The following is a 144,179-nucleotide window of genomic DNA, read 5'->3' on the forward strand; positions in this document are numbered from 1 at the left end:
GTTTTCCATTCGCCCCAGTGTTATGCCTCATATCAGCAAATCTCGTATGATATCTTGCACTCTTTTTGATATGGCTTCTTTGGTATAGGCAGAATGACTCCTAAGTCACATTCCTGGAGATCAAATTTCGATGGCGAGTAATGTTAGTGTTTGTGGTGTACAATGTTCTAAAACATTCAGCATATCAGTCCCCAGTGCCATTATTTTCCTAAAATCTTCTGCGGCATTCTTAACTTCTAACTTTGTAATTTTTCTAATTTATTACACCCGTCCATGTAAGTTTGGGTCTCATATATTTCTTCTATATAATGACTCCAAACCATTTTCATTGTCAATGAGTCTTAGCCTACCATACTTTCCCACCGGTAACTTTCGTGCTTACTTCATTGATTTTCTTTAGTTTCTTTCTATGGCAAATTTCTAGCTTGTTTTTACATTTATTCTGTCGTTCCAATTCTTCTGCAAACCCTAACAGGGTAAAAGTAGCTTCTATCCAGAATACGTGTTAAAAAAAAAATTCGAAGCACACTACCTTAGTGTTTAAAGAATTCTGTTGCACAGAGGGAACTTATACTTAGTGGAAAGTCACGGTCGACTTCAGCTACAGAGAAATGAGCAGTGGGACCACTAATTCGTACGAAATAAAATGTTTGTTGCAGCACAATATGAAGGCCATGTTTCTAATTGCACATTCAACCCACCTCCTGAGCAGACCGATGACCTTCGATGTTTCTTTCTTTAAATGGGAACATGTACTATACTTTGTACGGGGAAAGAAGACGTTGTTACCAGATAATGATTATGAAACGTAAATCTTCTATAGGGCTGTAGCAAGACTGAGGTGTTTTCATAGAGGCTTACACAAAATAATATTATGTTGTTAACTGTAATTCGTGAAACACCTACCCCAAAACCTCTTTGACTGCGAGGACTCTTATTTCGCCATACGGATATAAGCAAAATAGTGATGCAACAATGTCGAGTATTGGTGTCTACTGTATTATATTACAGCAGAGACGTCTTCAGATCTCGTCAAGATCGTTAGGAGATGGAAAGGTAGTAGTAGAGGTGAACGAAACACAAATTTTTAGTGGGAACCTAGTTTATTTTTCGTTGGTTACAGTCAGTGGAGAAGGGTCTCTAGTGGAGCTGTTTCTTGCTGCGGGAAGCGGCCAGCACATCCTCGAGGACGGACAGGACGCTGTCGAAGGTCTCCTCACTGGTGGGGATGATCTGGTCGGCGGGCAGAATGAAGCCGTAAAGGCCAGTGTCCCTCAGCTCCCACACGAACGAGTAGCGCAGGCCCAGCGCACCCATCGACCAGTCGATGCTGGTGCCAGCCGCCGGGTCTGCCAACCAGAGAGAGACATATTCAGACATCTGCTCTTCTGCCCTTCTACTCAGTGGTCGGCAGTCCATCGTTTCTGCACTGAGCGTCTTGTAGATAATCGTAGGTAGCTATATTCACAAGGCATTCATATGGTATCCCATAGAGACTATGAACAGAAACTCAATTCAAGTAAAAACAATACCACAAATAATAAATTTTATTCCAAAGTCATTAATGAAGTTCTTAGTAAAAAAATGAAGAAGCAAGTCAGAACCCTACTGTACCCATTGAACAACATGGATAGACCGAAAAGGAAAAGGTGCAGTTTACCTTTTGTGGGAAAAATTTCAAAGCAGAGATGTACAAACACACAAATCAGGAACAAGGAAAACTTAGAACGTAATCCGAAAGAATTAGCAAATTATGTGAATATCTACTTTAGCAGCATTGCAACGAACTTACAGAAAATTTTCCAAAAGATGCTAATCAACCAATACAGAAGCATATAGCAAACTCAATGGTATTGCTTCCAACTACTGAGGAGGAAGTATGCAATGTTGTAAGACAATTAAAGAATAAAAACTCGGCAGGTTTAGATGAAATCCCAATGTGTGTGCTGAAAAAATGCATAAACTGTATCGAAGCTCCACTAACAGAAATCACAAATGAATCCTTCAAAACTGGTTGCTTCCCTGACTATCTGAAGCATGACAAAATTTTACCAGTTCAGAAGAAATGTGATGTAGAAAACGTTGAGAACTACAGACCAATATCCCTAATGTCATGCTTTTCCAAAGTGATAGAAACAATAATGAAAAATAGGCTTCTGAGCTATCTAAGTAAATTCAACCTCCTCTGCAATGACCAGCATGGTTTCAGGCCTGGTAGAGATACAGAATCTGCAATAGTACAATTTACAAAAACAGTTTTATAAGCACTAGACGAGAATAGCTATGTAACTGGCCTTTTACTAGACCTGTCTAAGGCATTTGATACAGTTGACCACCAGAAGCTGTCGCATAAATTAGAGGCACTAGGAGTAAGGGGAGTGGTTCTCAAATGGTTTCGTTCATATCTAGAAAACAGAGTACAGTCGGTAGAGATAACACATGCCTCCAGTGAATCAAAGTACATTGAGAAACATACATCTGATCCACAATATATCAATATTGGGGTCCCTCAAGGAAGTGTACTAGGCCCTGTATTATTTCTGGTATTTATAAATGACTTCCCGCAACATATCAGCCATGGAGAGAAGATATTGTTTGTGGGTGACAGCAACATAGTAATCACCAGTAAGACACCAGCACAAATGTTGGGAAATTCTACTGAAGTGCTGAGGGATGTTCACAAATGGTCTCAGGAAAACAAAGTAATTCTCAACGTAAAGAAAACAAATACAATAAGCTTTAGAATGAACAGAAAACAGAGTCCCTTAAATTTAAAACTAGATAACATCTCCATAGATGATGTACCCACAACAAAATTCTTAGTGTTGCACATTGACAGCCAAATGAAGTGGACTGAACATGCTATGAAACTGTCGAAAAAGATATCCACAACATGTTATGCAATTAGAGTCCTTGTATCTGCATGAAGTAGTGAATGTTTGAGAACTGTATCCTTTAGTTATGTTCATTCAGTAATCAGTTATGGTATTATTTTCTGGGGAAACACTCCTCAGAATTTACAAACAGTATTTAAAATACAGAAGAGAGCAGTAAGAATTATAACAAAAAGCAGTAACAGGGCCCACTGCAGGGAACTTTTCAAAATATTAGAAATTCAAACTGTTCTTTGTTAATTTATATTCCAAACCATAGTGTACATCAAGAAAAATATAGAAAATTATAGCACGAATTGCTGTTTTCATAACTACAGTGCTAAAACAAGTCACTGTCTTCACTTAGACAGGAAGAATAAACATAAGACTCAAAATAGCTTCTTGTATGAAGGTGTAAAACTGTATAATAAACTACCGCAGACAGTAAAAGAAACATATAACATGTACGGCTTTAAGAAGAATCTTAAATTGTTTTTCCAGGAACACTGCTTTTACACTGTAGTGACTTCCTTTGTACAAAATGATTGTAAATAGCTTTTGTTGCACAATATTTTGATAAGGAGCAAAAATGATTGTAAATAACATATATGTCACAATGTTTAGCTACATGTAACAACAAACTGTATAAATATATGAATGTACGTAACTGACAACATCCATACATTTTAAAATGTCCACGGATGGCTAAATAAATAAATAAATAAACAACCTAAGCAATATTTTAAAATTATAGGGTTTCTCAGTACTTTCCTACGTCCCACAGAGAGTAAGAAAGATGCCTATTCAATTGAAATCATAAAGAACCAGACATCGTGGAAGGCAGTGCTTGTAAGATCATCAGCAGAGAGTATCAGTGTCGCTGTATTGGATGGAGTGGAAGGTCAGTCTGCTCTAGGCTCAGAAAACGCCACAGAATTTGGAGATTAAGGAATGTAGATTCAGCCTTTGCCAAACATTGTGTGAATGAAATCCACACACACACACACACACACACACACACACACACACAATAGATTTAGAAGTCCTACATATAGAAAGAAAGAGTGTGAAGCTCACGAAGTTACATATTCTAGTGTTACGAAATACGTAGACTGAATTAATAGACGCAATTGTTTTTCACCACTCGTAGACAACATTGCAACTCCTACATAGAAGAAGAAGCTTGGTGCCTTCATTCACAAATCAAAAATTTGCTTTTATGTACATAGCTCTATTCAAATATACTCGTACGTTTAGTCGTTTATTGTAAATGCTGTGCGAATGAATTTCGTAAATGCTGCTTTAAAGAATTTTTGTAAATCCACGTGTAATTTGTCAAAATTGTCAACATACATAACTTTTAAACTTTAAGTCATGAATCGAGAGATTTAAAAAGCTGACGTGTATATCATAGCTTCTTTCTCATTTTCGGGATCAGTTATGTGTTAGAAAATAGCCTTATAACCCGAAAACTAGGTCGTATAGTAATAATAAAATTTGTGAAACAAGGCTAAAAATGTATTACGTTTAGCTAATGCAATGTACGCTGATGAGGAAAAACGTTATGACCACCTGCTTAATAGCTTGTTTGTCCGTCTTTGGTACGAAATACATCATTGATTCTGCGTATCATGGATCCGACAGTTTGTTGGTAGCTGTGTGGAGGTATGTGGTATTAGATGTCTACGCACAAGTTACGTAATTTGCGCAAATAACGGGCCGCTGATTTGCGTACGAGGTGATAGCGTCCGGTAGCGATCCAGGTGATATCCATAGGATTTACATCAGGCGAATTTGTTCGCTGAGACATTAGCGTGAGTTCACTACGATGCTCCTCAAACCACTGTTGCACGGTTCTGGCTGCGAGACGCGGACAATTATACCGCTGAAAGTAGACATCGCCGTCGGGGGAGAATCAAGCATGAATGCAGATGGTTCGCAACTGTCAGCTTGTCTTCAATTACTACCATACGTCCCAAGCAGGCACAGAAGAACGTCTCCCGTAGCATAATACTGCTCCCACTAGCCTGCGTTAATGCCGTGGTGTACGTTTCGAGACACCGTTCACCACGATGGCGGGGTTTGTGGAGACGACCAGTGACCTAGTGTAGCAAAATGTGATTCACCCGAAGAGCCGACACGTTTCCATTGATCGCCGGTCGAAACGCGATGATCTCTGGCCCACTGCAATTGTAATTGACGATGTCATTGAGTCAACATGTGAACACGTAGAGATGGTCTACTGGGGAGCTCCATCTTCAGTAGTGTACCATTAACAGTGTGCTACTGGGCACAGATACGGCAAATCACTATCTACCCCACTTTACAGATCAGGCAAGCCACCTAACCCACGTTCTCTGAAGAGTCGTTGACGTTTAACCATTTATAGCCTAGTGGTAGTTTCATTGTCCTTCTGCCTCTTTCCCCAGATGCTCACGACAGTACCTCGTGAGTATTTGACTAGCTTCGCCGTTTTAGCGATTCTCGATAACAGGCTCCGCGTGATAATAATGTGCCATATGCTAAAGTCGCTTATCTCAATGGATTTTCTCACTTACAAAACATATCGTCGCTAGGGCAATGCCCCGTCCGTGTCTGCTCCTCTTACATACTTTTTTACCACGTCGTGTGCCCGTGACGCCACAAAGCGGCATCCAGCGTCGAGGTGTACAATGGTCATAATGCTTTGGCTTATCACCGTATAATGTTTCACCAAAAACCCACAGCTGAATCAATGAAAATGGATAAGAAAATTTAATATGTGCACAGTTGCTAACGTTACGGTTTAGGCAATCCTGAACAAATATCGGCTTGTACCATCAGTGGTGAGGGCAGCAAACTCACACAGAAGACGGCCCGATACGTACACGTTGTTCGTTGTACTGATTCAGGTGGCGGCCGGCCTGTGTGATGGAGTCGTGTCAGGGACCTCTGAGCGTTGACGACAGTCCTGAGCTGCGCGCACCGATTGCCGGCTTTTCGTTTGTCTGCCACTTCTCGGTGTTACGCACAGCGAACGGGGACCGCACGGAAGTTATGGGGCAACGGTCATCGGGGACAGGTTCTCGATCTGTCGTTACCACCATGCCGTGTACCGAATACAGCGCCCAAACAGAATCTGTAGATTCACCAGCAAAGGTAGGAACGTGTCAGCTTGACATTTTCTCGCTGGTGTGTGTCTGAAATTCGACTATCCGGGGACATTAAAATGGTGCTCAACTAAGGCTGCTATAGGAGGCTGTCTTCCACGTCATGTTTATGTTGTCCGTGGAATTTTTTGATGTTGCCTACAGTACGTAAGCTGGTCTCTCCCACAAGTCTGGGACCCTGTTATACATGTCAATCTCCTCCTCGTTCACTCTTGTTTGCTGAAATTAGTATTAAATGTCAGTTGCCATGTACTTGCGTCTGTAATCACGTGTTTAAGTGTTGCAAGGAACTAACAAACTCTATTGAGAAGTAGAGATTTCCAAGTGCCTCAGGTTACGGTTGAACATACCAGACGTTCTTTTGTAGAGTTGTATGTGAACATAGTAAGTATAGTGCACCAGTGGCGTTAAAATATGAAGGTTCTCTAGTTTGTCCCAAGTGAATTGATGTACACGCCATTTATGCTCTTGTGTGAATATTCACTTCAAAGTGTTTGCTAAAACATTTGTCTCAATATTTTGAGTTTTAATATTGGCCATTAGCACTCAGTTATCTTCTTTCCTGTATGATTGTGCTTTGATAACATGTCTGCGTCTGTTTTTATTATTTGTTGTTTTAATATAAAGTTCATGAGAGATTAAAGACATACGTTTTGATGTCAGTTATAAGACTAAAGATTCGTTGTGTTGCAGCTACACGTAATAAATATAGTTCGAGACCTATATGCTTTTATCAGCCAGCGTGAATTCGTTCTTGCAATAATGTGTGAAGTTCAGTTACGGCTTCTATTAATAAATGATGAAAAATTGGTTCAGTAACGGCACCGGCATCTTGCACTCTACACTCCCACATTTCTTGTCGTTTCATCCCTACTATTCACACAAAGTGCCATATTTAAATCATGATGACTTCAGACCATGCACTGGTTTGGGATACCGTATGATGCAGCGCTTCATGTTAGAGTATACTTATTCCTGCCTAGGTATTATTCTCAGCTGAAACCTGTTTCACCAGGGACAAAATGATCAAAAGTCGCAATAATCAGTCAGTCATTGACAACGGCCTCACTACGGTTGTGAAGAGGCGTCGAATAAATTTACAGTGAACGTAGTAACGCAGTCAGTCAGTAGATCGGTTTCTGTTTCAATCCCATTTCACCATACCAGTGTACACTGTATGTATGAGAGAGAAAACTCCTTCCGTATGTGTATCTGATTCCATCAAGACGGAGGCCCTCCGAATTTGCGTATCTTAAAAAAATGGCTCTGAGCACTATGGGACTTAACTACTGTGGTCATCAGTCCCCTAGAACTTAGAACTACTTAAACTCAACTAACCTAAGGACATCACACACATCCATGCCCGAGGCAGGATTCGAACCTGCGACGTAGCAGTCGCGCGGTTCCGGACTGCGCGCCTAGAACCGCTAGACCACCGCGGTCGGCGCATATCTTACTCATAAGTACAAGAGCCTGAGGTTTACACTAAATTCTTTGAAGTGCACATCTTTCCAACGCCATCTCCTCTATTTTTACCAGGTGAACAATTCTTTGCCGGAAAACTTAACCAGCTTTCAGTAAGAAGGACTAAGTTTTTACTAGATTTCTATCCTGACAAGTCCTTCCACTGACGATGATACCACTGGAAAACGTTTTTTTTTTTCATTTATTCCGATTTTCCGGCACAACTCATTTGCTGCAGGTTATTGCTATGTATCAACGTCCCACTGATAAAGGGAAGCCTACTACAGGTATACGGAATTCCTATAACTACATATTATACCTGTATGTTGTAAGTTGTATGTTGTGCTTTCTTCACGTTGTATAGTTAATCCCCGGCTCCTTACTGTAGGATCGAAGTAGTTCGCGTCTGCAGACAGGCAACCCAGTGAAAAGATTCGTAATGTGGCCTGCTATGGCGTCTTCCAGGACAATTCGTGTCAATGAACTGCACGCACGTATTGACGTTCGCCGCATCACAAACGGTACACATACTGACCAACTGTAACGTTAATTACAAACTCGGAGAGATTCTCTACCCACTGATGTATGTCTGTTTTCTGTATGTCTCGTAGTTTTTGTGCAGAGCTTTCTATGAATGACTCTGTACTGTCCATCCAAAATGTTCCGAGACTGAATTTGCTCCTTATGTCGGCACAGCAACTACGGTGATAGCTTGAACTAAGAACCGTGGAAAACAGAAGTGCATTCGACCAGTCAGATGAAGATGTGGTGGGCGTGCGACTGTAGTGTCTGAGAGTTGTTGTGTCACAAACCGAAATGGAGCAACATCTTTAACTCAACTGCTCACACATTCTCCAGAATGTTTTGAAAAACGGACATGGGTGTCCAAAGTTTCTCCAGCACACCACACGGAAACAGCGACATGGACGCCTGTCGCATCATGAGCGAAATGCAAATCGCGGACCATTCTTTTCGGGAGAAAATCATCGGGGGTGAGAAGACTTGGTGTGATCAATATAACCTACTACAAAACGTCAAAGCGTAGAAATTCAGATGAAGATTTAACGCTTTGATACAATTTTTGACATTCAAGTCAGTGTGACGCATGAGCTGAACAACATCCCAAAGAAGCACTTTTCTGGAACGTGATTGTTTGAACGTTCTGTGCGTTGTATTCAAGTGGAAGCAGACTATGTAGTACATCCAAAGCTTTAAAACCACCCTTTTAACGTTTTCCAATTTATTAGTAATACAGACTCTAAATTTTTTGCACTGGCCCATCATTCCCTGTGTTTGAAAAGGAACCGACGGGAAACTTTTTTTTTCTTTTTTTCGTGTTGTTATTTCTGAGTACGATGTTAACAAAAGTAGTCATACATTAATATCTTTAATCCCAAACAAATTCATCTTGAAAGTGTTGAATGCATGTTTGCATGTTCCTGCGACATCTATAGTGGTGATCAACAGTGCTTCATCTTAGACAAGCAATCATGAACTGTGAACACTGATACACATCGCTGTGAGCACATCACAGATTATTTATTAGTGCTTTTCAAGATGGAGCCACAACATCAACGCAGGAGGCGTTGTAGCTTTTGAGACTTAAGCTGTTGATGCATTTCTTATTCAAGACCGCGCAGCTCTTGAAATGTTTATGTTCGACAATTGGCTCATCATCTCAGAATAGTCAGTTTAGGACCATTTCCGTAATTTTCACTCTAAATATCTTAAACAATTTGTAAAACGTTTGAATTCCAACAGTTGGCTGATGCTCCCTAAATCCGTGATACTCCAGCGTTTACCTTTTTCCTTACCCAACATCCAAGAACTGTAGATATTTAAGTTTCACAATTAAATTGCTTTCTGTCACTGCCATAAGATTAAAGGAAATATTAATATTAAGCAGGTACCGGAGATTACATGTATGGGCTACTTCAAGCCATATGTAAATACGGAAACAGCGACATGGACGCCTGTCGCATCATGAGCGAAATGCAAATCGCGGACCATTCTTTTCGGGAGAAAATCATCGGGGGTGAGAAGACTTGGTGTGATCAATATAACCTACTACAAAACGTCAAAGCGTAGAAATTCAGGCCGTACTGAAAAATCCTTACCCAAGGATTTCATTTTTTGGTACTGCTTAGTAAAGGAAGCCTAGAGAACACAGGGCACCCATTTATCTGATGACCGCACGCCCAGTAGTTGTCTTTGCCAGCCACCGGAGCCGTGAAAGCCGGTCGACTGGGCCCTACGTCTCAGTTGTAATGTCGCACTACGCGCATTGTCCGCCAGCGTCATTCGAACAGTGAAACAAACATCACGATTGTAACAATGAAGTCTGTGAACGCAACAATGGCAAGGCCAAATTATTTCATTCCACAGCAAGGACGATTTGTATGCGTGTGCAGAGCCCGCTAGTATTGTTCGGAGATTGTTTGAACAGAAGTTTCCAGGTCCTCGAATTCCGAGTCGTGATGCAGTTCACAAATTGGTGAATAAATTTCGTGGAACAGGAAGCTTTCATGACAAGAAACACAGACAACTACATACAGTGTTCACTGCCCATCTGGATGACATAGCATATCATCTGTAAGATAAAAAACCTCTTAGACATTTTTCACAGCAAACGCAAATTTCTTGCATCTTTGAACAAAGAGCTGAAAAGTTACTTGGGTTAACGACCAATAAAGTACAGTAATGCAAGAACTTAAACCTGGTTGTCCTGTGCACGGAGTTAGGTTTTGTGAATGGTTTCTGAAACAAGTGCTTGACGGTGAAACGCGTTCTTACCTCATTCTGTTTTCAGAAAAGCCTGGTTTTATTTGCACGGGTTTGTTAATTACCAAAACTGTCGACATTGGAGCGCCAATAGATCTGTTCTGCGTCCTGAGAAACTCTTTCACGACCAGAAAATTGTAGGGTTGTGTGCAATTAGTGATGACTGAATAATAGGCTAAGTTTTGTATAATGGCAAAGTTAACGGTGAAAGTGATGTGCAAAACATTCTGCAACCGTTTTTTAATGAATTGAGTGAAAGTGAACGAAACTTCTCGTGTTTTCAACAGGATTCGGCAAAGCTCATACGACCAATGTTTCTTTGCACTCATTTCATGATGTGTTCCATGATAGACTGATTTGCAACGATATTTGGCCTGCTCGAAATCCCGATTTAATCTCGTGTGATTTCTATTGTTTACGGAGCACTAAACGATAAAGTGTACACCATAAATCCACATAATCTACAGGAATTCAAGGATAATATCCGCGAGTCAAGTAATTCAGTTTCTAAGAGAGAATTACATCGTGTGGTGAATAATTTCTTCTTAAGTAGATGTTAGAAATTCGTGGAAAATAATGACAGACCGACCCAGCATTTCCATGAATTACATAGGCAAGTACAAAATTTATTTAAGTATATTTTACATTTAGTACTGCGTTTGTAGACGCTTGACACGGCATCTAATTCGCCGGGCAACGGAGCGCTTGTTATCCGCCATCTACATCGCTGTACGTGTGGCCTCAGATAAATGGATCACTCCGTACGTAAAAAGATCTTTGACTGCACTATGAACGCTACAAATCCAACTTTGGTACCGGCATCTGGTTTTGCACTAATCTGGTGAAATTGCTGTAGATGCCACCACGTTAATAAGTACTGCCTTATTAAAATAATATCACCTACATTGGCGAAACATACAAACGAAACACTTGTACTGGCCGCTGACTGAACGTGTCAGTTACTCCTCATTAGTTGAAGTAAGCCTGGTGTGGTTTGCTCTTTCTCGAACGAAGCGTCCGTTAAGAGAAAACCGTTTCTAATCGTATGATGCCGGACGCCACTGCATCTAAAAAAAAAATGGCTCTGAGCACTATGGGACTCAACTGCTGAGGTCATTAGTCCCCTAGAAGCTAGAACTAGTTAAACCTAACTAACCTAAGGACATCACAAACATCCATGCCCGAGGCAGGATTCGAACCTGCGACCGTAGCGGTCTTGCGGTTCCAGACTGCAGCGCCTTTAACCGCACGGCCACTTCGGCCGGCACTGCATCTCATTCGAGAAATAAAGTTCTTATGTCCAGATTCAAGAAATAGAAACATTTGTTCTGACTAAAGTCGTCTGTCGACGAAAAGTATAAAATAAAGACAGACAGATAGAGAGTCTTAGAGAGAGAACACATTCTGTTGGTATGAATCATTTTTTTGTCTTCCATCAACGCGGCGGAGAAAATCACCTCCGTCTAGAGACAGTGTTGTTAAATTAAGTACTTTATACATGGTTGGTTTCGTTAGACATAGTAGTTACCTCACTGTGCGATACTTACAGATAGCGTCGACGATGCTGCCGACGGTGTACTGGGTACCGTATCTGGTTGCCAGAACCTGGGCTGCTTTCTCAACAATTTGTTGCTGTAACAGAGAATAATGTCTGCTTAGTGTTGACATACTAGATTATTTTCGAGATATTCCAACAGAAAACTCCAGCCGTATTATTCGTCTTTCGCCCGTAGGTTACCACAGTTAAAGAGTATTACTGAACAGATGCATTTCGCTTTTCATTATAAAGCATCTTCTGCTGCGGTGGATGACCATGCAAACAAACGTATCAACTTATTACCCCTTCATTCAATTAAGTGTTTCTGCACTTCGGCCGAACATACTAAAATGTCCATCGCCTTGAGTGTCATACTGTAACTGGTGTGAGTGTGGGTCTAGTGCCGATTGAGACAGCTTTAAGTTAACAAAAAATGTAGCGCCACTCACCAGTTCGGCGGCGTTGTCGGCGACGACGTTGGACAGGCCGTAGGGGTACATGAGCAGCTGCGAGTAGCTGTGGAAGCTCAGGTAGACCTGCAGGTCGCTGCCCAGGCCGGTGAGGAACTCAGACAGGGTCTTGGTCTCCACCTCGGAGAAAGCCTCCGACCCGGCGAACGCCTCGGAGCACGAGATGGAGCTAGCGCCCTCCTCTGTGAAGATCCAACGACTCCTCAGTTTTCAGCACTACAGAGCGTTCCTAATTAAGAAAGTTCTGTTCATTGAGCAAAGCATTTGTTATGGAAATAGACTCGCCATAGCTATTCTTAGCTTTCATTCTTCGTGACTGGTTTCGGTGCCGCAGCCACATTCTCACGCAATCATTCCTGCCATCGGCCAAACCGTAAGCCTGGGATCCGGCATCACCAATGGTCACACCGAAACTACTCTGGCATTCCTATGAAATCTTAGTTTAACTGTAGCCGGTTGTGATGCCGGATCCAAACTTGATAGTTTAGCGATCGGATGATAAAATCTTCGATATTTATCCAGTATCACGGACTTCGAACGTGGTCAGGTGATTGGGTGTCGCTTGTTTGTACGTCTGTACGCGAGATTTCAACACTCCTAATCATCTCTTTATCCACTAGACCTTTTGCTTAGTTACACTATGTGATCAAAAGTATCCGGACACCTGGCTGAAAATGACTTACAAATTCGTGGTGCCCTCCATCAGTAATGCTGGAATTCAGTATGGTGTTGGCCCAATCACAACCTTGATGATAGCTTCCACTCTCGCAGGCATACGTTCAATCAGGTTTTTTAGGCAATGGAAGCTCATTCTACACAGAGTGCTGCACTGAGGAGAGATATCGATGTCGGTCGGTGAGACCTGGCACGAAGTCGGCGTTCCAAGACATCCTAAAGATGTTCTATAGGATTCCTGTCAGGACTCTGAGCAAGCCAGTCCATCCCAGGGATGTCTTTGTAGAGTAACCACTCCGCCACAGGCCGTGCACTATGAAAAGGTGCCTGATCGTGTTGAAAGATGCAATCGTCATCCCCGAATTGCTCTTTAACAGTGGGAAGCAAGAAGGTACTTAAAACATTAATGTCGGCCTGCGCTGTGGTAATACCGCGCAAAACAATAAGGGGTGCAAGTCCACTTCATGAAAAACACGACCACACTATAACACCAACGCCTCCGAATTTTACTGTTGGCGTTACAAACGCTGGCAGATGACGTTCACCGGACATTCTCCATGCCCACACCGTGCTGTCGGGGCACCACATTGTGTCCCGTGATTCATCACTCCACACAACGTTTTTCCACTGTTCAGTCGTCCAATGTTTAAACTCCTTACACCAACCGAGGCATCGTTTGGCACTTACCAGCGTGATGTGTAGCTTATTAGCAGCAGCTCGAGCATGAAATCCAAGTTTTATCACCTCTCGCCTAACTGTCATAGTGTTTTCAATGGATCCTCGTGCAGTTTGGAATTCCTGTGTGATGGTCTGGATATATGTCTGCCTGTTACACATTACAACCCTCTTCAACTGTCGGCGGTCTCTGTCAGTCAACAGGCGAGGTTGGCCTGTACGCTTTTTCTAGGGATGTTCAGGAGTGTGGAAATCTCGCGTACAGACGTATGAGACAAGTGACACCCTATCACCTGACCTCGTTCGGAGTCCGTAAGTTCCGCGTAGCGCCCCATTCTGCTTTTTCATGATGTCTAATGACTACTGACGTCGCTGATACGGAGTACCTGGTAATAGGTGGCAGCACACTGCAGCTAATGCGAGAAACGTATGTTTTTGTGGTGTCCGGATACTTTTGATCAGATAGTGTATATTATGGTAACAGGTCGGCACAGCCTGTGCAATATAGGAACAGGAATCTGTGGAAGAAACGTAACTTTGTTCTCGGGAAACCGTGACTGTGCAATAATGAGCTACCCCTATCGTGTATCGGATGTAGGAATCATGAGCATACGATAAGAAACGCTTGGGCAAATATTGAGACATTTAGAAAGTCATTTTCCCCTTGATTCTTATACAACCGGGACAGTGAAAAGTAGCTGTACATGCTAACTTTCATTGATGATTGCCTTAGATGATTTTGTTACTGTTCATGCAGTTAGGTATTGATTAAGCATGAGGAAATAATTTCATTCCATTCTTAGAACAATTCGAAGTGTTATGTTTCATTCTATTGAATTGCTTTAGTTAATTTTTGGTGCGAAATATCTGGAGAGGGACTTTGGCTTTGTTCATGCTGAACAAGACCATGTGCCTTCAACGATGGACTTCCTCTTGGTTTATTATGTTCCGTGTTTAACTTGATAATAGTGTACGACATTAAATTTCTCTAAGCTGTTTTTCGATCTGAATAATTTCTTGCGTTTTGTCCACTCCTCAAGTTCGTTATTTAATGAGCCAGATGTGAAATGTTATAGTGAGTTTGCAACTGTTCATACGAGTTTATTCAAAAATGGCTCTGAGCACTATGGGACTCAACTGCTGAGGTCATTAGTCCCCTAGAACTTAGAACTAGTTAAACCTAACTAACCTAAGGACATCACAAACATCCACGCCCGAGGCAGGATTCGAACCTGCGACCGTAGCGGTCTTGCGGTTCCAGACTGCAGCGCCTTTAACCGCATGGCCACTTCGGCCGGCATACGAGTTTATTGTCTTCAATAGGCATTCGTATTCGTGTTACACTTTTCCGCAAATTAGCTCTCGCAACGCAGGACTTTATTCTCGTATTTTGATATATGGGGCTGTGAATGAGATCACGAGATTAAAGGCATAGGCCATTCCATTATTCCCTCCCCCCCTCCCCCCTCCACCAAGTATGAAGTGGTATCCGCGTACAGATTGGAGTACACATGTTTTACATAGCGTCTTTAGTTTTTTGTGTTCAAGAAGTGAGCAGTTCGGATGTTTATTGTTGTTAGTTCCTAAGTGTAGACGTGTCAAGAAAGAACATGAGACACTTTACCAAAATTGCAGCTGTGATGACTCGGACGAAGGTGTTGTGCCTTCCGATTAGCCAGTCCAGCTGTCATTTTTAAAATACCAGCTGGCCCGTTTGCAGCAACATTTTCGAATAAGGAAATCCTTCTTATGGCTGTTAGAGAGAGCAGAGGCAATGTCAAGTGTAATGGCGTGGTTGAGGGATTATTTTTGTTCAGTTGTGCTTATTATGATGTATTGTGCAGAATTATACATTCAAACAGTGTACATGACTGTATACTGTACAAACTGATTAGCCAAAACGATACGACCACCCACTTAAAAGCGTGGAAATCAATTCAGCGGTGATTCTACGTGCCACGGTTTCGACAAGTACTTAAAAGCTTTACAGAGGTTTGTGGCACCAGATGCCTACGCTCAGGTCGCACATTTCCCGTAATTTACGGGCGGTTGGTTTGTGGGCGCGGAGCTGGCACCCGATAGCGTGACGGTTGGGTTTCATAAAATTCAGATAAGCCGAATCTGCTGCCAAGACATTAACGTGAGTTCACTACCATGCTCCTCAAACCATTGCAGCACGATTCTGGCCTCGTGACATTGACAGTTATCGTCCTGGAAGATTCCATCGCTGTTGAGGAACACATCAAGCATAAGCGGTTACAAGTGGTCCCTAAAAATGTTCACATAGTCTGCAACTGTCACGATGCCTTCTAATACCGCCATAGGTCCCATGGAGGCCCAGGTGAATGTCCCCCATAACATAATACTGCTCCCACCGGCCTGTATCCCTGGCCTGGTGTAAAAATAAACTAGATTCATCTAAACAGGCGATGCGATTCCGTTCATCCGCGGTCCCATCTCATTGATCCCTTGCCCACTATAATCATAACTGACGATGTTGTTGGGCCAACATGGGAGCACGTATGGATCCTCCACTGTGGAACATCGTTTTCAACACCGTACCCTGAAAAGTGTGCTCCAAAACACTTGTTCCTGCATTAGCACTGTGTCCCGTGGTCAGGTCTTTTATGGACCGGGCAAGCCTCTGGTCCCTATGTTCTGTGATGAGGGACGGATATCCAACTTCTTGTGTTCTTGTGTTTCTGTGTTCTCCAACCACTTTCTATATATACTCCCAACAGTAGCACGCGAACAGCCGATCTTCTTCGTGGTTCCCGACATGTTCGCTCCTAGACGCTGGGCCACAGTAACTTGGCTTTCGACAAAGTTGCTTAAGCCGGCGGATTTCCGCAACTGCACCACTTATCGTCGCAAGAATAACGCCCCATTCGTGTCCGCTCCGCTTATATACACTATGTGATCCAAAGTATCCAGAAGCCCTCAAAAACATTCGTTTTTCGTATTAGGTGCAGTGTGCTACCGCTTACTGCCAGGTGCCGGCCGGAGTGGCCGTGCGGTTCTAGGCGCTACAGCCTGGAGCCGAGCGACCGCTACGGTCGCAGGTTCGAATCCTGCCTCGGATGTGTGTGATGTCCTTAGGTTAGTTAGGTTTAAGTAGTTCTAAGTTCTAGGGGACTGATGACCTCAGAAGATAAGTCCCATACTGTTCAGAGCCATTTGAACCATTACTGCCAGGTACTCCATATCAGCAACCTCAGTAGTCAATATATATCGAGAGAGAGCAGAATGGAGCGCTCCTCGGAATTCACGGATTTTAAAAGTGGTTATGTGATTAGGTGTCACTTGTCTCATAAGTCTGTACACGAGATTTTCACACTCCTAAACATCCCTAGGTCCATAGTGTCCGATGTGATAGTTAAGTGGAGACGTGAACAGACACGTACATCACAAACGCGTACAGGCCGACGTTGTCTGTTGACTGACTGAGACCGCCGACACTTGAAGAGTGTCGTAAAGTGTAATAGGCAGACATCTATCCAGACCATCACACAGGAATACCAAACTGCATCAGGATCCACTGCAAGTACTACTACAGTTAGGGGGAGAGTTGAGAAAACTTGGATTTCCTGGTCGAGCGGCTGCTCATAAGCCACGGATCACGCCTGTAAATGCCAAACGACGCCTTGCTTCGTGTAAGGAGCGTAAACAGTGGAAAAACGTTGTGTGGCCTGACGAATCACGTTACACAATGTGGCGATCCGATTGCAGGGTGTGGGTATGGAGAATGTCCGGTGAACGTCATATGACAGCTTGTGTAGTGCCAACAGTAAAATTCGGAGGCGGTGCTTGCACCCCTTGTTGTTTTGCGTGGCACTTTCACAGCAGAGGCCGACATTAACGTTTTAAGCAGATTACCGCTTCGCACTGTTTAAGAGCAATTCGGGGATGGCGATTGCATCTGCCAATACGATCGAACCTGTGGACGGCCTGTGACAGAATGGTTACACGACGATAACGTCCCTGTAGTGGACTAGGCCTCCACAGAGTCCTGACCTGAAGACTATAGAATATGTCTGGGATGTTTTGGAAAGCCGATTCCTGCCAGGCCTCACCGACCGACATAGATGCCTCTCGTGAGTGTAGCACTCCGTGAAGAATGGGCTGCCGTTCCCCAACAAACCTTTCAGAACCTGATTAAACGTATGCCTGCGAGAGTGGAAGCTGTCATCAAGGCTAAGGGTGGACCAACACCATATTGAATTCCAGCATTACTGATGGAGGGCGCCACGAACTTGTCAGTCATTTTCAGCCAAGTGTCCGGATACTTTAGATCACGTGGTGTACTTCTCTTACCGCGTCACGTGCCCTCAGTGGCACCAGGCAGCATATAACCTCGCGGTAGGCAGTGGTCATAATGTTTTGGCTCATCCGTCTATTAACGTCTTGCAACACATATCTGCAGCCCGTGTGAACTGTTGAAAAGATGCATATTCAGCTTATAGCTGTAGAAGTTTTTATTATACTGTTGCAGTTTCGGCGTTACCCTATTGTCAGACATAAGTAATAAGACGCCATGTCACGCCACAGACGTAAATTATCAAGTTATTTGTAGCGATACAGTGTAGGGTCGTGCTCCACTTTGCAGCAATGGAGGCACCAGCTGTGACCACTCATATTACTTATAACTTACACGGCATTAATTGCGTTTGACAAAAGCATACTGTAGAAACTGCAGTAACACAATAAAAATTTCTACAACCCTAAGTGGAAAATGACGTACAATGAATACTGTAAATACTTCGAGTTCTGCAATATCGTAAGCTGCGTACTACATCCTACACACCCCACTTTTAATTTTTTGTTTTCCTTCATCAAAAACGACATTGCTGTATAGGATTTATCGTTCAGCGATTATAACACTGATGTAACGGGTTCAGGAAACTGTCGGACTAGGGTTCGAACTGGCTGCGCTCAGGGTTTTTTCTATGGAGACTGATAAGACTGCAGAAAACATAGTAAATTATTGATAATTATCAAAGGAAGTTATACCCTGCCGATAACGCTGTAAAAATTTTGCACCGACGCATCAGCTGCTCCTCCGTCCGCTTACCTGCCCAGTGGAAGTCCCAGTTGCGGTTTGGGTCGGCACCCACGCACAGATTGTACGGCTTACGCGTCTTGCGCCACATTCGGTTCTGAAAAAGAAATAAACAACGAGAAGAAATTAATACCATTGTATTACATACGTACACCGGGCATAAATTACATACATACATTAGCCATTCAAGAACCCAGCAAGTTGTGACCAACATCACTGTCAGACTCCATCATGTTCTACCCTATAACGTCGTGTTCCCATTGCCCACTGTTCACTGCAGAGTTTACCATGGGAATGCATGCATTAGGCCGCGCCGTACGGGTGTGCGTTAGGCCGTGCCGTACAATCCGACTAGCGGCCGGTGTTGTTTATGGGACAAAGCATTCGTGCGTACGGATAGTGTTGGACCCACGGGAAATATGGGCCCTGCGACGGACCTGTGACATCAAACTAGTCGCCTTGCCCGACATACTTCGCGAACACTCTTCTACATCGAAGGCCAGGCAAGAAATCAGGATGTCAGTGATAAGATACCCAATAAAGTCTTAACGTTGTCATTAGTGATCGAGAGTGGGAGCGTATTTAACCGCGCATCTACCAAGTGGTAAAGTGGTCTCAGATAACAACTTGCTCGCCGCTGGAGAAGGTCGCCCAGACATCCGTATATCTCGTTGGCCCCAGGTGAGTGTAGATTACGTAACAGGCAAATTCTGTGCATTGAGCTATACGATATGAATCGAACGTAGGCTTTTACGCAAGACATAGGCACTGAAAAACATGTATGGTGAATGGTGAAACACTTACCACTCGTCTGCAATATTATATACAACTGTTTAACAATAAACGGCCAGCATACTTAAATCATCAGCGAAGATATAATTCGCTGTTGCTGTTCATTGAGAATATCTATACAGAACAATGAATGTGAGAGATTAAAATATGACACAAACAGTGAAAACGTTTTCATTGTGGGACCAAATTCAAATAACAAAAGTAAAAAAACACTTACTTGACATGTTACATGCATAAAAAATTATTACTATTATGAAATCATCAGAATCCGTTTTATCAGAAATTACAGCTAGAGATAACAGAAACAAGACTTAAGAACAGAATGGAGTTTCTGAGAAGGACTTGTATAGGAAGCCACTGATCAAGCATTTAAGTAGGAGGGATTGCAGTAAATCATTTACATTGAAAGTAAGGTGAATTTAACTTTTAATATGCTGTTCCATGTTAAAGTAAAACGTAGCTGTTCAGTTCAAATAAATGTATGTGCCTTACGTAAACAAAAGCCTTTGCTGTGGTCAAACAGCTCCTCTGCAGTGCTTGTTTTGTCTAGTATGATCATACAAAAGTAACTCAAGGACTCTCTGCAGTTGTACAATAAAAAGCTAGGAGAAAATGTTGTATCTTCGAAGGCTGTTTAGACTTTCGTTCTGCAATACAAGTTCAACAAATTTTCTTGTCCCATTTTCCAACAATAGCATTCACGCATTGTTATTTGGGCAACAGAATAACTGACGATGTATCACGTTTCGGAACCTACTTCGATGTATCTGCACTCGGTAGCTGCCTAAACAAGCTGGTTTACTATCTGAAAACTTATGTAACATAATTCTATGGCCAAGTAAATGAGAGATCAAACAATTTCTTCATAGTTTCAAAGGAAAATTCTTCCTACTTTCATTTTTTTCAGTCATTTCCGACGGATGATGAGAAGATTTCAAACAGTTTAGACGTCTCTGACAGGTAAGGGAAGCAGATATTTTCGACAAGAGAAGATAAATGTTACGTTTTCTGGTAGTCTTTACACAAACGTCTATTACAAATTCTTACTGATAGTGTCAATAACAGTAAATTAAGTGTTCTTGAAGTTTATTGCTGGTACACGAAGTATTAACAATCTTTCCACAACATACAGTGGCAATAATTGTGCATATACTCAAATTGTTTTACTCTCATTCTAACATACTGCTCAAAAGCTGCAGGTGAGTCTACATGGTACTGCCTTTTCAACATTATATTGCAGTATAGGGGTTCCTCAAGCTGATAGACACAAATGAACTCAAATACGAGACGCAATGCATACTTTTCTATAAATGAAACGTGGTATCGCAGGAATGACAAATGTGATCGAATGAAGCGATCTATGAAATGCCAACATTTGTGAAAGCAAATCTGGGACTCACCCACCGAAATGAACTCAAAGCTAATACTTAACGTAGACTGACTGAAATGGCGCAAGAGTGCGCCTTATAAAGCATCGCTCTGGAATATTAAGCACTTTCGATTATTAAGTTATAGTGTGAAAATCACGTAGGTTAAAATGATCGTTTCTAACTGGTAGTTTAAACCGTGGCGGATTACCGCTATTCTCTTACTTGAGTAAATGGCGTGACCTGTGCATCTTTCCAGTCTTTCTGCTGGATATGACTGCTCAGTATGGAGCTGTTATATCAACACACTCAGAAGGGAAGATAACTGGTATACAATCTGGTCTGAAATACTTGCCTTTATTTTATGATTCAAGATGCTTCGCTGAACTAAGAGGGTCACTTGTAACTTATGCTGGGAGCTGTTCCTAATTCGAATTCTGGAATATTTACTTCGTTTTCTTTGATGAATGAACTTCGGAGAACTGTGTTTAGTAACTCTCCTTTACTGGTACTGTTATCAGTAACATCACCATTTAAATCACCCAGTGAAGGTATTGATTGTATCTTGGAGATGGTGTCCTTTACATACGATAGAAACCTTTTCGACATTCAGCAATTTCGAAACAAAGTTTACCTGAGGAGTAACATCACCATTGAAATCACCCAGTGAAGTTATTGTGTCTTGACGATGGTGTCCTTTAGATACTATAGAAACCTTTTCGATTTTCAGTAGATTTCGAAACAAAATTTCCCTAAGGATACTATTAAAAGCATTTGGCATTCAAGTCCGAGCTAAATTTCGAGCTTCTGTAAAACGTCGCCCAACTTCGAGATTTTGGGTTCTTTTGGATACTTTTTCGGCTTCTGCAACAGTATTCCGAACTTATAACGATCCTACGCCCTCTTATTTATTCGTAAATATAGTGTTCTCGTATCGTCTTTTATTGCAAGTGTCCGGTCACGCCTCTTAAACAGCATGGCCTTGCTACAACCTTTGCTTGTTTTTCGTAACATCTAACTTTGGACTCGCGAATAAAAGTAATATTAACATTCTGAACACTATTTTAGATTATACTGAACTCTCTTACTCACGTTTGTACCATTCTGTATATTAAATACGCTATCGTAAATCTTCCACAAAGTCCAGCAGAGAACCTAGGTGGGCGTAGTATCCAGAAGCAAAGTATACACTTAACTTCTTACCTAAAATTATCTTTCTTATAATTAATGTTTTCCACTAAAGCACAGTGTCAGCATTTACCACTGGGTCAGGAACCAATACTAAATCTCCTCGAGAATTTCTCTTTTGAAAATCAGTAATTCTGCTTGGTAATACCAGTTTCTGTATCCCGAAGGGACGAATTTGGAATGTAAGTCTGTTCATTAAACTTAGAGTTTTTAAAGAATTTATATTTTAATAAATGGAATTATTGTTTTCCGTAACAGAACTAAAGTTAAAAGATCTTAAAGAATTCCTTTTTTAATTACTTTTATGCAGACTTTGCAAACCAAAAATTGAATTGGTAATTGTTTCCAGACTGGAGCTACTTTAATCTTTATATTTTTGCTAAATGGAGTTAAAGAAACAGGAATTTAATCAGATGCCAGTGATCAATCCAAGTTGTGCGTCCCCATGTTCTTACTGTAATAAATCGTATAAAAATTTCATTCACTGTTGTTACTTTTCCACAGAGTAAATAGTACTTTTACGATAGGATTTAAGTAAAGTGATGACACGTACCGTACTTCAAATAAGATTGTGAGACTTGTTAAATTAACTGTCAATATATTGAACCAAAGGCATCTTTTATAATAGATTACGTTAACAGAAGCCTGGCTTCCAGCGTATGAACAATGAAATAAACTGTCCGTAGTTTGCCTTGTCAGATGTAGGAGACTTGAAAATGTCGAACATAAATGCTTACAGCGATTCTTCACGTTCCTTATTAATTAGACCAAAGTCTCCGTAATGTCTACATTTGAAAAAATTCTTGAAGTAAGATTGTGCGATTCTTGCAACACCATATTCTGGCCTGAAAAAGTCTTGCATACACTGCAACGATTTACGGGAGACGACTTATTACTGCAGAAGTGCTAATTAGCAACTCCTTCCAGAAATTGTAACAAAGTTATGCAAAATATTTAATATGTTGAACAGCGCACCAATACGTGACCTCACTCAACCACTGATAGCTAGCTACTTCTTACATTTCAGTTTATTTGTGATATACTTTGTTCCACACATAAAGCTTTCACACACCTGGCAACCCTGTGTAGACGCTATCCTCTGAATTAGTTTACTGTAAATTTCTCCCTCGGAGAAAGAAAAAAACTTGGCCGTCCCCATGCCTAAGGGGCATCCTTATTTCTTCCGAAGAAAACTGCTCTTTTCGTATCAGTAAAATATAGCATCCTGTGGAAGAACTGACAGTTTAGAAAACTGACTGTTTTGAACCATTATATAGATAATAACAAAATATATGTGCAGTTACTAATTACAATTTACTTTTACAATGGTTCGAAAACATCTCACCCTCATAATCGTCTTTAAATATGCAGTCCATGTCAGACATGGACAATACACTGCCTGAATGTAAAAGTAACACTGTTCTGTTAAAACGTGTTTTGTGTACCATAACCCTCAACTCACGTCGATTGTTTTTCTGTGACTGTAAGCCACATCTGTTCTACGCTTCCATTGTTACTTTGAAAGAATTGGAAAGTGTCACTTAGAAAGGTGTCAAGCGAATTTTAATCTGCTTTTCTAAAAAGATATATTTTGCCTTTTTCTTTGGCGGATTTTGACGTTACAGTATCGAGTCTCGCTATAGCGACCTAGTGGTCACCAATCCATGCGTCGTTCAATAAGCTCCCTGTCTGCTCATGATTGTTTGTTGTTAAGTGTTCAAGTACGTTTTCGTAATCATTTTTACTTCGGGTGGGCTCCCGAAATTATTGCTCAAATAATTTTAGTAGTAAGCACTTGTAGAATTTAGGAAGATATTTTATGCCACCACCAACTTTAAACACGAATTTTCGCCGGTATTTCGAGGGTGGATTAAAGTCACAACTAATACCTGTATAGTTGTATGTATGTGGTATCTATCTAAAATGAAATTAAAATTTTCACCGAACTTTTCATCAACTGAATTAGGAAGATGATAAAGGAAACCAGTTATTAATTTGTTGCAGTTTTCACCCATACGTATTTTTGAGTTTTGTGACAACTTGTAAATTTCATTTTATTTTGATGTACACTATGTTTAGAGAGTGGTATTTAGCAAATTTGAACTGAATACTTTCCATGTAATTTAATGAAAATCGTAACAAAATGTTCTCAGTATTTTGAGGCTGAAAGTTAGTAACATTAAAGATATTTTTATACACGCACACATATTTAAAGGTCGTATATCAAAAACTGCAAATGTAAAAGTTCTTTTTATGCGCGTAGAACATTTCAGAGAACTTCATTACATATCCTACTTCAAAAATGAGTTTTCCTTGGTAATATTAGTTGGATTTCAGCTGTAGAGAGATACCATCGAAATCTATCTAAATAAAAAAAACAGTGGTTACTATATTCACTAACGCAGAAGTAGTTCATAATCCGGTTTAGAAAATCAAGGACATTAAGATATGCAGAAAGATACTCGACGAAGGTTGAAAAATAGACGGACCTGTGACTGACCAACTTAACCAACCGTTGCCTATCGCTAAAAAGACGTGAGAAACACTTCTCTTATCATACCTCAGTAAACAGTCTGTGTTTAGAGCTTGGTGATGGAACACGGAAAGAAGATTTTCTTTCCAAGAGATGTGGGTGAGACAATGTGTGGGGAAAACGTGCATCACTTTATACAAGTTTTCGTTCGTTAATGACTTATCTTTGCGAATGTGCAAACAGTCGGTTTAAGGGCAAGAAGTCGAGAAACGTAGCAAAACTGAGCTATGTGAGTTTTGTTCATCAACAGTGCTGTTAAGAAATATTTCATGGACGTGCTTCACTATCTACGACTCCAGTGATTCAAAACTAGGGAGTGATCTGGAACTGATTCAGAATTCTGGCAGGATCGGAAAAGTATTTTTCCATCTACTGATAGAATTGCACCTGTACTTGAGAACAACAACGAGTGTACATGGCTTCATCTCTCGACAGTGCTTATGAGGAATCTTGTATAATAATAATATATCAATGCATTTTCGTATTTCATTCGAGAAAAAGACTGATGCCAAAGTTTTGAGTGGTGTCGGTGCACAACGTCAGACGCTTAAGTTAAGAATACTACAGAGGCGAAACAGACAGGAGAACAATGTAAGTCTATCTATTTCAGCATCTCCTTCAGCTGGTGGACACAACAGTATCTCTAGTTAGGTATCGTACACCGAGATGAAAAAAGTCGTGCAATACCTCCTAATATCGTGTCGGACTTCCTTCTGCCCGGCGTAGTTCTGTAACTTGACGTGGCATGGACTGAACAAGCGTTGGAAGTCCTCTGCAGAAATAATGAGCCACGCTGCCTCTATAGCTGTCCACAACTGCGACAGTGTTACCGATGGATGATTTTGTCCACGATCTAACCTCTCGATTATGTCCCATAATCTGGCGATCTGGGTGACCAAATCTATCGCGAGAATTGTCCAGAATGTTCTTCAAACCAATCGCCAACAGTTGTGCCCCAGTGACATGGAGCTTTGTCATCCACAAGAATTCCATCGTTTTTTGAGAACATGAAGTCCATGAATGGCTACAAATAGTCTGTAAGAGGCTGAACATAACCATTTCCAATAAATGATCGGTTCAGTTGGACTATAGGACCCAGTCCATTCTGTGTAAACACAGCCAACATCGTTATGGAGCCACCATCAGCTTGCACAGTGCCTTTTCAACAATGTAGTTGTGTGGCTTCGTGGCCTCAGTACTACACTCTGATCGTACTATCAGAACTTACCATCTGAAATCGGGACTCATCTGAGCAGGCCACGGTTTTCCAATTGTCTAGGGCCAAATCGATTCGGTCACGAGCCCAAGGGGGGCATTGCAGGCGATGTCGTGCTGTTAGCAAAGGCACTTGGGTCAGTAGCCTGCTGCCATAGCCCACTAACGCCAGATTACGCCACACTGTCCTAACGCGTACGTTCGTCGTACGATCAACACTGGCTTCAGCGGTTATTTCACGAAGTGTTGGTTGTTTGATAACACTGATAGCTCTACGCAAATGTCACCGCTCTCGGTCGTTAAGTGAAGATCGTCTGCCACTGCATTGTCCGTAGTGAGAGGAAATGCCTAAAATTTGGTATTGTTGGCACACTTTTGACACTGTGGATCTCTGAATCCTGAAGTCTCTAACGATTATCGAATATATTCTATGCAACTAGCTCCAACTACCATTTCGGGTTCAGATTCCATTAATTCCCTTCGTGCGGCCATAATCACATTGGAAAACTTTTGACATGAATCATCTGAGTACAAATGACATCATCGCCAACGCTTTGCCCATTAATCCCTTTTATACATTATACTACCGCCACCTGCATGCGTGCCTATCGCTATCCCATGACTTTTGTCACCACAGAGTATGATAAAAGTTGCCTTGCGTTGTCGTGTTCTAATGTTGGGGAGCTCGATTAGCTGAAGCGTACGCACCTGTGAAATGGTAAGGTTGACGGAACACATTCTGAGACATCGAGAAATAACGTATTTGCAAGGAGACCTGTGAAACCCTAGGGCTGAGAGAGCATATCCTGAGGAATCAAGAAATAACTAATCCGCATGTAGAGTATAGTGTAAGGGCTAAAAACAGCAGTGTGACACCACAGCTCGACTACAGTAGGAAGTTCAACTGGATGTAGGTTACAATAGTTATGAAGATGAAGCCTGGACAGACTGGACTACACTAGCGTGCAAGAATGCATGTAGAGTATAGTATAAGGGTTAAAAACAGCAGTGTGACACCACAGCTCAACTACAGTAGGAAGATCAATTGGATGTAGGTTACAATAGTTATGAAGAGAAGATGAAGCCTTGACAGACTGGATTACACTAGCGTGCAAGGCACAACAGCAATATGATGCGTATGCTGTCATGTATTCGATAGCACCTGCGAACAACGAAGTTGACAACAGAATCGCAGGTTTCTGTCATACCCCCACATCAGTCGTGCCCACCCATTGCGTCTCACCTAGTGCGGCTGCGTTTGACTAGAGACCTCTGCCGCCGCAGTATTAGACAGCCGGTGGCAGCCAGACAACCCACTCACACTTGGAGCCCCTTCGCTACGTGACGCTACGCAGACGCCGCCTAGTCGTGACAACGACAGTATCATTCTTGCCTTAGTTCAGAGAGCCTCATTCTTGTTAACACTGAGAGCAGGACAGTATTTCTTGTTGCATTATTTGTAGCGAGAAATAAAAGTTAAGTAAATCTTCTGTTTACTGTGTTAACTTGTTCGCCAATCATTTGTACTTCTTTCCAGCTTTCCTACGACGACTCTGCGCAGCACCCTGTAACCCACGTCTCCTAACCATTGTATACGAAGTCGTACACAACGGTGCGGTCTACGAATCTCAAGAATTTTTTGGGAAAACAGTTTTGGCCACATTTATCAGACAGCGACTTACGTCCGTCCAGGTGTACACGTATCCGTCGGGGTTGGTGCTGGGGAAGATGTAGAAGTCGAAGCTCTCAACGATGCTCCTCACGCTGGCGTCGGTCGAGGTGAGGATCTCGTTGATGAACCACGTCACGCTGGCAGCGCTGATCCACTCCCTCGCGTGGATGCCTGCAAACAGCGCGCTTTTCAGACTCTCAAAGACATTCTAATGAAATTATTATAGAAAGGGCAGCTCTTTAGCTCTTTTACGCATGATGTATAAAAAATAACATCGACAACACTTAGTATACTGCACGACGCGCAATGCAGGGTTGTGATGCCGTGGGGCGTCGAAGTTCGAGAACGATGGCGTCAAAGATTCTTCAATTGTTTTCGGTAAACTTTTGGCTAACAAATAATTTGGCTTGTGTGTAAAATTGAGGAATAACACTGCCTGCAGAAAATTTAGTGTGTTGAGCAGGAGGATGAACTGATCATTTTAATTATGGAACTTTGCTCCGGAAGTGAGGAGGAATGTTATTTGTTAGGGGCAATTCTCTTTACGCTGACAGTTAAGGCGTTGCGAAGTAAATCATGATACCAAACACAACCCGAAGTTGTTTGGTCATGTCCCTTCTCCAGCGTACGACAGTATCTTAACTATGCATTTCCGGACAGTAGTTCTTTCTTGAAAAATAAACAACATGTGGTCCCTCGCTACATACTAAGCTTTGTCGGTGATTTAGTGACACTTTGTAGAGAGAATGAATCGCTCAACTTCTGCACCTCAACTTTTGAGTCCTAAAAGACGTCTTTGATGTCTTTTTATTTATACAGAGACTAGAGACTCATAAGTAATGACTAATACGTCCTCAAATCATCCTTAATAATCAGACTTTTCGTTTAATATAACTGTGGTATTTTTTTTGACGAAATCTGTATGAGACGATTTCAGTCATATAACGCTTCTGTAGAACCGAAAACAAATTATGAAATAAAATCATATTGTGCTTTCGTGGTATTGTTCGGCGGTGCGAATGAAAATGTACGCCACTCTCGGCGGAAACATGTGCCGCCGGGTTGTGGCCTCAAGTCATACGTAAAAGTTAATATTTATAACGGTTCTAGTACACTTCAGTCAACTCATCCAAAGGTAACATTCAACTGATAAATTGCACTATATCCGCAGCGCTTCTACTGGACACTAATATGCGGTGTGTCCATATTCTGCCCTTATGACGGTTTAAAAGCCAGGGACACTTTTAATCAGGTGTCTGAATGTCTGCGGAGGAATGGCAACCCGTTCTTCCTCATGAGGAGAAACCAGGGAAGGTCAGGTTGTTGGGCATTGAAGTCTGAAGTGAAGTCGACTTCCCAATTCATCTCAGAGTTCCAGCAGGGACTCTGGGCAGGCCAGTTCATTTCAGGAAAGTTACCGTCCACAAATCACTTCCTCACAGATGCTGCTTTATGACAGGGTGTACTGCCATCTTAACACAAACAGTCATCGTTTCCGAACTGCTCCTTAACTGTACGCAGTGCACAGTGCCGTAAAACGTTTTCATATCCTTCCGTACTGCCGGCCGCTGTGGCCGAGCGGTTCTAAGTGCTTCAGTCTGGAACCACGCGACCGCTACGGTCGCAGGTTCGAATCCTGCCTCGGGCATGGATGTGTGTGGTGTCCTTAGGTTATTTAGGTTTAAGTAGTTGTAAGTTGTAGGGGACTGATGACCTCAGAAGTTAAGTCCCATACTGCTCAGAGCCATTTAAACCATTTTTTTTAACCTTCCGTACTGAGTGTTTTTCTTAAGTGCATCAAAGCACCACACCCTAACCATGAAAAACACAACGTGCCCTAACACTACCTCCACCACACTGCACTGCTGGCAATACACACGACGGCAGATAACGTTCTTCACGCGTTCGTCAAACCAAAGCGATTCACCCGATTGCCACAGAGTACAGTGTAATGCATCACTCCAGATCACTCGTCTCCAATCGTCCACTGCCCAGTGGCGTCGCTCCGTCGCTCTTTGCAGCACCTCAAGCGTCGCCTGCCACTGGCTACAGAAATGTGCCACTTATAAGGATTTTCTTCACCATTCAGTCAATGTGTTCACTAGACTGTTGGTAGCACTTTGCAACTCATGAGTGGTTCCTTGTGCTGACATGATGCGATTTTTTTAAACCGTCCTCTCTCGTGCTCGATGGCTCCCGTCCGCCTGTACATCAGGTCTGTCAATTCTTGGTCTAGCTCTGCTCGTGCCTACGCATTTCGTCTTCACAATCACATCACGAACAGTCGATACCGGCAGCTTTAGAGGGGTAGAAATGTCCTGATGGATTTCTTAGTCAGATGACATGCAAAGACTAGTCCACCATCGAAGTCAGGTAGCAGTCCTGACTGTGACTGCTTCTCTGCTGACATCAGAATACTTCCCGCCTCATTTTATACGAAAGGCTCCGCATGTAGTGACATCTAGTTAACAATTCCGAATTGTATAGGAGGTCCATCTGCTTCTGATCAATTAGTCCATCTCTTGGGTCGACGGCGCAGGATTCCATCCAGAGTTCATGGAGACTAGAGACTCAGCAAAGCATATTAACAGAAAAACGGTAACGGGATCTTGTTTAACGCAAATGATAGGAAAATTGATTAAGCACTGATGATCGACTGACAAATACTGAATGCAAGAACGGTGATGGCTCAATTGTTTACTCACCTCCCTCGATGACGACTGCGGGGTTGCCGGTGCCGTAGGAAATTTTGACTCCGCGGATTTCGCGGCCCTCATAGGTGCTGCCGCCCACAACTGTAGTCACTACGCCGGAGTAGGAGTCGGCCAGCGAGTCAAGCCACTCGTTTATCTGCACAGAGGAGGATGCACGTTTATAGCAACACATGTGCTTGTGCTGATGAGAGGCATGCGATGTGGGGAAGCTGAAGAACGAAAAACTGAAAGCCAGTGAGGATGTGTGACATTAAACAGAGAGTTAAAAGGACACAATTAGAATGTTTTAGACAGGAAAGGCAAAGTAAGAAGTATATGTATTATCATTTACAGAAGAAAACATCTAACGATAAAATACGTGCAAAGGCAGGAGTGCGCAGAGTCAGAGGTGGGAGTGTGCGGGACCTGTTGTAAGGTGGACATGTCTTCTTTTTATACGTTATCGATGTGCACGTCAGAGAGAGAGCAAGTTACTGTTAATCAATCTTTGGTCTTGTTGTGGCACAGTCTTCGCCTTTGCGCAGTCTGCTACTTTCTTAGTTGAAGTGTGGTAGTTTATCGACGTATTTAGCAGTGCTGTGTTGACTTGTGAATGAATCTGTTAGATGAACAGAGAATTATTGTCAAAGCCAGAAAGGATGAATATGACGTACATATTGGAAGGCGAAAACACTATAAATTTTGAATAATGTTATTTTTTTTTAAAGAGAAGAAATCTGAGGTAAGACTGCAACACTCCGCAGCAAGTTTGTCGGAATGATTACAGTCAGCCAGTTAACTTTCTTAGAGCTGAGAGAAAGACCACCTCACGTCCCTGGGTCATGCACTAACATATCAACTGATTAAGCTGTTTGATTTTTAAATATTGTCTGTTAACATTGTACCCTTTTTAAATCGTTGTTTACTTTGTCAAGCATAATATTATCCAGACCAGTGTTAGGTTTACTCTGTCTTTTTGAATACAAACTTCGTTCTAAAACCATTGTCTTTGGAACATCATTTCATAGGAATAGTTACTCTCCCCACCCTACTGTTCAAAGAAGTTTTTTCATTACCACTTTGCGCTATACACTGTAGTATGCAACACTCTGAATGTTTATATAAATGATATGACACAGTTTCAGTGTCTTTACTGGTCTCATACAGATATTAATTTATGAATATAGACTGAAGCGTTGAATGAAGATTTGTACCAAAGCCGAGAATTGAGGCAGGAGAGCCGGCTTCAGTTCTCGGCCTTGGTACAAATTTTCACTGTCCGCTTCAGGCTATACAAATAGAAGATTTTGAATATTGTTTGGAAATTTTATTTTAAATTGAAATATAGATTAGCCGCTGCCTGGTTGCTGTTTGCTTTCGAGAAATCTACAACAATTTTGTCAAGACGTGGGGATAGTAAAAATTTTGGTTAGGGCCAGATAATTGTTTTACTTCAGTTGTGCATTTCATATAAAGAAGAGCTGTATTCAGACCAGTTCCAGTTCAATCCAAATTAGGTTCCTTTAGTCAAAGGTTAGCATATGAGTTTAAGTTCGATAACAGTTTGTGGGTACATAGTTTTGGTAATACATAGACTTTTTATAGAGTGGAAGGTTAATTTGGGCTAAATTTCATACAGAACCACATAATGGGGAATTTACACTGTGGTCATGGATGCTAGGGTGCCAGGTAGCCAATAACAAGGTAAAGACAGCAGCGAATGAATTGGAGAACGGCGTAGTACTGAACTCCATACAGTGATTACAATCGTTTAAACTGACAGGATTACGTAACTGTTATGCGAACACATAACTTGGTAAGCCTCGTTTCTCTCCTACTGTTCACCTGGTCCAGATTTCCTGAAGCTTCATAAGTAGCGAAATAAATTTCTCATGTGTTTAGTACTAATATATCGAGTTTTGTTATGTCCCTTCTTCTTTATGGATGTATGGGAACAGAATCAGTTGATCGATGTTACGGAGAAGGTTTTGGAAGTAATTTCCTAATTATCTATAATACAAATGCACTGAGAGTCATCATTATCAGTTATTTCTATCACTAAAGGAAGTGATCTCACCAAGTATTGAGCTCCGATATGTCGGTAACTTCTTCGTTCGTGAGCAACGATCTTTGGCGATATGCAGCCAGTCGATCTCAATTATCTTCCGCAGGTCTTCGAACATCGGTCCGGTGGTTTTCTTCGTGGTCGGTCTCTGTCTCTTAGACTCTATTCCTGCACTCCCTTTGCCCGTTGGTCATCATATCTTCTGGTAACATGCCCTGCCCATTTCAATTTCACAGTGTCTGCCCTGTCCAGGATGTCTTTGTGTTCTGGGTGTATTATCCATAATTAGTACTTCTTATTGTATTTGCTTTACGTATTCAGCTTCATAAGAAACAGCAATTAACTTCTAATGTATCATATTTTTATTGTTCATCCCTTAACACAAATGAAGCAATAGTAAAATATATTAGTCATGTTTGTACGCCGATTCCACGTCATTGGCGTCTTCCCAAGCGTGAACCAGGTCACTGAAGCAGTTATGTGCAGGCCAACAAAATTTGGAAACAAAATGAAGAAGTGATTTAAAGTAATTGCATAGTTACAAGTATATTTATGGAGATTACTAAAGTACAAGTCTGCTTAAAAGTCTACAAAGAATTAAACTAAGCATTTCTCGATAAATTTTTAAATCCTAAATTTCCTCTCTGTCGTTTACTTTGCGACTAGTATACCGAAAGTATCGACTCACCTCGTCCAATGTGTGGTAGTCGTCCCAACCAAAAGATGCCCTCGATTTCTTTGCCGGACGTTCATTGTCGATAAGCCTGCAATTATGGAGAAAACGTTACTCGAGATCAACTTATAATGACTAAAGAGGTGTATGAACGGTAAACCTAGCTATAATTGAAATTTGATCCATTTTCCCAAATTAATTATTTCTAGAAAAATTGTGTCAACAATAGTCCAACTTCTTGATCGACCATTTCTGCGAGACTCTTTAAGTTCATGTGCGTGAAGTACACGTTTATCGCCATCGAATTCTGGAAGCAGATCAGCGCTGGATGAACATTGCGAACATTAATGAAACATTTATTTTCCATCATCCCCGCTACAATCAGACGCTGCTGCCTTTTCCGGTTGACTGATCCATATTTTCGTTGGTCCGCTGTGGTTTACACGTGAAAGCTAACTTCGGCAAATGATGGACTCCCACTCATAAGGTATGATGAAACGGTACGATCTTACAGAATTTTATTTGTGTATCTTTTTATAAAAATGCAGTAAATGAAGCAGGCAAAAAGGAATACAAACGTCACAAAAATGAGATCGACAGGAAGTGCAAAATGGCTAAGCAGGGATGGCTAGAGGACAAATGTAAGGATGTAGAGGCTTATCTCACCAGGGGTAAGATGGATACTGCCTACAGGAAAATTAAAGAGACCTTTGGGGATAAGAGAACCACTTGTATGAACATCAAGAGCTCAGATGGAAACCCAGTTCTAAGCAAAGAAGGGAAAGCAGAAAGGTGGAAGGAGTATATAGAGGGTCTATACAAGGGCGATGTACTTGAGGACAATATTATGGAAATGGAAGAGGATGTAGATGAAGATGAAATGGGAGATACGATATTGCGTGAAGAGTTTGACAGAGCACTGAAAGACCTGAGTCGAAACAAGGCCCCAGGAATAGACAACATTCCATTGGAACTACTGACGGCCTTGGGAGAGCCAGTCCTGACAAAACTCTACCATCTGGTGAGCAAGATGTATGAAACAGGCGAAATGCCCTCAGACTTCAAGAAGAATATAATAATTCCAATCCCAAAGAAAGCAGGTGTTGACAGATGTGAGAATTACCGAACAATCAGTTTAATAAGCCACAGCTGCAAAATACTAACACGAATTCTTTACAGACGAATGGAAAAATTAGTAGAAGCCAACCTCGGGGAAGATCAGTTTGGATTCCGTAGAAACACTGGAACACGTGAGGCAATACTGACCTTACGACTTATCTTAGAAGAAAGATTAAGGAAAGGCAAACCTACGTTTCTAGCATTTGTAGACTTAGAGAAAGCTTTTGACAATGTTGACTGGAATACTCTCTTTCAAATTCTAAAGGTGGCAGGGGTAAAATACAGGGAGCGAAAGGCTGTTTACAATTTGTACAGAAACCAGATGGCAGTTACAAGAGTCGAGGGACGTGAAAGGGAAGCAGTGGTTGGGAAGGCAGTAAGACAGGGTTGTAGCCTCTCCCCGATGTTATTCAATGTGTATATTGAGCAAGCAGTAAAGGCAACAGAAGAAAAATTTGGAGTAGGTATTAAAATCCATGGAGAAGAAATAAAAACTTTGAGGTTCGCCGATGACATTGTAATTCTGTCAGAGACAGCAAAGGACTTGGAAGAGCAGTTGAACGGAATGGATGGTGTCTTGAAGGGAGGATATAAGATGAACATCAACAAAAGCAAAACGAGGCTAATGGAATGTAGTCGAATTAAGTCGGGTGATGTTGAGGGTATTAGATTAGGAAATGAGACACTTAAAATAGTAATGGAGTTTTGCTATTTGGGGAGCAAAATAACTGATGATGGTCGAAGTAGAGAGGATATAAAATGTAGACTGGCAATGGCAAGGAAAGCGTTTCTGAAGAAGAGAAATTTGTTAACATCGAGTATAGATTTAAGTGTCAGGAAGTCATTTCTGAAAGTATTTGTATGGAGTGTAGCCATGTATGGAAGTGAAACATGGACGGTAAATACTTTGGACAAGAAGAGAATAAAAGCTTTCGAAATGTGGTGCTACAGAAGAATGCTGAAGATTAGATGGGTAGATCACATAACTAATGAGGAGGTACTGAATAGGATTGGGGAGAAGAGGAGTTTGTGGCACAACTTGACCAGAAGAAGGGATCGGTTGGTAGGACATGTTCTGAGGCATCAAGGGATCACCAATTTAGTATTGGAGGGCAGCGTGGAGGGTAAAAATCGTAGGGGGAGACCAAGAGATGAATACACTAAGCAGATTCAGAAGGATGTAGGTTGCAGTAGGTACTGGGAGATGAAGAAGCTTGCACAGGATAGAGTAGCATGGAGAGCTGCATCAAACCAGTCTCAGGACTGAAGACCACAACAACAACAACATATTTTCTACAGTGGAGACCCAGAGCTCATCTTTTTGCTACGCACATTCTTGAATATCTATCGAGCTTTTTTTAAGCTTTTCTGTTGCAGTCGCGTATACCGTAGCATCAGAGGTATATAAAACGCATTATTTGTTCTAATGGAACTTTTTCTAATCATATTTTAGATCTTGTAGTAACTTTGCCTAATGGTACCATAACTCCATCTTTCTTTTTTGATATTCACAACTACAGATTACGGTGAGATTAACGACGACGTGACTAAAGGTTTTTGGGAAATTTTTAGACGAGGTTAATATGATTTTACTCTCAACAAAACGAATAGTATTAACCGCTACATGTCAGTGTAGCTCAACATCTTCATGCCCTTAGATCATCTATTTATTGGTTAATTCATCTGAATACAAACTGAACAGAACGGTCACAGAAGGCATCTCCACAGAATATTCTGTGTAGTATTTAAGACTCATACGATCTTCGCAAACCCAAGTCGCGTCCTGCTCCGCCGCAAAGACAGACGTATGAATCAGTGTCAGTTTGAAGAAAACCATAATATGAATACCGGCTAATATCTACATCTACAGCTACATTTACATCAACACTCCGAAGGCCACCCGACGACGTGTGGTGGAAGGCATTCCTGCTACCACTAACTGATTCGCCGTATCCAGTTCCATTCGTGAATGGCACGTGGGGGCAATGACCGTCGGTAAATCTCTCTATTAGCTCTGATTGCTCGAATTTTGTCGTTATGGTCATTTTGCGAGACGTATATGGAAGGAAGTAACATGTTGTCTGTCTCTACCTGGAAAGCAATCTCTCAGAATTTTCGTAACAATCATATCCGTGGTGCACAACAACTATCGTGCAGCTTCTGCCACTGGAGTTTGTTGAGCATCTCTGTAAAGCTACCGTGCCATCTATACGATCCCGTGACGAAACGAGACGATTTTCTTTGGATCTTGTCCATCTCTAGTTTCAAGCCAATCTGGTTAGGGTCGCAGACTGATGCGCAATACCCTATACTCGGCGGAACAAGTGTTTTATAACCCACTCCTTTCACGGTTGAGTTCATCTTCTTTTCCTAAGGTATATTTTATGTGTTCATTCCAATTTAGGCTTCTGCTGCATATTTTACGGTAGAGTAAGCGTACTCATAGCTATTTGTCATTCAATCACAAAATTACTCTGCCGCTCTCCCCTATTTTCATATAGCTGAAAATATAAGATGCTTCTCTATCTCAAAATTTTCCAGTAGCTCTCTACCTTCAAAAAAAAATGGCTCTGAGTACTATGGGACTTAACAGCTGAGGTCATCAGTCCCCTAGAACTTAGAACTACTTAAACCTAACTAACCTAAGGACATCACACACATCCATGCCCGAGGCAGGATTCGAACCTGCGACCGTAGCGGTCGCGTGGTTCCAGACTGAAGCGCCTAGAACCGCTCGGGCACTCCGGCCGGCTCTATACCTTCAGTTTGCGACGGTTTTGCTTGTGCTACCAGCCATTGTAAAACTACCAAAAAGGTGAGTTTAGAAATTATTCGCATATACGAGGGTCATCCGGGATGTTAAGAACGTTTTGTTTTGACACGTCGCCGTGTCCCTACCCCACCACCGCCGCCCGACCACTGATCTTGGTACTCGTCCGCTTCACTTTGACGGCAGCTGCGATTCTATGCGGTCGCTTACTGCTTAGCTGTGCCACTTTAAAACGCGTGAAAAAATTGACGATCCGGTAAAGTGTGAAGGGCGTAGTATTATCCTCTTTTTAAACCCACAAGTCCGACCTATCGAAATTTATAGACAGATAAATGAGTTCTAGGCAATGTGATGAACGAAGCGCAAGCTTAGAAGTGGCGTATCATCTTTAATGGCGGACCGAAATATGGTTCAAGACGAAGATCGCTCGAGCTGGCCCTCATTGGTGACTGATAGAGCAAGGACTGAAACAAAACTCAAAGATAGGCGTTTCGTAAATGCAGTGTCTTACTGTCAGACTCTTCAATGACTTCGCCGCGCTATTAGAAACAACAGCCACCGAATGGTAACCAGCGGAGTCGCCTCCTTCACGATAATGCACGTCTGCATGCAGCGGGAGAGATTTCAGTGGAAAATATTTCAACATCCGCCATACAGTCCGGACTTAACCCCATGTGATTATTCCTCAAATTAAGAGCCTTTGGTGTAGACAATGCTACGGAAATGATGACGAACGTAAAGAAGCCGTTATCAGTGGTTCAACAACTTGGCGACAACCGGGTATGGAGAAGGTGTAGCAAACCTGATAAAACTGTACGACAAGTGCTTAAATTTGAGCTGTGACTGCGTAGAAAAGTAGCTTGGGTATAAAATTGTTTGTAAAATAAAGTTTCTTTTAATTATATAAAATAAAAATATCTGCAGAACAAACGTTATTTTAAACATTTAAAACATTCTCCTACCGTTTCCCCTCCGACTGCAGGACACACATTCAGAGGTAAAGTGGCAGTTTTAAGTGATGTCAGTACCAGCTGTGAAAGCTTAAACTGTGTGGTCAAACCGTTATCTACTTTGCGAATGACACTCGTATCTCAATCCTACCGGCCTGACATCAGATTAGTACGTGCAAAACCAGTGTCTCTCGGTTAAGAACATTGTCAGTACTAACGATGTATTACAAAAGGAAGTGTTAGTGTATTTTATGATTAATGAAAATAGACTTCATTGTATATTATCAGAAACTGTTCTTCGTTCCTCCACCCCTCTACCATATGCGAAACTACGAGAGGACGTGGAAATGTAAATTACACATGTCGATCCATTCTAGGACCTCTGCACAACAAGAGTTGTGCATTACCATGTTGCCGTTTTCCTTCACATACACACCAAAAGTTCTGCTGCGGTACAGATAACCGCCGCCCTGTGAACCATGGACCTTGCCGTTGGTGAAGAGGCTTGCGTGCGTCAGCGTTGCAGGTAGCCATACCGTAGGTACAGCCACAACGGAGGCTTATCTGTTCAGGCGGCCAGACTAACGTGTGGTTCCTGAAGAGGGCCAGCAGCCTTTTCAGTAGTTGCAGGGGCAATAGTCGGGATGATTGACTGAAGCAGCCTTGTAACATCAACCAAAACAACATTGCTGAGCTGGTACTACGAGCAGCTGAAAGTAAGGGGAAACTACAACCGTATTTTTTCCCTAGAGCATGCAGGTTTATTGTATGATTGAATGATGATGTCTTCCTATTGGGTACAATATTCCGTTCGGCGAATACTCAGGAGGAAGTAATTATCAGGAGAAACAAAACTGGCGTTCTACGGATCGGAGTGTGGAAAGTCAGATCCCTTAATCGATCAGGTAGGTTAGAAAATTTAGAAAGGAAAACGAATGGGTTAAAATTAGATATAGTGGGAATTAGTGAAGTTCGATGCCAGGAGGAAGAGGACTTCCGGTCAGGTGATAAATACAAAATCAAATAGGGGTATTGCAGGAGTAGGTTTAATAATGAATAAAAAATAGGAACGCAGATAAGCTACTACGAATAGTACAGTGAACGCACTATTGTAGCCAAGATTGACACGAACATCACGACCTCCACAGTTGAACAAGTTTATATTCCAACAAGCTCCGCAGATAACGAAGTGAGTGAAGAAATGTATGATGAGATAAAAGAAATAATTCAAATAGTTAAGGGAGATGACAATTTAGTAGTCATTGGGGACTGGAACTCGATAGTAGGAAATTGAAGACAAGGAAAAATAGGACGTCAATACGGGCGGGGGATAAGGAATGAAAGAGTATGCCGTGTGGTAGAATTTTGCACACAGCATAACTTAATCATCGCTAACACTTGGTTTAACAATCAGGAAAGAAGATTGTACACCTGGAAGAGAACTGGGGACACCGGAAGGTTTCATATTGACTCTATAATAGTAAGACACAGATTTAGGAACCAAGTTTTAAATTGTAAGATATTTCCAGGGGCAGATGTGATCTCTGACCACCATCTATTGGTTATGAACTATAGATCAAAACTGAAGAAACTGCAGAAAGGTGGAAATTTTAGGAGATGGGGCCTGGATAAATTGAAATAACTAGTGGCTGTAGAGAGGTGCAGAGGGAGCATTAGAGAATGATTGAAAAGAACAGGCAAAAGGAATACAGTAGAAGAAGAATGGGTAGCTTTGAGAAATGAAATAGTGAAAGCAGCAGAGGATCAAGTAGTAAAAGGTCGAGGGCTTGTAGAAATCCGTGGGTATCAGAAGAGATACTGAATTTATTTGACGAAAGGGGAAAATATAAAATGCAGTAAATGAAGCACTCGAAAAGGAATACAAACGTCTCAAAAATTAGATAGATAGGAAGTGCAAAATGGCCAAGCGGGAATGGCTAGAAGACAAATGTAAGAATGTAGAAGCACATATCACTAGGGCTAAGGTAGATGCTGCCTACAGAAAAGATAAAGAGACCTTTGGAGAAAAGAGAACCACCTGTATGAACATCAAGAGCTCAGATGGAAAACCAGTCCCCAGCAAAGAAGGGAAAGCCGGTAGGAGTATATAGAGGGTCTAGACAAGAGCGATATACTTGAGGGCAATATTATGGAAATGGAAGAGGTCGTAGATAAAGATGAAACGGGGGACATGATACTGCGTGAAGAAATTGACAGAGTACAGAAAGACCTAAGTCGAAAAAAGGCCCCAAGAGTAGATAACATTCCGTTAGAGCTACTGATAGTCTTGGGAGAGTCGGCCATGACAAAACTCTACCATCTGATGAGCAAGATGTTCGAGACAGGCGAAATACCCTCAGACTTCAAGAGGAATACAATAATTCCAATTCCAAAGAAAGCAGGTGTTGACAGGTGCGAAAATTACCGAACTATCACTTTAATAAGTCATGGCTGCAAAATACTAACACGAATTCATTACAGACGAACGGACAAACTGGTGAAAGCCGACGTCGGGTACGATCACTTTGGATTCGCTAGAAATGTAGGAACATGCGAGGCAGTATTGACCCTATGACTTATCTTAGAAGATAGATTAAGGAAAGGCAAATCTACGTTTCTGGCTTTTGAGGGCATAGAGAAAGCTTTTGAAAATGATGACTGGAACACTCTCTTTCAAATTCTGAAGGTGGAAGGGGTAAAATACAGGGAGCGAAAGGCTGTTTACATTTTGTACAGAAACCAGGCTGTTATAAGAGTCGAGGGGCACGAAAGGCAACCAATGGTTGAGAAGGGAGTGAGGCAGGGTTGTAACCTATACTCGATGTTATTCAATCTGTACATTCAACAAGCAGTAAAGTAAACCAAAGAAAAATTTAGAGTACGATTTAAAATCCAGGAAGAAAAAATAAAAACCCTGATGTTTGCCGATAACATTGCAATACTGTCAGATGCAGCGAAGGACATGGAACAATAGTTGAATGGAATGACATTGTCTTGAATGGAAGATATGAGATGAACATCAACAAAAGCTAAACGAGGACAATGGAATGTAGTCGAATTAAATCAGGTGATTCTGAGGGAATTTGATTAGGAAATGAGACCCTTAAAGCAGTAGATAAGTTTTGCTATTTCGGCAGTAAAATAACTGAGAATGGTTGAAGTAGAGAGGTTATAAAATGTAGATGGGCGATGGAGAGCAAAGCGTTGCTGAAGAAGAGAGATATGTTAACACTGAGTATAGATTTTAGTGTCAGGAAGTCTTTTCTGAAAGTATTTGTATGGAGTGCAGCTATTTATGGATCTGAAACATGGACAATAAATAGATTAGACAAGAAGAGAATAGAAACCTTTTAAATGTGGGGCTACAGAAGAATGGATTAGATGGGTAGATCAAGTAACCAATGATCAGGTAATGAGAAGCCCTCGCCCCATGAACCATGGATCTTGCCGCTGGTGGGGAGGCTTGCGTGCCTCAACGATACAGATAGCCGTACCGTAGGTGCAACCACAACGGAGGGGTATCTGTGGAGAGGCCAGACAAACGTGTGGCTCCTGAAGAGGGGCAGTAGCCTTCACAGTAGTTGCAGGAGCAACAGTCTGGATGATTGATTGATCTGGCCTTGTAACACTAACCAAAACGGCCTTGCTGTGCTGGTACTGAGAACGGCTGAAAGCAAGGGGAAACTACAGGCGTAATTTTTCCCGAGGGCATGCAGCTTTATTGTATGATTAAATAATGATGGCGTCCTCTTGGGTAAAATATTCCGGAGGTAAAATAGTCCCCCATTCCGATCTCCGGGAGGGGACTACTCAAGAGGACGTTGTTATCAGGAGAAAGAAAACTGGCATTCTACGGATCGGAGCGTGAAATGTCAGATCCCTTAATCGGGTAGGTAAGTTAGAAAATTTAAAAAGGGAAATGGATAGGTTAAAGTTAGATATAGTGGGAATTAGTGAAGTTCGGTAGCAGGAGGAACAAGACTTTTGGTCAGGTGAATACAGGGTTATAAATGCAAAATCAAATAGAGGTAATGCAGAAGTAGGTTTAATAATGAATAAAAAAAAAAAACAGGAGTACGGGGAGGCTACTACAAACAGCATCGTGAACGCACTATTGTGGCCAAGATAGACACGAAGTCCACGCCTACTACAGTAGTACAAGTTAATATGCCAACTAGCTCTGCAGATGACGAAGAAATTGATGAAATGTATGATGAGATAAAAGAAATTATTCAAGTAGTGAAGGGAGACGAGAATTTAATAGTCATGGGTGACTGGAATTCAAGAGTAGGAAAAAGGAGAAAAGTAAACATTGTAGGTGAATATGGATTGGGGCTAAGAAATGAAAGAGGGAGCCGCCTGGTAGAATTTTGCGCAGAGCATAACTTAATCATACCTAACACTTGGTTTAAGAATCATGAAAGAAGGTTGTATGCATGAAAGAACTCGGGAGATACTAAAAGGTACCAGATAGCTTATATAATGGTAAGACAGAGATTTAGGAACCAGGTTTTAAATTGTAAGACATTTCCAGGGGCAGATGTGACTCTGACCACAATCTATTGGTTATGAACTGTAGATTAAAACTGAAGAAACTGCAAAAAGGTGGGAATTTAAGGAGATGGGACCTGGATAAACTGACTAAACCAGAGGTCGTACAGAGTTTCAGGGAGAGCATAAGGGAACAATTTTCACGAATGGGGGAAAGAAATACAGTAGAAGAAGAATGGATAGCTCTGAGGGATGAAATAGTGAAGGCAGCAGAGGATCAAATACGTAAAAAGACTAGGGCTAGTAGAAATCCTTGAGTAACAGAAGAAATATTGAATTTAATTGATGAAAGGAGAAAATATGAAAATGCAGTAATGAAGCAGGCTAAAAGGAATACAAACGTCTCAAAAATGATATCGACAGGCAGTGCAAAATGGGTAAGCAGGGATGGCTAGAGGACAAATGAAAGGATGTAGAGGCTTATCTCACTAGCGGTAAGATAGATACTGCCAACAGGAAAATTAAAGAGACCTTTGGAGAAAAGAGGGCCACTTGTATGAATATCAAGAGCTCAGATGGAAACCCCGTTCTAAGCAAAGAAGGGAAAGCAGAAAGGTGGAAGGAGTATATAGAGAGTCCATAAAATGGCAATGTCCTTGAGGACAATATTACGAAAATGGAAGGGGATGTAGATGAAGATGAAATGGGAGATACGATACTGTGTGAAGAGTTTGACAGAGCACTGAAAGACCTGAGTCGAAACAAGGTCACAGGAGTAGACAACATTCCATTGGAACTACTGACGGCCTTGGGAGAGCCAGTCCTGGCAAAACTCTACATCTGGTGAGCAAGATGTATGAAACAGGCGAAATACCCTCAGACTTCAAGAAGAATATAATAATTCCAATCCCAAAGAAAGCAGGTGTTGACAGATGTGAGAATTACCGAACAATCAGTTTAATAAGCCACAGCTGCAAAATACTAACACGAATTCTTTACAGACGAATGGAAAAACTAGTAGAAGCCGACCACGGGGAAGATCAGTTTGGATTCCGCAGAAATACTGGAACACGTGAGGCAATACTGACCTTACGACCTATCTTAGAAGAAAGATTAAGGAAAGGCAAACCTACGTTTCTAGCATTTGTAGACTTAGAGAAAGCTTTTGACAATGTTGATTGGAATACTCTCTTTCAAATTCTGAAGGTGGCAGGGGTAAAATACAGGGAGCGAAAGGCTATTTACAATTTGTATAGAAACCAGATGGCAGTTATAAGAGTCGAGGGGTATGAAAGGGAACCAATGGTTGGGAATGGAGTGAGACAGGGTTGTAGCCTATCCCTGATGTTATTTAATCTGTATATTGAGCAAGCAATAAAGGAAACAAAAGAAAAGTTGGGAGTAGGTATTAAAATCCATGGTGAAGAAATAAAAACTTTGCGGTTCGCCGATGACATTGTAATTCTGTCAGAGACAGCAAAGGACTTGGAAGAGCAGTTGAACGGAATGGACAGTGTCTTGAAAGGAGGGTATAAGATAAACATCAACAAAAGCAAAACGAGGACAATGGAATGTAGTCGAATTAAGTCGGGTGAAGCTGAGGGTATTAGATTAGAAAATGAGACACTTTAAGTACTAAAGGAGTTTTGCTATTTGGGGAGCAAAATAACTGATGATGGTCGAAGTAGAGAGGATATAAAATGTAGATTGGCAATTGCAAGGAAAGCGTTTCTGAAGAAGAGAAATTTGTTAACAGCGAGTATAGATTTAAATGTCAGGAAGTCGTTTCCGAAAGTGTTTGTATGGAGTGTAGCCATGTATGGAAGTGAAACGTGGACGATAAATAGTTTAGACAAGAAGAGAATAGAAGCTTTCGAAATGTGGTGCTACAGAAGGATGCTGAAGATTAGATCGGTAGAGGAGGTGGTATTGAATAGAATTGGGGAGAAGAGGAGCTTGTGGCACAACTTGAGTAGAAGAAGGGTTCGGTTGGTAGGACATGTTCTGAGACATCGAGGGATCACCAATTTAGTATTGGAGGGCAGCGTGGACGATAAAAATCGTAGAGGACCAAGAGATAAATACACTAAAAAGATTCAGAAGGACGTAGCTAGCAATAGGTACTGGAAAATGAAGAGGTTTCCACAGGATGCTCCAGCGTGGAGAGTTACATCAAACCAGTCTTTGGACTGAGGACCACAACAACAATAACAATGGATAACAGGTGCATCACACCTGTGACAGTGAAATGAGGGAGTAACTGGGAAGGTTCTCCAAACTATAAAAACTCGACGCTGTGCGATTCCTGTGAGCAAATCATCTAAATTACACACAGATACATTTTGCAGTTCAGCAGTATATGGATCAAATGGCCTGTTTCGTCCAGCCGTAGTAAAATGGTGCCCGTAATTTCAGCAAGGCAGCGCAGACGTAAGTGTTGCCGATGGAGAAGAAAGATCACCGACATCGATCGCAGACAACAATGTTCAGGTATATCTGCGGAACAGATTCGCAGAAATTTCAGATTTTCCACTGATGAGGACGTTCGCACAGTGGTTCTCGAACGGCTCTGTGACCAAGAAGTTGTATTTTATCGTCGAGAAATTGAACGATTGACAGAACGTTCCGCCCATTGTTTACAAAAGTTTGGTCAGTATGGTGAAAAATATTGTCAATCACCTATGTCAATTTCAAGAGTAGTGCAGCGTTTAATAAACCTTACTTGCTCTGCCATAACAATCTGTAACTTACTTTTCGAAGACCCCTCGTAATACAGATACTCTTTCCCTTATCGTGTGTATGCTCTTGAAAGAGTTCAGACCACACCGGTCTTCTGTCTCTCCTGTATGTTCATTCTAACAGCACTATTACTATGATAATTCTCTTTTTTTTTCTTCACACTAACCCAATAATGAGACGATTCTCGTGGGTCTACAAGAAGTCAGAAAGCGTAAAATAAAAAACATAAACCATTCAAATATAATACTCACTACCCACATCATTTGTCAGGAGATAGTCACAATAGGTGAATACAAAACAGTAAACTGGAACTGTTAATATTTACAGAATTAATACGCTGTCAAAATGAAACATAGTCATGCGCATTAAATAAATGTATCATACACAAAACATTTTATCTTCACTGTTGTGACTAAGTGCTGTCAAAACAGAAATCTAACAGACTTTTTTATTTAAGCTTGTCTAACATTCCCTCTTAAGATATTCATCTACAGAGTAGAAGGAATTGCCTGTCAAAAAGTCTTTAAAACTTCGTTTGAACTGCACTTTATCTGAAACCAAGTTTTTAATAGCTGCTGGGAATTTATTGAAAATACGTGTTCCTGAATATTGGACCCTTTTCGAACGAAGTTAAGTGGTTTTAGGTCTTTATGTAAATTGTTCGTATCCCCAATATTGACATTATTTATTGAGTTATTGGTTGCAAACAGAGGTTCATTATGGAATAAATATACAGAGAAGCAGTGGTTAGAATACCCAGTTCCTTGAACAGGTTTCTACAAGACAGTCTTGAATTTGCACCACAGATGAGTCTTTTTACACGCTTTTGCACTCTAAAACCTTCTGCTCGGTTTGACGAGTTACCCCAGAATATGATCCCATATGACATAATAAAACGAAAGTAAGCAAATTATACAAGTTTTTATATATATATATATATTTATATCTCCTACAGCTGCATCCTGCAGATATGGACCTGTTTAGGCGCTTCAGCAATTTTTTGGTATTCCCTCCCCAACTGAATATATTATCGAGTTGTGGCCCAGAAATTTAACACTGTCAACCTCTTCGATTTGCATGTCTTCATATGTTATACAAATTCTGGAAGGAAATCTCTTACATGTTCTGAACTGCATATAGTGGGTCTTTTAAAAGTTTAATGACAGTGAATTCTCCGCAAACCATTTATTAACGCCAGTGAAAATTTGATTAGCATCAATTTCTAAATGCCTAGTTACGCTAGGAATGCTACAAATCCGGAATTAAATATTTAAAGCGACTGATATCGATCACAACTCACAAATTAATAATTTCTCTGGAAACAAAATGTCTGTTTTCCACCGTTCGTCCGAGGCTAATCTTTACGAATGAAACTCGAACTGGAACACTTGCTGTAGCACAAAGAGCTTCTTGAGTTAAGTCATCTGATCACTTCTCTCCATCCGTCGCAAAGCTTCCATTTGCACAGCCGTTGCAATAACATTCACGTCGTTTTGGGAATGACAGTGATCGGATATATTAAGAGGAGCACCACTGGTGTGCTCACGGTTCGCGTTGAAGTTTTGTACTGTATATGTGTTGCGACCCCTAACACACACAAAGTGAGAAAACTAATACTGTTGAATAAAGAGACTTACTTTTGCACGTCTTCTACGTAGACAGAAGACTTCATACCCTTCTTTTCGAGTGCCTCCAGAAAGCTGTTTTGCAAGTCCGGCGATACCATCACGTCTGCCGTTCTGTTGGCGACACTGGCGTCCTTCCAGAACAGGATCTGTTTTGGAAACAAAAATCGCCGCTCTTGTAACTCATTTTAGAAACTATAGGCATCACAGTAGCTTTCACCATGAAATTTAGTGTCGTTTATATTGTGGGAGACACACTGGTGGCAGCTGCCTCGCTTCTAGACTAGACAAGGGGCGAACGGTTTTGGAAGTGGAAAAAGAAGCGGCGGATCAGCAGGATCAGCAACAGGCTCACACTGTTACAGGTAGGCTACTAAGACACCTTTAAAAATCATTACTTTATCATTATGCTTTTGGACACACATACAATGTCATTAAGAATTCTTTAGAAACTAAAGGCAGACGAATCATATTGAAAAATTTAAGAGAATGCTTGTACAAGTTGACGCTGTCATCACAAAAAAATTTTGTTTTACCTCTAGCAGCATTGTGTTCTATAAGTTGTGAATTTATTTTCAGTACCCAGTTACAGATGTTTTGTTTTGTAAATGTTATGTTTTGTGCACGTTTTCTCTCTAACAAATACTTAATTCAGCACTAAGCAGTTTCCTTTATGTTGTCGAATTTTGATAAGTTTCTTAGTAAGTTTATGTGTTTGTTCTTCCTTATTTAAATTTCACGCAATAGTACTAATGAGAAAAGTAATACGTAAAAACGAAAATATTTAACGAGGAAGCATAAAAACTGGTTACATCGACAGAACACAGAAATAGCCGGAACAATTAGCTTTCGGAAGAAGAAAGGGAAGAGAACGTGTTTTGTTCCGCGCTTTCGTGCCAACTGGGTGTGCCGCTGGCGGCGTGTTTGTTGTACACATCCTGGAGTACGTATGTGGTAGAGGCTATCCAGAGACAGGTTCGTTATCACTGTAGCAAAGCAGTTTTATTATGAAATTTCAGTGAGCGCTGAATTCGATGTGCACACTGTAAGTCCATAGTTCGTTAACGACAATTGGACGTGCTTTCATTGAAGAAAAACCAGCACCAGTGGCTGATCAATGTATGCGCTGGTGCGCCTCAGATCAAGAGTCAAGGACTACTGAGCACGTTGCAAACTAATTATGTTTGCTCATATCTGGTACAGTTACGTGACTCTTCCTTCGGAGCCGGCCGGAGTGGCCGAGCGGTTAAAGGCGCTACAGTCTGGAACCGCACGACCGCTACGGTCGCAGGTTCGAATTCTGTCTCGGGCATGGATGTGTGTGATGTCCTTAGGTTAGTTAGGTTTAAGTAGTTCTAAGTTCTAGGGGACTTATGACCACAGCAGTTGAGTCCCATAGTGCTCAGAGCCATTAGCCATCTTCCTTCGGAATTTTCAGTTAAATACAGTCGTTAGCAAATATATAGGGTGATTCAAAAGTCCTCTTACAGGCTTCTAGGGGCTGTAGAGGGGCTTAGCAGATGAATTATTGAAAGGGAGCCGTGTCCGGAAGTGCACCGTTCGTATACTGGATCACTTTCAAATTTCCCACTTCACAATCTGAGAAGCGGACGTCGTCGTCAGTCTCTGCTGTAATTATGACGACACACAGCGCCTTCGTCCGACTACAACAACGGCTGCGAGATAGCTGGGACGTCCGAAACTACACGTCCTTCGTCACGTAGAACAGAAGCCGAGGACAAGTATTCGAATAATTGCCCGTGCCATGTGCTCCTGTAACACACAGCTCATAGCTCATAGTCCCCGCTATGTGCGTATCGTGAGACGGTTTTCCTTACCAAACCTTCGTCTACTATGTGTCTTCTACAACCTTTAGAAGCCGGTTAAAGGAATTTTGAATCTTCTCATATTTTGGGAGGATGCAGTATTTCTAAGAACAACAAAAAATATCTTGTAAACATGGGCTCTAAAGTGCATACCTTAAGAGCTATGAGAATTGTTCGGTAGAAGAGATGTGTTTCACACTAGCCAAGATGAGCAAGTGGTCATAGCTCTCAAAGTGTGCGTTTAATGATATTACAGTGTCGTTTGAGTTCTCGTTGTTTTCAGCAGTTTCACATTTTTCGTAATTTATGTAAATTATTTCAGTCGTTCTATTTCTTCCGTAATAAATGTTTGTGCTTACCTCACAATCGGGTCACAGGGACTCTATAAGGAATCCTATGGTAGTCAGTCGCCTTTTTCCATCTCTGTAAGATTTATTCCCCTATTCTTAAATTCTGTAGTTAATGTTTCAATAATTTTGTGTACAGCTATTTATAGCGACGGATATATACCAAAATGCTGCGATTTCGTTATAGTTCTAACTTGAGTAAATACCTGGTTTTCTTTGTTCACAACAGTCGCAAAATATGATTCCTATCCGAAACATTGTCAAACATCATAAATATTTGAGCAATCCAACTCACGCATCAGCTTCACTGACAATTTCTTCAATGTAACGAACTGGTCAATGGTATTTCATGTGATATTCACATTGTAGTAGACTTTTCCTCTGTTTCCATTAAAACAATGCTGGCAATTACATAAATAGTTTCATGAACAAAGCCATGTTTGCTCTATTCCCCCTACAACTGAATTATTGCTGTACAATGGAGTTCAGATTAATGGATGCAAAAAAACTGGCAGTTTGTGGGGCAGCGGTGGATATTTTTGCTATATATAAATGTAGAATGTAATGTAGAAAAGATGCATTTCGCGGCCGATTAGCATATGTGGGGCGGCGGGTGGAATTTATTGTTGTTATAAAATGTTTCCCATTATTTATTTAATGCTGTTGTTTGCCATTCTCAACACTGGCTCTCTAACTACAATATTGGCAACCAGGAAGTGATTAGCAAAACGTGAAGCCTGTAATTAGAATTCCTAGTGCCCACTTCATCTGAGAAATACACTTATAGCTACAGCTTATAGCTCTGAGGAATTAAGAGATTGTCTGGGATTCATAATCAAAAACGATTCTCTCTAAAATGTTCACTATGTTCTGAAAGTCACAGACCAAAAAAGAATTCACACAATCCAACTACCAGAGCAGTTTTGAGTCTAATGCGCTGATGCAACTATAAGTGTTCGAATTAAAGGTTTAAGTGAATCCTTGCCATAATTTGATGATAATGTTCATCAAATGCCACGCTAAATAATGGTAGAATGTCTGTCCCGCGGCGGCACGTGAAAATAGGACCTACGCAAACTGAAGATAGATAATTAAAGTCATCCCAGAATTAACACTTCACTCGAAAACGATTTCATGGTTACGCGTATCCCGAGCAACTTATTACGGCATCCGAGGCTGTTTATAGCAATGATACCGACGCGACGCGACCCCCGGCACAGGTGGTGTGCAAATCAGCGTCTGGAGAGAACTGGGGCCTTCTTCTCTCGCGCAGCGTTCTTATATATAAAGCCGCGGTGCGGACGGCTAACGGAACGCCTGATCAAATCGGCTGTCCCGACTAGCCGCTGGGCTAGTTATGCACCACTTTAAGTTATCGAATAAATCATTGCTTCCTTTGCTGATGGCCGATGAAGCTCTCAATTTAAATGTGCAATCAGCACACAGGTAAGTAATCATAATAAAAGTCTGACGTGGTTAAGTCAAATATTTTGGGCGAGAGAATTAATTTAATTACACTACACGCAGTAGATGAGCTCTGAACTTGCCCTTTGGAGATACGCTATCGCTATAGTTTTATAGCTATTCAGTTGAAGCTTCTCATACCTTTATGATTATAGCGGATCTCCCTTCTACTTAAATATAAACATCCTAGCCTTATTCATTCGCCTACTTAATCTATCTTGCTTCCTTAATTTTTAGACAAAAACCAGAAAATCATGAATTTCAACTAAAATTTTAATTTGTGAGATCCAACACACTGTTTCTACTAAATTATTATGAAAAAGGAATCTACATAGAAATTTTTAAGTTTCTAGCTCTTTTCTGTTGCGCCAGTGATTTTTACAGAAAAACATCCAAATTTCGAAAATGGTTAAAGTTATTGAACTCATATTCAACACATATTGATTTAGTATTACTCCTGACATGCTAGAGACGTTTCAGGTCATTTACTTGATTTTTTAAGTATTGCGCAACATTTATGACGTCAGAGCTAGTTACAGAGGACTGGCTGGCACACAATGGAAAGACTGATGTGAATTTTATACGGCGTGAGTAGGCTGCTTCCCTACAAGTTGCGTATTTTAATACCATTGCTATATTATTGACATTACTTGTAAGATATTAGTACCTTACTATTGCTTTCATAGAGCCAAAAATAACAACCAAAAGGCAACCTTCCGCGTAATGCAGCACAACAAAACAGTCGAATACCGTTCTTTCTAAGAAATAGCTCTGGGCATTGGATATATGCTAAACCTGGTATTAGATCCTTTATAGCGAACATATTTCACAAGTGATTCGTAGAAGAAAGTCAATCAATCGAAAATGCTACCTCACGATCTTGTAAATGAGACCAAAAAGAAGCAGCAACATGGATAGATTAAAAAATATGCGAGAACAGTCAGTGTATTTGAAACTACCGTCAGCAGAGGGTACTTACGTCATTGTAGTACTTGCTGGCGAGCTCGTTGAGAAACTGGACGTGGTGCTTGTTGGTTGGCACCACGCGGTACACACGGTGGCCGTCGAATCGCCGGGGTTCCCCAGCTGCCAGCGACAGCGCCGCCAACACCAACAACGCAACTCTCCACAGCATCCTGAAACTGGAACCAGTGTCCTTCGCTACGCTGCAGTAATCTTTGTGATGTTGGACAAGCGACTAACAGTAATGAAACTGTAGGAAGCAAAGTAACACTCAGGAGTCTTATTTTAAGCTTTTAGAACAAACACTAGACAGCGCTATTGAGATTTGACATTACTATTATCTTAAAGTTTGTCAGCTACTATTGTTTTAAAATTTGTCATTTGTTACTTTTTTAAATGATGGCTGTCAGGAAATTAGCCATATAATATGATCATATGCAGTATTTCAAGAAACGTTGTTCTTGAAAAGTTGAAATTTCACTCGAATGCTTTTGATGAATGATTTTTAATGATTTTTTTTAGCGGTGTAACTCAGCAGCAAAGATTCGAATATCTTCATTCAGATTATGGTAATCAATCACCTTCAGAAATGGTTGTTTACAATTCTTTACAGAAATTCGGCGTAGAGGTACTTTCATAAAGATAAATCCTTAGTCAGGTTCAAGACTGAGGTTTATTCGATTTTTCTTAATCATATTGTGACTTTTCGATACTCAGGGTTGACAAAAAATAAAGTCACAGCCCCTATTCAATGCTGCCCAAATCTAACTTGCGGATTTTATCAATAATGTATGATGAATTAAACTAGCTGTAGTCTATTCCAGGAGTATATTTCTAGAGTTCACTTATACTATGTGCTACAATCTATGGAAAGTTAATTATTCAGAACCATGTAACTATACCATAGTATTTACTTCATAAACACAGTTCACAATACAAGTTCACAGTAACAACAACCATTGGCCATATTTTGCCACTGTTGTCAACCTACTCTTGGAAGCTACTCAGAAATAAAACTATTGTTGGTCTTTACAACCTACCACACATCTACAAATATTCAATCTGAACTACCTTCTGGAGTCTCTTTAAAATTTATTTGCCAACATGCAACTCCCCTCCGGTTTAAATGAATTGAGGTCACCAATACGAAATATAAATACATAATTTATAGTAGAATTAAGCTGCATGACGTCTAGTGATGTTTTAAAATATATTAGTATTAGCTTAAAAGAGTTTTCCCTTCGTGTATTAGATTGGTCGGAATGTATTTTACTATGGTAGCAACCATATCTGAGTGACTATTTTTTTTTGGCAGTTCGTTCTGCCATTTTAGAAAAACAAGGATTTTTTCGAGATTTAAAACAACTGCGAATTGATGTCTAAAATGTCCCGTCTTGAAGGAATTCTTGTGCTGACTCCAAATCTGGTCTTAGATGTTTAATATTTCCGCAATTATGGATAATTCAATTTTATGATTGAAGTTTTAGTAATATTAATTTCACTGATGCATTTCAGTTACAGTTGTGTATTTAAAACGTGATCTTTGTCCTCCAGCGTTTGTTTAACCAATGTTATTTTAGAAAACAGTCGATTCAATGAATTATAATATTGCATCGCCATAACCTTTACAAATATGTGATACATTTTGAATTTAGGCAAATGAGCAGGTCACCTACGAAACCAATAGATCTGTAGATCTGTAGTTGTTATTGTATCTGTAGTGTTATCAATTCCTCGTAGCGAAAAATGAGGTGACGAATTTAATTGATTTCAGCATTCGAAATATTCTGTTGCTTGGGGTCTCGCCCAACTTTGCTTCAATAACCGACAAAGAAATTATAACTCAATTCACTCCAGTTCCCAGTTGGGTCTGTACAACTTCAGTGTAGCTCAGAATCCAGTTCGTGCCAATCAGTGTAAAGAAACACACAGAAAATTCTGCCAAGGGAACGCAAAATTCATATACCTCATTATAGTAGGAGAGTAAACTCGTTATATTCGTTCGAGTGGGAGACTAAGTAGCGATCAGTTGTATGGGTGTTTCAAGAAGAACCGAAACCAACAAATGTGGAACAAATCACAAGCACTGCTTTAGGCTTTCAACGACCAGATCACGCAAAATGGTATACAACAATTTGTTTGCCACACGCCACGGACGGAAACTGGGAAACAACCGAAAACGTCCCATCAGTCTTCATCACAAGAATGATAGCTGCTACGCACCAGGTCGAACAGTTTATTATTTAATAGAGGAAAACAAGGAATTGATGTGCAACTGCCCCATTTTGCTTTATTAATCGCCTAAAGATTATTGTAAGTATGGTTTTCACCTATTAATATCAGGGTGGAATGAATATTTCCAGAATAGATTTGAACGAATGCAAGAAGTATAACTTTTAATAGAGGATATTTTGGCGAACTAATAAGGCTATTTGTATGAAGAACATGTTTCTCTCTCCTTTTTTTAATAAAAACTGCGAAGGTAGCCCTAATAACAAGAAAGACAATACTATGAAGTCCTTATGAATTTCTATCCGTGTCACGATGCACACTGCCAACGATTGTTTTTACTACCTCTGCAGGCAGCTTTTATGAAGGTGTCTACTTGTGATGTTAAAATATTTTTTATATTGTTGATCAAAATTCATGGACTCCATCAGTAATACTGAAACGTAGGTTCGCAGTTTAGTAAAATATCTGAAATGACGAGCATATATTGGGCACATCTCGTAACTATTATGAGGCAGCAACATGTATCACGTTGTATAAAGCGGTTACTGAAAGCTATGAAATACAGTTTTCTGGATCCTCGAGTAATATTTCCAGCAGCCCAGTAAAGTAGTCTTCGAATCCAAACCTCGACTACAGATTCCGTCAGATCACAAACATTACTGTATAACATTTGAGCCAAAGAAATGAATAATGCGTATCACCTGTGGTACCATGGAAATCCAGGCGAATGCCCCCCCCCCATAGCATGATACCGACGTTGACAGGGACTGCCTCGTCGGCGCAGTGCACGTTTCCTGTAGCCTTTCGTATGAATGGCGGCCTAGTGTAAAGATAAATTCCATTCCTCTGACGAGGCGACCCGTTTCCTTTGACCTGCCTTCAATCTCAGTGATGCCATGCCAACTCGAACCGCAACTGAGTTGTCTTTGAGTCAACATGCGAAAACACAGGAGTCCTCTGAAGCGGAGCCCCAGGCTCAACAGTGAGCGCTGAACAGTTCCTGCACCACGATTGTACTCTGGCGTCAAATCTGCCACAGATAGCCGCCGACCCTGCTTTGCACAGCGCAGATGTTGCGAATATGTTCTGTGATGAGGCGTGGCCGTACAACACTTTGTCTGCTACTTGTGATTTCAACATTCTTCAGCCACTTTCCATGGATTCTCACATCAGTAGCACGTTAGCAGCCCAAAACCTTCGCCGTTTCCCTGATACTTGTTCCCATTCGTAGGGCCACGGCAATCTGTCCTTTGTCAGTTACTCACGCCAATGGATTTCGTCAACTGCCAGCTTTATCGTTGCTATCACAAATACCCACTTGTCTCTTTTCCTCTTACGTAATATGTCCCAAGAGGAATGATCAATATTCAGGGATGTGACAGCAAACGCTCATTCGAAGCAAAATAAACTCCATTTGGTCATATGCCCTATTCGAAATAGTTCCATTTAATATCCATTTATTTGTGGACCAATGGGGCACACTTATGTACCTCACCTTGTTGTTGTTGTGGTCTTCAGTCCTGAGATTGGTTTGATGCAGCTCTCCATGCTCCTGTGCAAGCTTCTTCATCTCCCAGTACTTACTGCAACTTACATCCTTTTGAATCTGCTTAGTGTATTCATCTCTTGGCCTCCCTCTACGATTTTTACCATCCACGCTGCCTTCCAATGCTAAATTTGTGATCCCTTCATGCCTCAGAACATATCCTACCAACCGGTCCTTCTTCTAGTCAAGTTGTGCCACAAACTCATCTTCTCCCCAATTCTACTCAATACCTCCTCATTAGTTATGTGATCTACCCATCTAATCTTCAGCATTCTTCTATAGCACCACGTTTCGAAAGCATCAATTCTCTTCTTGTCCAAACTATTTATTGTCCTTGTTTCAATTCCATACATGGCTACACTCCATACAAGTACTTTCAGGAACGAGTTCCTGACACTTAAATCTATACTCAATGTTAACCAATTTCTCTTCTTCAGAAACGCTTTCCTTGCCATTGCCAGTCTACATTTTCCTTTGACCATCATCAGTTATTTTGCTCCCTAAATAGCAAAACTCCTTTACTACTTTAAGTGTCTCATTTCCTAATCTAATTCCCTCAGCATCACCCGACTTAATTCGACTACATTCCATTATCCGCGTTTTGCTTCTGTTGATGTTCATCTTATATCCTCCTTTCAAGACACTGTCCATTCCGTTCAACTGCTCTTCCAAGTCCTTTGCTGTCTCTGACAGAATTACAATGTCATCGGCGAGCCTCAAAGTTTTTATTTCTTCTCCATTGATTTTAATACCTACTACGAATTTTTCTTTTGTTTCCTTTACCGCTTGCTCAATATACAGATTGAATAACATCGGGGAGAGGCTACAACCCTGTCTCACCCCCCTCCCAACCACTGCTACCCTTTCATGCCCCTCGACTCTTATAACTGCCATCTGGTTTCTGTACAAATTGTAAATAGCCTTTCGCTCCCTGTATTTTACCCCTGCCACCTTCAGAATTTGAAAGAGAGTATTCCAGTCAAAATTGTCAAAAGCTTTCTCTAAGTTTACAAATTCTAGAAACGTAGGTTTGCCTTTCCTTAATCTTTCTTCTAAGATAGGTCGTAAGGTCAGTATTGCCTCACGTGTTCCAACATTTCTACGGAAATCCAAACTGAACTTCCCCGAGGTCGGCTTCTACCAGCTTTTCCATTCTCTGTAAAGAATTCGCGTTAGTACAGTGCTGCCTGCCCTGGTATTTGCCTTTTAACATGAGCATTATATGACTTCATTCTAATTTAACATAGAAATAAATTACGAGAGATGGGTTGACCTGGTGTATTAAATGAGGAAGGAATAAAAAAAAAATAACAGCTGAAAATATGACTCTCTTAACGGACAATCGGTGAATACTGTGCCTTGCGTCTGTATGAGCATCTAACACGTTGCAAAGAAATTGAGGAAAGCGAAAGAAGAATGCGCAGCTAAGAAGGCGGGCGTTTTCATTATTACCATGTTCATAGCGTGGTCGGCGGGGCGGTGGAGTCGGCTGATTGCGTGCGGCTGCATCAGAACTCTGTCGGCGTCGTAGTTGATAGCATGTAACATGCCCCTCGCTGAAAATAGTGACCGAAACCTGCTACTGCAAGTTATCATTACTGGACGATGGTATGCGTCCATCTTCAAGTGCAAACCTACGTGAAACTGCATTAAACAAAGCTCAAAACTGTTCTAACAGTACTACCATCATCGGACATGTAGTAAATCAAAATGTGATCCTGAGTTAAGAAGCTCTTGATAAAGTGCACAGTGAGTGAAGCTCGCCTACTAGGATCTAACAAACTTAGCTCCTTACGCTGTTTGCGACGAATGCAAAGTGCATTGTCTCATGACAAGCGATAAGAGAATCCTTGCGACTTATCGGAAGCAGTCAAGAGTGAACTCCTGCCTCCTCAGAGGCAATATTCAGAATCCCCATACTAGTACGCTCCTCGCACCTGGAGAGAGAGAGAGCCGCTCCCCTCCAGCGTCTTGTCTCCGCCCCTCCACAAATTACGTAGCTCGTACCATTTTTCAAAGCGAACATTAGATTCTTGCCAGTGAAGTAGTCTCTTTCAAAATTTCCTCTCTCCTTGCCATCGCATTCCACGAGGAAAAGAGAGCGCTACTCTGTGTGAGACAGAGTATACAAATAAACCAAGACGTCTCCCTTTGAGTATTGCCGATACGTTCCCAGGTGCTCTGCTCGCGGGAAACGGCCAAAATTCGCCGGGCCACTTGAGATTCTTGGACACCCAAGTCGTGCTGTTGCTATTCAACTTGCTGCTCTGTCCGCGTTACCTAGAATAGTGACAAAACTGTTTTTCGCTCTAAGTTTGTAGTTTCCGCTGCCTCGGGCACACGTGCGAATGTCCACGGCTTCCCTTGGCAGCGTGTTGATGTATGCAGCGTCTTCGCCTGTCGCTAATCCTGTGGGGGCCTGCCCTCTGTGAAGTGTGCCGACATGGGCGCGAGACCGCCGCTCGCCCGTGGGCGCAGTACCTGTGTCCACCTGGTCGCCGGGCTTCCCAGCTAGGAACGCATCAAAAGAATTCTTTTCATGCACAAAATGTTCCAAGTTTGCAAAGAGAAGACTCATAGCCCTGTACCAGGGCCGCACAAACACGGAAAACCGCACGCGTGCAAAGCGAGGTGCAGCGAGTGCCTGCACAGTGCATCGGTTCAACTCGGCACACTTCGCCTCAACTCGGCTTGCTAGGTGAGGCGGACGCTGTGCGCTGCCGAATGCGCTGCCAGACGGCTTAGTCAACACTGGAATACGTAAGCGCAAGACAATTACCGGAATAATGGAACCATCTGCTCCAAAAAAAGGGAAAATTGCCGAAAGTCAATTTAAACCGGAATGAGAACTCTCCTACATTTTTGTGCGTTCTGACGATAAAGCCAAATGTCTAACCTGCGGTACACTAATTACATGTGTCAGAAAATCGTCTATTGAAAGGCACTACAGCAAATTGCATTCAGAAAAGTATAGTGATACAACAGGGGATGCCAGAGAGGAAGAATTACGGAAGTTGCAAACTCTTGCAGAAGAGAATTCTGTATCTACAAACGAGGTTTGTTGCAAGTAATTTAGCATGTATATTTTGGTTAACGGTCATGCGAAAAGAAATAACATTTGTTTAGATTCCTTAGTTTTCGTTTTCGCATAAATTATTTCTAACGTATCTTTTTTTCTCTACTTTAGGGTGAAGAAGATGAGGGGTGTAGCGAAAGGACTCTCAGAGCTAGTTAAAAAGTTGCTCTACGTTTTGCAAGAGCTGGTAGGCCATTTATGGACGGGTCATTAACAAAAAACATTATGTTGGACGTAGTAGAGACAATGAATCCCACATTAGCTCTCGCGTACAGCAGAATACCACTTTCCAGAATGACAATACATCGGAGAATCAACAACATTGCTGAGAATTTGCATGAACAACTGGCAGCCAAAATTGAAAACTTCCTAGCGTACTCCATCGCACTTGATGAGTCCACGGATATTAACGACACGGCTCAGTTAGCAATATTTTTGCGTGGCGTAGATGACGACCTACATGTAACGGAAGAGCTCCTGGATATGATTTCGTTGAAGGACACTGTTACAGGGGCGGATATTTTAGCAGCTGTTGAAATGGCAGCTGAAGGAATAGGACTTCCTTGGGAAAAGCTGTTTTCCGTAACCACAGACGGGGCACCAGCAATGTGCGGTAAAGCAAAAGGGTTTATTGGCCTACTGCGGAGAAACTTAACATGCCGAATTTTCCTTCCGTTCATTGTTTTGCACACCAGGAGGCTCTTTGTGCGAAAGTTATCGGTCTTCAAGATGCGATGAAGGTAGTGGTGCGTATCGTGAACTACATTCGTTCTCATGGACTCACTCATCGTCAATTCAAAGAATTTTTGATTTGCTTTGAAGAGGAGTATCCAGATATTCCCTACCACGCTGAGGTGCGCTGGCTGAGCAAAGGGAAAGTGATTTCCCGAATTTTTCGACTACGCCACACTGGGCTCAGTTTTTGGAGAGCAAAGGACGTCTGGAGCCACTTTTTCATGACCCTGAATGGGTAGCTGATTTAGGATTTTTAGCAGACATTATGGCTCTCCTAAATGATTTAAGTCTGAAACTCCAAAAAGAAAACAGTCTCATCAACGATATTATCAGCAAAATAAACGCTTTCCAGTATAAACTGAAGCTCCTCAAAAACAACCTTTCAGAGAAAAATACGCAACACTTTCCTGAACTAGGTAAGCGAGATATAAATTGTACCTTTATTAAAACAGCCTGATTTTTATAACCGCTCTAATCAAAACGGTACTATGTTTTTGTTTGACAGCATCTGTGCAGTAACGAGCGCGCTTTGAAAAATACGTCGAGGAGCTACAATCCCTTGAAAATGCGTTTAACGACCGATTCCAGGTAATGTGCCGGTATATGACATACAGCTAAATAAAGGATATTGCGTTACGAGTGTAACATTACATTAAAACCAATAGTAAACATTACGTGTTTATTAAAATCTATCGCATTTTAGTACTTCGAAACAACGGCTTACATTACTTTCATTTATTAACATTGGCTTTGTTATTGTTTCAGGAAATTAGCTACTTGCAGCCAATTCTCGACGTTTTTGTGATACCTTTTTCGATGGATATTGAAAGTGCGCCTTCAGATTTACATTTCGAACTATTTGATTTGCAAAGCGATGTTCACCGAAAGGATGTGTTTTACAATACAAAAGGTTTGCTGCATTTCTACCAGAATTTGCAGAAGGAAGAATTTCCCAAGTTACACAGAGAAGCAGCGAAGATTATTTCTATGTTTGGTTCCACTTGTGTAAGTGAAAGGTTTTCTTCTGTTTTGTCTTGTAAAAAAACTAGATTGCGTGCGAGTATTTCTAATTGTAATTTAAAAAATTCTCTCAGAATTGCTGTCAGCCAATCTCTTGTTCCAGATCTTAGTAGCATAATTGCAAATAAAATAAAGAGCACATAGGAAGATACATTCGTGTTGAAACCAAATTTAAAATTGTTACCATTACAGTTATTATATAAATCTCTTTTGTACCGGTACCCCAAACTAAGCTCTCCACCTAGTGTACATTAGTATTTGGCAATGACGAAGACAACAGGGTAAAAGCTTTGAAACAGGTCGAGACAGGCGGCGCGAGCGACACAAGCTGAGGAAGTGAGAGGCAGCGCTGTTGCGCAAAGCCGAGGAGTGGGGGGCGGGGGTCTGCACCGTCGTCAACACAGCGCAGCCGTCTTCTGCACTCTGCACTGTGCGATGCACCGGTGCATGAACTTTGTGCGGCCCTGCCCTATACCGATGCTTATTGACACAATAATTCACCTCCATCACACTTCATACATTGCAATAAACTAATGACTGATTTTAAAAGCAATTATCTCCTTTAATTATAAACATGAAAAGCTTTGACGCTTTTCAAAATTAATAAGTGATGGTACTGGTCCCCCATGGTACACAAAACGGGTCAGATCGCTGCTGCAGAAACAACGAAAAAAAGCATGCGAAATATAAAAGAACGCAAAATCTACACGATTGGCAAAGTTTTACAGAATATGGCGATTACTTCAATGCGAAAGGCTTTTGATAATTTCCCTAATGTGATTCTGTCTCGAAATCTGGCAGAAAACCCAAAGAAATTCTGCTCATACATAAAGCACACCAGTGGCAAGACGCAATCAATACCTGCACTGCGCGAAAACAACGGTGAAGTCACTGACGACAGTGCCACTAAAGCAGAATTAATAAACGCGTTTTTTCCGAAACTCATTCACCAAACAAGACGAAGTAAATATCCCGAATTCCAATCAAGAACAACTGCAAAGATGAGAAACATAGAAGTAGACATCCTCGGTGCAACGAAGCAGCTTACATCACTTAATAAAGGCAAGGCCTCCGGTCCAGATAGTATATCAGTCAGGTTCCTTTCAGAGTATGCTGATAAAATAGCTCCATATTTAGCAGTTATATACAACCACTCGCTCACACAAAGATCCGTACCTAAAGACTGGAAAATTGCTCAAGTCACACCAATACCCAAAAAGGGAAGTAGAAGTAATCTGCTGAATTACAGGTCTATATCACTAACTCGATTTGCTGCAGGGTTTTGGAACATATACTGTATTCGAACATTATGAAGTAACTCGAAGAAAACGGTTTATTGACACATAGTCAGCACGGTTTCAGAAAATAACGTTCTAGTGAAACACAAGTGGGTCTTTATACTCATGAAGTAGTAAATGCTATCGACAGGGGACGTCAAATTGATTCCATATTTTTAGATTTCCAGAAGGCTTTCGACACCGTTCCTCACAAGCGTCTTCTAAGCAAACTGCGTGCCTACGGAGTAACAGCTCAGTTGCATGATTGGATTCGTGATTTCCTGTCAGAAGGGTCACAGTTCGTAGTAATAGACGGAAAGTCACCGAGTAAAACTGAAGTAATATCCAACGTTCCCCAAGGAAGTGTTTTAGGCCCTCTATTGTTCCTGATCTATATTAACGACTTAGGAGACAATTTGAGTAGCTGTCTTAGATTGTTTGCAGATGATGCTGTCATTTACCGTCTTGTAAGGTCATCAGATGATCAAAACGACTTGCAAAATGATTTAGATAAAATATCTGTATGGTGCGAGAAGTGGCAGTTGACCCTGAATAAGGAATAGTGTGAAGTTATTCACATGAATACTAGAGGAAATCAGCTAAAATTCGATTTCGCGATAAGTCACACAAATCTGAAGGCTAAATTCAACTAAATACTTAGGGATTACAATTACAAATAACCTAAATTGGAACGATCACATAGATAATATTGTGGGTAGAGCAAACCGAAGACTGCGATCCATTGGCAGAACACTTAGAAGGTGCAACAGGTCTACTGAAGAGATTGCTTACACCACGCTTGTCCGCCCTGTTCTGGAGTATTGCTGTGCGATGTGGGATCCGCATCAGTTGAGACTGACGGATGACATCGAACAAGTACAAAGAAGGGCAGCTTGTTTTGTATCATTGCGAAATAGGGGAGGTAGTGTCACAGACACGATACGTCAATTGGAGTGGCAATCATTAAAACAAAGGCGTTTTTCGTTGCAACGGGGTCTTCTCAGGAAATTTCAATCACCAGTTTTTAACTGCGATTGCGAAAACATTCTGTTGGCACCCACCTACATAGGAAGAAATGATCATCACGATAAAATAAGACAAATCAGGGCTCGCACAGAAAAATTTAAGTGCTCGTTTTTCCCGCGTGCCGTTCGTGAGAGGAACGGTAGAGAGACAGCTTGAAGGTGGTTCATTGAACCTTCTGCCAGGCACTTTATTGTGAATAGCAGAGAAATCACGAAGATGTAGATGTAGATGTTAAGTCCCACAGTGCTTATAGCCATTTGAACCATTTTGAGTGTCAGTAGAGCGTTCTCTTCGAGATAATTGTCAGTGTTCAAACACAACATATGTTCAAACCTTTGCTGCATATTGACGTTAATAATATGAGCATATAATTTAGTAAATTACTGCTACTGCCTTTCTTGAATATTGGTGCGAGCTGTACAAGTTTCCAGTCGTTGTGTACGGATCTTTCGTGGAGCGAGCGGTTGTATATGATCGTTAGTTATGGAGCTGTTGCACCAGCACACTCTGAAAGGAACCTAATTGGTGCACATTCTGAACCAAAAGACTTGCTTTTGTTAAATGATTTAAGTTGCTTCACTACTCTGAGAACATCTACTTCTGAGTTACTCGTGCTGGCATCTGTTCTTGATTCGATTCCTGGAATGTGTACTTCCTTCTCATTGGTGAAGGAATTTCGGAAAGCTATGTTTAGTAACTCTGCATTGACAGCACTGACACGATTGCATTTCTTTTGCTATCGTGCAGAGACGACACTGATTTTAGCTGGCCGCTAGCATACTTTATATACGACCGGAATCTCTTCCGGTTTTGTGCCAGGTTTCGAAATAAAGTTTCGTTGCGAAAACTATTATAAGGGTCTCGCGTTGAAGTCCGTGCTACATTCCGAGCTTCTGTAAAAGATCGCCAATCTTGGGGATTTCACGTTCGTATAAATTTGGCATACTTTTTTCGTTGTTTCTGCAACAGTGTTCTGACCTGTTTTATGTACCATGGGGGATTAGCTTCACCGATTGTTAATTTATTTGGTATAAGTCAGTTGCTGTAGATACTATTTCTTTGAATTCAAGCTACATCTGGTCTGCACATAAATTATTAATTTGGAGGAGTAGAGACTGTCTCTCAGGAAGGCTTCAAGCGAATTTTTATCTGCTTTCTTGAATAGATATATTTTTCTTTTGTTTATGAGGATTGTATTCAGTCTGCTACGACAACCCTGTGTTCACTAATCCCTATATCCATTTGTACGTTCGTTATTATCTCCGGACTACTTGTTGCTAGGAGGTCAAGAGCCATTCCGGTTCAGAGCGTAGTGTGGACTGTTGGGGTTGGGCTGGGTTGTTTGGGGGTAGAGACCAAACAGCGAGGTCATCGGTCTCATCGGATTAGGGAATGACGGGGAAGGAAGTCGGCCATGCCCTTTCAAAGGAATCATCCCGGCATTTGCCTGGAGCGAATTAGGGAAATCGCGGAAAACCTAAATCAGGATGGCCGGACGCGGGATTGAACCATCGTCCTGCCGAATGCGAGTCCAGTGTGCTAACCAGTACGCCACCACGCTCTCTAGTGTTGACTGTGTCATTGTGAGTGGATCAGTACAAAAGTGACGATGGTACTCAAAGTGAAGCAGCAGGTGTTCGCTGTGGGAAGTTACATGACAAAAAAGTCGTGGAAACGGTGTGGTCAGTTGTTTGCTGATATGTTTAATGGTGTCAAAGTGCCAGCGATGAGTGCCATGCAACGCTTGATTCGAAAATGGCGTCAGACGGGATCTGTTTTCAGCAAATCAAAAAACATTCCAAAACGTGCCCGCACACCAGAAAATCTGCTTGTAGTTCACCAGAGGATGCTTCAGAGTCCTATCAAATCATCCCGAAGCCTGCCGGAAGAGACCGGCATATCACGGCGATCATACGGACAAAAACACCACCTGGACCTGCGTATGCATCCCTAGCGAGTGTCTGTTGTTCATGCATTAGAACCAGCAGATGCTGCTCAGCGCCTCCAGTTTCGCGAGCGGCTGTTCAGTGAGATATCAATGAATGGCTAGGATATGAACCTGTTCTTTCTATCTGGTTTCACCTGATTGGTTATGTCAAGTCACAGAATCACAAGTTTTCGGCAGCGGAGAATCCACATAACTTCCACGAAACACCACTGCATGATCGAAAGGTTGGTGTTTGGTGTGCAGTGTCCATGTCGCATTATTGGTTCCAATTTCTTTCATCGTACGCTAACTTCGGCGCCTTACATTGCCTACATTTTGAAATCATTTGTGGTAGCATTAGCGGAGGAGGAAAAAACAGTTACTTCCAACAGACTGGAGCAACTACCCATACAGCTAGTCGACCGAACCTTGGAGTACATTTGCACACTCTTCATCGTGGCAGGATTGTTAACAGAGGTCACTCTGGCCACCCAGGTCACCTGATTTGTCCGTATGCGATTAATTAGAGTGGAGGGCCCACCAGTCTAAGGTGTACCGCAACAACCCTCGGAGTCTTCAAGAACTACGGCTGATCATTTCGGATGAGACTGCAGCAATTACAGCAGTCCAACTTCGATGCGCCTCCAACAGCTTGCTGACTAGGGCCCAGAAGTGCAAAGAGATGAATCGTGGTCATTTTCAACGTCTCCTGTAGTCAGGTTAGTACTGTACTTCCTTTCCTCTGCTGTGTTTCTTTGCATCCTGAAACCCTGTTCTCTAGGCCACTTTTATTTGCCCGAACCTGTAGTAGACTTGCTACGGGAAACGTTATAAAGAGGCGTGATTTTCACTGATAAGTTTATTTTCCATGACAACGGCTCTGAAAATCTGAAATGTGTCTTAAAGTTGATTTCAGAGAGAAATGCGAGGTGACTGAGTTCGTCTGTGTTGTCCCCAGGATGGAAGTGTGGCGCTGCTAAAGTAACACAAGAGTTATGGGTCTCTGTTTATAGAAAAAAATTGCTTAGAGTGGTAGATAAATACTCATGCTCTAATTGCTCTTTACCACAAAAGTGGATACAATGAATCAAGTTTCTTTCTAAGCTGTTGCTACAATTGTATCCTACACGACTCAATATCACCAATAGAAACAAAGCATTGTTCGCAGAGAATTTCGCTACAAATAGTGCCCGCACTGGAGATTATCAGACCTACGAAAACTTACCTCTTCTGACATTTCTATTAGAAATTTAAAAAAAATTTGTTTTTTGAGAAGAGATACTATTATTCTGCCGAATACGGTCACTAACATCAGTAAATTAGGTATTTCAATGCAAAAGTAGAAACTCAGTTCTCGTAAATCTAATCATTTTGCAGACATATAAAGATACGGTGAAGGAAGTTCATACTTACTGTAGCAGCAGGTCCGTGTGCTTGCGAAATCTCGGCTCCGTGGTATTTTTATAGTGGATCGGACGTTTTATCGTCACTTGAGCAGCCAATAGGCCACAGGGTCATTCGAGCACGTTCTCCTGATATCTTCAAGTGCTAGCTAATCGATACCTGGGAATCACTTGTCCATTCATTGTGAAATCAGTTCACAAAATATACGTGCTAGATACAAAATGACTTGTTTTATTGTAAGGATGACACGATTATTAATTTTTAAAACACCAAACCTGTTTCAAGAATTGTGTGGCAATGGATTGCTTTTTGAGTGAGACAACGCCTAGAATCGAGAAAAGCCTAATTAAAAAGAAATAGCTAGTGTGAGGAAGGGCTAAACGGTGATGGACAGAACTGAAAGATGGTCGTTAAGTCGGTGTTCCATATCTGTGGTTTTCATTTGTTTCCTGCAATTGTAAATAATTATTCAGCTTTACTGCACTGGGACAAAGATACAAGACCGCGCTGCACGAGTAGGGGATAAGATCCTTGACTCTGTTTTTAATGTAAACTGAGGTGCGCTTGCTTGTCCGTCAATTGCACAGGGCTGAGACATTCTTATTTGAGGCATAGTAGCCTGCAGTTGAGTATTAGAGAAGGAACTCTAATGTTTGTAGATCTGGGAGAAAATATTTGAAATACTTTATTACGGAGATGAAAACTTCATGTAAGCGCAAGAATGAAGTGTTTGTCAGAACTATCAACACAAGGAAGTCTTTGTCCCTTAGATAAGTAATAATATTCAAGATTTCTTTTAATTTGATCTCTTTGTTTCCGTTACGTCACCAATTACGTAATTGGTTTATATGTTTGTAATTTTTGTAATGAGAGAATTTCGTAATTTTTAGAGTCTTCTTATGTTGTACCGTCTTTTTTGACAATAACCAGTGTTTAATATTTCGAGAATACTTTTCTTTGAAGCAAAGCTCTTCTCCATGATCCCTTGTGAAGTTTTAAATATAGTAATTTGTCGTGTGTGTATCCTACCTTACTACACTCGCTTATTATTTCTGACAAGCAAGAAAAAAATTGCAGTAGTTTTTTTTTTTTTTTTTTTTTTTTTGTTTAGGTGCTGCGTTTGCTGATTTCAATTCGCTTTCTAGAACATCAGTCCATCAGACCGGAAATTGTATACTGAGCAAGAAGTAGGTTACTTTTCTTTCAAGGGTCTGTCTTGTGGGCAAACAGTACGTCGTCAGAATTTTCAAGTGTTGTACTAACTAAGCGAATTAATTTACAGTGAACAGTGAAGGGAATATTAAATAGTTATTTTTTTGTGTTGAATAGTATTTTATTTTGTGGATATTTCAAGTCAGATATTGCACTTCATTTCACGTAACTTTCATAATGTACTTCAATATTCAGCTTCAGTTAAATATTTTTCACTGAGTACACAATTAGTTTCTTTTGGGATTTAATTACATTCATTTTCATTATTTCACATTCAGAACTTCATTAAGATTTAAGTTTTGTTTCATGACTCCGCTCACACGCGCCGCACAGGACCAAACAAGAGTCAGTTTTGTTCAGCAGTTGAATTCGATAGCTAAAGCTTATGTTACGCGAGGAGCAAGTTTTTGAAAATAACGATATTCAGTATTTCACATATAGATAAATTATGTATGAAGCTTACGCATATATTTGAATGGATACCACCTCCAATACGAAATCGCAGCACATCACATTGTCCTTGGAAGGATAACGTGAAGTAAAGAATAGTGAATTTCAGATTACGAGAGCAGGGTATCCAGAAGTCAACATACTACCAGTAACTCATTAACGTACCGGTTGGTCCTGTTTACAATGGTAATACTTCCTTTTTCAGTAGAGTAGCAATGGACAGACACTAGTCTGTGCAACAATCGCCAGATACGATTCTCCCTGACTAGTGCTCGATTACGTCACATTTGTACACCCCGTACAACGTTCGGTAGAACAAATGTTGAAACGACAATAACTCCGTAGAGGAGTCTTAGGTTCGGCTATGGGATGCCTTCGAAAAAGCAAATGCCAATTAGCAATTAGGCAAACAAGAGAGGCAGCGGTACCATCAAAGACGCAGGAAGCAGATGCAGGGTTCGGAACAATCGTAGACAGTATAGTCATAGATGGTTTTCTAGTTGAAGAGCGCAGTATGAGAAGTTAGTAACCGCCTGTAATAACACGATACACATGTAGTAATACTGAGAGGATTTGAAGCAGTCATATCCCAAAGCAGTGAAAAAAAGACAAAGAGATACGAATCCACTTGAAATAAATATTTGAAGCCAATCTGAAAGAGTAAACTTGCCAAGAAGTCTACAATACAGACAGCTTGAACATATTTGTTATACCTTTTGTCGCCTTCTTTCATATCCCATTACTAGCAATAAGCAACCGATTTGGGTTACTAATGGCATTAGGGTCTACAATATTATCTACGAGAGTGTGGGAGTTGCCTCATAACATGAAGGGCAGTCACACTCCGGCATCAGAATTTCACTTCAGACAATACTGCAAAGTTCTGATGAATGTCAGGTTAAAGTAGTGGTTCCCAAGCTGTGGATAGTTACCACCTGAGGGGTAAAATGAATTTTTCTGGGGGGTAAAAACGGGTTCAGTAGTGTTTCGGTCACGAAACTTAATAATTTTTAAAAGATTATTACCATCATCACCTTTCATAAGACCATAACAATGATTACATAAGTTCCCAGTAACTAATTTTTTTTTTTCAAATACTACCATTAACAAGTGACACAATGCAGTGGCTGTTACATCTTGCGAAATGAATGTACAAATAATATCTTCTTCACATAGTGCCTCCACTACACACATTCCCTGTACGCTTACCTCTACGTATGAAACGTCCGCTTAAAAAAATTATGAAACACTGTGCTGGTAAACTTCTACGTTATTTGATTTTCAGATTTTCAAACAGCTGAGCAAAACTGAACGTACTCAGACCTCAGACATTTCTCTCTTTACTTATTCTGATCAACACTAAACTGACACACAATATATATATATATATATATATATATATATATATATATATGGCCCTGACTAACAATAACCTACACCTTTCATGAATCACTTACCTCACAAAAATCTTCGTTGCTCAAACTACGGCAATATAGCGTGTGCCAATACTGCCAGCTAAAAATAAAAGATTCTAACTACTGAAGGCACTAACTACTCATGGGCATAGTTAGCAAATCAAAGATTTTGATGGAGAACAAACAATATATTTACCTTAATAGTGTTCAGAAGTCATAATACATATATCAGGTCATGACATCCAGTCTTACAAATTTCCTTTTTCTGACGGACACACATCCAGATCGTTCGCTCTCAAAAAACTGCCATCTCTCTCCCCAGATTCACCACTGCTGGCGGCTCACCTCCAACTGCACAACGCTACACGCTGTTCACATCCATCTGCCCAACACTACAATAGCGAATATTAAAAAAAAAATGGCTCTCAGCACTATGGGACTTAACTTCTGAGGTCATAAGTCCCCTAGAACTTAGAACTACTTAAACCTAACTAACCTAAGGACATCACACACATTCATGCCCGAAGCAGGTTTCGAACCTGCGACCGTAGCGGTCACGCGGTTCCAGACTGTAACCCCTAGAACCGCTCGACCACCCCGGCCGGCGAATATTCCAACAATGCCAACTAGCCACAGACTGAACACAGCATAGTCAGTGATTTTCATACAGAGCGCTACATGGTGTTACCAAAATAAAAACCTAAACAGCCTACTTACACGCTATATTATGATTCCATGACAGTAAAATGGAGACACACACGTCGTGAATGCTTAAATATCTCATGAAAATGGTTTCTCCGAGCTTTACATAGGTCCAGAAATGGATCAGAAATTGTGTCATTATTTACTTCGCAATAGATAAACGAAGTAATTGTAGAACGTAGCTACTACATTGCTCTGGGGGCCTACATAGTATTATCACAATTATTACATTTATTATTACTGGTGGCAATGGTGGAGACAGAAACATTGGTGCCAGCCAGAAGTCTTCCAATTTCCGCCGTTTCAGCAGTATATAGTCCATGAATCAAGTGATTTACAAATAAAAAGTGTAGACGCACATTTTAACGTGTAATTTTAGATGTGGTTTCAGGGTCGGGATGAAGCAGGCCTCATTATGGAGAGGAGTGCTGCAGAGCAAGCATGTTTTTTAACAGTTGCCTACCCTGAATGCAAAGCTTTCTTTCCTCAGAAGGTGTTGTAGGCAGCACTCGCTATCCACTCAGAATTGCATCTTTCTGTACAAAACAAAATAAAAAAAAGTTGCTAGAAGTAAGCAGTACCAATCGACCAATCGAGTCATTACTTCGTTGTCTAATAAAACACCTGCAAAAACTAAGTACCACTAATCTTTTGTTATTTTACGAATTAAATTGTTCAAAGAAAATTCTTTTCCATTCTACTGTTTAGTTACGCGCTAATGTCAATGATGATGGGGGCAATGGGCGGAGTGGGGGGCACGGGGTTGGGTTCCAGTTAACATCTGATTACACTCGGGGCTAATGGTTTCAGAAAGATTAGAAACCGCGAGGTTAAATCAATGCGTTACACGAAGAAAATAAATAGCTCTCAGAACGCAATTACAACTTTATGGTGAATTATGGAACAGGTATCACAGCGGAAAGTGGGTGTTCACCATAGTACACTTATCTTGAATGAGGATGAAACTGATACACCAGAGGTGTGCAAAACACACTGTCTGACAAAAAAGTGAAGTACGCGTATACGTGGTTGTGTGTGAATGTAACATCTTACACGTACATACGAACGGCAGGTAAGTAAATAATTAGAGGTGCAATTCTTTGTGATAGGTGAAATGACCACCAGACTGTGTTAGTCTCGTTCGTGTACAGTACTGTTAACAGGCCTGGTGGACTATATAAGGGGCGTGTACAGTGTCAGATGTTGAATGACTGCGTTATCAGTATGTGACATAGTCCGTTAAATTTCGGGCATGCATCAGCGCAAATAAAATTTCCTACACTGGTATTTCGGCTACGTATCGTCCGGTCATCCTCAGAGTGAGTCACAAGACTGACGACAACAAGCCGAGCGGCCGCAAGAAGTTGAAAATGCACATCAAGTATATGACATAGTTTGAAAGGTTCCTCACTGTGCGTCTCCCTTTGGCCGGCCAGTCGAACTGTGTAATATCCACATTTGTGGGCATTAGGATGTGACAGTGGGCCCATCTTGGACTGCGTGGGAACATGGGCGCCGGCATACTCGTCGTCGAATTTCCGATCGTTTTCACCATAGCTTCATAGAAATTTTGTTCTAAAGATGGAGGATAGTCTTTCCCTTGGTATCCTGCCATCCTGTAGTTTTGATGTTTCCAACTGTGCATTAATGAACCGCTCCGATCTATGTCTGGAAGCGGGCACAGTTAGCCTGTGAATATGCGTCGTTTCCTACCTGGAATTTTCTCTGTGGCCGGTCATGTCAGGCAACCTGCTCAGTTACATAGATACGTCCTGAAGAAAGCAGATTAATAGTATCCAGTGTTAAACATAGCACGTAATTTCTACAATTTATCGCTACTTTGGATACTCATAATTCTCGCTTTACTTTATTCTCCGAAAGATAACAGACAAACTAAGAAATTTAGGTATGTAAAAATATAAACATTTACATTGGTATGCATTTGGGCGGCCGTATGGGAGGTCGTGCATTATGACTTTCGTAAACCCCTCATCCCCACCTTGATTTGACGCCAGGCTCGAGATATTCACCCACTGGAATATCCCTAAACCTTTTGGCATTTGTGAAGACAATTGCAACCCGCTTGAATCAGTAATTGCGTCTCAGTGAGTAACCGATTTAGCCCTTATTCAGTGGCTAGGTTTCAAGGTCATCCTCGAGTACTTTCTAATATCAGGCACTGTAACATCCGCCTTTCACTGTCTAAAAGTAAAAAAATGGCAGTAGTTTCTCAACTACAGAAGCGTCACATTTTTTTTCTGGTGCGCAATTGAGAAATTTTCGAACGACGAAAGGAATATTTAGTTATGGCACGTAATCTACAGTTGATTCTGTTCTGCGAACTATTCTTTCCACATATAAAATTTTTATTGCCACAAAACATGGAACGAAAGTTTTGCAATAACACAAATTCCACATCCTAAAATTCATTTCACAGTAGGAACATAAACAGACAACGAAGCAAATACTGAGGATCTCAAGCTACGAAAGATAACTGATAGACTTGATTTCGCAATATGCGCAAAACCCACAACCATAAGCACTGTTTACAAGGAATCAAACCATACATTGGCACGCTAACAGAAAAGTTTCAGCTTCGTGCACCCATAAACAAGCAGAACTACACCCAGGTCTTAAAAATAACATAACAAATATCAGAGGAGAATAGTTACAACACTCACATGACAGAGAAACTAAGCTGTGAAATTTACAAACAAAAAGGGAATGAATATTCCACACAGTGAACAGAACAGACGAATCCAACCGACAGTCAGGGTAACACGAGGACGGAACGTAAAAATGATCCATACACAAACCAAAATGGCTCGTACTCACCAATAATAATAAAATAGTATACAGAATAAGCAACAATTTTAATAAACAGGGACTTCAAATAGGATATCGAAAAGACAACACAGAAAAAATTCAGTACACACGATAGAGACAAATGTAACAGATGAGGCATATACCAACTTACCTGATCCTCTTAGCAGTCACTATAAGTAGGACACACTCGCAGAAATTTTAAAACAAGATATTCGGAACCCCCAGAGCACTAAACCGTAACAGTTCACGCAGTACATATGCTCACCACTTAACATCCCACATCACCACAAATAACACAACTTTAAAAACACTAAAATCGAGCTACCAACTATACAAAAAAATTACCACAGCAGAAAGCCTCCGCACATAGAAGAATCGAAAAGAAAGTTTCTTTATGCAACTGGTTGCTGATTATTTCCATTTGTTTTTCCGTAACTTAGTCTACAAAAATAGGTGGTGGCAGAGCTTCAAAACTAAACAATGCAAGTAAGAATGCTGAGTGCACAGTATATAACGTGTACAAATTATTTTTAGCATGGCAGAAGCGCAAAGGGAATCAGATCTGGTAAAGAAGTCAACAGGCCTAGGGAAGAGCGAAAACTAATAGCGTGAAATTATCAGGTGATATGGAAGAAAACACGGAAGTAAACATAGATTTGGAAAAATAGGAAGTAAAATGCAACAAAGATTCTGTTTCGCCATTCGATAAGGTGGAGGCAGCTGGAATAACGGCCATGATAATGGAAAATCTTTAATCTCTTCTTAAAGGTAGAGTGTTTGGATTAGACGGGGGTTATAAGCTATGTTGCCTCAGAGATGCATGCTTGCAAACAGGAAGGAAATATAGTAAGACAGAACACAAAAAATAATTGGTATACATGGAGTAGCATTTAAAGTTAAGCATAAATATAGTCAAGATGCCTGACATATCAGGTCTTGCACTGCAATTATGGGATGATGATAGTTATTTGACAAACGAAGAGAGAAACTGAGGACACCAGTGGCTAATAAATCAAGTAAGGAGATGTACTGTGAGTCCCAGTGACTAAAAAATAAATTTAAGAAGACAGCTTGTGAATATCACCTCAATCATTTGGTAGCACTGGCATCATCTCAGAATAAGAACGCTATTGTTATCAAACAATCGAGTGAAAAGTCCTTGTCAGACGTTCAAGTATTTTTGTGGGTTCAGGAAATTCTGGGTGCAAGGCGTCACCAGCAATCCGTAAAACTTTTGCGTGCCGATTGCTTCCTGCTGACCGGACCAGATCTTCACCACCTGCCAGGAGGCGTTCGACAGCCACGTCTCTATCCTGTGGGACGTGCCCGCCAACTCCAGAAAATGAGCATCTCATGCTTACTGTAATTGCAGATAATAAACAAATAAGCTTTTGGTGACAATTTGTGTCTGATATATTTGTAGCATAATTTATTTTCGTTTTACAACAGAATAAAAATAAAGTTTTTCTATGTATGTCCGTCCTTACGACTGATAGTCTGTCGGACTACGGCCGTTCACTTACATAATAAAATGAAACATGTGCAGTTGTCGTTTTGATTTTATTTTATGTTATTGCAACCAGTTTCGGTGACTCGGTATACCATCTTCAGTCCTGCAACCGTTCAGAGCAGTTAATAGCATCATGACCTTACCAACCTTGCAAATACAAAGACAGTTTAAAAACAGAATACGAATCAAGGATAAAACTGTATAACTGAATTTACAGTAATAATTTGATAGAAATCAACAGACATGTCTGTTTCACATAAATACAATAAAATTATATATAGTATACCATAGCGAATTTCCACTCTATGCACTGTACAAATGTACTATTTAAGAATAAAATCATTAATTAAATATTCCATGTTTAAAAACTGGTCACTTAGATGATACACTAAACTGCAAAATCCTGATGTAACATGCCAATCTAAAAAATCAACTATGCAAAATGATAGGTTATGAAAGAAACTAAAACAACATCAGAAATAAGTGAACCACAGAATGAGCACCTATGTATAAATAGTCCCTGCAAAAAGATAGCATCAACAATACCTAAGTGTCAATATAAGTATACGTATCAAAGTGACAGTGTAAATATATATCACATCGAAGTTATAAAAAGCTCGTGTGGAAACCGTGTGTGGGCATATTTGTCTAATATGCGTAAAATAAATGTCCAAGAACGTGTGAAAACACCAAATGTCTTTGTATTTGTATTGTTGGCAAGATGGCGATGCTGTTACTACTGTTTATGTTTACAGGCACCATGATGGTTTACTGAGTCATTACAATTCAACATTCATACTCTGTGATGCAGCCGTAGTCCAGGAGTCAGAAAAATGGTGTTTTGAGATGCCACAGGTGGGTGTTGCTAATTCAGTCTTCCAGTATCCTTCCCTCTTCCAAATGCAATCACGGGAATTTCACTTTCGGTGGGAGCAGCAAATTCGAACAAATCAGTTGTGAAGCACTGACGGACAGTTCATTTGTAATATTACGAGCGGTGTGTCCTCTATCTAAACTGTCCAGATACACTATTGTCACCAACTGTCAAAAGCCTGAATAACCACGTGGCTACGAAGGAGGGAGGAGATGGTGGAACGTGTGAAGAAGTTTGGTAAACTTCGTAAGAAGAAAGGCAAGTTTCTGAGTGCCCTCGCCTTTTTGCTGAGATGCCGCGATGGAAGAGTAATACCTCAGTTTGCTAGATTTGTGCATTTTATTGATACGAAAACGGCCCACAACATCAAGAAGCGTGCCAGCTTCACCTTAGTCAAGGAGCGCATTCGCTTCACTCGAAGACAACTGGATCTCATATCCAAGGATTTACTTTCCTTGCGCTTGGAGTGATTGTCGCTGCTGTCGGACGCATCCTGGGAATGGGTGGATAGTTCTTCTTGGGCACTATCAGATTGGACGCATAGGAGCGCCGTCATGAAACAGTCTTCGAAGTTTCAACGGCTTTCTTCTCAACCCACGACATCTGATGACGACACCCGTCGACGGACAGTGATTAACCTCACGAGTAAAGAACTGGACGACGCCACGCTGTCAGTGTTGGAGAAAGGCCTGAATTTTGCCCCTACACCGAGGAATGTGCCAATCACCGAAATCATCTGCGCAGTCGAACAAGCAGTATCCAGCTTTTGGAGGACCAAGCTGAAGAGATTAGGCAAGAGGTCTCACATACATCGCGGCGGGCGCCGCCTCCACGGAGTAACATCTCCTCTCTCGAAAGGGCAGCCGTCCGGTCCATTAGAGAAGACGAAGATCTGATAGTTCTACCAGCAGACAAAGGCAACGCAACGGTTCTTCTGTCACTTGATGACTATCTGGGAAAGATGGATCTCTTACTTGAAGACTCAGCATACAGAACATTGCAGGACGACCCAACTGAACGGATAAAACGGAAGACGCTTTCACTGCTGAAGAAGAGTTCTTTACTTGACGACGTTCTTAAAAAACTTCGTCCTGGTGCTGCCGTGCCACCGAGATTATACGGTCTACCCAAGATTCATAAGAAAGGGGTCCCGCTTCGTCCGATCGTGAGTAATTTGGGTGCTCCTACCTACAATCTAGCCAAGTATTTAGCATCTGTTCTTGGCCCTCACGTCGGTAAATGCGAACATCACATTTCCAATTCTATGGTGTTTATTCAGAGATTGAAGTCCTTGTCTCTTAGTCCCTCGGATTTACTTGTGAGCTTTGATGTCGTGTCGCTTTTTACCCGGGTTCCTCTGGAAGAATCCTTGCAACTAATTGGTGAGAAACTGGATGAGGAAACAACCAGGCTTTGTCGCCACGTGCTGACGTCGACGTACTTTTTATTTAATGACAAATATGTTGAACAGACTGACGGAGTGGCTATGGGGAGCCCATTGTCCCCAATAGTCGCCAATCTTTTTATGGAAGATTTTGAGGACATGGCGCTGAAGACGGCGTCCTTAAAACCAACTTGTTTTTGGAGGTACGTTGACGATACGTTTATGGTGTGGCCCCATGGGAGAGAAGCTCTTGACCGCCTCCTAGATCATTTTAATTCTCTGCATCCTAGCATCAAGTTTACCATGGAGGTGGAAAGTGATGGGAAGCTTCCGTTTCTGGATGTTCTGGTGTACAGAAAGGATGATGGGACACTGGAACACAGTGTTTATCGAAAGCCCACGCACACGGACCGTTACCTGCATGCTTCTAGCTGTCATCCATCGTTCCAGCGTACGGGGGTCCTGCGGACGTTGGCGAGAAGAGCTTATGCCATTTCAGATGGAGAAAGCTTGACACAAGAATTGGACCATCTTAAGGTTGTGTTCAAGCAGAATGGCTATACAGATAAACAGATCCGTCGTGCTTTCCAGTATGGACCTTCGCTTGAACCACCAGAAGATACCTGCAAATCGGTGGCCTTTCTGCCTTTTGCTGGGAGCATTTCCTCGAAGATAGGAAGAATTCTGAAAAGATACCATATCAAAAGTATTTTTCGTCCGCCAGCCAAGATTAGAGCGCTCCTTGGCTCTGTAAAGGATGACTTGGGTTTGAGGAATCCCGGTGTGTACAAGATCCCTTGCCACTGTGGGAAGGCTTATATTGGGCAGATAATCAGGACCATTCAGGACCGATGTGTTGAGCATCAGCGACACACACGGCTGCTTCAACCTGAGAAGTCTGCAGTGGCGGAGCACTGTCTCACCGAAGGACACAGAATGCTCTATGACAAGACACAAATGGTTGCCCCTGCATCTCGCTATTGGGACTGTGTTTTAAAAGAATCCATAGAGATTCGTTTATCTGACAATCTTCTTAATAGAGACAAGGGCTATCTTTTAAGTAAGACTTGGGACCCGGTGTTATCTGACATTAAAAAACAACGGTCTCTGTTTCGATCGTCGGAATAAAAAATTTTTTAATTTTTGACATCGATACTCGATTTCGCCTGGCGGCGCGGTATGTTTACTGCGCTAGAGGGCAGTCACGGCACCTTCTCGCGCACGCGTTGTGCGTCTTCTGCTGGCCTATATAGGGGCCGCAGCTTGCGCTAGGAAGTCAGTTCCGGCGAGTTCGTGCACCAGCACTCTCACCTGAAGATGGCGGCCAGATGGACCGCGGAAATGTTGTGTCATGAAGACGTTGTGATCCGGCTGCATACCTGAGAAGAATATTATTTACTGAATAACCACCTTTTGCAGTGCGGGTCGCTGCGAGAGCCGCAAGAAGGGAGTCGGTGAGGCCCTGGAGTGTTCCGACACGGACGTGGAGCCATGCCGATTCCTGTATCGCAGTCAACTACGATAGGTTTTTCGGTTCAGGATCACTTGGCCGAACAGACAACCGACCGGGTTTATAACCTGGGAGTCTGGTGGCCAGGGGAGTACGGTAAACGCATCCTGTTGCTCCTCGAACCACGCACGCACAGTGTGAGCTCTGTGACACGTCGCACTGCCTGCTAGTAGATTCGGAACACAGACTGAATGTAGGGGTTGGACATGATGCCTGAGGGTAGATACGTACTTGTGTTGAGCCATTGTGCCTTCCAGAATGACGAGATAACCCAAGGAATGCCGCGAAAACGTACCCAGACCATAACGCTCCCTCCTTCGGCCCAGACCTTTGCAACGATAGTTGCAGGGTGTCTACTTTCAAATGTTTCACGCCTTTCACGCCAACGGCCACTCGTCCGATGGAGCACGAAACGCGATTCATCTGAAGGGGCCTCCTGTCGCCACTCAGTGGACGTCCATTTGAGGTCCTGGCGTGCCAATTCCAGACTTCGTAGCCGAAGTAGAGCAGGCAGCATAGGCTCATGAACCTGGTGCTTGCTGCGAAGGCTTTTGCGCTGCCACGTTCGCCGAAGAGCCGTTGAATAGACACTGTGGGCAGCCACTTGCTTCATTTGGGTGGTCAGCTGCTCCAGAGTTGCCTGTCTACTCGCACGTACATACCTCCGCAGTCGTCATTCACCCCCGTCACCTATGACTCGTGAAACACTATAGATGCCTCGGCGTCAGTTGCTATGTAGTTTGTACTTAAACAGCGGCGGCGAGCGAATAGTTTTACAAACTTAGCAGTTTCTGAAATGCTTCCACCTTTGGCCCAAAACCAATGATCATGACCTTTTGGACGTCAGATAAATCGCTCCGTTTCCGCATTGTGACAACCACCACACTTTTTCCGGAGTTCCGCCGACACGCTTTATATACCGTCCACTGCTAGTGCTGCCACTTGCCGACTGTGAGTGGCTCCTGCACGCTGATGTTGAATGCAGGTGGTGGTCACTTTAATGTTTACATTAATTAATCAGGTACGCAAGCGCTTGGGCAACTTCCAGGTACTCCAGGAAGCGGGAAGGGACGTCGGACGAAGAATAGCGGACTGCTGTGTGGAAGCCGCCTGGAAATCCCGCAGTGGCGAGAGTATACTGTGTCACCGTACTAATAAGGACGCCAAGCAGTACGGCGAGAATCTAACTGTGGTAAAATTAAAGCTCCAAATGTCCACCACAAACACTAAAATCACTTCTGGTCAAGCTACAGAAAATCCGAAGACAGCGTTTAAATTGCAATAAAGATACGAGTTCAATAAAATTTTTAGCATTTTTATACAACAAATATTATGCAAAGTTATTAACATTTAACTGTAAAATTGCTTATAACAACAATGTCAAAAGCTACAGACGTAATACAAATATGTACTACACACCATGTAATTAGGCTTGAAGACAGCTACAGTATGAGTATATATATTAAATGTAGTGCAGAAGAAGCAGACAAGCTGTTATAAATAAGTTATTTAATAAGTGAGTGCTAAAAAAAAGAGTTTGCTACACATACACTTTACACACGCACATTAGCTTCAACGTGAAAGATATACAGGGTGTTCAGAAATTCCCGTTACATATTTCTAGTACTTTTAGAGGGTAATGAGTATATAATATTTTTAATTGGAACGTATCTCCTGATACATACTGCCTCCATGCTTCTACTATTTGAAAACGAATTGGTAACGCAACCACTTTTACAAGCAGTTGATTAGGGGTGACCCAGTACATCACTTGTTTTACAGTTCCACTCATTAATAGCGCAAGAAATTGCTCGTGTGCTCTTTGACGGGTTCTCTTCAGCGTGATGCAGTGCATTCCAACTCGGGCGAGAGGTGTCTACTTGGGGCGCCACAGTCACAGCTGCTGACGGTGGAGGTACCCTTTCTCGAAGCCGTTGCGTAATTGTGGTGAAGAGACTATTCGACGAAGTGAATGTTGTGGAGAACAATCTTCATATAGGCGACGAATAGCAGTTCCACTACCGTGAGCTTCGGCATTCAAAAGAATCGTGTCGATGTATTCTGCAAACGTGCGTGTACTCAACCGTGTTGCTCCAACATTCGCAGACACGTGAATGAGGCTCGAACAAGGTCAGAGACGTACGACAGACATCAAACGTCATCAGCCGATCCGACCTAACCAGCCCTCTCCATGACTACCCTTTGAGTGCCTACGTAGCGTACATGTTTCCAAACGGTTGTATCACGGAAACGGTGTTCCTCTTTAAAATTATGAACTCACTTCCGTCTACAGATCCTAGAAGTTTGTAATAGGAATTTCCGAATACCTTGTATACTTTGTTTCAGCGTGTATATGTTTGTTTCATCAGAAAATTTGTAAGACAGGGCTTTTAAGTAAAGACGAGAATGCCAAGCACTATAAAATCCCAAAATATGCTTGCATTCATGCATTGCCACACTACAAGCAAGATCAAGTGAAAAATAAAATGTAACTTGTAATATAATTTCTTTTCCCGATTTATTTTATTCCTTTTTTTCACAGTTAACGATTAGCAACATTTGTAAATTGTTTTCTTTGAGGGTGCTGCGTTTATCACGCAAAATATTTTTTTAGGCGCAAAATGACCAATCAACGTCACAAGAACGTATAGGCGCAAATTTGAACGATTGTATTTCTAATAGAGTGAGGTCACGTTTTTCATAAATACTTTCACCACAAAATTCTTTCTTCACTGAACAAAAGAATCCGTAGTCTGCAATCCTGTTCATGACGTTCTCCAGTTTGTTGGCGCGCAGGGTAGCTGCGCGGCCCAGGGCGCCTTGCTACGGTCCTCGCGGCTCCGCCCGTCGGAGGTTCGAGTCCTCCCTCGGGCGTGGGTGTTTGTGTTGTCCTTAACGTAAAGTTAGTTTAAGTTAGATTAAGTAGTGTGTAAGCCTAGGGACCGATGACCCCAGCAGTCTGGTCCCACAGGAACTTACCACAATTTTCCAATTTTCTCCAGTTTGTTCTTTGCATCTGCTTCCACTTTCCGCTGGGCCTGACTAGGAATCTTTGGAATTACTCAGCAATGACATGAAGCCTATCAGTGGCAGACACATGTCTTCTAAGTTTGTTTCAGTAGAGGTCAATCAAGACAAGTTTATCTTAACGTTAATTAAATCCTGCTGCACATTTTTGCACTCAAATGCTGCTTGTGCATCTCTGTTACATACGACATCTGTCAACAAAACTTTTTGTGCCTAAAAGAATTATTTACTTTACAATTAAATTCTGAACTATTAGTTTTATTGCAATTATCTACGTATCAATTGTACTTCTTACTGGCTTAATGGATTCAAAATTTTCGGAGTAAATAATTCCAGTCTCCAACTAAGTACCCCATACATAAGGTAGGGCTGGGAGAGTAACAGTAACACTTGCAGTGCAGACTATGATTCCGATTCCGCCAGTGACGTTACCGACTAAATCTGTGCAGCAATGCGCCACACAACTTCTCTCCCGTGCTTTCCAACGTGTGTGGCCTGGTGCATCAGCCTCGAATTGCCCTTGGAAGGAACGTTTCAGGGTGACATGTCAGGCAAACAACTTTTGGTTTCTTTAAAGGGCTTTCTTCTTAGTCATCAGTCTTGCCCGCCGTGAACTTATCTCCTGTGCTAACCTCTTTATCTCAGACCAACGCTTGTAACCTACGTCCTCAGTTATTTGCTGGGTGTATTCCAATCTGTGTCTTCGTCTAAAACCTTTACCTTCTGCAGCTCCCTCTAGTACCATGGAAGTTACTCCGTGAAGTCTTAACACACGTCCTACCATCCTCTACCTTCTTCTTGACAGTGTTTTCCATGTATTCCTTTCCGCGCCGATTCTCCAGAGAACCTCCTCATTTCTTGCTTTATCAGTCCACACAATTTTCAACATTCTTCTGTAACACCGCATCTCAAGTGTTTCGATGCTCTTCTTCTCTCGTTTTCCCATAGCCCATGTTTCACTACCATACGGTGCTGTGTTCCAAACGCACTTTCTCAGAAATATCTTCCGATCTGATAAACTGACTGTAAATGTAAACTACCACGACCGCAAATATCACATTTGTTAAAAGATTTAGAGCTATGAAGCAGTGGTCAGATGATTTCTTGTCGAAATGCCGTCTTTCATCCCATTTTGCAAAGTAAATCTTCGAGGGGAGGGTGTTGTAGGTTATTCGAAGGTCCGATGCACATCCTATCTCACTAAAACGTGAGTAACTACTATGTTAATAACAAGCCAGGGAGTGCATTGGGCTTTCAAAAAAGCCACAACCTGAATAAGAGTTTCAATCTGCAGCCGAGCGTGCGCTGATATGAAACTTCCTGGCAGATTTATGTTGTGTGTAGGACTGAGACTCGAACTCAGGACCTTTACCTTTCGCAGTTAAATGCTCTACCGACTGAGCTACCGAAGAACGACTCACGATTCGTCTCACAGCTTTCCTTCTGCCAGTTTTAATCTGTCAAAAAATTTAATAACAGTGTACACATCACTACAGACTGAAAACCTCATTCTGGAAAAATTCCCCAGCCGTGGCTAAGCCATATCCCACCGTATCCTTTCCTAAGGAGTGCTGGCCTTGCAAGTTTCACAGGAGAGCTTCTCTGAAGTGTGGTAGGTGGGAGGTGAGGTAATGGCAGGAGTAAAATTGTGAGGACTGGTCGTGATTCGTGTTTGGGTAGCTCAATTGCTCGAGCACTTTTTCCCGTGAAAGGCAAAGGATCCGACTTCAAGTCTCGAGCCGGCACACAGGTTCATCCGTCGGAAAGTTTCTAGATGCAAGCTGCTTAGAAGTTGTCATCTACAGAAGACGACAAAACTTTGGGTTTCAACAACAAATTCACCTGACCACGGCGCAACAGCCCAGAATATTTTAATACGTGTTAAAGATCGAGCCGCAGTCTCGTTTGGCGCAGAACAAATCTTCACGTATTTTGACAAATAATACATAAAATTTTTACATAGAGAGAGCCCAGTAGCATTTCATTTGAAGGTCCATTGTGCCTCGCATCGAGTGGGTTCAAAGATCGAACTACAGTTTGAGTTTCAAATGTACCTTAATCTGTAAGTTGCACCAGTATTGCCAATACCTTGCCGTATTACGAAAAATAAGACAGATAACTTAGATATGTTATTAAGTTTGCGCCACTTAATTTGAAGGTCGATCGTGCCACGATTCCATGAGATAACGGTAGTGCTTGCTATACTTGCCTCAGTCAGACAAATTAAGTAACAGGAAGTACGTTATAACGGTACGGCACTAAACCTGTAAACCGTGGGCCAGCAGCCACGTAGTATTCCTACTAACATGATTTGAAACCTCTAACATATTGTAGCAAGGGAATTTCGTTTATTTGCGATTAGTGTCACAACTAGGACGTCTCAAATTGTTTAGCTATAGGACAAGGAGTGACAGCCACTGCCAATTTTAGATTTTTGTACACCACTTAATCGCATTACCGAGTTTCTGTTTTAATGAACTTTGCTGTGGCTAGATTGTGAAATGGCTTCCAAGCATGCCAAAGTAAAAGTTTCCCAAAAAAGGAGAAATTTGAAGCTATGAACTGCAGAAAATCAAAGGTTCATCAAACAACGAAATACTTTTACGAACGAAATTTCTGTGCTTTTTTTTTTTTTTTTTTTTTTTGACCGTGTTTTAAAATATTTTTTTTTCATTTTGCGATCAGTAAGTTATTATTCACACATAACCATTCTGCACGACAAACGTACCTTATTGTGACTACTTCAAAATAAACAAATTAGTTTTGAAATTGGACAATCAAGAGTTGATGACTGATACTGCCATATATAAATCTCATCTGTAGATCAAAATTCCTTGAAATATGAGGTCATTCAGTGGCCTGACAGAGAGCACATTCCCGCCTTACAGTATTTTTATATAGCCTTTGTCTAGTAAATATACAGGGTATCCTATAATTAATGGCGTAAATGCATAAAGTTGAAAGTACACGATACTAGAAGCAAAAACGTCTCAGTAAACATAGGGTCGAAAATGGTTACCTTACGAGCTACGAGCAATTTCTCATCTTCAATAGTGTGAAAGAAATATCTTCTACTGCAGGCTCTTTGCTTTCCACATTTTAGGAAATGTCAATACGGACCAAAACAAGAAAAAATGTCTAGCAAACATATGCTCTAAAAAGCATACCTTAAAAGTTATGATCGTATGTTTATTAGAAGAATTATGTTTCAAAGTAACTCTTAAAGTATGCATTTTAGAGCAGATGTAATGGATATTTTTCCTTGTTTTGGTCCATACTGTCACTTCCCAAAATATGGAAAGCAAAGAGCTTGCACTAGGAGAGATTTGTTGGACACTATCGAAGATGAAAAATTGCTCGTAGCTCTTAAGGTATGCATTTTCGACCCTGTGTTTACTGAGACTTCTTTGCTTGTAATATTGTGTACTTTCAATTGTATGCGTTTACACCATCAATTATGATCATCCTGTATAAACTACCCCTTGTGTATTAACTAATCGTTAGATTTTGTCTCGGTATTAATGGACTGATAACGAGCCTCTATCTGACATGCAATTAGAACATTGTGGTACTTTCGTACGAAAAGTAGTTTTCTCCCACCTTCATGTATCTCGACTTGCAACTGTAGCAGCAATAATCGTTCACCATTACACATAAATAGCTGTGTAAAAGCAGGGCAAATACGTGCAGTCTTAGCTCAACATGTAAACAGCAGTACACATAAGTCACGTGACTATTTAAGTTTGATGTTAGCCACATTCTATGCTCACTCTAGATATTCCTAGTCTATGACACGATGTATTGTACCTAGCTAGCTGGCGACTCCTGTGCGTTGTTTGTATCAGCCAGCCATGGTATGCATCCACCACGTTAGTCGCTGTTCACTCGTAACGTGGAAACAGAGCAATGCACTGTTTATTTTTTAGAAATTTGAAACAAATGTTACCTCTCTTCCGGTAAAAATGGAGCGAAAACTACCAGTGTGTCTATTATGATCCGTTTTTTAATATGTTAGGCTAATCAGGAACAAGCCCCAAGACATTGCAGTCGGAGTGTAGTCGAAGAGAATTCTGTATTATTCCCCTTCCCGACCCTACGTAACAGAATATTGGGATGATAAGTAACCAGTCATCTCTCGATGATGAGCCACTAAGACAGAAGATTTAATATTACCGATTACGCATGTGAGGCAACGACTGTTAGGTTTTTGCAGCAGTAATTGGTAGTGTTCAGTAGTAATTTTTATCCTACACTGTGGTGTCACCGCCAGACACCACACTTGCTAGGTGGTAGCTTAAATCGGCCGCGGTCCATTTAGTACATGTCGGACCCGCGTGTCGCCACTGTGTAATCGCAGAGCTAGCGCCACCACCAAGGCAGGTCTCGTGATACAAGAGAGCACTCGCCCCAGTTGTACGAGAACCTAGCTACCGACCAGATGTACGAAGCCTTTCTCTCTCATTAGCCGAGAGACAGAATAGCCATCAGCTAAGTTAATGGCTACGAACTAGCAAGGCGCCATTAGCCATACAGTGATTGTACTTAAAGTCTCCTGTGTATCGTCAAGATCGATGTACCACAAGGATTAATTAAAGTTAAGTATTAAACCTGCTCCGTACTTTTCTTCCTAACATTAATTACGTATCCTGTTCCAGTACTTCACGCCCGTCTGCTTTAGTATAGCGTGCATTTTCAGCCATCTCAACTTCACGGTGTCGGCCCAGCTACCGACACAACATTGGCGACGAGATAAAGTTTTCTTTCTGATTGCTTACATTTAATTATGTCATGGCTTCGCCACATTCTCCAGATGTACTGTCCGAATTTTATCGCTTGCAGAATCAGCAGACGCAGGCGTTACTGGATGCCCTTGGACAGCTCGTCCAGGGTCAACGTACCATTCAAACCGATGCGGCCGCCGCCGCTTCTTCGCTACCGCTGCCACTAAACGCTGTCGCCCCTCCCTTTCGACCATACGTGGCAGCCGATGAGACCTGGCACGAGTGGTCTCGCCAGTTCAACTTTCATCTAGCAGCCTACAGAATTCAAGGTAAAGAGCGGCAGCCGTTTTTGCTTTCTTGTGTCGGTGTGTCCACATACCGTGTGATAGTGAAATTGTTTCCCCGACGCGACGTAGCAACTCTGTCCTACGAGGAAATTTTGTCTGCATTAGATGCCTATTTCAAAGAAACAGTTAATGTGGTTGCAAAACGGTATACGTTCTTTCGTACAAAACGTACGGCCGGTCAAACTAATAGGGAGTGGGTAGCAACATTGCAACGACTTACTAGGGACTGTGCCTTTGAATGTGACTGTGGTCTTTCTTATTCAGATACAATGGTGCGTGATGCAATTGCACAGAACGTTTCTGATGTTCGCATACGGGAGCAAATTTTGAAACTAGTTAATCCCTCCCTTCAACAAGTGATAGACATATTGGATAGACAGGACACACTTGACTGTGCTCAGGAATCTTTTGAAACTTCGCCAGCCGTGTGTAACATTAACCGGCCCGCTGGACGCGCTGCGCGGCCCGGTCACCGGGCCTCGCGCACGTCTGCACAACTGCCGTCGCACAAACAAACGCAGCTGCTGCCGCGCGCTCAGCCACGTGTGCCGCGCCAGCCCACAAATGTAGTGAAATCATGCCCACGGTGTGCTACTAGACATTCGCGTGAACATTGCCCGTCACGCAAAGCTATTTGCTTTTTCTGCAATAAGAAAGGACATGTTCAAAGTGTTTGCCAGACAAAGCTCAGATCAGACAATCGCAATCATTCCAGGCCCTTTGCTTCGCGCCGGAATCGAACCAAGGACACTCAGGCTCGTGGACCTTCGCCTATGGACATTCATGTCGTTAATTCCACTTCGTCCAGTGACACTTTCTCTAACAGTAACTGTGTTCGTCCCACAAAAACTGTGCGTCGACGTCGCCGGAAATCACGTCAATTAGCAAGTGATTCTGTACCAGTGTCTATTCAAATTGCACAAAACAGTCGCTTTTGTCGTCAGCAGGACAATAAACTTTTTGTGGACTTAGACTTTGAAGGCAAAGTGATACCATTCCAGCTCGATACCGGAGCTGCAGTTTCATTGCTCAATCATGACACGTACAAACAACTGGGCAAACCTCCGTTGCGTTCCGCAAATGTTAAGCTAACTACATATTCCGGACAGAAAATTCCTGTGTTAGGACAGTGCAGCCTTCTTGCAACATACAAGGGACAAACAAAACTTGTGTCATTTTACGTTCTTCGTTCTTCTTCTGCAGTGAACTTATTTGGTCTTGATTTATTTCAGTTGTTTAACATGTCTATTGTAAATCAGGTCCTATCAGTGAATCAGACTGTGCCTACAGACAGTGTTTCTCGGCTGTGTGACGAATTTGCAGACATTTTTGCACCGGGCTTAGGTTGCGCTAAACACTATGAAGCACATTTAGAACTGAAGGGAAACGCGCAACCGAAATTTTTCAGAGCGCGCAATGTTCCCCACGCATTGCGTCAGGAGGTCGCAAGAACATTGAACAATGTAGAATCACAAGGTGTGAGTGAATGTGCGCAATGCCTCTTTCATTTCAGCTCCGCTTCATCGCTTACGCCGTACATGTGTTCCGTTTCTCTGGACGACGGAATACGAACGCGCCTTTCGCCAGTTGAAATCGGCGTTGCTTTCTAATACTTGCCTTACGCCATTCGATCCCCAGAAACCCCTTTTGTTGATGGTAGATGCATCGGATTTCGGGATCGGTGCTGTGCTTGCGCACAAAGTTGGCTCCCATGATCGCCCTATTGCCTTTGCGTCCAAATTGCTCTCGTCTGCGCAAAGAAATTATTCACAGATAGAGAAAGAAGCTTTGGCTCTCGTGTTTGGTGTTACTAAGTTCCATGATTTCTTGTATGGTCGTCACTTTACCATCATCACCGACCACAAACCTTTGACATCGCTTTTTCATCCGACCAAGCCTGTACCTCCGCGTACAGCGCAGAAATTCATTCGCTGGTCTATTTTCCTCTCGCAGTACCGCTACGATATCTTGTATCGGTCCACTGCTAAGCACGGAAACGCCGATGCGTTGTCCCGTTTGCCTGTTGCTGAGGATCAAGCATTCGATTCTTCCGAACTTGCTTGCATGTTCATTGATTCGGAAACCGATGAAGTGGTCGAATCGTTTCCGATTGATTTTCGTCGTGTCGCTACAGCCACAGCTGCTGACCCTGTCCTTGCTACTGTTTTACGTTATGTTGCTACGCAATGGCCTTTGTCAAAGTCTCGGATCGAGGATCCGTTGGTTCGCCGATTTTTTGCTCACAAGGAGAGACTTTTTGTTCGACGTGGTGTTTTGTTGTTGCGTTCTGATAATGATCAGTCCAGAGTCGTGGTCCCACGTTCGTTACAGTCCTCTGTTTTACGGCTTCTTCACCAAGGACATTGGGGTATAGTGCGAACGAAACAACTTGCTCGTCAGCACTGTACTTGGTTCGGAATCGATGCTGCGATTACGCATATGTGTTCTTCTTGCATGGCGTGTGCCGAACAACAGTCCGCACCGCCGCGGAAAGTCTTTGCGTGGCCAAAAGCCACTTCCCCTTGGCAACGCTTGCACATTGATTTTGCTGGTCCATTCTGGAATGCTCGATGGTTGGTTCTGGTCGATGCCTTCAGTAATTTTCCTTTTGTTGTCCGGATGTCTTCCACGACGTCCTCCGCCACCATCCAAGCGTTGTCTGCTATCTTTTGCATTGAAGGTCTTCCGCAGACTATTGTTTCCGACAATGGCCCACAATTCATGTCCGCAGAATTTCAGTCATTCTGCCAGGCCAATGGTATTCAACATCTGACATCCGCGCCGTTTTCGCCTCAGTCCAACGGTGCCGCTGAACGATTGGTCCGGACTTTCAAGTCACAGATGTTGAAATTGAAAGAGTCGCATTCTCGGGAGGACGCATTGTTGCTCTTTTTGTCTTCGTATCGCTCTCAGCCCCGAGATGGCCGCTCGCCGGCTGAGTTGCTCCACGGTCGTCCTCATCGCACCTTGATGTCTTTGCTGCATCCGCCGCATCAGGTTCCTGTGCAGCGGCAGACTCCTGCTTTTGCTCCAGGCGACGTTGTATTTTATCGCAACTATCGAGGTTCACGGCGTTGGCTCGCAGGGCGCATTCTTCGCTGCCTCGGCCGCGCGATGTATTTGGTTTTGGGGGCCTCTGGTGAGGTGCGTCGGCATCTCAATCAGCTGCGCCTCTGTCGTCGCTCGGGTTCTGCCGCTCCCCGTCTGCTTTCAGCGACGGTGCCGTCCGGTCAGCGCCCTGGGGACCCATCTACTGGCTCGCCTCATCCCCAGGTGTTACCGACGATGCCTTCCATTTTGCCCCATGGCGACGCGCCGCCGCCGCCGCAGCAGCAGCAGCCGCCGCCGCCGCCGCTTGTTCTCCCGCCGGCGCCGCCCGCATTCGACGCTTCGTTGCAGCCGCCAAGCGCCTCCCAGGGTCACGCGCCGCCGATCGCTTCCCGTGACCAGCTGTCCTCCGCCATGGAACTCCCGCCCGCTCCGGACCACATGACGTCATCGCGCGTCGGCTACCCCGACGCAATGGAGGTTGATCCTTCGGTCCCTCCTGTCTCTTTACGGGCGCATACACCGCATGTTGACGTGCACCCTGGACTAGTTTTGCAGGCGTTTCCTAGCTCCCCTCGGACCGCATGGCCGGGTGCGGGTGGCACAGCCTCGCCTGTTGTTAGGCTCCCCACCTCATCGCATACGTCAACATGTGGTCCTCCCCACGGCGGGCGGAAGCCTTATCACACGACCGTTCGCCGATTTGCGGGGGAGGAATGTGGTGTCACCGCCAGACACCACACTTGCTAGGTGGTAGCTTAAATCGGCCGCGGTCCATTTAGTACATGTCGGACCCGCGTGTCGCCACTGTGTAATCGCAGAGCTAGCGCCACCACCAAGGCAGGTCTCGTGATACAAGAGAGCACTCGCCCCAGTTGTACGAGAACCTAGCTACCGACCAGATGTACGAAGCCTTTCTCTCTCATTAGCCGAGAGACAGAATAGCCATCAGCTAAGTTAATGGCTACGAACTAGCAAGGCGCCATTAGCCATACAGTGATTGTACTTAAAGTCTCCTGTGTATCGTCAAGATCGATGTACCACAAGGATTAATTAAAGTTAAGTATTAAACCTGCTCCGTACTTTTCTTCCTAACATTAATTACGTATCCTGTTCCAGTACTTCACGCCCGTCTGCTTTAGTATAGCGTGCATTTTCAGCCATCTCAACTTCACGGTGTCGGCCCAGCTACCGACACAACATACACACAACTCAGCAACGCGTTTCGAGGAACAATGACATCACGTTGTAAACTTAATTCACGAGGTTAAAATACTAAAACCTCTGCCACCATAACTGCAGCTTTCAAAAAATGTTAGAAAAACGCATTGGACTACGGGTCATCGTCTTACGTTAAAATCGACGGCTTCTGTCAGTGGCTGTCCCATCTCACATTGCACCTGTCCCTGACCTGCAGGTCAGCTGTGCATTCCAAGAGCGTCAAGTTGGTGCTTATGCAGAGCTCCAGGGGTTGTGAAATGACAGCTGTGCGCTCATTTTGCGTAAACATAGATACTGGATCAACCATAGAGCTGTTTTATTGGTCGCCTACATTTTCCTCATTTCCGAAGTCTACGGTCGGCAGCTTCTAGCTACTTCGTTAAAGAGCCTCTGCAGATTCAAAGTTATGTTAAACGTTTTCATCAGGTGAAAATGCATATTACCACCCAGTTGTTTCATTTAACCTATATATCATCTACCGCTTTAGATCATAGACATTCATCAGTGGATGCGAAGTAAAAATGAATCAGTTAAAACCATATCCCATTTTCCTTCTAAGCTGATGCAACATCAAAGATTTGACAGTTAAACCTCCCAAACAACTATCGTAACCAGACCTTGAAATACTAACGAACATATCTCACAGTGCTTCAAGTTAAATAGCTAACACCAATAGCCAGTAGCTATTTGACTTGAAATGTGTGATACGTTCGTTGGTATTTGGAGGAGAGGTTACGATAGTTGTTTGGGTGGTTTCATTTTGAGAATCTTGGTTTTGCATCAACTTAATAGCAAATTGGGGTATGGTTTTATATTACATCCAATGACGATTGTCTTTGACCGAACCGTTGGATGATATAAGGGTTAAATAAAACATCTGATACTTAAATTCATTTTCTAAATCTTTAATTATGTATCTGCTTCAAAATAATTCTTGAAAGACGTTAAGAAATCTCATTCCTTATCATTACGTTCAGCATTCAGAATATTGTCGTGTTTCGTTTCATGGATGTCGATCTCATATTCTTCCAGCAAGTCAAGTTTACTCCCTTTCTTTTCTGTGTGCAAGGTTTCCAAGTCTTCTTCCATTGCCATGAGGCATGACCCGTTTCGTATACATGATTCGAAACAGTTGATTTGTCATAATTACCCAGTCTGAAGGCATCAAATCAACACAGTATAATGTTTTTTTTTTTCTTTTAACACTGTGAACGCTGCAATTATGGTGGTAGACTAATTAGTGTTTTAATTTCATGAGACTAGTTTTTATAATTTGATGACGCAGGCATAGACCACTAAAATGCGTTGCTGGGTGTGCGTAGGACAAAAATACGGTTGAATTCTACCAATTCTTACTGTAAGATAGAAGAAATGTCCTCACAGCTAGGAAAAGATGTACACCACTTTGTCCTGTAATACTTCCAGCTGTGAGTGTATGGGCTTGGCACTGTACTCTGTGATCATACACGTAAGACCGTGGCGTACTCATAGTTGCTCGAAACACGACAGTGTCAGCCGTTTAACAATCAGTATACAAAGTATAAATCCTTCAGAAGAGAATAACTGCTTATTGTACACTGAGAGTCACTTTACATTCATTCACCTTCAAGCGCACTCTCACACCGGAAACACACACTTAGCCCGAATGAACTCTGCGCAGACAGAAATAGCACTGTCGCAATCACTGATAACATCAGCTGTCGGGCGTCGCAACAGCCTATTCCCCTCTGTGAAACTATTCGTCAATAATCTTCCCAATCATGATACTGAAAAACGTGCATTTCATTCTTATTCGCTACGCACGCCTTTCATGTTTTACGTATTTTATTTTATTTGCATTCTTTCCGCATTTTACAATTTTCTGGTCAGTGAGAGAAGACGGGGTCAGGATATTTTCGTTATTTGGGAACCCAATGTAGCAGTCTCCCTGGAGTGGCCATGATGGCTTTCCTTTTCCTTCGTTGTTCGTTGCTGTAGGGAGCATGTGGGATCAATTTGAATGCTGTGTAGTTGACGAAGTTGAGCCCTTCCTAGTTTTACATGTTGTAGTACCAATGCTGAAGCTTAACTACTTACTCCCTTTTAACGCTGCTAAGTTGACTCCCTGGCAAAACTTCTTCTGACGAATCACCAGCCATTTTCCGGTGCTTGAGCGGCTAGCCATAACGATATCGTTTTTCGCGCTAATCTCGTGGCCTATGGTTGGCCGGGTTAGGGGAGCACCAATTCTTGTGCCACGACGTTCCCAGCTACGCTTTGGAGATGTGGAACCTCGGTCAGTTCTGTCCTGTTCCCGCTCGCTGGTGGAGGCCTGAGGTCGCGATGCTGACATCGGTCAGCATGTGTGTACTCAGTGAATGCCAACTTGGTCATAATGCACTTCGAGCACTCGGGATTCGTTTCTCATAAATTTTGTTTCGTAATTTCGATAATTCGTGAGTGATGTAGGTCTTGACGTCTGACCTCTGTCCGTTACGAGAGCCAGGTCAGCTATGGGCCATACCTGGATAAAAGATTCTTGTCCTCAGGGTTGCAGTATCGCCTTCAGCATCACTCTTTAATATTTTTCTTGTGATACGTGTGTGGAGTTAAGTTTCTAGATTGTAACTTCGCGAAATGGACTCGTGGTCCTCTGTGCTAGAACACGAGACCACGTGGCGGGCAGTTGGTCTTGCATACTGCTAATTCCATAGTAACTTCGAAGCTTTGCAGTGATTTTATTTTCTTCGCTTACACGAGTGTTGCTGTGACGAACATTCACGTGAGTTACTTGGTTTTCGGTGGGGAGGCCACTTTGGCACTTCCTTATTCTCGTATTTATCTCTTACTCTGTTTAGCCTACGGTAGTGGCGCATGCATGACGGTAATTCCACTCTCATGTTAAAGTCGTAGCGTATCCATTTAAGCACAACGATCAGACCCCTTGTTCCTCTTCCGCACTCCTCCTGTTCTTCGCCATTGTAGGGAGGGCAGACTGCTGTATCAATCTTTCCCTCCTCCGCAAAATTATATGCTTTATGTAAGCTCTCGTTTACGCTCTTTTAGTAATGAAGATGTCACACTAATGTCTATCTGCATTCATCAATTCAATGAAACTCCCCTTTCACGTAAGAGCAGCTTCCTACCTCCCATTAACCCTTAAGCTCAGCACATTAACTAATCAATAAATACTTTGCTTAGTCGGTCTCCATAAGGTCCTGCGGATCTCGTGCTTTTCTTTGTAGGGATCGAATTTTTTCTCGCTGACCCGTTGCGACCATTGCACTTACGGAACCGCTTATAACTAAATCAAACACTTCCCTTCTGAATAAGGTAAAAGTCATGGCTCACTGCGATTCATGAACAAAATTCCACTTGATGTCGTGAAAGTTGGTTCCTTATCCTGAATACGTGATGGAGCTTTTGAATTAAATAAGTATCGGCTATTCGTTGCATTTATTTGTTGAGGAGTCATTCCCCAATTCCCACAGAAAAGTACTTAAAACGAACAATGCATCACTTTTAATATCCATTGGTCTTAATCTGCAGTTTCAAATAATCGTAAGGTCTATCCATCCTTTCCTGTCTCTAACAGCAATTTCCTCTGTCCAAGCACACTCTCTACAATGTGAAGGCCTTCCGTCTCACTGCTGAATGTTCCTCCAGTAAACACTTCAGTGGAGGCTTTTATAGCCGAGTTTGGTTACGCCGATATTTCGACTCTTTCTGTGCTCAATTAGCCTCACATGTACAGTGCCTGACAAAAAAAGTGAAGCGTCTTGAAAGCATGGTCGGATGTCAACGGCAACCCGTACATGTACACAATATCGGCAGGCATGTAAATGGTTAGACTTGCAATTCCTTTGACAAATAGAACGACCACCAGAGTGCTCTAGTGTTGTTCGTGTTTAGTGTTATTACCAGGCCCGGTAGGGAACATAAGGGCGCGTACGTGGACAGGTGATGAGAGATCACTGCGAAGAATCCTGAGATGCCTCATACACGTGTGGCACAACGTTATCAGCACTAATCATTGTTTAAATGGGGCATCATTGTGTGTCTGTATGTGCCGCCTGGTGGAATCACGCAATATCCACATTTGTGGGACATCAGGATATGGCATTGTCTCGATTTTGTGCTACATGGGAACTTGAGGGCAGGAATACTCGTAGTCGAGGTTCCAGTCGATGTTGCCTGGAAACCTCATGAGAGGATCACACTATTATACACCAAGTGCGCCGCAGCCCCTTCACATCTGCACGGCCAAAGATAACAGATATAGGACTCTCTGAAAAATTTTGTGTCATCCAGCACCATTACCCAGGGAATTACCATCCCACACATAGGCTACCGTTAACATCACACAGCAAAAGACTGCGTTTGGAGTGGTGCCAAGAATGGGAAGCATGAGCTGCTCATTACTGGCGTCGCTTTGTGTTTAGTGATGAATCGCAGTTTCGCTGCAACCTGAGGTGAGGTCCCGTTCTTATAGTGTTCTGAAGAAGCACAGCAGTGTTACTCCTGTTGTCGGAAACCATCAGGTATAACATCGCATTATAGCCGGTTGTGACTGAGGGTACTCTGACACTACGCAGGTACGATATGGACATCCTGCGTCCTCTAGTGTCACCCCTCATGTGACAGTATAGTGATGACACTTTTCAACAAGACAATGCTCGTCCACTCACGACACCTGATGTTGAGATCCTCCTGTGGCTGACAAGATCCCCCAATCTCTCCCCAATAAAACAAGTGTTCAGACGTCATCTCCATTCCGCTGGCAGTATTGAGGTATCAAGGTCCATTTACAACCGTCCTTGGATATCTTCAGGATACAAATGATTTTATCACACACGTCCCAACTGAAATCAATGCATGTATCCTGGCCAGAGGAGGCGCAACGTCATACTGATAAATGGACTCACACTGTCAAATTCTCGGTACTTCACGTTTTGGGAAATAGAAAATTTTGCACCATCAAGAGCCATTCAGAAATTCGTCATAGCTATATGGAAATGTTGGTATCCTAACAGGTATCATATGATTAACCTATCATTCCATTTTGAATTCACATAGATCGTCAACATCAAGATTCAGTGTGGCCGGCAGCCAGGGCACTCTTTTACTTGTTGCGTTGAGGAAGCAACTAGCCTCCACACATTTTATTCTAGCACATGTTGCGTCACTTCACGAAAACTGATAGCTGGAGGAACGTATGAAAGTATACGTCTTTCCATTGCATCAAACACATGTTCTGTGAGTGGCAAATGAGATGCTGAGCAGATCAATCAAGGCTCCCTGCACACCTCGAGCCTTTGGTTGTATGAACTACAATGTGGGGTCTTGATTGTCCTGGAAGTATACACCATTCGATACCCCTGTCACGAAGTATATGACAATAGGGTTTACCATTTCAGCTACATACTGACGAGACCTGAACCTCTCTCTAGCTGTTCCAAAATTATTTCTGTTTTCATATCCAATAATTCCAGATTTTGAAGAGTTGTGGCTCTCGAGAATTGCTGCTTACTTTCACCAGGACGTTCACAGTTCCACTTAACCCTAGCTTTACGCCATGCATATCTCCCTCGACTGCTGTATGGTGTCCATGGTGAGCAACAAAAGGAAACTTGTGACCACAAAGGAGATCCCAATAACTTTTATCGACGGTTAGTGGAGAAGATGAAATAAACAAAGAATTATCAATACTAGAAAATAAAGTGTGACTTATATTTTGGTTAGAAAACATCGCAGCCGTTTCCGTAAATTGCTCTACAGGAAATGCTGCAACAAGCCACAAGCTTTTCTGAAATAATTTTCTTGTACAGTTACAAGTTTCGGGCCTGAGCCTAAAGTCAGATGGTAGCGTTGATTTCTTTGTAATGTTTACATTTGTACCCTCAAGAAAAGCCCTCCTTTACATATTCCAGCACAGAGATCTGATTTTCTTTTACAGTTCATGCTGAATAGTGACATGAACTAAATACAAGATGGTGTATACATTTGTTTAGATATGTTAAACTTGCAAAGCAGTCAACGCGTCCATCTGATGATGGGCTTAGATCAGAAACTAGTAATGGTACAATAAAATCATTTTAAAAACTTGTGGCTGGTTGTAGTATTTCCTACAGCTCAAACTGTAATTTCTTAGACTATATTGTTAATACTAAAGAAAACATTTTTGTAGTCCCACTCATGCCACTATACTTAAAATCTAAAAACTAGTCTTTTTTTCATGTTACCAATTTTTAAATGCAATGGAGTGGAAGGAGTTTTCCAGGAGAAACGACTAGCGTTAAAACTTGGTTTGCTACATGTCAAACATTTTATTATATTGGACAAATGATCACAAATTTTTGTTGCTGCATGTTGAACTGCTTTATGAATGACTGATGGCTTTACTAATGGGTATTAGGCCATTTCTTCCTCTAACGTTATAGGTATGAATATCACTATTCTTCTGAAATTTCGATTATTATTGACGACGAATTTTATTAACGAATATTCATATTGTGGTGACACAGTTAAGAAACTCATCTTCTTGAAGAGGTATCTACATGATGACCATCGAACACCACATATCATTCTTACTGCTCGCATTTGTGCAATCAGTACTTACTTTCTAACTGATGAGTTACTCCAGAAAATTATTCCACATGACATGACTGATCACAAATATGGAGGGTATGTTAGGAGATTCATTCACTTGTTTCCAAGACTAATAAAAATACAGAGAACAAAGTAATCTGAAATTAATTTTTTGAGAAGCCCTGTAATATGCTTCTTCAATTTCGAGTATTCATCAATTTGTACACCTAAAAATTGGGAGCATTATACCCTATGTACATTATACCCTATGTACTGACACTTGCTCATGTGATACATAAACTGCTCATATGACTCTGTTTCTTGAACAGAACTGAATGTAGTGTACCTTCTCAAAATTTAGGGTAGTCAGTTTAAAGATAACCACTCTGTCAAACATCACTAGCAATCTGTTCTGTAGCTTTCTCTCTAATGATATGTTTTACAACACTAGTATCATCTCCAAATGGAACCACTTTTGCTTGTTGAATGTTATGTGGTAGGTCATTGATATACATAAGGAACAAGAGTGGACCAAGAGCTGAACCCCACTGGAGTCCCTTATACAACTTTTGCATTCTGTTTGTCAAGTAAGACTCAACCCAGTTGTGTGTAAAGAAATAAATTCCACAAAATCTAAGTTTTTCTAAGAGAGCGACATAACCTACACAATCAAATGCCTTAGAAGAATCACAGAAACCAAATGGTGATAATTTATTATTTAAGGCTTTTAATATTTGGTGACTGAATGTGCAAACAGCATGCTCAGTTGATTAACTCTTCTGGATCCAAACTGTGATAAGCTAAGTAATCTTTTCTACTGATATGTGAGACTAATTTCAACTACGCACTTTTTCCAATTAATAAGAGAAAAATATTAATAGAGATACTGGACGAGAATTATTTTAAGTATTTCTTGTCACCTTTTTCAGAAAAAGGCATAACAATTGCATATTTTAACCTGTCTGGAAAAATTCCCTGTACCAGTGACGTGTTATGTATGTTACTAAGGACATTACTTGCTAAGCTAGAAAAACATACCTGAATTCTGTTTGAGACTTGCGGGGTCGCCGCGTGGTGTCAAGCACCTTGTCACAGTCCGCGTGGGCCCCCCATCGGAATTTCGAGTCCTCTCTAGCATATGGGCGTGTGTGTCGTCCTTAGCTTAAGTTAGTTTAAATTAGATTAAGTAGTATGTAAACTTAGGGACTGAGGACTAAGCAGTTTGGTTCCATAAGATCTTACCACAAATAAAAAAATAAATAAAATTCTGTTTGAAATTCCATCACCACAATGTGAGCCTTATTTTACAATTTTTATAATTCTTTTAATTTCTGTAAAGGCTTCTGGTGCTACTTCTAGTTACTTACAGTTTTGTGGAATGACCTTTTAGTATTTTCCCTTGCTGCTTCATCTAAACCATTTAATCTTCCTTTTACTGCTGCACACTGAAAGTGATTGTGGAAAGTACTTGCAGCTTGTGAATTATCAGTCACAACATTATCATTATTATCTGCATTATTAATTTCTGTCAGGACATGCATACTTCTGGACATATTAATGACCTCCCTTACAATATATCCCTCTTTTAAAGTATTCAAGTAATGTCAGCTCTTGACTTATTCTGATCTTAGTATAAATTTTCCCCTTTATTTTCTTAGACCTTTATATAAATTTCTCGCTTCCTCGTACATAAGGTTTTAATTATTTAAGTCATTTGTGAGTTATATTGATACGTATTTACTAAGAAATAAGTGTAATTTGACATTAGCATCTCTTTCTGTACATATATATCATCCCTCGCCACTTATTTTAACTTATTCTCTAAACACAGTATCCTGTACTGATTAATAAACCTCACTGCTTTGTATGAACCTGCCTCATGATTGTAGGGTGTATTGTTTATTTCCATTACTTGTACCAATGATCAGGTAGTCCATTACCTACTGGGTACATATTAATTGTTTCAGTGTGAGCACTGTCTATAAAATTGTTATGAATCAAGGTCCTACTACCTTGCCCCATACAAGTTGGTAAATTAACCACTGAACTCAGATTGAAACACTCAAATAATGATTACAGTTCATTTTCACTATCCATCTCTTTTAAAAAAATCTACATTCAAATATCCAAAAACTACTAACTGTTCCTTTATGTCTGACAGATAGCTCAGTCATGCATCTAGATTTGTCATTAATAGATGAAAGTTTGCTAGAGCGAGTCTGTAGACTGCTACAACTGCAAGAGAAGTATTCTGCACTAATAACTCACAAACACATATTTCTAGTTTCTGATCTACAAGCAACTGATTCTGTCAATATTCTTGATTTTCTGCCCATCTTTTACATATGTTGCGACTCCTTTTTTAATGGTCATTCTACACGCAAATGATACCGCTCTATAATCCATTATATTTAATTTCTCTGTTCTTGTGATTGTAATGTGCTCAGAGAGACAAGGACATCTGTCACTTCAAACTTTTTCACATCTTGTAGGCTACAAGAAGGCCATCTACCATGTTTCCAGCCCCTAATGTTCTAGAGAAATAAATTTATGTTACTTTTCTGGAAAATGTTATGTATATTATAACCTTCTTCTGTTCTAACTTTTTTCAGCCCATGTGTCTATAACCTGACTGCAAGCTAGAAAATGAGCCTTTCTGTCTCCTGCAACCACAGGTATTTTACTTGTGGCTCCCCTTAGTCTTTCTGCAAGATGCTCATCTAATTTGTTCTTCTTCTTTTACTCAGGTAGAGGTGGTAAATCACATAGTTTTCTTATCGTCTAATATGGAAATCAGTCAGTTTGGAACACATGCTTCTTGATGCTTGGAGTTGTTACAGTTTTATGTGGGCAGAATGGTAGAGCAGAGTGAAGTTCATGGACATTTTTTGCATTCTCAAGATTCAGTTAGATAATGTAACTTATGTCTGAATCACTTGGCGTGCCCAGTGCATTAAAACTGTCCACAGATAGCCGTGAAATATCAGAGACCGGAAGATATTACATCGTTGATCTGCTATAGAGACCATTAACATGGAAATATATAAAGTAGAGGGATTTGTTGTTATTTTCCTTGTAATTCGCCATGAAGCTATATTCTGCAGAAGCATATCTATGAGAACAGTGAACTCTACCACATCTGCTACCACACTCAACAAATTGTAACTGTTCTATGTCTGTAATAAGCAGAAGTTTTACAGCGGTAACTTTCAACAAAATCTCCCATGGTTAACTGGGTGATGTCATATAAAGGACAGGATCCAGCATGTATGTTTCGAGACAGAGTGCGGAGATACATTCTAAGACATCGGCTAATAACAAGACAGTTTCGAACAATAAGGCAGAGTGATTTTTTAAAGTCTTTCACTTAAATAAACGCCACAGGTTGCACACTTTTTGTTACTGAAATTCGTTCACTGTTGTTTCACTGTTTTGAACACCTTAATGCAACACAACAACTCATCCAATGAAACGGATTCACCAATCACACACTCATATGGAAACACCACTTTTTTATTAAACATATTAAACTGCTTGCTGTTGGGGAAATACATTAATTTTACTTTTTGAAATGAGAAACATTTTTTAGAGAGAATGCCAGAAAACTGAAGACATCTATATACTGAAATTTTATCTCGCAATGATGTTTCACTGCAATAATTTTAGTAAATGTTTTAGACTTTTTCGTATTTGTCACAGTCACTGAAATATGTACTGGATTTATTGCCATCACTTTATTACTTTCACTTTCTTCCACTCGTTGGCATAGTTTCATAATGGACAAATGATCAAAATGATTCAACAAACTGAGAAACCCTACCAGCTCTGTAAAATTAGGACTGTAATTTAAATTATATGTAGCACATGTAGCTTCTCGAAATCTATTAGTAAAATGTGTGATTCGAAACAATTTACCTAAAGCGGTCCATGAAATGCATTCAGCAATAAGGTGCAGCTGTTTACTAAACTATTCCATACAGTCAGTATCTCAGTACAACTGAAGTCCTGAACATTTGTCACAGTAAGTGCAGTGTTCATAGAAAGCAGTGCTATATGTTTTAAGTACACAAATTTCGCCATTAGCGCTAAGTAGTAACGAAGTTTGAATTGAAACGGTACAGTAGTTTCTGCTCTATAAGCAGCAGGTTTCGCTGCTCGCTCGCACCAGGAAATAGAAACAGAGGCGGCTCCGCAGCCAATTTCATTACACGACGCGGCCGGCCGTGGGTGCAACAGAATCCATGTGGACAGGTGGAAAGAAATGTGTCAGGCTTCATAATACGTATTTATATGTGTCATGTATTATGCATTTCTTGTACATGGATGTGAATCTGTACATGAACTTTCCTATTCCTCCTCACACCTTTCCGTAAAGTGTGGCCAAATCCTTGTTGGGAAGTAGTTCTGTAGTATAGTAGTGCCAACCTTACTCCTGGCTAGGGGATCAGAGAGACAGCACAGGCAGGTAAAAGTCAAAGACTTTCCAGTGTCACAAGATTTGGGGTGGAGAGGTTGGTCACGGCCAAGTGGTTCGACCACCCCCTCCACCAGGGCCCAGGAAGACCTCCGGGTGCCTGCCATATTCTGGGAGGGTTACAGAAGACGGTTAAGTGAGCAGACGTGCCCTAAGTGCGTCTGTCTCAATGTTCACGCATGGAAGAGAGGTATTTGAATATTTGTACTAATTCTTTTATTTCCAGCTTCGGATTGTGCAAGGTAATGAATGTGCTCGTTTAATTCCGGAAATTTGACCCCCTGTGTTAAAGTATCTGGTCCTCAGTTTGCCCATTATCCTCCTCACATAGTGAATGTCCTATGTAAAATATTGGGAGACTTTGGTGGTATACATTTGGCCAACACAATTCCATCTTACCCATAGAAATGTGCGTGCAGATATCTATATACTACATCCGAGCTATAAGTTGTAAAATTGTAATATCTGTAAACAGAAACAATTGCTGCTATCGCTGTAAAGTCGAGTGATAATGTTTAAAATAAGTAAGTAATCAACTATCATCAATCTTTAACATACCTTAAAAATCACATAGAAGTCAAGTTAAAGGAATTTATTTAAAATAAAAGCTATAGAATGCAGGGACCCACACATCAGCGTGTGAGCCCTCCAGCCCCTTGCCTAGTATCGTACAGAGAGGACACGCTCTCTAGGTAGCGCTCTCAAGCTCCTCTCCCCAGTTATCCGTTGCGCAATTTTGATTCAGGGCTTGACATCAACTTTCATCAGGCGTCCCTAGGCAAGGAGGTAAGACGGTAAACTTTCAGAATATCTGCTTATATGACAAATGTTGCTTTAATTTCTTGGTATACTTCTCAAACTTTATGTCATTTTTCTCCACATTGGGCCTGAAGCAGTTGACTAATGTGAACTGTGAACAATCAACTAAATGTACAGTCAACAGAGTGGGTAGGCTGAAAATAGGACAGACGAGTCAGACTCAAATTGGGAGCGATGGTGTGGTGGTTTAAAATTTGTGACAAAGAAATGCACAACTGGATCGTTGGTTCCTTTATCATTGATTTCTGAGAGACAATGGCAATGATAATAGGACCCAATTTCATTCTGTGTTAACTTCTCACTCACAGCAATACCATGCGGCCAAGGAGTTTTCAATATATTAATATCATATGAGTTTGTACCAAGGTGTAGAGGGTACAGCTCATCAGTTGAGATGACATTCCTTCTTGCTGTCAGCATCCAAAGTTGGTTTTGGGCGTCGATGCTAATTTTTCAATCCTCTTACCTTCTGTCAGCTGAGATGAACACATCAGGCCATGGCTTCTGTACCCCATAGCGAGGAAGTACTTCTGGAAGACGTATGGCTGCTCAATGGTGGTGTCCAGCATTGGCATACCTACAGTTGAGTTGCTGCAAGACGATTAATTAAGTTAACAATTTTGTAATTGTCTCTAAAGCAATAGTGCGGCAAAGAGATTTTTGGATGACTTTGTTTGTGCAGATTGCATACATTCACAGGCAAGTATACAGTCAGGGGCAAATTACCCCTCTCCCTTTAATCTACTGTTATGCGCAGTCATTCATCACCTCCTATAGGTTGATTTAAGACTGCCTGTGGATAATCCTTGTGAGGAACCACCACCCTTCACTCTCCTTTCCCACATCTCTGGGAAATCCCCAACTGTCCCCCCTCCCCCTCCTTCTCCCTGATACAAGCATACTTTTGATATCAAATTATTAGACTAATTAATTATACTGATGAATTAATTACTTCTGCCCCCTCTGGAAAAGCCCTGACCCTCTCCTTACATCATCAACTTTCACTCCCCTCCCCCAACTGTAAATTGGTGGTGAAAAGACTCAGTCTGTGTAGGAGAGGTAGTATGTCATGGCATAGAATAATATTACATTGTCGATCGTATTTTGTGGTATATTCTTTATTTTATCAGTTTGTGGAAGACATGTCTCCATCAATAGGTACAGCTCAAGTCTGCATCCCCTACTCACACTTTTCATGATGTAATAACTGTAAACACTGAGAAATGAAATGAAGTGCCCTATATTAGTCGCCATTTTGGGTCACTCAAACGTGTATCTTTTGTCTGGGCACTGTATCTGTGTGCTGTAGAGGTCAGACCCCTACTGAAGCCTTATTTCCATGCATCGCTGCCAGGTGGTATTAGCATTCCTGTTGGGTCCCACACCTAAATCCTCACCTGTGATGAGCTGTCATACAGGAAGCATCTGAATATGGAGAGCTCAGGTGATATGATGAAAAAAATTAGAGATATTGTGGTATAGTACGCGTTTTGCCAGATATTTTAGCTCAGTTCAGAACTACATTACTGCAGTGCCTCAGCATGTAATTTCCTCCTGAGAAGATAGTGTCAACATGTGTTCGATTGGTGAGATGTCTAGGGCATGGATGTGTGTGATGCCCTTAGGTTAGTTAGGTTTAAGTAGTTCTAAGTTCTAGGGAACTGATGACCTCAGATGTTAAGTCCCATAGTGCTCAGAGCCATTTGAACCACTTTCGATGAGATGTAGGTGTTGCACAGGAAGAAGTTTAACAAGTGTATTACATGTAAGTATACAGCTAAGGACTCTGTCCAAAGCCTACTGCATGAGGAATGGAAGAAGGTGATATTCAATGAGTGTGGAGTCAATACAAATAGCTGTGATACAGTGGGATGGACTGAAGATACGTTTCACACCTCACAGAGACTACCAACTGATCTGGAGCTGGTCATGTGTTTTGAAATGTCTAGTTAACTCACAGTGCAGGAGACAACTTGATCCTATTCCACTATCCCAGACAGAATGAACCAGAGGTGTTCACCTTGATGTATGGGCCTTGAATGTACTAGTTCACAATATTACCACTAGTGTGCATTTGATGTGGGTTTTGTTCCCCCATTACTACCCTCAGTAACCAATAGGAATGCATGGCCTTTCCCCCACATGAAAATTGGCAGAAACCAATAGGAGTGTGGGAACACTGTACCTGGTCATGTGATCATCCTGTCAGGAGATATAAAGCTTATTTGGTCTCAGTTGTAGTCAGTCTGTGGAAGAACTATGAAATGTCAACAGTAGCCAAGATCCTCACCTGCCACTATCTTGCAGAGGCACTAAACACTCAGTTTAGTTCCATGACTTTATTCAACTCCATATCTTTGCCTGTGGATGCTTGTTGTTTCTTCCTCTTTGATCAGTGATCTCTGACTGTGCATGCTGGCAGCACCCTCTAGTGTGTCCAGCCCTTAAGCATGTCCAGGCAAGCAGTAGCTATTGCTGACTCGTCGGGACCTGCAGTGACCTCCATCCATTGTGTAGCACTGTTGGATCTTGTAGCACATCTGGTTAGCATGTTGGAGCAGGACAACAACCTGCTACTTTCCATTATGCTCTTTGAATTGTGCAACGAAGACACCCATACAGCCTGCAGCTCTATGAAGAAATGTGCTGGGGGCCCTACACTACATGGGTCAGGGCAGTACTGCTCTCTAACACCATCCCAGAAGATTCTGGTGTTAATGCAAGGGCAGAGTGCTGATGTGCTGGATAAGAAGCTACCAATTCCTCCCAGTGCTCCACTGCTTTTCACTTCAACTTATAATTTAACAGTTAGCGCTTCAAAACGTTTCAATATTAGTATAAAGACATCGGTTTACAGTGATTGGCATGTTTTGTTAGCGATTTAAAATGAATCGATAAGTGTTAAAGTGTGATTTACAGAGTTATAATGGTATGAACTGCGTCATTCAGAACCCTACATCGATCAAAAGATGATCTCAGAGTAGTCTCCATCTCGTCCACCCCCAGAAATTTACTATGCTGTCCCCTGATGCTATCTATAACATATCTGTATGACAGCATGACACTCATGGTGAGATGTGAAGGTTCAACCATTTATATACAATGCTCCACTGTTACAAACTTGTTTGCTCTATGGATGGTGCTATCCCTTGTGTTGGAAAGCCTGAACCATGGGCTTCCATATAAAAATACTGAGAATGGTCCCTCTTTGTATAGAGTACATGCAGACGATTTAGAACACTGCATCAATACAGTGTCAAAAAAGAAGCTGAAGGAGCACCAATCAGTTTGTGAGAAATACATGCTGAATTCTGTCCATACAATAATGCTTTATTTGCTGTGCTGTTGTGAAGACTGAACTAGTGAATTCTTACTGATATCTGTGCCATTGCTTCTGTGTAAATATAAAAAAAATATTACAACTCTTTTTTGCTTTTCTTATTTAACTACATTATTATGTAATGTAAGGTGTAGCCATTGTAGCTCTCTGGTAATACGATTGCACTATAGTGGCTACAAATATTATTATTATTATTATTATTAATACTGTAAGTGTTCATTATGAAAGCCTATTGCATTCCAGAACTTGATACAGTCAGTATCGTGGTGGGGCAGGTAAAACATCAGGAGTTCACTTTGAGCATATATTTTCATAAATGGTGTTTTGGTCTAAGTACCAGTTACTGCAAAGACACTGCTGGGTTTAGATGGTGTAATAAACGAAGCTTTCAGCTAAAACAGCCAAATGCCTCCACAAGAAGAAGTAAAGCCAAGCACCATATTCATATTTGGTGATGCTGCTGTGGAAAATCAGGATAAAAGTCTGTGATATTTCTGTTTTGGTTGTCATCTACATATTGTTGTATCTTATTTGAGTCAAAATTATTCCAGAATCGCAAAACAGCTCGTGAGGGATAATGCAAATCTCACTATAGCTTTCAAACAAGACAGTTTGAGTTCAAACCACATTTTCCAGATGCATATAGGAATTGATACATCAATGAATGTTTTTATAAAGAACACACACAGTATGAGATTTTCGTTATCTATTAACCAAGAAAACTGAAGTGATGGTAGTTATAGATGCAACTTCCAAGTATTACTTTATGTACAGATATGAAAAGAGTTATGAGTAGATTAGGTTTAATGACACTATGCACAAGTTCACATGTATGTCAGGCAATCAGCCTCAGTGTGCATAGACTGACAGTGTGTATACATAGTTGAAAAATTTCAGCCTCTCAAACATAACGTTAAGAACCTAGAAATGTATGCCCTAACGCTTCTGACTCTAATCAATGACTTAAATCCTAGGGTTAAGGAACTAGAGACATAAGCCCAGATCCTACTGGGAAAGATGCAGATGACTTAGGTGCAAAGGTTGATTGAATTGAAAAGAAAGTATATGACTTAATTGTAAAGATCGATTGAATTGTATGGAATGTATATAAGGTGCACCCTGCAAAAGAGTCTGCTTGGAGTATAACAAAATGTCAACTAAGCATGTTATTGTTGCACAGAAGGCTATTTGAGAGAGGTTACAACTAATAAGATTAGGAGATTTGGATCGAGAGCACACACTGAGAGAAACCTTCAAACCAGTTACTGACCTTTCGATTAACTCTCAGCGAAATTACACAACGACGGCGTTCCTGATTTCATTAACTGTCACAACAATAATAGGATAGACTAAAAACTCAGTTCCAGTGGAGAAACACCGTACTTATTGGTCATGCAGCCTATAAGTTTAAAAGAAAAAACAATACCGGTAGGCAATAGAAAATTTGAAAAAACAAGTGGTCTAATGAACCACATTTTCCTAAATCCCTCAAAAACTTTAAATTATATGCCCAAATATATGGTGAAGTATGGCAAAATACAGAACTTGACTATTGCACATAGGAAAGTGAGATAAAAGCGGAGCACGAAATATAGAAACATTATAAAACCAATTAAGAATCTCGATACAGCATTGATTATGGTATTGACATTAGCATAAAAGAGTCAGCCCTAAACCCCCACAGTGTATATACTACAATGATCCCAATCACCTAATAGAGGAACTGTGACTGCTCGTGGCTTCAGATGCTGCTGGTAATACTTCTCATTCGAATGAAGTTGTTTCAGTACTCTCCAAGCTTGGAGAGAGAGGTATAATTCAATGAGTATGGAGACAGTACTACGACAAAAGCACAAACGAACACACAAAACATAACCTGGTAGGCACGTTATGATTAAAGGTTTTGACGACTTGTGACAGTCTGATCTCGTAGGTTTGCAGGAATATTAACATGCAAATAATGGTTGTGCATCACCTGGTAAAAGCAAGATACGCCACTGATGTGTTTGAGCATTTGTTTCAGACAGGGACGAATAGATATCCAGACAAGCTTCAAACCGAACATAGTGGAAAGTTTTACAACATGTATTTCAAGACTGTTGTGCAGTGACGTGGAATATATCACTACTCAACATTCAACTATCTGAAGGTGAGTATAATGGGTCGTCTGAAATGTCAGATGTGGATTCATTTTAATCTTCACAGCTGATACAAGTGGATCGACATCTTTCCAGAAATAAATGCACAGTATAATTGAAACAAACATAGCACAATAAAAATTACTGCAGTCGATGTTCATGATAATGGAATGATGGATACAGTACACTGTCACAATAAAATGCTGGATTCACGTATACAGAAATTTAATGTGGGTGATTTGGTATGTATCTTGAAACACAAGACAGCATTTGAGTAGTCATACGCCCCATACTGGTCGAGTGAGATGTTCACAGTTCCAAAGTGCGGAAAATCAATCTCAGAACTTACATCTTAAATAATAGCAGTGGCACTAAAATTTCAGGATTCTTTCACACAGAGGAAATGCAGAACAGCTCTGAACAACATGTATTTCTCATACAGCGTGCCATACGACATTGGGAGGATAGAGCACTAGTTAAATGGCTTGATTTTCCTGCAACACAAAAGAGCTGGACTGAGGCTGACAGACTGCTATACAAGGGGTGCACAGAGTAAAACAAGCACAGTAGCATAACGTGCATGATAGGTGACACAATATGGGTGATGGTATTATCGACAAAATTCTAGTGACATTGCGCATTCTGGGTTATACTTCCTGCAGACCTAGTACAAAGCTTAAAAAACATTTTGCTTGTGGTGTTAAAGGGATCAACCTCCTTGACGAGGCATGTTACGAAAACAACACTGCATACACCAAACATAAAGGACGTCTACCGATCGAATTGTAGCTGATAAAGCCAAATCAATAACTGCGAGGAATGATAATGATATAGGACAGCGCATTTCAGCTTTGTAGTTGATAGAACTAGGCGCGTTAAAACTGAGTTGGTCTTGGTTGCGTATTACGCACAAGCCCTGAACGCTGCACATTATGCATTGAAGAATAAGACAATGATGAAGAAGAAGCCTGGGCAGAGGTGATTAAGCAACTGTATCCCAACAGTGACATATGCAGTTGATATCCTCCTGAAGCGTAAAGGATTAGTTAAAGCAGCCCAGGTTTTGCAGATACCCAAGACAGGCTGAATTATACCCTTCCCCATTTCTGCCCTCATAGATGTCTCAGTTGATTAGTTCTCAGGCTGGAAGTGCTGCAGCTGTTGCTATAACAGTTAATAATGCACAAAATTCCCAGACGAAGCAAGAAAACATAACCACATGAAGGACGCAGCAGCCATCAGAAAAGGACTGTACCTGGAACCATACAAGAAAGGACTAGGTCTCTCCATAAATAAATTTAAAAAAAAAGGTTAGCCAACCTACTGAATAGGTTGCTTATGTATAAAGATCTGCTCAAGTTCGTTAGGAAAAAATCAGCATTCCGTGGTGTGTTTATGCAGGATATATTACCGAAGAGTATGTGGTGATCAGGAGAACGTGAAATTGTGAATTTAGATGTTACAGGAATCCACTGGGTGGCACATGTGAAGAAAAATACAAATAACGGTTACTATTTCGACTCATTTGGAGACCTGCAGCCACCAGAAGAGTTACGATGATACTTCAGTGTCAGAAGACATGCTTTCTACAATTTTCATCGCTACCAATAATTTAGTACCTACTTATGTTGGCACTTGTGCATCATATTCCTCCTAGTGTTTACAAAGAAGGATATATAAGAAGGTGCATTAAACATCCACTCATCAGTAGAACTGCAGATGCAACATAGTATACTTTAAAAGTATATAACGCACAAATTGCTTCTCACCAGTTGATTTAGATAATGGTGAGGTGAGCATGCATTTAACGCATTGGAGGCATATAACAGTGTTCCGCATATCAGAGGCTAATAACAAAATTCATCTGGAAATGAATGGTGAAAAAGAAATTGTGGAAACAGAACCCGACGATTTAGAAGAAGTTTTAAAATGGTCTGGAAAAGAGATTGTGCTATGTGCAAACATCAATACACTTAAATATGAAATAAACAAAACGAGTGCAATGACTGGCTTCAACCAGAAACTTTCAATATTACGGCCTTTGATCTCCACCAAAGGACTGGTTTTGAAGAAGGATTCTAATTAATTTTCAGATCCGACCAGTCACTGGATGTACTTCCTGTGAGTCTAATCTGTCTCGAGTGTAACATTACAACAAACTCTTATCTTAATAACAGATCGATTTATGCAATTTATGGATGCTTCTCATCACTGGGAAAAGGGTAGAAGATCGTTGAGACCCCTACCAACGCTATTTACCAACCAGTAACCGTTCGAACATTGGACTATCTAGTGCTGCTTGTTGTGGGCCAGGAAAATCAATTTGTTGACTTTCATGGAAAGAAAATCACTGTACAGCTACATCTAAAGGTGAACCAGCAGTGACTTCAAACTTGCAGAGACTTGTGTAAGGGGGATGGGTGGTGGAGAGATGAGAGAAAGCGGCCATCTTCAACCAGCCGGGACCTCTTGAAAGCAGAAGTGATGACCTTTAACTTGCCAGACTGGAAGCGTCAGTGGCGAGCTTTAACCAGTCAGGGATCGCAACAGCCCTCAGCGTCCTCGTATTGTCAACGAAGATAGGATGGCCGTAAGGCATAAAATCAATTTACAATGTACGTTGTTGCACTTCACAGCAGAACAGCAAGGCGTTGCCATGTGCAGAATATGAGTTTCTTAAATCAGTAGGTCTTAAACCTTGCAATGACGTCGTTCGATATAACTTACATGATGGAATGTGATGAGTGTACTATACACCAGGAAAACTTCTCACACGAATTTCATGCATCAACCACATTTAACAAGAACCATCCCGTGCACGAGTTTCATATGCCTTGATGGGTCATTTACAAAAAGGGATGGTACTGCTACAGTGGCAACCCACATTATGTGTTCCTGTTTCATTAAATATGATATGAGCTTAATGGTGTCGAGTCTGACCTTACAATCCATGTAGGCATAACACCAACTCTTAAAACGTATGTCTCTGCTTCTCTCTGAGATTTGAATGATTTAGAAAATGCTGTATGGTTCATAGACCAGCCAGTGGGTAGAACAGTGGAAGAGTACAAGAGATTTACTGCATGTATACCTTTAAAACTGCTTATGGGATACTTTGAGGACATGTAGCAAATTGTCATGAATGCAGAACCGGAACTTATCTTAGTACAGAGTACAACAGGTAGCAACTGTAGATAATCCTGGCCCACAACAACATTCAAGAAGCTCAAGAAGAGAACGAAATCATCATCAATAAAATAATATGGATAATATCACACATCACTGTATCGGATGAGCAGTGTTTGAAGCTTTTAAAAGTTCTGAACGTCGACGTATTTCTACCGCTATATTTCTGATACGGGAGGTTCACCCACTGCTACCTACTGCAAAGATAAACGAGACTTATTAAAGCCTTGTCTCAATTGTAGACCCCTGGTTCGTCATATTTGTGTCACAGACCAACAGGAGGGGATGAAGCACGATTCCACCAAATTTGACTACAGGTTAACTAACACTAGAATATGAAATCTGAATTCTATCTGTATGATAACTTACACATGCAGTGGAATGAAAATGTATACAGTCTATACATATGACATGTATGCAACACTCCATGCTTGATACTATGAACAAGAAGGATATCTACTCAGCTCATAGAAATTCAAAAATCTGGTGCCAATCATCGTAATAGACTGCTCGAAACAGAACGACATAATTAAATCTATAAATGTATGAATTGAATTTAAATCCCTGCTAAAGTTCTCAGAACACACTGCAGCGTATGCGCTAGTTCTATATGCTCCCTCACTGGTGTTGTGCAACAAACTATATAAATGAACAGGTGCTGCACCATACCCAAATTATTTCCCAATGGTATCTCAAGTAGTGAATTTATTGCAGATGCTCAGGGTTTCTGTGATGATGAGTATAGACAGTTCATATTTCACAGCATACACAGAAGATGCCAGAATAATATAAATATTCTTAACAAACATTGCATGACTGAGGTCTAACACACATGTGAAGTATGCTAAAACACAGGGGATTAAAAAGTGGTTAACACGTTTCTAAGACAGAATTTGCTAGGAAGATCCCCAATTACTCTATAAAGGTATGGTGACATCACTCGCATTATACGAAGACACAGATAACATCATTTACAAAGGTGAGGAGAACATTACATGGATGCATCGAATCTTAAAGTTTGCTGCTACTCAAGACCTGGAATTCTTCTTCGATTGAAGGAGAAGGAGAAGCACAAGAAGAAGAAAAACATGTGTGAAGAAAGAGTAGTGTCTGCTCATGGAAATGTAAAATTACTTTTATGTTGAATGAAAAATAAATGGTTTTTTACCTCACAATCTATATATGATTCCTCTTGACCCTGTTCCCACTTTTATAGTGTACAGTTTTCCCCAGACACTATGTCTGTGGTTCCTTTAAAGTACTGGTAATATGATTTTAGACATTTTCACTATATGTCATTCAAAATGGACACAGTCGCGTGCCTTCTGCCTCCATAAGACAATACAATCTGCACCTTAGGTGTACTCCCACGCAATCATTCTACAAAGAAGAGCCAAGAGGACTGGTACACTTGCTTAACATAGTGTAGGGCCCCCACAAGCAGGCAGAGGAGTAGATTGTTTTTACTGGTTTTGGCACACTAACGCAATTTTAAACTAAATTCTGTTTTATATGTCAAACAACTAATTTTTAAAAAAACAGTATATTTAATTAACTAAACCGATTTCATAACGTTAACTAAATACCTATTTTTTACAATAACACAACTAAATACAATAAACAACTGATTTTTAACTTCATTATTTCATTTACAGCGTGAATGTAACACAGTAATACGTATTACTTAACAAAAGTATGTTATTTTTAAAAAAAACTTACACTGTTAACATAAGTAAATTAATTAAAATATATCAGTTAACAAAGTAATTATTTTAAAGAATCACATTGTGAACATAAGTAAATCAATTAAAATGTATTAGTAAACAAAGTACATTATTTTAAAAATCACATTGTGAAGTAAGTAAATAAATAAAATGTATCAGTTGACAAAAGTAATTTATTTTAAAAATTTTACATTGTGAACATAAGTAAATAAATAAAATAAATTAATTACAATAAAAGTACATTATTTAATATTTTATATTGTGAACTCTATGTCATGGAATTCATTATTTCCATTTCTAAGATTTTTCATTTGTCCTTTTTTAAATATTTCAAAATCAGAATCATGAATTAATTTAGAAAATCTATTTGGTCAAATGACTTTAAAATCATTATTGAGTTCTAGAGAAGTTGTTCTCCATATCTAGTATTTAAATATTCACAGTTTATAATATTATATAAAACATTTATCTCTAGCTCACTTACTTTTTTAATTTCTTTAGAAATACTTACTTTGTTGAGCTTCTGATAAAAGTAGTTTCCATTTATGTAGAAAAATTTTTATTAGTTCTACAAACATAAATTAGTAGTTTGTATTCTCCATATTTTTTAAAAATTGTAATTTTGAACTTACAGCTAAATGATTTATTAAAAATAATTTTTTCTATTTTTAAAAAGTATAATAAAAATTATTTCTTATAAACGGAAAACCTTAACGAAATGCAAATTAAACTAAAATCAACATAATAACTAATTGAGCACTCTGAAAAAGATTTTGATTGTCCTGTTTCTTTCAGTAATGAAGATAATAATCAATTTGTTAAAACAAATTGCAATCATATATTTCATAAAAAATGTATTGATGAGTGGTTAAAGGAAAAAAGAAAATTGTCCAATTTGTAGCATTATTATTAAAAATAAAGTACCAGAAACAGTTAAAATAATTGATATTTGTGCTATCTTTGATGATCAAGATGAAGCAGCATACTATGGTGATTATTTATATATTTAAATGGTAAAATTATAAAAATTATAAAAAAATTTACTTTTTCACAAATTTAATAAATTTTTATATATAAATGGAGCAAGTTCAATATGAGTCATCTGTGAAATCTCTATTTTGTAAATATTGTATTATGGAGAAATCAATTGATAATTTTACTTTACAGAAACATAAAAAAGATGATTATAGAACTATATGTAGACCATTTATAAATAAATAAATTGTAAGAATTTAGAATATACAAGAAATTCCTTGTGTATATGGAAAAATGTTGCTAAATATTATTTCAAGGAACATATATAACGAAATCCAAGTGAAGAACATACACAAATATTATTAACAATGAGTAGCAAAGAAGTCGTAACTGAAGAAACATCTACAATGTATAACGAAAAAGTTGTAAGTCAAGAAACATTTACATAAATAAAGATATGTAAAAAGTTGTTAAGAAATTAAAGATTTAAATTGTTTCTTCATAACCACTTCACATAAAGATAAACATAATAATAAATGTAAGAAGTGTACTTTAGAATATACTAAGAATAAGAAAATTTTAACTAATTGATTTATTATTCAATAAATAATAATCCATTTTGATTAATTACATAAATCACTAAAACAAATTGTTTAAAAAGTAATTGATTGTTTAACTAATTGACTGATAAACTAAAGAGTAAACTAATTCTTTTTATTTTTAACTATGATTGACCAATGTTTATAAATTGATTGTTAAACTAAATAATAATTGAATTCTCTTTTTGATTAAATATCTATTAAATAATAGTCCTGATTCATCTACTAAAAGGAATCATTTTCTTTAAAAATATTTTTTTCACATCTAATGAATTTTTTTGTAATAAATAAAAGAGCAAATTGGAAACATACATTGCTACTGAACTACAACAGTTAACTGTTGCAAGTCTTCATGAGAATTGTAGAATAAATGATTTATGAGGTTATTCAAATTAACATAAAGCTGATTTAATTAAATTTATTATTAGAAATCGTTCAATTATTGTTAGAAATTATACACTTGAAGTAAGTGAAAATCATACAAATATTGTTAGAAATTAACAACAGAAGTAAGTCAAAATCATACAAATATTATTAGAAATTATACACCTGATGTAAGTGAAAATCATACAAATATTGTTAGAAATTGTACACCTGATGTAAGTGAAAATCATGCAAATATTGTTAGAAATTATATGCCCCATGTAAGTAAAAACCATACAAATATTGTTAGAAATTATACATCTGAAGTAAGTGAAAATCATACAAAGGCAGTAAGATATTATACATCTGAAGTAAATGATAATTTTTTGAAACAGTGAACATATTATAATGTTGATGTTTTCCTAACTAAAGAAGATAAAACATTAAAAATAATATTACCATTTTCTACAGATATATTTGTAATACCAAAAACTAGAGCCATTAAAGAAGTATTATAAATTTTTATAATGATTTATTTGGAAACCTAGAGATAGAAATACAATTAAAAGATTACTTAGTTGAAAAATCTTTGAAAACAGATTAGATACTATAAATTTTGAAAATAGTTTAGATATTCTTGATCCTAATCATTTTTTGACTACAGTAAAAACTAAATTTTTTGTATAGTTAAAAACTGTTTGTAAGTACATTATGATTTAAAGATCAATTTTAATTTATATTGTGAATGTAAACTACAAACAAATCAAATAAATTAAATAGTTCAAGAATTTGGACAACAAACCCAAAACTACACTATTATGACAGAAAAGGACTGTAGTAAAAAATTGGAACAGGGTAAGAGAGATATTTTCGAAAAATACCTAACTTTCAAGCACAAGAATCAGGGTGGTCATTAAATAGAATTATTGGTTTATTACTAGCAATTAGTAAATATGTTCCACTAAAAGCATCATCTTATAGTGATTTATGTAAAGTAATAAGGAACAAGAAAGCTTGTATTAATGTAAAAAATAATGATGAAAAAAGTTTTCTATGATCTACCATAAAAGCTTTGTTTCCTGTAGATAAAGATACTGAAAGAATAACAAAATATAAAAATGTTAGCCTTGCTCTTGATTATAAATTTGAAAATATTGAGTTTCTTGCAGTAGTTGATCATATTTCAAAAGTAGAAAATCTAATTAATGTATGTATTAATGTTTATTCATTTGATGATGAAGAATGTGTATCCATTAAAAAATTACAAAATGTAAGAAAGGTAAACATGTAAATCTACTCTTTTCAAGAAAAATGATAATTCACACCATTGTAACATAATAAATTTATCTGGACTTATATCAAGTCAAATGACCAAACATAGTGAAGTAAAATTTATTTGTGATTTAAGTTTACTACATTTCAATAGTACAGAAAAATTAAATAATCATACACCAACATGTTTAACTAAGAAAACTATTAATAGTTGAAATGCCAAGTGAAGGAAAATGTGTATATTTTAAAAATTATCAATATATACAAAAAGTTACATTTGTTATTTATGCTGATTTTGAATGTCTACTTTTAAATATGGACAATTGTGAACCAAATCCAGAAACACCATATACAATGAAATATCAAAAACATGAACCAAGCAGAATTTGTTACTACATAACATATATATATATGGAAATTATAAACATCGTGTTATTTATAGAGAACCAATTTGACATAAAAATTAGGTGTAAGTACAAAATAAGAAGTTAAAAAATGGAAAATTTTATTCTGAAATTGAGGAAATGAAACCATTTACATTTGAGGAAAACAAAATACATAATAATTCTAAAGTTTGTGCATGGTGTATATATCATTACACTGAAAGTAATAAAAAATTTCATCATCATGATCATGTAACTGGAAAATATATTGCACCATTGTGCAATAATTGTAATTTAAAACTACAACAAGCCGATTTGTACCTATTTATTTACATAATTTATGTGGTTACAATTCGTATTTTTTTGTAAAAGAACTACGTTATCATAAAGAAGAAATAGAATTAATACCATGTAATGAAAATAAATATATTACTTTTGTTAAACGTACAAAAAATTTAAAAATGAGATTTGATGATACATTTACATTTATGGCTTCTTCACTTGATAAACTTTAATAAATCTTAACAAAAATGAATTAAGAAATATTAAAAATTATTTTTCACCAGAATTATTTAATCTAGTAAACAGAAAAGGAGTGGTTCATGGTGCAGGTTCCTGTTGTCATGTCCTAGTTCATGAACCATGGGCAACATATGAGTGGTCAAGTAAGTGGTCCTGACAGTCGGGATACCAGTTACTTTGGAATAAGGCTGGACATCTCGGACATATTCTGAGTTGTGGTCACCTTTGTGCTCAGATGGCGATGACTACCAAATACACCTGTTGGTCCCTCAACCATTAGGGGTAAAACTCAATGGGACCTGGGGCAAGTAAGACTAGCAACCTGCTTCCCTGGTAAATATGATGCTGGCAACAATTAGAGCAAAATGCCTCAGACCTTTGGAGGTGACGGAGTCCCACCTCTGACTGACAAACCATGGACTCCTAAGATATGACTCGGCAAACGAATGGTAACGATATGGGGAGCTATTAATATTAATGGGGGCTACTCTGAGAAGAAGGTAGAGCTGGCAGAGGCTGCAAGTAAGGTGGGGTTGGTCAGTTTAGCTGTTAGTGACATTTGGGTAAGAGATGAGAAATAGAGGAAGTCGGACAAGAACACCTGTCAAGAGTCAAAGCAGGAATAGCACAATGGAGTGTAGGGCTTTACAACAGGAAAGAAATGGAACCCAGCGTAGTTGCAATAAATGAACGACTGATGTGGATAGATTTGACAGGGTCTAACAAGAAAATTAGGATTGTGTCAGTTTATTCAGATTGTGAAGGGACAGGTCAAGATAAGATGGATAGTTTTTATGACACACTCAATGATGTAGTTGTTACAGTAAAGGACAAGGACAGTGCTCTGCTCATGGGTGACTTTAATGTCAGGATTCGAAATCGAACAGAAGGGTATGACAATGTTATGGGTAAATTTGGAGAGGATATGGAGGCCAACAGGAATGGGAAACAACTCTTGGATTTCTGTGCCAGTATGGGCTTAGTAATCTCAAACTCCTTTTATAAACATTAGAACATTCACCGGTATACTTGGGAAGGCAGGGGAACGAGATCTGTCATTGACTATATAATAACAGATTAGGAATTCAGCAAGGCTCTGAGGGACACACATGTATTCAGGGGATTGTTTTATGACACTGATTACTATTTAATCTGCAGTGAAATTGATATTGTGAGGCCGAAAGTGCAAGAGGTCAGGTCCATATGTAGGAGGATAAGAGTGGAGAAACTTCAGGATAAGGAAATGAGGCACAAGTACATAACAGTGATCTCAGAAAGGTACCAGGTACTTGAATGTAGCCAATTACAGTCGTTGGAAGTGGAATGGACAAGGTACAGGGACACAGTACTAGAAGGGGTTAAAGAATGTCTTGGAACAGTAGTGTGTTAAGGTAGGATGGAGCAAACAGCTTGATGGAATGACACAGTCAAGGCAGCCTGTAAAAGGAAAAACTTGGTGTATCAAAAGCGGCTACATACCAGAACTCAGGTAGTCAGAGAAAGTTATGTTGAAGAAAGAAACAAAGCCAAACAGATAATTGCAGCATCCAAGAAGAAACCTTGGGAAGTCTTTGGAAACAGGTTGGAGACTTTGGGTCAAGCTGCTGGAAAACCATTCTGGAGTGTAATTAGCAGTCTTCAAAAGGGAGGTAAGAAGGAAATGACAAGTATTTTGGACAGGTCAGGCAAACTGCTGGTGAATCCTGTTGATGCCTATGGCAGATGGAGGTAATATCTTGAAGAGTTGCTCAATGTAGGTGAAAATACGATCAGTAATGTTTCAGATTTCGATGTACAATGGGATAGGAATGATGATGGAAGTAGGATCACATTTGAGGAAGTGGAGAAAATGGTCAATAGATTGCAGTGCAATAAAGCGGCTGGGGTGGTTGAAATTAAGTCAGAACTCATCAAATACAGTGGAATGTGAGGTCTTAAATGGCTACACAGGATAACTGAAATGGCGTGGGATTCGAGACAGGTTCCATCAGACTGGACGAAAGCAGTAATCACACCAGTCTTTAAACATGGAAACCGAAAAGATTGTAACAACTACAGAGGTATCTCTTTAATCAGCATTGTGGGTAAAATCTTCTCAGGTATTGTTGAAAGGAAAGTGCGAGTATTAGTTGAGGACAAATTGGATCAAAATCATTGTGGGTTTAGGCCTCTTAGTGGTTGTCAGGTCCAGCTCTTTAACTTACAGCAAATAATGGAGAAGTGTTACGAGTAGAACAGGGAATTGTATCTATGCTTTATAGATCTAGAAAAGTCATATGACCGGGTTCCTAGGAGGAAGTTATTGTCTGTTTTACGAGATCATGGAATAGGAGGCAACTTTTACAAGCAATTAAAGGTCTGTACACAGTCAGGCAGCAGTTAGAGTTGACAGTAAATTGAGTTCATGGTTCAGAGTAGTTTCAGGGGTATGACAAGGCTGCAACCTGTCTCCACTGTTGTTCATATTATTTATGGATCATATGTTTAAACAATAGACTGGCTGGGTGAGATTAAGATATGTGACCACAAAATAAGCAGTCTCGTATATGCAGATGACTTAGTTGTGATGGCAGATTCGATAGAAAGTTTGCAAAGTAATATTTCAGAGCTAGATCAAAAATACAAGGACTATGGTACAAAGATTAGCATCTCCAAAACGAAAGTAATGTCAGTGGGAAAGAGATATAAACGTATAAAGTGCCAAATAGGAGGAACAAAGTTAGAACTGGAAGTGAGGTATAGCAAAGTTATTGCAGTGAGCATTCAGCTACGATCTACTCTCTTCTGCAAGAAGGAAGTCAGTAACAAGACTAAGTTATCTGTGCACATTCAATCTTTCGACCAACTTTGTTGTATGGGAGCGAAAGCTGGGTGGATTCAGTTTACCATATCAATAAGGTTGATGTTATGGACATGAAAGTAGCTGGGATGATTGCATGTACTAGAAGATGGGAACAATGGCAGGAAGGTGTCCACAATGAGGAAATCAAAGAAAAACTGGGAATGAACTCTATAGATGTAGCAGTCAGGGCGAACAGGCTTAGGTGGTGGGGTCATGTTACACGCATGGGATAAGCAAGGTTACCCAAGAGACTCATGGTTTCAGCAGTAGAGGGTAGGAGTAGTCATGGTAGACCAAGGAGAAGGTACCTGGAATCGGTTAAGAATGATTTGAAGTAATCGGCTTAATATCAGAAAAGGTACCGGTGTTAGCACTGAAGATCATGGAGGAATTTTATAAGGGGGACTATGCTCCAGATGGAACGCTGAAAGGCATAATCAGTCTTAAATGATGATGATGAATAGAAAAGGTGTTTATCCATATGATTACATGGATTCTTGAGAAAAATTTGAAGAACCACAATTACCAACAAAAGAGATATTTTGCTATAAATTAAATGATTGTAACATAACTGATGAAGATAATAAACATGAAAAATTAGCTTGGTGAAATTCTATATAAAAAATCTTGGTGAATATCATGATTTGTATCTTAAAACTAATGTACTATTGTTAAATGCTGTATTAGGAAATTTTAGAATATCATTTGTACAGTAATAAAAGTTAGATCTTTCTTGGTATTTTACAACAAGCCGGTTTATCTTGCGATGCAATGTTAAAAACTACTAAACAATAACTTGAATTATTATATGATTATGATATGCTTCTAATGGTTGAACTTGGAATAACAGGAGGTATACCACAATGTTGTAAAAGATATGTAAAAGCAAATAATAAAATTTTAAAACATTTTATTAATAGAGAAATATCAAATTCTAAAACATATCTAGATGCAAAAAAACTTATATGGTTATGATATGAACCACTATTTACCATATGGTAGATTTCAATGTGATGAACCAAATAATTTTAATCATACAAAAATAAGTGGAATTCCAAACAATTGTGAAAATGTTATATATTTGGAGCAGATTTAGAATCACTTGTATTCCAACTTACAAAAATAGATAAAGCTCTAACATTTAAACAAATTAATTTCTTGAAGAAGTATCAGTGGCAAAGCGATTTACAAAAGATTGCTGTATGGTGTGGCAGGTGGCAGCTGACGCTAAATAACGAAAAGTGTGAGGTGATCTACATAAGTTGCAAAAGAAATCCATTGGAATTCGATTACTCAATAAATAGTACAATTCTCAAGGCTGTCAATTCAACTAAGTATCTGGGTATTAAAATTACGAACATCTTCAGTTGGAAAGACCACATAGATAATATTGTGGGGAAGATGAGCCAAAAGTTGCATTTCATTGGCAGGACACTTTGAAAATGCAACAAGTCCACAAAGGAGACAGCTTACACTCATTCGTCCTCTGTTAGAATATTGCTGCACAGTGTGGGATCCTTACCAGGTGGGATTGACGGAGGACATCAAAGGGGTGCAAAAAAGGACAGCTCGTTTTGTACTATCACGTAATACAGGAGAGAGTGTGGCAGATATTATATGCAAGTTGGGATGGAAGTAATTAAAGCAAAGACATTTATCGTAGTGGCGAGATCTACTTATGAAATTTCAGTCACCAACTATCTCTTCCAAATGCGAACATATTTTGTTCAGCTCATCCTACATAGGTAGGAATGATCATCAAAATAAAATAAGAGAAATCAGAGCTCGAACAGAAAGTTTTAGGTTTTCGTTTTTCGTGCACACTGTTTGAGAATGGAATGGTAGAGATTGTGGACCGATGAACCCTCTGCCAAACACTTAAATGTGAATTGCAGAGTAAACATGTAGATGTAGATGCAGATGTAGATGTACCGTATATAGGTTGAAACACACATTTAAGAACTAAAGCTCTAATGATTTTGAAAGAGATTTCTATAAAGTAATGATCATACTGTATTTGATAAAACAATGGAGAATATAAGAAATGGACAAGTTATAAAATTAGTGTAAAATAGTAATGTATGTGTTAAAGTTGTAGCTAAAAAAACATTAATGTAGAACCATATTTAAAGTAAATCTTGCTGCTATTCAATTGTATAAAACTTAAAATACATTCGATAAACCTATTTATGTTGGATTAAGTATACTTGATAAAACTAAACAATTAATGTATGATTTTCACTATAGAGTTATAAAACCAAAATATGGAGAAAATATCGAATTAAGTTATCAAGATAAGGATAGTTATATTTACAATATTAAAACTGTGGTTTCTTTGAAGACATGAAATTAAAAATTGATTAAATTAATGCAAGTGATTATCAAACAGGTAATATAATAGTATACCACAAGTAAACAAAAAACTTGTATGTAAAATGAAAGATGAATGTAATGGGTAAGAATTTTGAGGTTTAAGAGCAAAAAGGTATGCTTATAAAGATTGTTACAATGTAGAAAAAATTTCTGTTATCAAAAATGTGTATGTAAAAACAAAATAAGTTTAGAAGATTACAAGATTGTTTGCTTAACAATATGGGACATTACATAAAAATTAATTTAATTAAAAGTGTAAAACATAAAATATATACAATTCAAATAAACAAAAAGCACCAAGTGCTCATGACAATAAAAGATAAGTATTGGAAAATAAAATAGATACATTACCATATAGCCACTATAGGTTATTAAAAAACTAATAAAATTTTCATATATAAAATTAATAAAAATAATTTTTATTTAAAATTAATGAAAAATTATGTATATAATTATTTCTATACAAAATTAATATAATTTTTATATATAAAATATTTCTAAATAAATGGAAACTTTTTACAAAGTCCAAATAAACAAAAAGATTTTTGTATACAAACACTACAAACATTGAATAAATACATTGAATTAATACATAAGGTGAATGATAAATGGGAGCTTTAAAGTAGTAGCAGAAAAATTAAAGTAAAAGATTTTCAAATTCAAATTAGATGTAAATTTTTGATACTTATTTAATAACTGATTGATTGTTAAACTAAATAGTAAACTAATTCTTTTAGAAAACGAATTGTTTGAAAACTAATCGACTGTTAAACTAAATAGTAAACTAATTCTGTTAAAAAATTGTTTAAAAACTGTTTGATTTTTAAACTCAATAGTAAACGAATTGCTTAAACCCTAATTGATTGTTAATTAAATAATAATTTAATTCTCTTTAACACTAATGGATTAAAAACCAATTGGTTGTTAAACTATATAGTGAACTAATCCTTTTCAAAGCTAATTGTTAATAGACTAATTGATTTTTAAAACTAATAGTAAACTATTTCTTTTAAAAACTATCTGTTTAAAAACAAACTAATTGCAATACTGAATAGTAAAGTCAATCTTTCAAAAAACTAATTATGAAAAACTAACTGATTGTTAAACTAATTAGTAAACTAATTCTTTTAAAAAACTAACTCTTCAAAAAGTAATTGATGGTTAAACTAAATAGTAAGGTGATTCTCTTAAAAACTAATTGATTGTTAAACTAAATACAAAACTAATTCTTTTAAAAATTAATTCTTTAAAAAATAATTGTTAAAAACTAATTGCATGTTCAATTGAATAGTAAACTAATTTTTTATAAAATTACTTTATCTTTATTTATTCAAATGTAGTGTGAATTATCAAAACCTAACCATTTACCATTAACTTGATTACGTTTCTTTCTGTAGTTTTTTCATAAAAATTTCCTTTTATATCTTATAATTTAAATGTTATAAGTTTAGAATGAATAACATCTTCAATTTCATATATTTCTCTTGACCAATTAGTCTCATATCGAGATTGATTTTTATTGTACAATGTTTTGTAATTGCATTCATTAATTAGATTTTTAACTAAATTTAACATTCATAATTTTTTTGTAAAGTAAATTTCTTGCACATTTTGTCTTTAAGACTTTTGTTAGATTGTTCAACAACAGTTGCTTTTAATTCTGAAAAAGGTGAACAATGATTAATGTTTTATTTTTCAATAATTCTTTATAATTTTGTGACGGAATTCTTTACCATTTTCGGTATGTAAATTATTTGGCTAATTAACTATTAAAATTTTTTAAAAAACATCAACAATATTTTTAGATCTTTTATCGTTAATAGGAACAGCAAATGCATATTTTGAAAAAAAACTCAATTTATTGTTAATAAATATTTATAACCTTTATTTATTTGGACATTCCATTTCAACTAGATCAGTTTGTCATAGATCATCTATACCAAGTAAAACAACAATTCTTCTTTTATAATTCCTTCAAATTGGTTTTTGTAATTCATTAATAATATTTTCCCTGTTTACAAAATCTATTAATGAATTTGCTCTTTTTGTACAAATACCTTGATTTTTTTGATTTCACTTCTAGTTGTCAATATGATCTTTTTTAAGAACTAAATTTTTATTATGATTCATATATATATGTTAATATTATATATACATATATATAATAATTATATAGATTAACGAATTTAATAAAGTTCAAATTGATATAACAACCTTATTTCTTCTATTCGTTCTATATTGTCACCTTCTTTGTTATGTGTGCCTTTATTAATCTGTGCTTCTAATGATTTAGGTTTACATTCTAGTGAATCAGTTATAACAAATGCATTAAGGAAATTTCTTTGCATTTCACTTATTACTTTATTATAATTTCCAACATAGCATCGGTAATACCTTTTCTTTATTTCTTTGCTATAAATCGGAAAAAGCTTTTTCTACTTCTTTTTTGGTACAGAAGTATTGTTTAGTAACTACATCTTTTGCATCAACTGGATCAATTACATTATCAAGTTTCCTAGTTTTAAAAGCAATATAATCCTTAGTTACTTTAAAAATAGTATTTATTCTTTTTGAAATTGTTTAATTGCATCAGTTATCTTTAGATCTATTGATGATAGAAGTTGTTTAATAATATTTTTAATTTTGCAAAATTCAATGTATGTGTATTACATACTTGTTCAGTTTGTTTAGTTAGATGTATCTTACTTCAAAAATGTCTGTTTATTAAATCTAAAATATCATCAAAATTATAATTCACAGATAGAAATTTTAAAACAAATAGACATAAATGACCACATAATACTTCATCAAAATTTTGTATCCTTTCTGTTGTAGTATAAAACATTTTTTCCTAAATAGTTAACTAATTGTTTTCTTATATTACCACCAAATGAATAGAAAACAACTTTTTATAATTGTTTTTTAAAATATTTTTATGGTAACAAATCCAGTGAGTACCGGGATTATCAGATGTATCTAAATTTACTATACCATCTTCAATTTTAAATGGTATATTTGGTATTACATCAATAATGTATAAACCATGAGAGTGTTAAATTTTTGATTATTTAGTAAGTTTTTCTACATCAAAACTACTTAATGCATTACAATAATTGTCAATTACTTTATGAATTATTCTTTTGTTTTCTTCATTCCACTACCAACTTTTTCTCCATCGCTTGATTATATTATTTTTGTTCTTCTAATCCTTCGTCATTTTTATTTTTGTTTAATACTTAATTAGCAATTGCTGCAGATCCTCCAGCTAATGAACCAGTTGTTGCTAAATATGGTAATGCAGTGAATAATATTGGAAGATATCCACCTTCCTGTTGTGTTAATCCTTTACAATCTCTCTTTTTGCTAAATATTCAAAAAAATTTTACAACAGGAATACCTAATGCAAATGGTAAATTTCTCCAGTTTTTTAATCTTTCTTGCATTTTGTGGATTATTTAAAAAGGGTTCAATTACATTTCATTCTTCATTATTTAACTGAAATTCAATTGAGTTTGCTTTGCTACCACTAGGTAACAAAATATAATCAATTGTAAACATATTCATTGATATAGTTAAAAATTTTATACTGATGTTTTAAATAGTCAAAAATTACTAATTTATATGAAAATTTATAAAGATTTTTTATAGTTTAAAAATGTATGAAGATTTCTTTTATAGTTTGTAAATTTTATAAAGATTTTGTATACTTAAAAATTTATGAAGATTTTTTTATGTAGATTAAAAAATGTAAATGATTATTTTTGTATAGTTTAAAAAGTATAAATTAAGTAGATAAAAATTTATAAGTTCTTCATTTTGGTTTCAAAATTTATATAGTTAAAACCTTTATAAGGATTTTTGCATAGTGTAAAAATGTATAAAGATTTTTATGTAGTTTAAAAATTTTCATCAATATCAACATGAATTTTCATACCTTTATTCATTTCCCATACATTATTCCTCTACCTGCTGTTGCTGCAACTTTTTCACCAAATGAAGCATTATTTGCATACATCCTTTCTTTTGCACCTAACTTAAGTTCTTTATCAGCTCTATGTCTTTTTTCTAAATCTACACATACACATTAAACCAAACGAAATTTTAAACAGAATAACTATTGAAAGTGATGTAAAATTGTATTTGGATATAACAGATAGAATTGGAAGTTTGCTTGGTTTTAGTAATCAAGTTGTTGAAGCTAATGATAGAGCTGTAGTTAAAGATGTTCCTAAAATAATTCCTTTTGAATTATTCAATATAAATTTTAATCTTGCTGAAGGATTATATGTAAAACATAATGGTCATTTTCATAAAGAGACTAATATTATTGCTTCATTTAAACATAATGCGGAGTTTGGTTGACTAATAATTTATGAATCAAATTATCCTGTAAATGTTTCTATTTTTAATACAATTCAAGATTTAGAATTTACTATAACTCATGAAAATGATAATTTAATTGACTTTAATGGTGCTACTGTAACAGTTACTTTACAAATATCTTAATAAATTTTTTCCTTAACCTATTACTGGCCATTGTCCCTTTTTGGGGATGTGTATATTTTGCTTATTTCTATATAAGCAATCAAGCCTTTAGCCTTTATTGTTGCACCTGTAGATTTAACTAACTGCTATAATGCCTGCAATTGTAAAATAAATAACTTTTTTCTAAGTGCTTCATGTCAGAAAAATTATAAACTTGCCGATATTTTGTTCTCACACTTGGCAGCACTGTAGGTCTACTGGTAGTTCCTGGACGACAATGAGCTGTGGTTTAATTGTCTGGGTGTTTTTGTTATGAACGTATGGATGTCTGTGTAAGATTAAGTATATTTCAGATCTTTTCAAGCAAGTGCAATATCGATATTTTTATGTGTCCCAATAATGGGTCAATGGCATGTTACACTATCATGTATTGTTGATGTGCCCTATTCGTGTATACACCAATTATACAGAGAAGAATTCCATTTTACATTCTTTATATCTGCTTTTTTTCATATTCTTTTCGAATTTTACGATTCCAACAGGATAAAAACATGCCGCGTGGACTTGCACTTGAAGAAATTCTAAGCAGAACTAGAGAACCATGAAGAGAGTAATGATGAAGATGATGACGTAGAATCTGTGATTATTCCACCCAATACAGGTGTAATAGAAGATGAAGAATACTTTGACGAAAATGTACTGAACAATGAGTCTGTTGTACAAGATGTAGCCATTGGTTTAGAGCTCATAACCAACCTCCAAAAGCCAAAAGAAAGAAAGCATTAGGAGATGGAGCAGAAAGTGGTACATTATCTACAAAAAATAGTAAATGTAAGTGATACAAATGTCAACCAACATAAACAAACACTGGTGAACTAGGGAAGAGCAACGAACATTATGTTGCGGAATGTCTAGCAAATAAGACAGTAACCCAGGTGTTTGAGTATTTTTTTCTGAGAAACTAATGGATACTATCATTGAACAAAGCGAAATCTATGCCTGCCAACATAACAAAATAAATTTTCTGCTAACAAAAGAAGAACTTAATTCATTTATTGGTGTTCTACTTCAGAATGCTTATCATAAGTTTCCCCATGAGAATATGTACTGGGAACAGGCTCCTGATGTCGGTGTTCCTTTAGTCTTCAACTCCATGTCAAGAACTAGGTTTGAGGAAATAAAGAGATTCATTCATCTCACTGACAATTCCAAAATAGACAGAAACGACAAGATGTACAAACTGAGGTTGTTCTTTGAAATGCTGAAATAGGAATTTGGTAAATTTGACGTATTTCATTCAGAACTCTCACTTGATGAAATGATGGTCCGTTAATATGGCAAACATTTAGCTAAAATGTTTCTGAGGGGAAAGCCTATCAAATTTGGATATAAAATTTGGTGTCTTACAAGTTCCAATGGCTTTCTTTATAATTTTTCGCTATAATGTGGCAACAGTGACAACAAACAGGAAACTTCAGATGCAAGGGTAATAAATGAACTAAGCAGCATGATTCCAGAATCAGAGTTCCGAATTATAAGCTCTTCTTTTACAACTTTTTCACCAGTGTTGACACACTGATCACACTTGGAAAGTGTAAAATGAAAGCAACAGTAACAATAAGAGATATCTGAACTAACGCATGTCCTTTGATTGACTCGAAAAGAAAGGCAAAAGAAAAGGAACAAGGTTTCTGTGACTACATGTTTGACAAAGAGAACGAAGTGACAACAAACCAGTATGTGTTGCGACAAATTACAGTACTATTACCCCTCTGAGTTCTACTAAAAGATACTCATAGGCAAAGAAAGAGGGAATATCTGTTACAATGCCACATCTCATTGAAGAATACAATGCCCCTACAGTTGGCGTAGATCTACTGGACAAGCAGATATCACTTTATAGGACGAGGATAAGGTCAAAGAAATAGTGGTGGCCATTATTCACACAGATAATAGATATCTGCATAGTAAACACTTCGCGTGCATACCAAATTGATAAATCTAATGAGAAGCTCTCACTTTTGGATGTCCGATGGAGAATAATGATGTTTTACCTATCAAAGAAAACAGGATCAGTACCAAAACGCAGAGGACCACAAGGAAGCAAATTGATGGAAGGACAGGTGCGCACAGATGTACGACTAGATCCAGGAAATCATTTAATTGCGCCAAGTAAAACACAGAATAGATGTGCTTACTCCAAGAAAAAAACAACAAAAATTTGTGGTAGGTGCAATGTTGGTGTACATGACAAGTGTTTTGCCTCATTTCATACTGAATAGACATTCAATAATACTAAAACATGCTTTATTTATTGTTTGTGTTGTTTCTTACAGTATTATGCGTGGAGAATAAGGTTGTGAATCTGGATAGTGCATTTGGCCAATGTCCCAAAAATAGGACGGTCTGTAGTTTTTGTTCTAATAAACTGGAAATTTTCAAAATAAATTTTTATTCAATTAATCACTCAATGTAACATATTTATGTATAAAAGTTTGCAAAAGAATGATCTGATAGAGTTTTGGCCAGTAATGGGTTAATAAATAAGTTATTGCTAAAACAATCATTAATAAAATTGAAAGTTATCAGTATTGATCATTTCCTGTTAATGAACAATAACTTAAATGTTCCTAACAAAGATACAGAAATTGAAATAAATATTGGTGATGGTTGGCTTCATCCAAATCATGCTCAATTATGCATGAATTTTAGTATTATTGGAAATGGTGGTACTCATTTTCCAACTTATGATGGAAAATCAAACAAAAAGTTAATATATTATCTGGAATTGAAGATACTTTTATTTCGTCAACAGTTTTACTAAATCTAATTTCATCTGTTACTGACAAAATTAGTTTAGAAGGATATATTCTTAATAAATGGAAAATAAATAGTGAAAGAAATGAAGTACTTTATCCATTGTCCTTACTTGGTGGACTTCTTAAGGGTTATAAAGAAATTATGTTTGAAGGAAACTTAACTGTAGTTTTTACATGCTGTTCATCTTATGGGGTTACAATTCTATGTTGGTTTCATAAAAATGATGCTGGTGTTGAAATAAAAGATACACTTCCTAAAGAAGGCAAAATAGTTATAGAATCAATGGAAATACATGTACTAGTAGTACAAATAACAAACTTGAACAACATGAAAATATTCAAAAAAATCCGGAAATACATATTTCTTTTTATGAACTTCAAACAGAAGGACTTGCTGGATTATTTGGTAAGAACAATTTTGAACTAGATACAACAAATTACTATAACTCTACAGAGTTTGATGTGCCATATTTTGTTTTTCTTGTATTTCAGAGAAATCGTAAAAATAGCATATATTTAAAAAGTGGTAAAAATGAAGTTTTTCTTCAAGAAATGTGGAATATTAATCCACCCAAAAATTTTCTAAAAGCATATGATGCATTTCGAGATTTTAAAAGAATTTCTTTAGAAAAATCAGATACTGATATTAATCCATTTAGTTTTATAACTAATTATTCAATTTATGCAATCAATATGACACGTAGAAAGAATGTTATAGCCACACAAAAACCAACTATGAAACTTTGTACAACTTTTAATGATAAAATTTGAAATGATACACTTGTTTATGTAATTATGTATGGAAAAAAATCTTACATATGATGCACAACATCGATTACTTACTGAAAATTTTTAATTATTAACATTTGCTTCTATATAAATGAATGTTAAATTTACAAATTTATAAAAGTGTTAACTTCATGCCTATATACATTTCTGAACCATTTTAAGAAAGATAGAGAAACTAAAAACTGAAAATTTTTATATATACTTTGCTTTTGTTAAATAATGCATTTTAATTATTTACTTACATTCACACTGTAAAATTTTTAAAATAATGTACTTAGTTAACTAATACATTTTAATTAATCTACTTATATTCGCAATGTGATTTTTAAAAATAATGCACTTTATAACTAATACATTTTAATTAATTTACTTGCATCAACAATGTAAAGTTTGCAATGTAATTTAATTTTATTAATTAATACATTTTATTTATTTACTTTCATTTGCAATGTGATGTTTTAAATTAATGTACTTTGTTAACTATTACATTAAATTTATTTACTTATGTTCACAGTATGATTTATTTAAAATAATTTACTTTTGTTAACTAATACAATTTAATTAATTAACTCATTTCACAATACAATATTTTAAAATAATGTACTTTGTTAACTAATAAATTTTAATTAATGTATTTATGTTCACAGGTGATTTTTTAAAATAATTTACTTTTGTTAACTAATACAATTTAATTAATTTAGTCATTTCACAACGCAATTATTTTAAAATAATATACTTTGATAATCTATACATTTTAATTAATGTACTTATTTTCACACTATGTTTTTTTAAATTATTTACTCTTCTTAACTAATAAAATTTAATTGGTTTACTTATATTCACAATGTTTTTTTCAATAATATACTCTGTTAACTAATACATTTTAATTAATTTACATACATTCACAGTGTTAACTAATACATTTAAATTAATTTACATACATTCACATTGTAATTTTTTAAAAACTTACCTTTATTAATAACATGTGTTATTGTGTCACAATCACATTTAAATGAAATAATAAAGTTAGAAATCAGATGGCTATTATAATTAGTTGTTTTATTGCAAAAAATATATATTTAGTTAATGTTATAAAACCGGTTTAGTTAATTAAAGATAATGATTTTTTTAAAAAATCAGTTGTTTTACTTATAAAATACAGAATTTAATATAAAATTGCGTTAGTACACAAAACATACAAAACATATCTACTCAGAAGTGCCGCAACATGATGCAGCATGGATTCGACTTATTTCAGAAGTAGTATTGGAGGGAACTGACACCATGAATTCTACAGGGTTGTCCATAAATCCGTAGGAGTACAAGGTCGTGGAGATCTCTTTTTAACAGCATGTTGCAAGGCATCCCACATATGCCCAATAATGTTCATGCCTGAGATGTCTGGTGGCCAGCAGAAGTGTGTAAACTCACAAGAGTGTTCCTGGAGCCGGTATGTAGCAATTCTAGACATGTGGGGTGTCGCATTGTCCTGTTGGAATTGCCCAAACCCATCAGAATGCAAAATGGATATGAATGAATGCAAATGCTGAGGCAGGATGCTTATGTGCATGTCACTGTAAGAGTCATATCTAGATGTATCAGTTGTCCCATATCACTCCCACTGCACATGCCCCACACCATCTTGAACAGTCCTCTGCTGACATGTAGGACCCATGGGCTTTTGTCTCCATACCTGTACACGTCCATCTGCTCGATACAATTTGAAACGAGACTCGTCTGATAAAGCTACATGTTTCCAGTCATCAACAGTCCAATGTCAGTGTTGACAGGCCCAGGCGAGACGTAAAGCTTTGTGTCATGCTGTCATCAAGGATACATGAGTGGGCCTTTAGCTCTGAAAACCCATATCAATGATGTTTCGTTGAACAGTTCGCACACTGACACTTGTTGATGGCCCAGCATTGAAATCTGCAGCTACTGGCTGAACAGTTGCACTTCTATCATGCTGAAGGATTCTCTTCACATGTCGTTGGTCCCATTCTTGCAGGATCTTTCTCGGCCGCAGCGATGTCGGAGATTTGATGTTTTACCGGATTCCTGATATTCACGGTGTGCTTGTGAAATGGTAGCAAGGGAAAATCCCCACTTCATTGCTACCTCGGACAGGCTGTGTCATCGCTCGCTCACTGACTATAGCACCACGTTCAGACTCTCTTGAATCTTGATAACCTACCATTGTAGCATCAGTAACCGATCTAACAACTGTGCAACTTGTTTTATTACACAGGCGATGTCGACTACATAACCGTATTCACCTGTTTATGTATCTCTGTATTTGTCTACGCCTGCCTATACCAGTTTCTTTTGTGCTTCTGTCTATATACCTTGTTATCTTCCATGTTAAACATCATCTTCATGGTTAAGAATAATGTCATTTGGGTCTTTCACACCCTTTGTGTATGTAACTGGGATGGGCTTTTTGTAAATAACAACAACAAAGATGTATGGTTCTTGTTGTTGTGGTCATCAGTACAAAGACTGATGTATGGTAATGATTTTTTTTATTTATTCACTTCTCACAGATAAAATTTTATTCTTGAGATAAAATTTGCTTTTTTGAAGTTCAGTTTGGTTGCACTATTCAATGGAGTGATACCTCTGCTATTAGACAAAAACAAAAAAATTCACTGGTGGAAATATATAAAATATTCAGGTACCTAAGTCTATGCTAAGAAGTAAAGCACAGATACATTTATTCTTTTACTATAATTAAAGTCCACAGTCCCAATAGTAGCAGTTACATTGTGTTATACATCAACAATTCTAGAGGTTTGTAAAAACTAATCAGAGTTGATCTGACAGCACAAGATGAAACTTCAAAAAAATATTCCATTTACATGAGGTGTAAGGTGAATGTATGTATTTCTGACATACGGTATCTTTTGTCAGTGTATATGGTGTGCAGATATATTACAAGTGCGGTTTTTTGTTGATGAACATGGTCCATACATTTTTTCACATGGCATGTATACACAGTAAAAAAAACAAAGTATATATACACAGTCCCCCCATGAACCATGGACCTTTCTGTTAGTGGGGAAGCTTGCGTGCCTCAACGATACAGGTGGCCATACGATAGGTGCAACCCCAACAGAGTGGTATCTGTTGGGAGGCTAGACAAACATGTGGTTCCTGAAGAGGGGCAGCAGCCTTTTCAGTAGTTGCAGGGGCAACAGTCTGGATGACTGACTGATCTGGCCTTGTAACATTAACCAAAACGCCCTTGTTGTGCTGGTACTGTGAATGGCTGAAAGCAAGGGGAAAGTACAGCCATAATTTTTCCCGAGGGCATGCAGCTTTGCTGCATAGTTAAATGATGATGGCGTCCTCTTGCGTAAAATATTCCAGAGGTAAAATAGTCCCCCATTTGGATCTCTGGGCAGGTACTACTCAGGAGGACGTCATTATCAGGAGAAACAAAACTTATATTCTGCGGAATGCAGATCCCTTAATCGAGCAGGTAGGTTCGAAAATTTAAAGAGGATAATGGATAGATTAAAGTTAAATACAGTGGGAAGCAGTGAAGTTCGGTAGCAGAAGGAACAGGACTTCTGGTCGGGTGAATAAAGTGTTATAAATACAAAATCAAATAGGGGTAAAGCAGTGTAACTGTTCTGTGTGTGGTAGTATGACTCAACGTACATGTATCTGGCTCGGTCCTTTCGCAATATGACAAAATATTTTAAACACCATTTACGATGAACTAATTGAAAAACCAGAAATACTATAATTGCACATAGAAACCGGAATTAGAAGTCTAATAAATAAACGAGCCAGATACTTTGTTGACTGTACCTGTGAGCAAGAGGGATTGTTATTAACGAAAACTGTAATACCTTTTTACCTCATTATATATTGACGAAAATATTCCATTACATCAGCATCATAAATCAAAAGCCCATCTCCTTTCTTAAATATGTTCTGACAACTGCATCTTCTTCCATCTATACATTACATCAACAGAACAGTACAACATTTCAGTCAACACTCAGATCGTCTACTCTCTCGCCCAACAGAACAACGACTGCACTCAACATGCTCTGAACTACTACTGCGCCAGTGGAGGCGGCGTAATAATGATCTTTGGCGCAATCTCTGGCGCTGTGACACAGTGTAGCCACCTTTCATATGCCCCTCTCCCACAGGCTAGAATTTGGTGGTATTTTTACCAGCACTGGTGGTGAAAATACCACCAAATTCGTCCAAAAAACACAGACAAAAATAAAAGATGATATTAATAAGTAACTATCATATAACTAAATAAATTTTGGCTTTGCACTGACGCTTCAACAACCTAATATATAAAAATACAGTAACGAATACAAATGCTTACATATATATGATTTTACATAATAGTTTACGCAAGTTACACTTCTCAGAGTAGTCAAACAGTTCAATCAATGGCACCAGCAATGACGAATAGGTGCAGATAACAGTCTTATAACATTTCATAAACAGTAAATACACAATAAATCAGTTTACACAAATATTCATGTAAAATCTTTTAAATAGTTCTATAAACTAGTAGCACTCCTCAGAGTAGTTGACAGTTCCAACAGTAACACCCAGCAATGGTCGACAGGTGCAAATACCAGTCCCATAACATTTCATCAGCAGTATTTGAACAGCTCCAACAGTGGCACCTAGCAATGGCAAGCAGATGCAGGCAGGAAAGAGTGACATCACATCAATATTAGAAGTTCCAACAGTGGCACCCAGCAATGGCGATTAGGTGCAGGCAGGAATGAGTGACATCACATCAATAGTAGCAGTTCCAACAGTGGCACCCAGTTATGGCGAGCAGGTGCAGGCAGGAATGAGTTACATTACATCAGTGATTGCAGTTCCAACAGTGACACCCAGCTATGTTGAAAAAGTGCAGGTAACAGTCCACAATATTCACCAGCAATTACTTAAATAGTCCATCAAATTTCACCAGCAGAAATTAAACAGTCCGTCACATTTCATCAGCAGAAATTAAACATTTCTAAGTGCCACCCAGCAATGATAATAGGTGTAAGCACAAACAACAGTTTGAATGCACACACAATTGCTTTTACAAAATTATTATCAATGCTCATACACTAAACATACAAATTATAATAAACGCACAAATGATATCATATAATTATTGTATTAATTATTACAAATACACAAATATCACTAAAACTACAATATTTCTGGGTGTCAATGCAAGCCACAACAAATAATTAAAATAATATTTAGGAGGTACATCAGTATCAATTATTTGGGATTAGGAAAGGAAAACACACAAAACATACTCACTCCTCTTTCATCCACATACTAAGTACTATTGTGTAATTGAATAATGTTAACAGTGTAAATGCAGTTCTGTCAAAATTTGATGTGTAACATGTGTATCAAGATTAGTAGTGGCTGGCAGCAGTGTATAATAGTCATTAGTAGTTAGTCAACATTATTGTCATCATGTGAAGACCAATGTTTGCCAAGCCACATCAAAATATACGGTTGCTGAACAGCTGCCAGTTTCCCAACATAAGCAAATACTTCATTCCCAAAAAATATATATATACTGCTTATTGATTTAACAATGTGTGTGTGTAGACAATCTTCCTCCCACTGGAGTGTTTGAGTCTCCCATCTTCATCCTTCTTGTTCTATATGAACCAACAACAACAAAATATATGCTCCTCACTTACCTTACCTTGTAATGCCGGAAATGCATATCCTCCTATTTCCATCTATTGTACTATTTTTTTTTTCCTAATTTTGTTACCTGAAGATGTGACATTTCTGTGTCTTCATATATTGAAATTGTTTTACTATATGTATATATATATTTATGCATTATGTCGATGTATAATTGGTTTGTTTAGTAAATATTATTTGTATTTTTACGCTGGGTCTTGCCTAGGGAAAACTATGCTATCGAATGATTACATCGATAGGTCGTGTGGAGAACCAATGTGTTTAGGATCTTTGGTAGTGTTAATTCTGCCGCATGGAGCGCGGGCAGAGAGAGTCTGGCAGGAGTAGGGCGGTGGAGCAGGTGTGTTGTGTGATGCTCCTGCGAGTTGCCGCACTTTCAGGGTTTGGCAGCATGTAATTGCGCTCGATTTGCTATGATAGCTTCTGACACAGTGTCGCGGGCGGGAAGCATCAGCTGGCGCACAACAAGAGCCCGTTACGCCAGGTGACAGTGTCGAGAAGAAGGCGCACCAACATCCAGCTTCTGCAACAGCGACGACCGACAATGAGTGATTGTCGGCACCTCCCCGATCGACGACTGCAAACCTTCAATCAACCAACAAGGAAGACTAAAAGCACGTAAAGTTTTAGAACTGTATGGCAGACCTCAGCTTTTCAAACTGTTGCATCACAAAAATACAGCAACTTAGCATCAACCTTTGTTGCTCATTGTCCCAATTGCTTTACCAAGCAGGGTCCCTTCCTTTTCTGGAATGAACCCCAGTGTCGTTGAAATTCATACACCAGCATTGAAGTAATATCATTCCATTTCACTGCTTTAATTTCAAAGTTCAGTTAAAGTATTCATGGCTGGCTACAATATTTAGATTACGCAAGCAGACATTAAGAGAGCAAGTTTGGTTACCATATTTTAGCTTACCTGTGATTGCAGCTCAGCTTGGTACATACTATTGTTAATTGTTCAGAATCATTTAATTCAAGTTCAAAGTTAAATCTCTTATTTCTAAATTGTGTAGATTCAAGTAGCTTTTGAAATGATTGTTGAGGTAGCCCAAGACTAACCTTATTTTATTGAATTTCGTAGTGCTTCAGAAACAAAGTTTACTATTAATTTCAGTCACTAAATTAACTTTCAATTTTCCTGTTTTATTAATTCTTTTGCTAAATTAAGTCAAAGTGTAGCGAAATTTATTACTTCTGACAAACGTTCAGTTTTCACACAAAACATGTCAACCTTCAGCTGCCATGCTTTTAGTGATAATTTTATGTGCATTTACCTTCCATTTTCAGTTATTATAGTAGTTGTCCATAGGACTGGCGACCGCAATTTTCCCCAAATCTCAAATATCTAATTAACGCCAATTAATTGTTAATGTAATAACCGCATTTTTACTTTCTGTATTAATTTTACCCTTCTCCCAAAATTAAATTCTACCAATTTCATTTGTATTTTTGCTTTCATTTAGATGTAACCCTTCCCTCCTTCTTTACCGACAAATTAACTTCAGTGACGATTGCTTTTCCCAAATTTCCATTAGGTGCATGTGGTTTAATTTTTCACTGTCATTAAGGTCGATAAGTGTGGGGGAGGTTACACGTGGCGACCTGGTGCCAGGGCAATCTTCGGATTTGAGGTTGTTCTGGACACAAATTTTGCATTGTGCAAATCTCGTAACAAAGGACTAGTTACAAACAGGTAGTTACGTCAGTGAGAATAAGTAGGGGGTGGAATCCTAATTAGATTTGAGATTTGGCATTTGTATGGAAAATTATTAAAATGAGTGAAGGCAACAATTACCAAAATTTGGTAGACTTCGATACGGAACAATAGGTCGAACAGTGGGAAATGCGCACCGCGGAACCCATTGTTCAGGGGCAGGCGGCTTGCATGAAAGATGCGACCGCCAAAACGCAACAAAGAGTAGAAATGGAATTCCAAACTTTAGAAAATGTTTCGGAATCGGAAGTGAAAATCAAATTTGAACCCCTTGATGACGAATATGGGGGAACAATTAAAGAGGCACCCACTACGGAAGTAAAACCGCTGGTTTCCGGGAATTTAATTGATTTATTGAATGTTTTGATTAACGAAATCAAGGATCAGTCTAGCAAGATAGAAACTCAATCGGCAGAAATTAAAGCTCAGTCTGCCAAGCAAGATGCTCAGACTGCCAAGCAAGAAGCTCAGACTGAAAAAATTGACAGGAAGCTAGACAATCAGAAAAAAGCTATTAATGTTGTTAACAACAATGTTGGAGTTGTTAACACAAAAGTTGATAAAATCAAAGAAGATATTGTTGTAATTAATACCGAAATCGGTAATCTTAAACAGGAAATGATAGGCGTTCAGGCTGAAATTGCGAGCATAAATATTCCTTTTGATTCCGAATTTAGCAGAATCGAGAAAAGTGTAGGAGAAGCACTTGGTCCAATCATCGAGAATAAGGTGACGGAACAAATTCAATTAGGATCGACAGAAGGTGGAAACTTTAAAGGCTTTAGTGTCTGAAGTTGATACTAAAGTGAGGAAGCAGGCTAATAACTGCGAAGAGAAAAAGAGGGAAGTGGAAACGCTTGATACAACAACTTGCCAAGTAATTACGAGAGTGTCGGAATTAGAAAAGAAACTAGACGAAAAACAGAGCTATGTGCCAATCTGTGCACATAGTTTGGAATTGTTGACGAAAGAGGAGCAGTTCGACCCTTTGAAAAAAGGCGGTATACACACGACGGATTTCATTAAAAATTTGGAAGAGTTTTACCCAGATCATGGACTAATGAGAGAAAAATTAATACGGTTGTTGACGTGTTGGCTGGTGATGCCAAGCGTTGGTGCTTAAACCTCAACATTACGAACCTAACTTTTGACGCATTTAAAAATTTGTTTCTGGCTGAATACTGGTCGGAGCAAAACCAACGAAGTGTCTGGCCCGAATTTGTCGTATCGAGGCCTTGCGATGCGAATTCGCGTGGCTCGATGAAGGAGTTTTGTGAGGGCTGGATCCGCAGTTGGAATATTTGCGTGATCGCCGCACGGAATCCGAAATAGTCTGGGAACTCTACAAGAAGATTCCAGATTATACAAAACGCTACGTAGGAAGCAATTACAAGACAATCAATGATATCCTGGAAAGAAATGAGGATGAGGACAATTGACGCAATAATCGCGACAGTGGTAAAGGCCGTGGTAACAACAATGGGTACCACAACAACCACAACAATAATAACCATGGGAATAATGCATACCGCAACCATGGCAGCAATAACAACAATGGTTCGGACCGTAATAACAACCGGTACAATGCAAATAATGACAGGAATGGCGGAAAATACGGGCTTCACAGAATAGTAATAACGCCAGAGGGTGTGATACGCCGCCTCAGCAGCATCCAGGGAGCAGATCTGCTGGGACGAGACAGGGAAACCATTAGCCGCGCCGGTGAGGGGCCGACCAGCCGTGGAGACATTTTGGCGGCCCAATAACAGGAGAAAACTCAGGTGTCGTCGTTATGAAAATTCCATATGGAATGATCAACGGCGGGTGTGCCAGTGTTAAGAGAAAGGAGTGCGCCCACAAGTAGTAGATCAGCTGTAGGGAAGGCAGTAGAAAATACATTCACTGTCAGTGAGAACAATTTAAGTAGTGTTCCGGAAATCGATCATAAAGTGGCAGCTGTAACACCCACAACGGAACTAGAGATTGAGTTTAAGAATGATTCGCAATTGTTGAGAGAAGATCAGATGTCAGATAACACGTCCGTCATCGAGCGAGGGGATGCAGAGAGGGATGAGGTCTGGCTAAGGCAGTACGAGTCCATACAATAACGGTTTGGTCATTGTAGCCTCGATCTGATGGCTAGTTACTGGCAAACAGAACTCGAAGAAGAATTTAGGCCATACACCGCCTTCTTTTTTGCACGCAGGCGTTATCAGTATAGAGTACTTAATATATCTGTGTCCATATTCATCAGGGCCCTAGATAAAATGCCAGGCCCGGTTTTGAGTTCAAGATTAATTGTATATGTTGACGACCTATTGTTGGCCAATGCCACTTGGAATGACCATTGTGACCTGTTAGTTGAAGTTTTTAGAGCATTGCGCCCTGGTGGAATGACTCTAAAGCTAAAGAAATGCGAATTTGTGAAGCAGGAACTGAAATTTTTTGGGCATGTAATTACAAGAGCTGGTATTACGAAAGACCCAGAGAAACGAGAGGCAATAAGTAATTGTCCTCCACCCAAGTCTAGGAAACAGTTAAAAAGTTTTCTTGGGCTCAAAGGATTTTACTGTAAATTTGTAAAAGGACAGGTGTTTAATGATGAAAATTTGAATAACCTCTTACGCAAAAATGTTCCGTTTGTGTGGACTGACGGGTGTCAGGCCGCTTTCGAGAGATTAAAAGACGAGTTGTTAAGATCTATCATACTATTTCATCCTGATTTATCGCTACCCTTCCATCTGGAGACGCATTCGTCGAATTATGGGGTGGGGGTACAACTGTTCCAAGAATTTGTTGAAGGAGAGGATAAGGAACACCGGACGATAGCGTTCGCGAGACGGACTTTATGAAAAAATGAGAGAAACTACACTATTTCTGAGAAGGAGTATCTCGCTATCGTATGGGGATTCAAGAAGTTCAGGTGTTACCTATGGGACCGTAAGGTGATTATTCATATGGACCATAAGGCGCTCACTTATCTGAAGGATTGTAAACTACTTCACGAAAGACTGACTAGGTGGTCGCTGTATTTACAGCAATTTAACTATGACATCTGTTACGTCTCTAGTCTAATCGAAATATATTGAAAGATGAGTCAGATGGAGTGGTCAAATTATACTATTTTAAAGAAGTTGAGGGACTAAATTAATACTGAACATCTGTAAGTATCTATATCGTCATCAGAACGAGGACGGTTGTTTAAATACGGTGAAAACCCTATATGACGAGAGGAGTCTAGAAGGAGAGAAATTAAGGAAACATTACAAGATATACGATCATATCTTGTACGTACATAAGGGTGAAGATATTTGGCGGGTATGCTGGCCCACCAAATACGTCACGGAAATAATAGACTACTACCGTTTGGCGTATGGTCACTGTGGACCAAAGAAATGTTCGGAAAAGCTGAGTGAAGTAGTGCATTTTAACAACATGTTAAAACGCGTTACTGACAGAGTGAAAACTTGCGATTCATATCACAAGGTGAAGGTTACCAACTGTACGAGTTGTGGTCCTATGCAAAGTATAAGGCCTAACGACACCTTTGAATTACTGTGCGTGGACTTGTATGGACCTTTGCCCAACCCATCAGGAAACTTTGCCTACATTTTAGAAGTGCTAGAAGCTTTTTCCAAGTTCATCAAACTATATCCGATTAGGAAAGCTACAGCCAAAGCGGTCTACAGCAAGCTTGTGAACGATTATTTCGTTCATATTGGCAAGCCCAAGGCGATTCTATCAGACAATGGGGCACAATTTACTTCTAAGTTGTTCATTTAGATGTAACCCCATTAGGTGCACATGGTTTAATTTTTCACTGTCATTAAGGTAGATAAGTGAGGGGGAGGTTACAACCTCTTATCCGCCAAAACTCCAATAACCATCAGCATCACACAATCTCAATACTTCAATAGTACCTCTTCAATACGTCAATACATATAAACCTTGTCACCAATATCATTTCACTTCCACAACAACTCTTTCCTCTAGCCAGTCTCCTCGAACAATAACAGATAAAATCCTAGTGAAAACTTCAATTCATCATCCCATACAATCCGAAAACACAATGTCCACACACAATCTCTGTGTAATCCACTTAAACCAAATCTTCTACTCATTATGAATTATAAAATATATTTTGGTTAACTTGTCCACCATAAAATAAAAGAAATGCATACATGACCATTAAGTTTTAATAACTTTTAGTAAATAGTTCTGAGTATACAGTGTTAATGAACACATAAGAATTTGAATGAATAAATCGTAATATTTCACAGTGTGTACACCCCTTCAAGAAAAAATATTTCACAGTGTGTACACCCCTTCAAGAATCATGGCAAAACAGAAGCAAACAGCCGGCCGCGGTGGCCGTGCAGTTCTAGGCATTTCAGTCCAGAACCGTGTGACTGCTGCGGTCGCAGGTTGGAATCCTGCCTCGGGCACGGATGTGTGTGATGTCCTTAGGCTAGTTAGGTTTAAGTAGTTCTAAGTTCTAGGGGATTGATGAGCTCAAATGTTGAGTCCCATAGTGCTCAGAGCCATTCTTTTTGAAGCAAACATGTGGAGTATTTCTTTATGTCAAGTGTCACTTGTTATTTCAATTTATCACGAAGAATGCAGAGTAATAAATGTCAATAGTCTAAAGCTAGCGTTGGTATTTCATGTCGTCAGCTTCCTTCCTATAATAATGAATTTATACAGCTTCCAAAAAACCTCCAGTTCATATGACTTCAATGAAGTAAAAGTACCCATGTAGTTCATAGAATTATAGTAGTTCATTTTCTTATCTTAAAATGTAAAGCACTGAGCGTAAGCAAAACATGCAATAGCGAGTAAATATACCAGCAGAGTACAGAATGTCAACAAGTGAATGCAGCACAATCCCTACAATGAGGCTCTGCCAAGCGAACATTCTATAATTAATACCATAGTGTAACCTAAACTCTATGTTCATACACAGTATATAAGCATTTCTATATACTAAATTATAAAGTAGTTTTGACAACAATACAGAAATGTGTAAATATGCAATCCATACCCAAAGCAGCAAGTATATATCTCACATAATAAATAAAGCATTAGCATCATATCAGCATAAGCAAATAAATGTTCATATGTAACCTTAATAAGTAAACATCAAGGCGCAAGCAGATAAATCACAAATTACAACTTACATAGATAGCCATATCAGCACAACTAATCAGGTGATACATATAATTTAAATAAATAGGCACAGCAGGCACATAATGAAAAATACGACATCAGTGAATAAGCATAGCAGCCAAGCGATGCATAATATACACAAGTAACAACCCTGTTCGTTAATAAAACATTGTCAAAATCAGCATGTCGCTTCACAAGTAAATTCATAGAGTGTAAAATTTAACACAAAATATAAATCACTTAATTGCGAGCAGCAATTATGTATAAAGTACATACCTAAGTAGAAATATGTTACCTGAAAAATAAACTACATTAATAGTTACCTTTTTAGTTTATTACTTTCTTCCTCGAAATTACATTCTCCCTGAAATTTTCTCGATAGCAAGTCTTCTTAATGTCGGATACGCAGAGAATTTACCTGTAGTTCTTAAAGATTTTATACAACTGTATCCTGGAAAAACTAAACATTAATATCATGATAAGTTATCAAGTCACTATAGCTTTATACTGAATTTAATCGAAGAAATTTCTGTATTTGTTTACAGCTATCAGTGCATTTGCACTGAGTGCTCGATCAGCTGTAGGTAGGCGTGATGTAGGAAGTAATTGTTTGCGTTCAACGGTACCCTTGTGCGGCGTGCGGACTGATTGTTGCTTTGTGTATGTGCTGCCGCTAGAACACGACGCAGTATCCCTGTGTTCTCTGTGTGTTCACGTGTAACTGTTAATTTTCTCAAAAGTAAGTCATTCCACAAAAATTTTAACGTTTGATATATGATGTATTCCCTTAGAGCGCCGTGATTTAAGAGTTTCTACTTCAACAGTGTTATCATGATTAATTTTGCGAACTCTATATGGACCGTTACAAAGCAGAAAAATTTTGCGACACAAGCCTTTTCCTTTGTGAGACAAACGTTGAGACTTAATTAACACCTTTTGACCAACTGACAAACTTTTTAAACGACCAGGACGTTTAGATGATTTCTCTCTTCTGGCAGCCACAGATGCAATATTTTGTAGAGCCAGGTTGACAACTTCAGAATACGACAGTTTCCATGTAGGTGGAAAAGGAACGATTTCAGAAATACAATTTGTCGGTGCTTTATTTTTTTAATATCAATATAGGCAGTAAAGAAGTTGAATCATTAGGGAGTTCGTTCAGAATGTTTTGAAAAATATGAAGATACTGATCCCACGTTCTGTGATTATGATGACAATAAAGACAACACAATTCATTAATTTCCTTCGTCCATCTCTCTGACGCGTTAGATTGAGGATGAAAATTGGTTTAATCTTACGACGCCGTAGAGTACGAAGCCAAATTTTAGAGCGAAACTGTGATCCATTATCTGATATAACTTTATCGACTTGACCCACTTCTTTAAGTAATGTTTGATGAAAGCATTAGATACTGAACGAGCTGTTGCTTTACGTAAAGGTGTAAAACACACATATTTTGACGTCAATTCCACTACTACCATAATGTACGCAAAGCCATTAGTAGAACGAACCACTGGACCAAACAATTCGACTGCAGCTATCTCCTTTAACTAACCAAACGGAGTTGTCAGCCGATTTTCGTTTCAAAAGAATATTATTACGAACTAAATAATAATGTCTAATCGCTAGGCTTTTCTTTCTCCTCCACTTCTCCTTAATGTCCTTCCAGACTGGATCCTTCTTTTGCTCGTTAGCGATGTCCTGGAGCGAAAACGAAATGAAATTTTCAAACGCAACACCTTCAATATACATCAAACAATAATTGTTTTCTTTGCAGTCTTCCTCAGCACTTTGTTTCAAACCCATAGGTGCACGTGATAAAGCATCAGCAATAATATTAGCAGATCCCTGGATGTAAACAATACTAAAATCAAATTCCTATAGATACAGTGCAGATCGTGATAATCTTCGATGTGTTAATTTTGTTGACATAAGAAATTCCAGAGCTCGATGATCGGTGTAAACCTTAGTATGTCTGCCATGTAAAAAGATGCGAAATTTTGTGAAAGCCCAAACAACAGCCAAAGCTTCAAGTTCTGTGATCGAATAATTCTTTTCTGATTTAGAGACAACACGACTTCCAAATGTAATAGTTTTCTGTACTACAATGCTGTTTTCTTCTATCTCTTGAAATAAGTGTGCACCTAGGCCTTTGTATGATGAGTCCGTTGCCAAACAAAAACCTTTGGATAAATCCGGGTGTGAAAGAAGTGGAGCAGCAACTAAAGCATCACAAAGTTGTTCAAATT

General features: G+C 39.5%; 1 protein-coding gene across 1 annotated transcript; it reads right to left on the minus strand.

The window, feature by feature from the left end:
• Positions 1-1,140: 1,140 nt before the first annotated feature.
• Positions 1,141-51,347, minus strand: LOC126474499 (zinc carboxypeptidase-like). The gene is made up of 9 exons (XM_050101969.1): positions 51,192-51,347; positions 46,588-46,724; positions 32,897-32,972; positions 30,156-30,300; positions 27,461-27,621; positions 18,696-18,780; positions 12,254-12,456; positions 11,815-11,899; positions 1,141-1,349 (listed from the first exon to the last, which is right to left on the minus strand). Exons 1-9 carry the CDS (start codon positions 51,345-51,347, stop codon positions 1,141-1,143), a joined length of 1,257 nt encoding a protein of 418 aa, XP_049957926.1.
• Positions 51,348-144,179: the final 92,832 nt, after the last annotated feature.

The sequence above is a fragment of the Schistocerca serialis genome, chromosome 4, assembly GCF_023864345.2.
Source record: "Schistocerca serialis cubense isolate TAMUIC-IGC-003099 chromosome 4, iqSchSeri2.2, whole genome shotgun sequence".
NCBI lineage: Eukaryota > Metazoa > Arthropoda > Insecta > Orthoptera > Acrididae > Schistocerca > Schistocerca serialis.

What these genes read in the sequence shown, in the direction of transcription:
- LOC126474499 (XM_050101969.1), bottom strand. Translation starts at nt 51,347, where the DNA reads ATGCTGTGGAGAGTTGCGTTGTTGGTGTTGGCGGCGCTGTCGCTGGCA. An exon ending in CCAGCAAGTACTACAATGAC is followed by an intron (nt 46,725 to 51,191) that starts GTAAGTACCCTC and finishes TTTCCAAAACAG; the next exon opens with ATCCTGTTCTGGAAGGACGC. An exon ending in CTGGGACTTCCACTGGGCAG is followed by an intron (nt 12,457 to 18,695) that starts GTAAGCGGACGG and finishes GGATCTTCACAG; the next exon opens with AGGAGGGCGCTAGCTCCATC.